At 44.2% G+C, this 144,179-nt stretch overlaps 1 protein-coding gene across 1 annotated transcript; it reads right to left on the reverse strand.

Moving 5' to 3' along the window:
- Positions 1-9,976: 9,976 nt before the first annotated feature.
- On the reverse strand, positions 9,977-104,969 carry LOC103188969 (AT-rich interactive domain-containing protein 3B). Its single transcript, XM_007909186.2, has 9 exons — positions 104,869-104,969; positions 100,591-101,241; positions 55,705-55,776; positions 50,881-50,953; positions 20,184-20,367; positions 19,054-19,301; positions 16,608-16,859; positions 11,768-11,857; positions 9,977-10,992 (listed from the first exon to the last, which is right to left on the reverse strand). The coding sequence occupies exons 1-9, from the start codon at positions 104,881-104,883 to the stop codon at positions 10,853-10,855; spliced, it is 1,725 nt and encodes a 574-aa protein (XP_007907377.1). The 5' UTR covers positions 104,884-104,969; the 3' UTR covers positions 9,977-10,852.
- Between the last annotated feature and the right edge of the window lie 39,210 nt (positions 104,970-144,179).

Raw genomic sequence — 144,179 nt, forward strand, 5'->3', positions numbered from 1 at the left:
TACAGTAAATCCTGTGAAGCGCTTTGAAATATGCTCCAGATATGAATGAAACAATATCTAACGTAAGGATGATTACTAATGATAATTATCATCCAATGCTGGTTAATGCCTTGCTTCCTGGCCTGTGAATACTGTGGTGTAACCTAACCGTTTGCTTGGTTGAGATCAGCTAACTCAGCTCAGACCTGGGGTTGGAACCTGCGACTGGTCTGTACCAGCTCAGAGTGCAACCTGTGGCAATCAGCCACAAGAAGGAGCACTTTGATATAGTTTTATTGGCTTAACGTGTTGAGGAAGATTGATAGTGTATTTGGTGTGTGTGTCTTTTTTCTGTAGCACGAGTGCAGATGCATTGGTAACAAGGTAACCTGCTTACAGCCAGGTGTAGGGAGTGGGCGTGAGGATGGATGCTCTGTGTAATATGAGTACCAACACCACAGAAAGTTCAGCTGCAGCTGTGGGAAAGGAGTCACTATGGTTACAGCCAGAGCTGGGATCCAGCCTAAAGCTCTTTGGTTTACACTTTGAACCCCGAAAGCTCTGAATAAAGCACCCCCTCTCCATCTGTTGCCTCGGGTGTGCAGAATTGATGACAAATTAAACATGAACATGGTGGGTGTTGGCCACTTGCATTTCCTTGAAGCTTTCTCCGAATCTTTCCAGATTCTCAACCGGACAGAAATTCCATTAGGAAGGATGTTTCATAGAAACTCAGGTGAAACATTGCCCAGCCACTAAGACGACAGCCTCTAATAGGCACCCCGGAACTTCCTTAAGCTTTTATCAGTCTAACACAAGGACATTTATGGTAGGAATGCTCTTATCTACAATAATCGAATGTAATCATATCATTTGCCAGTGGGGTGGGGTGAGAGGAACAAGCTATCAGAGGCTCATAAATCCTCATGGCCTTAGCCTTCTTAAGACCTCATTATAATAAGGAATCGTTACATTTGATATAGCGCCTTTCACATCTGGAGGACATCCCAAAGCGCTTCACAGGCTTCACTGTAAAATGCAGTGTCTGTATTTTGTGGGCGAATGCTGGAGGCAGTTTTGCCCACAGTGATGTCCCACAAACAGCCATGGAGTGAATGACCAGTTTTATTTGGGGGATTGTTTACCAGGACATCGGGAGAATCACCCTACATGGGTGATACATGTGCAGAGCTAGGCTAGGGTGGCAAGTTCAGGAGCGAGTAGTTTGCCTGTGGCTGTCTTATTCCGAAGGTAAAAAAGGCTTTGAAGGTTTTGTTACCAAACTTAGTTCGCGGTATTGCTCCGCACTTTGCTCAGCTAATGCTGCCCCCACGTGGCCACTCAGAGGAGGTTGTTGTAAGCTTTCCATGTCGAGTGGAACTCCATTAAAGTCTGCACTTTCCAGTTTCAGGAAGAACATTTATCGGGGAGAGAAAGAGGGGTCGTGGGGGGCGAAGAACTAGTGTAAAGTAACAATTTTACTTTGAACTCACAACCTCCCGACTCCCAATACAGTAAAAATCCCTTTATTTTCCCAAAGGAGAGAACCAAACACACGTAGGGAGCAGTAAAAGTTTATTTGAATAAAAAACATTCACACAAATATCAGAGAGAAACGACCAAAATATACAGAAATATCATAAGTAGTATAATTTGAGGTATTGATGTTATCTAGTCTATTCACCAGTTAATACATAATATAGATACAAGAGTAGATCCACACGAAGAATAAAAATAATTAAAAAAAGACAGTATGTTATTGTGTGGTTGATCTACATTCTAAAAAGTTGTTAATGAATCCTCCGATCCTTACTGGGGTGGAAAATGCAACTTTTCATAACAGATTTGATGTGATGACTATGAAACGTTGCATTTTTGCACTCCCATTGCTTCTGTGCCTGATTCAGTGGCATTACGCAAAAAGATATTGGCTCATTTTTCTTTTCTGCCTTTTATATTTTTCTTCTTTCGTCAAGTCCCACTTTTTTTTAAATTAAAAAATATTTAAATCTCTGAACTTTATGATAAACTGTTGCAAGAGGTAGCTATAAAACTTTTCTTTTAATTTCCTAGAGTTAAACATGTCATAAAAATGAATATAATAAAAATGTAACACTTAACTTTGAATCAAACAAGAGCAAAATTCACTGTCGTTTAATTTTTTTTCACCCCTGAGTACCGCAAGGTAACCTTGAACTTTGTCCAGGCTTTAATAGCAACCTGGCATAAGTTGGTCACGTTATATCCGTTGTGCTCCCTGAATAATGGTGCTTTATGTTAATGTCACAATCTATAACACTGTCTCCTCTACCGTAGTTCATGGCTATGGTGATAAGACTTTGGAAAAGCCAGGACTGCAGAATTCTACTGAGGGCAATTTTTATTTGTTTGAAGGAAAAATATACAGTCGTTTCGCCCACAAGATATACAGCATATTCTGTGAAGCGCTTTGAGACGCTTCGAAGACGTGATAAGGCGCTATATCAAATGCAAGGATTATTATATTTATTAAAAAGGATCCAATTTGGACAGGAAGGGGAGTGAGGGAGGGTTGACTCACACTGTAGAATGTACATAAGTCATTCAATATATCTTGGATAGAAAACCTAAATTCTGCACTTGAGCAAAGGGCAATGGGAAGGCATGCAAAATGTTGTCAGCACTACCCCACCAATATTGTCAATAATATAATTCATATTTAAAATGTCCCCCTCTGCAATCAATATTGCTTGCGATTTGATGCAGCGCCTTATCACGTCACTGAGATGTCTTAAAGCACCTCACAGCATTCACTGTATTTTTGCAGGCAAACGCAGCAGCCAATTTTCACACAACAATGTCCCATGACCAGCCATGAAGCGAATGATCAATATTTATCTAAATGATACAATTGCTGATCCCATCGTTTTTAAACAGAAACGCCCTCTGACAAGAATGCCTCTTTACTGAACTCAGGGAGTCAGCTGATTGAGTTCGGGCTTACTTTGCCACATTGACTGGCCTGATCATGGTTGAACATTTATACTTAATCACCTGCTTTGCAAATTCCAATACAGACCCTTGGATATCATAAAACATTCCCGTGGTTGTCACGTGGATGCAATGGAATTCAGCGGCTGTGTACTCTGTGGAGTCATTGCTACAGAGGTGACTACTTAATCCTGAGCTCTGGAAACCTTGCAGGGAAAGAACTTGTGATCGAACTTCTGCTAGAAATTCTCTCTTGTGCGATGAGGAGGATGAAATAAATTGTGTGATATCTAGTGGGTGAGGGCCAATGTCTGGAGATCCCACAACCATATCCCATGTTGGACAAAACACAAATGCTTTGTATTGCTTGGAAGTGATAGTGGAATCACAGTGAAGTGAATCGGGGCCTGGAGCTTAATTAATGTTGATTTCAGAAATCTGCGGGCGAAGGATTGTGATTGAGTCCTTACTAATATCACAGTGGACCTCCCAAGAAGTTTTAAGAAGCAAGATTGATGTGTGAGGCAAAAGGGTTTAATTTCTCTTCAGGAGGAGAGGAAAAAGGAGAGGGCTCCAATTGTGTCAAATTTGGATAATATTGCATTCCCCACATTCCCAAATTCCTGGATAATGAATAAAATAAGGAACGTGATTAACGAGAAAGTCCAGTAAATCCAACGGAATCTGAAATCCTAATTTTGATTGGCATTTCAATTTGGTCTCTTGGGGAGGGAGGGTTAATCACAAGTGAAATAATTGGGGGGGAGGGGGGAAACCAAAGATTAGCTGGGAGAGGGGTTCTTACTATACTGGTCAAACATTGCCCTCCTCCTACCAACGCCCACCCCCCGAGAAATCAACTCAAGAGCAGCAATAACAGGGTCTGATTGATGAAAGAACACAACATGGATGCTAAATATGGAGGGGTAAGAAATGTGTTATGGTTCTAAACTTTGAGGTAACATGTCCTGAGGTACATTGGTTGGGGGATCTATTACGCACCAGTCACTAACATTTAAGGATCTTTTTGTTATACATTGATGGAATTTACAAATGGTAAATACTTTTATTGAGAAATTGAGGTGACTTATAATTTACGACTATATTTTGCTTTATTTAAAAAAGGTGTTTTAGGGTCAAGTTTGTGCTTAGAGTTGTCTTTGTTGGGGGGGAAGGGGGAAGCAGATGGAGATGAAGCCAATTCCCCCAACACTCTGTCCCAACCAGAAGGACTTAACCAGAAGGATGAGTGGTCTGACTCTGGCTGTGTTGCCATTTCCATTCGTCTCACCAGCTACTCTTGTGAGCGAGCCAGATAATTTACTGTCTAATTGGGGGGAGGAATCGACACCCACCCACTGAGAACTCAGCAAGGAGACAGGACTTTCAACCCATCAATCCAAACTGGAATCAAACCCAGGCCTCGGAGGCAAAGAGATAACATTGTTACCCACTGCCCAACCCTCATCCAATATTTAATAAACATTAATAATTAAGAAGTGGTGAAGTAGGTCATATTTCTGACTGCAGCCTGTGTTTACCTCTCTTTCACCAGCTCCATTGTCTGCTTCACTGACTATTGAGGGGAAGAAACAGGATACACGTCCTACCCTATACATCTGAAACCTTCCTGCATAAGATACAATCACAGCTGGACAACATTGGTCAGAATATGGCCCTCCATAAGGTAGAATCCATGTCAAAACTGGCATTTTGAGTCTACAAATGGTCACGTTTTACCTTAGCTTGCCACAAAACACAGTTAAAAATGTCTGCACAGTGTCATCATTACAGCCACATGCAGTATTTGAGCAAATCTCTTCGGTGCCTGCAACAATTTGTACTTATTTAGCATCTTTCGTGTAGGGAGAACGTCTCCAAGTGTTTTATGAAAGAGTGGTGGCCCAAACTGGAAGGGAGACGGATGGTAAGGAGGAGAAGAGGAGTGGGAGATGCCCGAAGGGGCAGAGTCAAAGGGATAAGTCCTTAAGACTGATTTTGAAAGCAGGCAGGGAGGGCAAGGCGGAGGGCTGTCCAAAGAGAGTTCCAGAGGGTGGGGGCAAAGTGGCTGAAAGCTCACCCACCAACAGTGGGGCAGAGCTCAAAGGAAGGCCTGACAAGTAGCTTTAGTGACCGGTAGATTCTTTTCAGAATCTTTTTAGATCACTCACACACAAGGGTGCAACAGACAAACACTGCAGGCAGTTTACAATGGATTATCACAGACAGAGACACTGACTGTGTCTCTCTCTGATTTTTCAATTCGACGCAGTACAAAACGATGATGGGGGTGGGGGGAGGGAAATAAATCTCAAAATGTTTGGAGATTTTAAAAGAGTCTCTCTCCTTTTGGGGCGTGGAATATGCTGGAAAATTCTGTCATTCTTCATTTCTTCTTTGGTGTTACAACACAAAACAAAACTCTGCAAAACTGTCGTAACAAACTCACAAGTGTTAAAAAGCACAACAGCAATGCTATTCCAGTTGTGGTGTTTATATATATATATATATATGATGAGCAGAGCATGAAAAAAATGTCTGAGGTATTTTTCTTCTCCCCTTCGCCCCCCAACACATGAACCTGAACAATTGAGCACTGAATCGCACAGTTGACACAATTTCATTCTTAAGTTGACATTCAAAGCAAAAAGAGAGGATGTGCTCAGTGGTGACAATCGCCCTATGGAAAAGACCTGGTCTTTCTTTCCATTCTAGATACATCAAGTGGCCAAAGTAGCCGTCAGAGTCAAAGGTCTCACTAAGAAAGGCAATATCTCCATTTCAATTTATGTTGCTTTACACCCTTTTAAGCTAAAGATTTTGTTTCCATTGTCCCTTGATCAGGGGTACTGAGGAGCAACCTATTGCTGCCTTTCACTCAGTATAACCCCTGGGGTCAAACCTGGAATACAATGTTTAATTTAACACTCACCAGTGGGTTTACCAAATGAGGTATTGGAGGAAGGAGTAAAGCATATTTTCTTTTTTTAAGAAGTGAATAAACATTCTCGATTTTGCTAACAAAACACTACTGCAGTCCTTCAAGGGTTAACACTACCTTTGACCTTTTGGGGCCATTTGGACTTCCCAGTATGATGTCAGGAACAAGGCAAATCATCATTAAATCAGCCACAAGAAGGCAAATCTGCATAAAATTATCATATTGTAAGAAATTAGCTTTCTCTAGTCCCGAAGTCACCCATAGGCCTGTTTCAAAAAAGACTCCAGGGCCCAAAACACCATGTGATCCAATGGAGAGACTATCCATTTCCTTTGGCCTCTCTGTGTGTTTATTTGAATGATCAAGATTAAAATGGAAACTTCCTTCGAATAAAAGGCAATATTTCAATCTGCTGCTCTTTAAAGACTGATTACGTTCTCTCATTTGACTCCAAATCATGGAAATGAATTGAAGATAATTGGGATTTGTAAAAGGAGAATCTTTTTTGGTCTTTGAAACCAATCAATCTGGATTTATTGATAAAAAAGATCTCCTTAAATCATCCAATAGGGTTATCCATTCTCTCCGGGGCCACTTTATTCTAGAAAGTTCTGTTGCATTGAAAAAAAGCACCTATGGGGGGAGAAATTCTACCCGGGTCTGGATTTACTTTATTTTCTTAGCATTTCAGAGCGTCCAGAAATTTGTTGAACTGTGTCTTAACCTTAAAGCTGATTTTTCCTGGTTGTTAAACAAAACTTACAAGCAAACAGCTTCAAAATTAAGCCCGTATTGAAGGCTTTGCAAAATTCAGGACACTGATATGTAAGATAAATGGAGAAAATCTAGACCCAAGTGGAACGTCTACCCTTTAGAAACCTTTATTAGAAACCTTTAGTCTTCAGCATGGTGAGAGAAGAGCATTAAGGACATTTCTCCGTTATTCTTAATCTCGCGAGTTTGTAGGCCAATTTGAGCTGTTGCTCAGATTAATTTTTTTGAGAACATTTTTAACCCAGCATTTATTAGTACAGGTTTCTTTACTTAAAATAAAACTTTATTTGGATTTATGAATGTGGGAAAGGGGGAAGAGATACAATGGGCTAGATCAGAAATTCATACTGTGCTGTATCAAGGTTAGATTGAAGTTGAATTTGTTTTTTGGAGGGGGTTGGGGTAGGGGGTGTGCACTGGGTCATGGATAGGGTTTGTAGTGTTAGGTTTAGGGTTACTTAATGTTAGGGTTTGGGGTTCTTGTGAGAAGTCCTGAACACTGAATACCTTCTCACACTCCCTGCCCAGCCTCAAACTTTAAGAATAAGCACTTAGGTGAGGGACTGGTGGGCTCTCAAGTCTTGTAGACCTACCCCAGAGCTTGTAGTCAACACCTTTAAGGTATGTGAGAGGACATACATCAGATGTACAGACATACATGCGGTTTAGACCTCAGATCTTCAAGCTAATCACTCTCACTGATACTGTGCAGATACAACAAAAAAAACATTCTAAAACAAATCCCACTGGACTGAGAAAGACTGAGTATAAATAGCTTACATTTTTAAGAATGGTTGAAAAGAGAACTCACAGTTCTGGTTAGTAGCTGTATGGAACAAGACCAACAGAGTTTGTCAAACGTACGTAGTGCTCTTCTGCTGCAAAGACAGCTGAAGGACAAAGGACAAATTAAGGTTCATTAAGAGGAATCCGGGCAAATTCTTTTCAAGCAAAAAGCTTTTTTTGGTTTTAAAAAAATGTATAAACTGGGAGAATGAGAAAATGGGACTGACTAGATGTGGGCCCCAATGGTCCTTTGTGAACTTGTAGATTCCTACGTTCCCAACTAGAAAATTGGCACATCAAGAGTTAATACTTAGCAAGACAGCCATTGTGGTGATGCGCTTTGATTGAGCAGAAGCTATCTGATGCATTGTGTGAACCTGGGTGTCACAGCACAGGCACGAGGGGCCAAATGGCCTCAGTCTCCACCTAGGTTTCTATGGCTCTTAAGATCACAAGAGATCACAAGAGCACGGTTTGTGTCCATGTTTCCAGGATGGTTCTGTACGTTGAACAGCAAACCAACCAGCCACCGCTGGAGACATCTGTGATGAGACCAATGAGACATGAAATTGACACTTGCTTCCCCCAGCTCATTGCACGGATAACTGTGTGAAGACCATGACAACTGTGTGTCTGTGTCCGGAAAATTCCACATGCTCACTAACAGGCCTCCCGCTCATTTACTAACACCCACTAACACTTTCAACTCCACCCTGTGCCTGTAATCTGTTGTTTGCCCTGAAGTTCCTAACCCCCTACCCCCTCCTCCCTCCCAGTCTAGGGAAAGCGTTGCCACGTGTCACCGCGGGTATCAATGTGGCATAAGTGCGGCTCTGCAGTCACGTGAACCAGTGGTGCCATTGCTCGTCTCTGGCTCCTGCACTACTGAGGCTGCATTGCAGGAAGCCCAGAGATTGTAACGTTAAGAAACACTGCAGAGGTTGGTTGGATCGGAGAAATACGGTCACCACAGAGATACAAGTGCAATTCGAAGAATGGAACTTACAGAAAAAAAGTGCTCATTAAACCAAATTTCCATCTTTTTCAGATTTCTGGTTGCTCTCCCCCACCCCCTGCATCATGTCACGTCAGATCTTTGTGAGGTGTTCGGAGCCTAGGGGGGCGGTGGTGGGGCGGGGAGTTGGGGGGGGGGGCTCTATGGTATTACTCTTAGTATTAAAGCTCAAGCAGCTACAGGACTGAGAATGCGTTGAAGATGTGGATTTAATCACACGTGCAGAAGAGTATCCGGCAATCGTCAACGTCTCTGTGTTGGAGGTGGTGGTGGGGGAGGAATTAATCAGGGGTCCCACTCCTGATCACATTCCAATGATGCCACCCCCACCACCCCCCAATTCTGCTGGAGGTATAGGTGTGAACACACCCAGTTAGGGCAAGATAGGGACAAACAGGTAGCCAAGACTGATCGTCAAGTGTCCCAAGCAAATACACATCACTTGAGGGGCCCTAGTAAACGGGCAAAAGGCAAAAACTAGTCCAAACACCTTGAGAAGAGGTGAAGGAGGGAAAGAAATTAATGAGAGAAAAAAAGAAGATGCCTGGATTACCGTTTGTTACCCACATAAATACCACATAACCTGAGAACCATAACAGACAAGAGAGGGATCCATACGCACAGTTTTCAGCAAACCCACATCTTACAATAGGAGAAGCCACAGCCAACAAGCACATCCGAAGTGTCGTGAATGTTGGATTTCTGCTTGTGACGTGACCACACATTACACTGTTTCCGTTCAGGGTCTGTTAAGGTCTTGTTTGCAGCAATCCCTTTATGAGACACTATCCCTTTGTTGGCTTTCAGAGGGCATGTGTCATTACAGGTCAGTGCAAAATTAAATCAATAGGGGTAAGGAAGGTGCATGCAGCGTGTAGATAGGCTACGCTACAGATTACTAGATCCACACTCTAATTCCAGGTCTTGAGATACTAGCTTTCTTCGGACACCCTCATGGGGGTCCTTGACTAAGGACTGGCTGATGTCAACCTGCCTGTTCAACCAATGGGAAGGACACTACCCAGAAATTGGAGTTAAAATTCAAAAGGCTTCTGACCACAGATCATTAACTGATGGAAATTGCTCCACAGATGTTCTCTCAGTCGCCGACTCCATGGTTTGGAGGAAGGGAGAAGAGAAGGGCAATGTTGCTTGCAGAATCCCCCCCTCGCCCACCCAACCACACTTTCTTGTTACACCCTTCAAGGGCTCTCGTCGCTCCAGTATATTCTCTGCAGCCACTTCTCTCCACTGCACTGTCACCTTTAGCTTTCCACGTTCACCCAACAGAGAAGGTGCTCTACCTGCTTTGCAGACGCTCTCTCTTCCACCTCTGCACTCAGATCCGACATGCTTCTCCCTACACAAAGTGTGACACTTCACTCCCACCTCCCACCCGCCCACCACTAGCTCTTCCCAGATGTGAAGAAATGCAACACTCTCAATGATCCATGGACTCGAGGCGTGGAGGGAAAGTCTCAACTGCTGAGTTCTTGTGCTAATCTCTTCAATCGCTTCTCCCGATCTGAACACTCTCAGCGCGTGGGATGTAGAATTCAGGAAAGAGTAGCTTCCAAGGGAACAGGCTTCCAGACATAAATCTAACCAGAACGCGAATATTAGGATTTTTTTTTCATTGCTCAGTTTTCACAGCAGGGAAATCTCTAAAGTTATACACACGCATGCACACACACATATATAAACACGCTTGCCCACGCATACCATACATACCCCTAGACCTAGCTTTTATTCTGCTATTTGACTAGCCGCAACCCTCAGTAACAAAACTGAAACAAAAAAAAAGCTCCTTCCCAGAAATTAAACAAGCGCTGGTTACTTTTTGGTTAAGTACCCCCACTCTGATCTAACTGGAGAGGTTAAGAGATGAGTGAAAGGGTTAACAGGCACAACCAAACATAATAAAAGGCTGCCAAAGTTAGGGGAATGATGGGCACGATCCTTACTGTCTTTCAAAACATCCCTGATTTTTTACGAGACCAAAATAAAATGGTAGATAACAGTGTGCGAGTTATGAGCCAGAATCCATTAAGCCTGAAAGACCGAAACCCAACGATTAACTTAGTGCTAAGAGGCGGCTTGGTTTAGGAATGATGAGATTTCCCTTTTGATGTCTGAAGGGTGGACGCAAGCCAACAATAGGGACACTGTCACTCTAAGCTAGGTCAAGTCCTGGAATTCTCCAAGTTAACTCATGTGTTTAATGGCCGCTAACTTTTAACATAAATTGTCACATAGGTTCCTTGAGTTGGAGAGGTAAGGTTTGTGCGATCCTTTGATTCTCTTTTTCTTTTAAAATTCCCTGCCTTAATTATAGAAAAATACAATCCGGATGAGTCCATCTGTGATGCAGTGGCAGAAGCCCACCTTCAGGGGGAGCCGCTAGTTGAAGGCTCTGCAGAGGTGTGACCTTTGCCCGAGGTAGGACTTGACGTGCTCAGCGAGCCGGAGCTACTGCTGCTTGGCCCGGCAATCACTTGCATGGCTGGTCGCTGAGCAAACAGCACTCCTAGGGAGAGAGAATAACCAGGGTTAATAAAACCCCACCGGTCGTAAAAGACGGTACCCAGCGTTAGAAGAACCGGCTATCAGCAACGATTGGACAAGCTGGACAGGAGCTCTTCAGTCTTCAGAGAAGACCGCTCAGAGAGGACCTCACAGAGACGTAGACAATTTTAAATGGGAATGAAAAAGTAAACCCAGATTAATACTCTAGGGACGTATCAAGAGAGCAGAACGAGAGGACCCAGGTTTAGAGTTGTAAAGGAGATGAATCAACAATACCTGGAGTTTGCACGGAGGGAGAATTTAGACAGGAGAGAAATATTTAAACCGAACATCAGGGGAACTCCTGCCTTTTCTGTGAATTACAGCCAAGGGACCGTTGTACACACCTGACAGGTTTCATGTCTGTCATCCAAAGGACAGCACCTCTGGAAATGCAGCGCTCCACAGTGGGTTGAACCTATAACATTCTGGCACAGAGTGGGAGGGGCTGCCAAACCTACACATACTTTACCAAGTAAAGGCTTGAGGCCCACGGGATTGTTTCTCAATCAGAACCAATGTCCCAGATCCCCAACAGTGAAGGTTGTCTGTATTTAAGAAGTCCACAAATGCCTAATGATTTGCTGCAAAGATCCGTGAACCGTTCACAACTCCTTGGGCTCTCTCCTCCTTGCGAGGCATTGCCTCAGGGGTGTTGCAGTTCCACTGTGACCTGTTGCCCTTGACACTTGACCTGTCAAGGTTACGATAAGAAAGGGTATCTATCGGAATCTTACCTGTATAAACGGTGCCATTAATTTCAATTGACATGTTGATGCTGCTGATGCCATTGGTTGACAAGTTCAATGCAATTTCCTGCCTATCATCTGCAGAAAAAACAAAGGTTGGGAGACAGGAAGTTAAAATGTGACCAACATTGAAGTGACTTATCCTATGCGTCATTGCTCATGATATGATATGGTGCCCATAATGGTTAGAGCACTCGCCTCAAAGCGAGAGGACCTGGGTTCGATTCCTGGGCAGGGCGAAACCTTGGGCAAGTTTCCTTACTCCACATGCCTCTGTTTTACCTAGCAGTAAATAGGAACACAGTTGTTAGTCGATTGGCGGATCGTTTTCTGGGGGTAATAATCTCTTCAAACCATAAAGAATAATTAGTCCCTCAATCCACAACTATTTGTGGACACTGCTATGTGCAATTGGTTGCTTTGTTACAACCACAAAATATAGTCAATTCATTTTACAGTGTAGTTTGTGAGGCTCTTTGAGACGTCTCAACGACGTGATGAGGCTCTACATCAAATGCAAGGACTACCATTATTTCTTTTTCAAGTTATAACCAATGTGAACGTGTGAAACTCAGCTAAGAGTGAGCAAGTGAGGAGATATCAAAGAGGGGATTGGGAGGGGTGGGGTGGGGGGGGGTGGGAGAGGGAGGAGGGGAGGAAGTGAACTGGCTGCTTACCCTCATGACAGAAAGTAATCTGTCATTCTGACAACTGCCATCCTGTCAAAGGCTGGCCTGCCACACAACCGTGGCCCCGTCCCATTTCCAAGCCAGTGACAGTCTGACCTATGGCCCCATTTGAGGAGGGCTCCAAAAGAATAGAGGTTACAGCAGCTGCTTCTGGTCTCAATACGACGGACATGAATACTTCATTGAGTGCTTCATTGAGTCCCGTAAAGGGAAAGGGCAGATCAATCCTGTTGCATACATTTCAAACAGTACGCTACATGTTGCCAACAAAACGGGTTGCAAAGGGGCGGACAAAGATACTTGTTCAGATGAAAACCTCCACTCACTCCCAAGAAAGAAACGGACTTTGACAAAACCGGGCTGAAAATTCGCCTTGATACGAAGAGAGACTCGATCGCTTCTAAGGATGTGCCAATCGCACATAGAAAAGAGTTGGCAACCCAGTAATCTGCTGCATTGGGGCTGCGATCTGGAGTAAAAATTTTATTCGGAAGGGTTATCGGCCAGGACATTGGGTGAAACTCCCTTCTCTTTCAATAGTGCCATTGTTCTTTAACGCCGACCTGCACAAGTGCAGATGGGACATCGGTTTGCATCTTATCCGAAAACGCTCCTCAACTGTACCAGAGCGTGAGTTTGGACTGTGAGTTCAAAGTCCTAAACCCACAACTTTCTGACTCGGAGACCAGAGTGCTACCAGCTAAGCCAGGCTGTCACTGGATGGACTGCTATGTGTCAGTTTCTAATGATATTCCTTAATAAGGATTGAAGCCGTGATCTTGCCAGTAACTGGGAACACATTGACTGTACAGCTGACTGCATAGGAACTCTTGCCCTGAGAGCAGGTTGAATCAGAACATTGATCCCATGAGTGAGAAGAATGCAACTTTGTTTTCTTTATCAAGGAATCCCGTTATAAATCATCACATATTAGACACCAATGAGGATTTACACTGCGACTGTGTTGGGGACATCACAGCTAAGACCTACCCCTCACTTAAAATTCACATAAGTGTACTGTCTAGGAGGGGGCACGAGTGACTAGGTGTGGAAAACCCAGCTAATTTTCCCCGTAAACCTGGAGAACTGAAGCTGATCGAAGAATCTTCCTCACTGTGGCCTGGCTCAGGTCAGATAACTCGGCACGGCCTGACTGTTCTGTACAGCTACCCTAGTGGCTTTACACTCGAGTTGATTATCTCCCTGAGTTATGCCACCCATAATCTGTCAAGGCTCTGACTTCTTGATGACTTTAACAGGTGATTGGAAACAAAGACAATGGAACTCTAATGCTATGGAGTGCGTCTGTGTTATCCGTCTGTGTAAGGTAACGCAACGTGCACCCAAATCAAATTATGTATATTATCTATCAATTCACTCTTTGATTGCGTGATGTTTGCATTACCAATCACCTCTTTTGCCTTTCCCAGTGCGTCAATGATAGACCTGACCGTAGCATTTAGCTTCAAAAATTCTTCTACTTCACGTCACTTTCATTGGCGTACAGGCTGACGTCCACTTAAGAGCACTGCTTCACTGTGAACCTGTGCGATACGCTTCTAGCAATGAATGGCCTCTTCTTGTCCGTAGTGTGCAGGAAGTGATGTCAGGGATACTGGAATGCTAATGGTGACCATTTTTTAGTGCATCTGGTTATAACGCAGGGTCTGAGTTCATGAGCCCAAAACACGAGAATACAACAGGGGGGGAGGAGGGGTGGCCTATATTATGTACAAGGGTCTTAATAATTATGCAGCTTTGCATTAGAACTGTAAAGCCAATCCCTAAAACACTGACTACACAATTTACTGCTTGTGGATTGATGGTTATCCCTTGTCAATCGTACAGTGATTAATTTTAAGCTAAACCTTACTTTGTGTCTGTGTGTGGAGGGGGGGAGGGGGAGAAATAGGAACGCACACCCTAGGAGGCTGAATACCCTGCTTCTGTGTTGAAACATCCAGGAGTTGGGTGAAAGGGTAGAACTCAAGTCAGTGGGTGCCTGGAAATTTCTTAACTTTTATTCTCAATGTTATATGAGAACAGGCCTCAACTTCACCCTGGAGAGAACAGCGTAGCGGAGTGACTGTGATGACCACAGAGTTGCATGTATTATAGTATAGCGGCATACAATTTTTTAATGGTCTCTTTAAATACAGGTCGGTCTTCTTAGTCACATCTAAACATTAGAATAGAACGGGGCAGAAACAATTCCCATCAACTGTGATTCACAAAGCATCCACACAGGGGCAACAAAGATTTGCTCCTGGCTTGGATGGCACCCAGGTTTTGTACGTTCTGCATTTAAATTGACAGCACAATAACCACAGATTCACTGGGTCCTTTATTAATGCTGCAAATAAGGTCGTCTCTTAAACTAGCTTATGATACCTCTCCTGATGAGCACACATATCACCTCTGCCTTACCAAAAGCAGATCTATGTCCCAGTGAGATGTGCGTAACGTGTCATTAACTATTAAACCCTGACTTCTCTTTTTTCAGCGAGGTAACTTGGTCAGATCAGACCCAGCTTAACAGAAACCCAGGTTACTGATATCTCTTATTCCACAAACTGATGCCAAACTTGAGGCTTTTAGGACAGTGGGAACATTATTTAGTATGTTTTTCTTTTGTCAGCTGGGTGTCTTGACTCGTGTGGAAACCCATCACCACGATTAAGAGTATTCAAACCAGACAAAGGTCCGCATACACATATCACTTACACATGAAAACTTCTCTGTGTCTAGAATGGACTATGCACTCTCTCCCCAGAGGGATGCATCCTGTTTACCCAATTCTGGAGAACATTAGGCACACAAACAAGGGCATGGGGGACCTCAGAGTATGCATTGCAGTAACTGTTGGCAGTTTTACCAAGTAAAACCATGGAGTTTGACTCTCCCCCACACCTCCCCTCAACGGCCAGCAATAAGTACAGCGATAACTATAAGAAGGGAGTTTCTCCCAGTGTCCTGGCCAACAATCCCCCCAAATAAAATTGGCCATTCACTTCATGGTGTTTGTCGGATACTGCTGTGCACAAATGGGCTGTCACATTCGCCTGCAAATACAGTCACCACAGTAAATCCTGTGTAGTGCTTTGAGACACCTTGATGTTGTGATAAGGTGATAAGGCACTAGGTTTATTATTAACGGTAGTAGTATTGATTGATTTTGATCCACGTGGTAATCATTATGCTAGAAGTCACATATTTCTTTCCAGAGTGTATGAGCTGGAAATGGACAGAACTGATGGGACTGGGGAGACTGGAGGTTCTGTGCACCTGCTGGCAGTCTAAGGGTTAAGGAAGAGTTTGTGTCTGAATTTACACTCAGACTTACAACCCTTCCCCCGACGCAGTATCAAGCTGCCAACCCTGAGGGGCTGAAATGCTCTACAGGAATATACCTTTCAACTGACAACTAAATTACATTATTCAAATAATATTACCTTGAAGGTTTCTGTTTGTACCTTATAATCACAGCTAATGCTGCATCACAGCCTTTAAACTCCTGGGACAGTTTGTCTGGACAAAGATGAAGGCGTGCCTGCAATGGGTTATTTTGCGATATGTGAGGCTACGCTAGTGTTTGTTCTGAGGGAAAGGTTACTACGCTATATAAAACAAACTCGTATTGTGCACATATCATTCCAAGGTCATTCTGCCAAAGAGATAAGATAGAAAGCAGTGCAATAGGAAGAGAGCCTGGGGCTGGTAGTGTGCTTGTGAGGGGTGGGGGTGGGAGAAGGCAATCTAAGAGAAGAAACTGATCGCTGTTTAATAAAAAGTAATAAATCAATAAATAACTAAGTAACTTTGCATTTGATGTCACACCCAAAACGGCAAAAGGTCTCCAGGTGTAGGCAAAAGCCATAGCAATCTTCAAACAGCAAAATCCCACAAACAAGTATGAAGTGAAAGACTAATTTTATCTGGGGATTGTTGGTCAGGACACCATGAAAAATTCTCTTCTGCTTTTGAATTTTTCTCCCTTGCCTCCTCCAAGGCCCGTCTCAAGAGACTTTCCTTTTCAACCGTGCCTTTGGTTATCTCCCCAAACTTGGCTAACGTGTTGCCCCTCCCTAAGCTCTTCTCCTGACGCAAAACGTGAAGGAACAAACTGATGTGGACCTCACCTTTTCCATTGATCCTGATGTTCATAGGCATATGGGTTGCCATGGCAAACAGGTTCTGCTGCAAGGCCTGTTGCATGATCCTGTGCTGTTCCTCGGCAAACCGGGCAATCTTCTTCTCAGGCGGCTGCCCGCTCTCCAGCTTCTCCCTAAGCTGCTCCAGGGTGATGGCCTGAGCTGCGGAGTGGTGACCGGCGAGGCTGACTGGGATGTGGATCCGGTTTGGCACTGAACCAGAGCTCGCCGCTCCCTCTTCTGGGACAAAGAGAAGTGCAAACAGTCAAGAGCCACGCAATGTTTAGAAAAACGTAACAATAGACCACTCTCATTCATAGGAACAAGAATAAGGCCATTCAGCCCCTCGAGCCTGTTCCCGTATTCTATTAGATCATGGCTGATCTGTACCTCAACTCCATTTATTCGTCTTTGCTCCATATCCCTTGAAACCTTGACCTAACAAAGATCTATCCACTTCAGTCATGAAAATTTGAATGGATCCAAAATCCACAGCCTTTTGGGGGAGTGAGTTCCAGATTTCCACTATTCTTCACGTGAAGATGATCACAAGAGAGGTTTGGATGAAGATGGTACTTTGGCCCATTTGAGAACACCCATTCTACTGCAATGCAATTGTCCAAGACTCCAGCACTGTGTATATAATACTCCCTGGGCCTGAAATTCCACTAGTCTCAGCCAGTGAGTCCATTTTATATTAAAAATTCAAGACAGCGCAGAACTGAAGCAAATTCTTAAATCCAGTCTGAATTTGGAAGCCAGAGTTCCCGAAGTTCTTAAAAAAGATCAGCTTCCAAAATAAGACAGAATTCATAGACTTTCTACATACAATTCTCCTTGATTGCAAGTCCCAAGGTAAAGCTACAGGCTAAGATTAGATGGAACATTGGGCCCCACGTGCGAACCAATGGATGGGCATACGAGTAACATGGATCAACCTGTAGTGAAACCCCCTCCTGCACTGCAATGCATATTTGTCTCCCACTGCGCTTTGAAGGGAATGTGCCGTTTCAACTCTTCACTCTACCCTGTAACTAGGGTTAAAAGGACCGAGGCCGTTGCATCATCTGAAAGTCTCCGAAAAGAGGAATTTTCTCTTGAGATGAACAGGAAACATAAAAGGGATTAAAGAGGATTATCTGACAGATCAAAGCAGCACACCTGTAATTGGCTGCAGAACCCACCCAGCCAGGTGTGAAAAAGACATGTTAACAGCTGGAATGCAGAATAGCGCAGCACTGAGGGAAAAGAAACACAAAAAGGTGTAAAGCCGTGTTTATACATTCCAAACTGCTAACTCCTGGTGAAGACACTTTGTTTACATCGTCCGATCTTTTACCGACAGAATCTAGAGCATTTGGACTACACCTGCCTCCATTCCCTGCAGTCTTTTTGTGACAGCCTGACTCAGTTACTAGCACTTTCGTCTCTGGGTTAGAAGCTTGTGGGTTCACACGTCAAGTTAGGGCTTGAGCTCACAGTCTAAGCTTTAGCATTCAGGGTAACTCCACTGTCGAGGGTGCAGTTGTTTGAATGCGACCTTCAGCCAACATCTTGTCTGCAATCAAAATGCAAGATTTTCCACTTATAGTGACTTCGTGGAGTCCTGTAGCTCAGTGATTAGAACACTCGCTTTGCAAGTGAGAGACCTGAGATCAATTCCAGGCAGAGGGCGAAACCTTGGGCAAGTTTCCTTACTCCACACGCCTAATAATAATCCCTCCAAAACCAAAAACAATAATAAATTGGTCATTTTCAATCTACGACTGTTTGTGGGACATTGCTGTGCGCAATTGGCTGCCGCGTTCGCCCACAAATATACAGTCAATTCACTTTACAGTGTGTTCTGTGAAGCGCTTTGGGACGTCCTCCCGACGTGAAAAGCGCTATATCAAATGCAAGGATTATTATTATTATTATTATAACGGGAACTCAATATCAGAAGTGGTGTGTACTAGCTGGAGTCAACACCCACACGAACATGAGTTGGGGGTGAAGAGGAAGGAATTTCCCCTCCAGGAATTTGTTAACTTTGTTAAAGCAAGCAACAATCAGGTGAAAAATTCACCCACAGAATATCCATTCCATTCACTTCACAGTATGTTTTGTGAAGCGCTTTGAGATGTCTCAACGACATGATATGGCGCTATAAAAAATGCAAGGAGTATTATTAATATTATAAAGATTTGGGAATGAGTGAGACCACTGAAATTCAGTCTGTGCCAATATATTAGCCAATGCTAATAATCAATTCATTATTGAATCAATTAATACCCCATTGATTAACAGTGGACCTCAATCACTGTTTGGAAAAAGCTAGTTGGAATCAACCACAACAACTTGCATTTATATAGACCCCTTCACGCGGGGTAGCGTCCTAGAGTGCTTCATTATTTGGCAGAGATAGGAACAACACAGAAGAACAAGCCCATACCTTTCTTGATGGCCTGCCTCCCCGGGGAGGGGTGGGTACCATTGATGGCAGGAATGTTCATAGCAGACAGATGAAGCTTGGGTGTGGACAATAGCGTGTGGCCTGAGCTCGTGGGGTAGCCGAAAAGGGCAGAGCTGTAACTCGGCCTTCGGCCCTCTCGCCTGTTGCTGTCGATTGCTGCCTGTAGCTCTGCAGGAGAACTGAGGGACTTTTTTTCACATTCATAAGGGTAGAGGTATTTCATATATCTGCCGGAAAGACAAGGGAGCAGTGTAGAGACACAATGGACAATGAGCTCCACTTCAGAACGGGGTCTAATTTGTGGTATTTCCTCGCGGCACTCCTTATTATGGAATCAGGCAAATTGGGGGGTGGGGGTAATGGGGTGGCGGGTTAGCTGACCAATCCCTACACACGGAAACTCTTCTCCGACACAATCTGCTCCTGCAGTGGAATTCCAAAGATAGAATTCCCAAGGCTTCATAGGAATTCTAATGGAGTTTGTTATTAAGGAAACCCGTTAAGAATTACTGCAAAGGAACAGGAAGACGGCATTCAGCCCATTGAGCCTGTTCCACCAGTTTATTAGATCATAGTAGATCTATGAATCCCAATTCCCTGCCTTTTCTCTATATCCCTCAATATCCTTATTTCCCCAAGTATTTACCTATCTCCCTTTAAAGCTTCCCAATCGATTCTGCCTGGAGGGTCTCTTAAACCTCAGGGAGCAAGTTGTATGACGGCTGAGCACTTAGCCAAAGATGTGTGTCATACCTTCCCCCTCTCTCCTCGCAAATTCTATTTAAAAATTAACTAAGTCAGTGACATAGTCCGCTCTTTGCTTGGCTGAGTAATGGATTGAATGGTCACTGATTACATCATACCTCTCAGAACATCTCCACTTGCTGGTGTGAGCAGCGCATTATTTTCAAAGCCAATTGTCACACTCCGCCCTGGTAATATCTGATTCCAATCCTGCCCTCATCCCGTGGGCTCCTGGAGCTGCTGCACTGGGGCTGAGCTGCCCTGGGCCCGAGCTGCACTGGGGCTGCGCTGCCCTGGGGCTGCGCTGCCCTGGGCCCGAGCTGCATTGGGGCTGTGCTACACTGGGGCTGCTCTGCTGTACTTACTGTGTCCTGAGCGTAAAGGCCGCACTGGTAATTGAGGTAGGTAAGTTGAGGCCTTTCGTGATTTCCCTCCAAATCTTTTTGTTGATGACTTCCACCAAGCCGCCTTTCTCTGTGACCAGCTTGTACAACATGTACAGGTCTAATACTTGCTTGGCCATGATCGGAATCCGGTTCACTGGTGTCCCTGGAAGGCAATAAAGATGGAAGACTTTGCATCAAGGCTGATCTTCTCTCAGTGTCCATAGGACTGAATGCGAAGGAGAGGTGCTAGATCATCAACGGTGAAGGAAACCCTGAGCGCATACATGCCTGATCATGCCTCGTACCTCCCTCATTGCAGTAAAATTAAAAAAAAACTTATATCGGATTGACTTTCAAGTCAATGAAGTGCCAATGAAGTGTGGTCACTGTATTTTTTAGGGCACCCCCAGCACTGCATTGGAATGTCAGCCTACACCATCGTAGTTCAAAGTGGGACCTGAACCCACAGCCTTTTGACCTAAGAGGCAAGAGTGCTGCCCAAAGAGCCAGGCTGACGCTTGTTTTGTTCTCCCATCACCGTGGGGCCTCAGGTGAACCTCACATGCGAGCGAGGGAAGCGATCGTGCCACTGAATGGATCCTTCAAACCGTGTTACCTGTGACGGACAGTGGCACGTGTACTTGGCAGATAAAAAAGATACTGTAGAATAACAATTACTACTTGGACAGTTGTCTGCGACACTGATGCGGACACGTTTAAAATCAATTTCCATCCCTGTCACCTTCATTCCTTTCAATCGTCTTGTCAGGTTCCCTTCTGGCTGGACACTCACATACAATGGGTGCCTTTTCGTTTCCCTCCAGTAAGGTCAATTTTGCGCTATTTCTAAACGGGCTTTCTTAACTAAGAAATCTGTAAGGTGTCGAAAAGCACGCCACATCGGTACGAATAAAGCTGGCTCCCAAACTTGATGGAGATGCATCACAGTTCCTGTGAAATTGGCATGAAGTACTTCCAGATTTCATAGTTAAGAAATAGTGCAAACTTCCACCCGAGTTTGCCATCTTCTGTATCCTTCAGTTGTTTTCCTTCTTGTTTTTGCTCAATGACTATTTTTTTCACCCCCTTTTCTTTAGCTGTTTCATTGTTTACTGGGGTTGGGCTCCACGAGTGCCCTTGATTACCTCAAACCTTGGCCATCATTTATGCTGGAGCCACTATATTGAGGTTGGCAAATCATCTGCTCTGCTATGTAATGTGGCCTCCTGCCCTTGACTGAGCCATTGCGCTCAGTCACTGGGAAAAGGCTGGGGCAGACTGATCTTGCACAACTCCCAGCAATAGCACAAGCGGAACAGAGAGAGGCAAAGAAGAGAAGAGAGAGAGAGAGAGGAAGAAAGCAGAGAAGAGAAGCGTGCAATCTGCTTCTCAGTTCGTTACACTGAGCTCCAGAGGTTCAAATTGAAATCGACAGATGGGAGACAATCGCCACGTTACAAGTTCTCTCATCAGCTCAGATCGACGGGGGGGGGGGGGGCGGGGGAGAATTTAACAAACTCTTCACCAAGCATTTGTCAATAAATAATGGATTTAAAATACTAAACAATAAATATTAACGGGAAAATAGGTCTATATTTGTAACCCGCTATTTGGAGTACACATATTGCATTTTAAGTGATTCTGCTACACGGAACAGAATAAACCCGGATCTCTTTAGTCCTTTTATTTCAAATTATAGCTGTGCCTCTGAAATTGAACATTGAAGCATTGCATTTTCCAAAAGTACCTGAAACCCAAATAGCAACTTCAAAAGGATCACTTTTAATCTCATCTGTTACACTCCAGGAGAAAAAACACAAGCCTTATTTAACATGACGTTTCAGCAATCCCAATCAGCACCCTTAAGTTGACTTTGAAAAGAAAATTCAATCCATTTTAGTTACAGAGAGTGAAGAAAAAGCTCCGTTGTACGGTCTTGTCTCAGCTTTCTCTATCTTATTGTTCAACTCCTGTATTATCCTGTACTATTCAAGTCCTGAAGCTCAGTGGTTAGAGCGCTCGCCTTGCAAGCGAGAGACCTGAGTTCAATTCCAGGCAGAGGGCGAAACCTTGGGCAAGTTTCCTTACTCCACACACCTAATAATAATCCCTCCAAAACAAAACAATAATAAGTTGGTCATTTTCAATCCACGACTGTTTGTGGGACGCTGCTCTGCGCAATTGGCTGCTGCATTTCGCCCACAAATATATACAGTCAATTCACTTTACAGTCTATTCTGTGAAGCGCTTTGAGACGTCTAGAAGACGCGAAAAGCACTATATCAAATGCAAAGATTATTATTATTATAACTCTTCAATTCAGATCTGCTTGCTCAATATGCAAATAATGCTTGCATTTGATGTACCCCCACATTGAAACGTCGCAAAGGGCTTCACAGAATTTCTCTGTAAAGTGTAGTGACTGTGTATTTGTAGGTAAACACAACAGCCAATTTGCACATATCCAGTCCCACAAGCAGCCATGAAGTGAATGACTTTCATTACATATCAAGGAGATTGTTGGCTAGGATACCAGGAAATACTTTCTAACTCAGAGGTGAGAGAGCTACCACTGAGCCAGGCTGACACCTTATGTTTTGGGATTTAACATTCACATAAATATTGTATTCATACACTTAAAGATTATATAGGCCTCGATTAAAATTTCAGATAGACTCTTTCCATGATTAATCATTTTAACTATAGACTCATTATATGAGAAGCAAGATTCATTTGTTTTCCTCTTGCTCATTAAACCTCGAGTCAGCAGGACGTCTTTAAGAGGGATGACGAGATGGCCAAAGAATGAAGGCGACCAGATAGGGGAAGAAACAATTGGATGGGAAATGAGTTGTTCAATAAACTGCAGATCAATGCCTCCCATTAGCTCTGGCCCATGTATTATTTAGCTTTAGTGGATCCGGATACAAGGATCTCCAAATATCAGAGACATTAAGGGACACTAAAGGTTAAGAGCTCCAGATTTGGTGGATCGACACAGCAGTTCTATAGAGGCAGATGTTAAGGATAACTGCAGTTGTGCTACGTCGGTGGTGGTGCCTTTGACAAATGTGGAATTTACACTTGTCTGTCCCTCAGCTAAAGCCGACATATGAGCCCTGCAGTTGTCGCTAATTATTTTTAGCATTTCTGGACTGGCTCCAACGGGATCAGAATTGGGTGTTGACCGGATGGTCTGGGCGTTCGTAAACAGGTGCTGGAATGCTTGGCCGTCCTGTGACGACCCGGACGCCCTCTCACCCAGCTCGGGTTCGGGAACCCGTTTCCATCCCACAGTCAAAAGCACAGGGAGTGCGATCAGGGGGAAGCAGCTTTATCTGGTTAGTTCTCTCGTGCTACAATGTCACGGTTTAAAGTCTCAGTCAAAGGATGGCATCTCTGCCAATGCAGTGCTTTCCCAATCTCAACTGTTCTTAAAATGGAGAAGACCATTCGGCAAGTTAGTCGCGTCAATATCAAACAGGTATAGATCTCCCATGAGCTTATGACAGATCAACGACAACAGCAGGTTGGATTTAAATAGCGCCGCTCACGCAGGGTAGTGTCCTGGAGCGCTTGATTAACGCCAGATAGGACTGCATTGTCATTGCACCAAATCTGATATAAAATCTGAATCAGAACCCTTTTGTGCTTCTTAATTTCCCTGATATTTAGAGCTCTGAATTCAGAACGTTCAATAATACATCCTCATTTAGATCACTGAGATCACACACAGGGCTGAGCTCAGAAGCAATGCCTCCCCTTGGCTGAGAAATACACTGAAGCTGATGGTCTGGAAAAATATACAAAGCGCAGAATGTTGTTATGTTGACAAACACGGATTATCAGAGCTGACGGAGGAATGTTTACTGCTTTTTACTAGTTGCTCGAGTTAGAGCAATTACAGTAATAGGACTATTGAATGTGAAATTGATTCTGTAGCTGTGGTACATCGCATCCCTGAGACAAAGCAAAAGATGACCAGAGGCTATAAATATAAACTAGAGCAAGTTAACTGCATTCATACACAGTCCCAATGATGAGTGAATCAATGCAGTGACCTGGGATCACACAGACTTAAGTCAGCACCGATATTGGACATTTTGATTTATAGACATTACATGGGCTACAGTTCAGAATTAACAACAGAGGGTAAATAATACGGCTGCAATGATCATTTTCTTAATTGCCTTTCGAGGCTGGGAGCAGAATGCTGAGAGAGAGAGGGGTTGAAGCTTTAACAATTTGTTAATTTGTTTGTTGAACAAAAAGCCAACCAAATTCTTTCAAAAATCTTTAAAAACTTTCGACTAGCTTCCCTTGGATATATGTTCTTAGGTGTCAGCCTGGTCCACTTTGGAGCCCTCTCACCTCTGAGGCAAGAGGTTGTGGGCTTAAGACCCACGCCAGGACTTTCAGCTCACATAGTCTAGGCTGACAATCCAACAACAGTGCTGGGAAACTCTGTATTTTTCGGAGGTGCCATCAGATGAGGCGTTAAAAACTGAGGTCCTCAGTTCAGGTGGCCAACACTCCCCCGGATGAATCCAATCATTCACTTCATAGCTGTTTGTGGGCCATTACTGTGAGCAAATTGGCTGCCACATTCGGCTGCAAAATGCACAGTCGCTATGTTTCACAGTAAATCCTATAAAGCGCTTTGAGATGTGCTCCTAATGTGAAAGGCATTACAATATATGCAAGAATTATTAATAATAATGACTAGGAGAGTCAGACCTTGTGACCTGGATTTGTAGTTCAGAGTTAGATGCAGTATTTTTCAGGTTTGCCACAAACCAACAGAGGAAAAGCATTTTCAAAGAGTTAAATGATTCCGATTTGATTTCTCTGCTTCTGTCCATTAAAGTGATGGCCTCAGCAGTGTTACGCAGCTGTATGAGTTCATTTGGTAGCTTTAAATGGACTGAAGGTGTCACACTGTACAAGACAAATGAGGCTCTGGCCTGCCCTTGCTCAGATAGGATTTCATCTGGTCTCACAACCAGCTGTTAAGATTTATAAATAATGGAACAATCACACAAACATTTACACATACAGCAGCTCAACCTCACTCTTGTTCTGGCGCCTTTCAATCCTGTAGCTTTATCGCTCAGAATTAAAGGGTCTTCAAACCTGAGTGAGTTCCCCGGATAAATCCGTCATTCACCTCATGGCTGTTTGCGGGTCTCTGTTGTGTGTGAAACTGTCTGCTGCGTATGCCTACAAAATGCACAGTCACTCCACTGTACAATAAATCCTGTGAAGCGCTTTGAGGCGTCTGCCTGATCTGAAAGGTGCCACAACAAATGGTTAGAGCGCTTGTCTTGCAAGTGAAAAACCTGGGTTCGATTCCCAGCAGGGTGAAATATTGGGCAAATTTCCTTACTCCACACGCCTCTGTTTACCTCGCAGTAAGTAGGAACCCAGTTATTAGTCGATTGGAGGATCGCTTTTTCAGAGGAATAATTCCTTAAAAAAAATTGGTCACTTCAACCTATTTGCTACACAAATGTAATTTTGTTGTCGTTGTTGTGGGACGCTGCTGTGCGCAATTGGCTGTCGCGTTTCGCCCACAAAATATACAGTCAATTCACTTTACAATATATTCTGTGAAGCGCTTTGAGACGTCTCGAAGATGTGATAAAGCGCTATGTCAAATGCAGGGATTATTATTATATTATTGGAATACATTTCTTTTGAGGCAATACGGCCTTTAATTCCACCATCACTCATTTTAAGCCTGGCTCGGTTGGTAGCACACTTATCTCTCGAGTCAGAAAGTCATGGATTCAAGCCCCATATCAGGGCTTAGAACTCAAGTCCAGGCTGACACTCTCGTGCATTACTGGGGGAAGGAACATTGCGATGTTCAGCAGCTCCATCAAAGCTGCTTTCAAGGAAGCTGCTGCTAAGAAGTTACTTGGAACTTTCAGTCACTGTGATAAGTCTCTCCTCCTCCCCAAATGCCTCCACTTTGCACTCTTCTCTTCAAGTGCATTTTCGATGACTTCCTCCCTCCCCCATCCATTTGCCACCATGCTCGTGAATTCCCTGTAAAATTTTCCAGGATATTATCTTAAGTACAAGTTGTTGTCGTTGGACTGTGCGTCTGATTATCCTTCCCTCGCCACGGGGAAAGGTTTGTCCTCTGCTGCGCGCGACATAAAGGTTCCCCCGCCCCGCCCCCCCTCCCCCCCTCTTACTATTACCACCACTAACCTGCTGTTTGCCGGATCCTCTCACGACGTCAGTTTTAAAGAGTGAAATCGATAGCGTTAATAAATAATTAATACGACAGCGTAGCTCGTTTATGCATCAAAACATATCAATCGATCACCAGCTCAAATGGACTCAGAAGAGGGAAGAGAAAGAAGGAAATTTAATTAGGCTTGGCCTTGGAGCCCATTCTCAAGCAGTTTATATTAGCCCGTCTGTTTCTTCACTTTGCAAATGTTGATTGGATTTACAGAGGGTGAATGGAAACTAATGGGCCTGTCAGGAGAGTTATTGGAACTGGACAAACCTTTCAGCCTCTCACAGCTGATAAACATCTGTCCTGCCAGAAGCAAGGAAGGGGGAAATGGATTGAAAAGCTCCATCGCTGAATGAATCTATGTTGTAATTAGCTATGTTGTAACCGCACAACGCTTCAGACAAGTACAGTAGGTGCTCTCCTGTACTCTGTGACCTCTGGGTGGGATACACATAAGAGCCCAATAAAACTTGTGTTGGGAAAAGGCCAGATGGCTCACTGAGCTCTGTATCAACTCCTCCATCATGGCAACCTGCCATATGTGCCATCCTCAGGATGAGAGCTAGGAGTGTGCTGCATTGCACATTGGTGCTCAAACGATGTCTCATCCGTCTGTTAAGGATCACACGGCATTATTCGAAAAGCGAAGGGCGTTTCTCCCGAAGTCCTGGCTGGCAATCCCCCCAAACAAAATTGGTCATTCCTTTCATGACCGTTTGTGGGACATAGCTGCATGCCAATTGGTTGTTCTGTTTGTCTACAAATACACAGTCAGTACACTTTACAATCTATCCTGTAAAGTGCTTCAAGATGTCCTCTTGACGCAAAAGGATGTAAGAATCACCATTATTATTAACCTATAACTATTATTATTGACCTATTGCATTGAACAAGCCTAATGCTTTTGATTGAGCTCAAATGTGATGCAGTCTTAGTTGAACAGCCTACAGACACTCACTGACCAGGCTCACAAATGACAGCGTGTCCCATTCATTCTGAGATAGTGGCCATGTTACTGGAGAGTAACCATGGACGTGTGTGTACGGGGGGCGGGGGCGAGCATTGGAGTCAGACACTCTCAGCTGGGGAGAAGGGGGAGGAGGCTGCAAACACGGTCAAACAAATTGGGGGGAAATTTGTAGGAGGAGGAGGAGGAATGGAGAGGGGGGGATAAAATTGGAGTGATCTGCACTGCATTGCTACATAAAAAGGGTTAGAAATCAGAAGGGGGAAAAGAATCACCTGGAGACGTGGAGATGTGAGCACGATCCCCGGGTAACATCCCCTGTGCCTTCAGCTCCTTGCTGCTGTGGTCTCACATCCCGTCATCTCCATGATGAATGATTGTCATTTGGCACATCATGATTAATGATGGTGGGGGTCGGAGGGCAGAATTCCAGAGGGCAAAGGTTCCGAACCTTGCAGCCAAGCTCAGCTTGAGTTCCAAGGCGGACCTCCCAATACTGTATGCGCCATCCAATCCCCTTTCCTCTCCGAGGGAGCCAGGAATAATTTATACAGCAGCCCAAATTGAAAAGGCCTCTTTTTTTCCCCAGATCTGATAAGAAATCAAAGCTTTCTGCACCGACACCAATTTCCATGTGCTTTATGTGGAGAAGCGGAGTTAGCTTGGGGCTGTGAGTAATCTAATACAGGTACCCACTAATAACACCCCTTCAAAGCACAAAATCAAACTCAGATGGCCTTGTCCAACACATCTTAATGCTGCTGGGTTTAGGGGCCTATTCATCAGCAACATATATTACTACACAGCATTCTTTTCAGTGGTCTCTCCAGCCTCCGCGCTCTTTCTTTCTCACAAAAATTAACCTACGCAAAATCCATTTCAACTTTTAAGCCTGGAGGCAATGCGGGTCGCACTCACCAAAATAGACAAGCTGAGCGAGAGCTTTGAAGATAATGGTTACTAATATTTAGCTTTCGTTAAAAGGCCCCCAAAGAGTCTTCACTATTTTGTCTGTTAAAGGAGTTGCGTAAAAACAATGGTTGTTCGCACTCCAAGGCTATAGAAAGTCTTACGGATATTATTGTGTTCTTAAACTGTATTCAGAGGCTGATGCTTTTGCGATCAGGCACATCACTTCATCGAGACATCTCAAAGTGTTTCACAGGGTTTAATTGTAAAATGTAGTGACTGCATATTCTCTAGGCGTGTGTGGCAGCCAATTTGCAGCCTGCAGTGTCCCACAAACAGTTAAGAGGATGATCAATTTTATTTGGGGGACTGTTGGCCAGGACCACAGGAGAAACTCCCTTCACTTTTGAATTGTGCCACAAAATCTTTAACGTCCATTTGAACGGGCAGACAGGACTTTAGTTTAACATCTCATCTGAAGGATGGGTACATTACATTGGGATGTGTCCCTAATGCTAGGCACAAACTAAAGCATTAATCTTGGAACCGATTATCCTAGCAGTGAATCAGATAGTTCTGACAGCTAGAGTTGAAGGTTTGAGTTTCCCATTGTACAGTTAACATTATCAATGCATTGCCATTGGAGGTGACAGATCAATCTACTGAGGGTCGGGATATAAAGTGATGGTTAAGAAGAATCTCCCACACATCCAGGATAAACTGTTGCAGACCAACCCTTAACTGAACCACTGATAACCCAGTTCAGGATATGTGTAACAATGTAACTTGGGTTTTACAATTTTTAAAAATTCCTTTTGTTTTATGAACTTCGCAACCGCAACTCAGCAAATTTATTCGAACTCAACTGCAAGTCATCAGGGTCTATTACCCGTTAGATTGCTAATGGCCAACATTAGCAATCTTTTTATAAGGTGATACCAGAGGAGCTCGCCACTATGAAACGCTCCAAGAAACTACCAGCACTTATAAATATTGTTAAAAACTGTCATTTATTTAATACCTTGACAATAGTTCAGCTGGCTGGCTAACCCAGCTGACTACCTAAGACCCGTAGCCCAGGACAGGTAGCAAGTCCTATAATCATTTGGTTCCTTGATCTTTGATCCAAGCAGAACCTGAACCAATATGTGGCATTCTGCATTGCAAAAGAGATATTTGTAGCCAATAGATTACATTGGATACAGAATGGATTGTGGATAACAGATGGGTGGCAGTAACAGTTCAAGGTCACATTCTGATGAGTTTACAGCTCGTGAGAGCCACATTAATGTGGTTTGTGAATGTCAGATCCAGAGATTTCTTACTGCCTTTAACTGTCCCCCACGACTGGTTTTGTCCAATTTAACTGCAGCTCACACTGCAGCTATCCAAACAGAGGGCTCAGAGTCCGAACACGATAATATATGACCGGTATCCCTACTGATGTTGGGTGGTGTCAGAGTTCACGGATACCGTTGTGAATGAGGCGGTGTCGCAACATCGCAGAGGTAAAATTGCTATCTAGAACCAATTTGCTTCAAGCCAAATCGATTGGATATTTTTGTGTAACGCCCGAGCTCTGAATTGGCTTGCATTACACGGAGCCCAGTCTAAAGTCAGAGCAGTGACCGCTTTTTATTCAGGGGATGAGATTCCAATAAGAACAGCAGCAACTCCCAAGTGGCGGACTGGTTCTGAAAGTACTTTAATCCTGACTGCAGAGAGCTTATCAGTTGACTCCAAACTTTTCCGTCTGTATCCCCTCCCTCTGAGGCAATGCTGGGGGATGGGCCATTAATCCGAGGTCCCATCAGTCTAGCTAGGTGCAAGTTAAAGATCTCATGACACTATTCATCATCTTGAACTGGACCACCCCATTCCTTCATTGTTGCTGGGTCAAAGGACCATCACTACGAAAACTTATGAGATGGTTCCTCACTAGCAGCTTCTCAGGGCAATAAAAGCTGGAAAAGAGCCAATGTCACTCATATCTGGAAACAGGGTTAAAAAATGCTGTGTAGAAAACTCCCTCTTTATATCTCTTGTTTTGGTGTCTTGCCTAGAACTCCACGCAGAGTCTGGCGGTCTAATACAGTACAATTGTGTCGGATTGGACATCAATGCAAGCCTTTCATTGGAAACAACAAAGTATATCAGCCTCGGACAGGCATGAAGCTAACCGTCTCCGCATTTCTCAGATCGTCTCTCCGAGTTCTGTCAGATCAGTGTGAATTGTGTATTAAGACACCACCAACAAACAAGCCACAAAACCACTTCATGGGTCCTCGCCTTCAAAGAAACTACTCAGTTCTGTGCAGCGCATTGTGAACTGAAACATCTTAAAGCCTGATATCCTGTCCTGTAGAGCATTTTATCTTAAAATGTAAGCACTTAAATCCTGCCTAATTTGAAAGCTTTTTTTTAAGAACTGCTGAATACTGGCTTCCAAATCTCTCATGGTGTCAGCCTTACGATTTAACAACATATAGAACTGTGAAAACTTTCTTGAAAGCAATCCTAATTTGGTAACCAGTTTCTTGAGAACCACCTTAAAACCAGAATGCCCTGAACAAGAATCCCGATATATCAAATGCAAGGATTATTATTAATTATTATAGAATAACAAAAATAAAAGATGGTGAATATTAAAGCCAGAAGCAGCTTACTTATTGAGCAATCAATAACTACCCTCCAGTCATGTGTTCAAAAACTGAGCTCAGACATTAGATCAGTGGCCTTTATCAGCAGTGACTAAATTTTGATTTCTGCCATTCTCATGCGGGGAGGTTTGGGTGGTGGGCAGAAGTGAGTGGGCAGAAGTGTCAGAAGTGCGATGTTCTTGAGGTAGGTCGGTTTTGAAGGTGGGGAGGAAGGGGACAAGTTATGAGGACTCTGGTAGTATGGTCGGGGCATGAAACAAGTCAGTGATGCCCAGATTGAATCCTGCACCTATGTTGACTTACACTGCACTAGGTGGTGCCCTCAGCCATGAGGCCAATGCAGAAGCTGGAAAATTAGTAATATTTAACAAGACGGTAATACAGCCACAAATCCTCTTTAGGGCAAAGTCTTTTAATAACACCCACATCAAAGCCATGGCAGTAGATCTATATTATGCATCAGCAGCAATTCTGGGAAGCGGCCTTGTTGATATTAAATGTTGTGTCAATATTTTTAAGAGCTCTCACTCCAAATGGTAGTAAAAAAAACACAAGCGACTCAGAATTAACTACTTCAGAATAGTTCTTTCATTAGAATGGAGAACACACATGGATAAGGGTTTCCTAAGTGACTTACTGGAGGAGCTTGTAGAACCGGACCCACGTAAAAGGAAGCAGTGGATGAAATTCCAGTTGGAACTATGCATAGCACCTTTGGCGACGGGCAATGATAATGTGGGAGAAATTCCCATTAGCGGCCAACATCACCAAAGGCAATGCTGACTGGAATTTCAGCCGCTAATGTCTCAACTGAGGCTTCATAAGATACATTCACCCCTTATTTAGGTGTCAGCCTGGCTCAGTTGGGAGCACTTGGACCTCTGTGGGTTCCAGCCCCATGTCGAAAAGTTGCATAGTCTAAGCTGATTGACACTCCAGTTCACTGGTGGGAGTGTGCAGCGCTATTTGAGGTTCTGTCCTTTAGATGAGATGTTAACCTGAGGCCCTATTTGCCTGTTCAGTTAGATGCTAAAGGTCCCATGGCAGTATTTGAGAAAAAGGGAGATTCTCTCTCCCGGTGTCTTGGCCAATAATCCCCCAGAATAAATTGGGCACTCACTCCACAGCTGTTTGTGGATTATCGCTAGGTACAAGTTGGCTGTTGTGTTTGCCTGCACAGATACAAAATCACTACAATTTACAGGTAATCCTGTAGAGCACTTTGAAACATCCTCCTCATATGAAAGGTGCTACACCAAGTGTAAGGATTATTGTTATTAACTTTAAAAGGCACCAATTTACTACTGCTCTACCAAAGGTTCAGATAGTAACTGCACTGATTGGTGTGGTCTTTGACATTCACCTGAACAGGGAGATAGGACCTTGGATTAACATCACATCTGTGGGACAGCAGCTCTGACATTGCAGTCCTTCCCCCCAGCACTGCAGTGGAGGGTCAGCCTGGCAATTATGATACAACACCAACACATTTGATGGAGGAGTTTTGACAGAGTGAATTAGCAGCGACCCAACAGCTAACCCGAAAGCAAAGAGAATGATTGATGGCGTGAGCAGAACCACAGCATTGCACAAATCCCCTCCATCCTGCTGACAGCATCCCTCATCCCTCAATAATCGTAACAGGTGTACCTTCCTCTGGAATGTGTGTCTTTTGTCCGTCTTTATTAAAGTTCTGGATCGGGCGATTCAGCAATTAGGTGGAATCAACAGACGTTTTAAACCAGGTCTGCCTCAAAGCAAACCTATTATCAGCCCAGTGAATGCTCTGATTTAAGATTTAACAGAAAATCAACATATTTACCATTTCTCACTGATATTTCTCCACCAACCGAGTTCCTACTTACTGCTATGTAAACAGAGAAATGTGGAGTAAGGAAACTTGCCTAATGTTTTGCCTTGCCCAGGTCCTCTCACTTCCGAGGTGAGTGCTCTAACCAATACTCTACAGGACTCCACATTATTGTAGCATGCGACTACCAGGATGGTAAAAGGCAAACTAGATGGACTTTGGTCTTTTTTCAATTCCTATGTTCCTATGAAGGCCATCCTATCTTTATTTGAAAAGATCATAATTCTACAGTGTCTTACAGTATCTGAAACAATTGGCTCACAGGCTGAGACTAGATGTAATTTCGAGCTTCTGATGCCAGAGATTTTCCCTCCTGCTGATTCACCAATATCCCCCATCCCAGAAGTTTGTATGACACAGGATAGAGATCAGGACTGACCTCCCTCCCTCCACCCACGACCACCTCACCCACCCAGTTGAACAGCTAATAATAACGAACGTCTCAAAGTACTTTGGAAAATATAACTGCTCCAAAATGAAAGCAGATGTTGTTACATAGGCAAACGCATCAGTTAATTTGCACCAGCAACACCCCGTAAACATTGACAATAACTTGCATTGATATAACACCCTTCAAATGGGATAGTGTCTCAGAATGCTTCACAGTGGGAGAGTTGGACAGTGAGTCAGGGGGAAAAGCGGAGACTATGAGGCGCAATCGAAGAGGTAGGATTAGAGAGGGGAATAAATAACAACGACTGAAGTGAACATTCGGAACCAGTGTAAAGTGCTACAGAGCTGAGAGTAGAGATGAGGAGAGAAAGTTGGGAATGACTGAATTCCCCCTGCACACCCACATCCCCCCTCCCTCACCCATTTTGAGCTCATCTTTCTGCCTTTTCCCAATCATTTCCTCCCCTCTAACTGCCCTAGCCTCTGAGCACATCATCACTCTCCCGCCTTTGAATGCCCTGGCAGTCTGCAAACTTTCAACAGACCATATCAAAGTGGCAGCTCAGTTGCACAGTAATTAATCACCTTCCATTTGACAGGGGCCGTAGCTTGATCTGGCCCAGTCTGTAATCCTTACCCTCCCAGCTGAGGCAACAGGTCTTGTGTTCCTTGTGTCTGCCTAATGTGGCAGCTCCCACAGTGCGGAGCTTTCTCGCATTTCACCTTCGGTTGCTGAAACAGTGGCTGGCGTTGTTGGGAGTGAGGAGCAAGGTCCAGGACTCCTTGTAACGCGCCGCGTGAGGTCACAGTGCTCGTCTCCACCGCCATTTTGTCTCAGCTCTTTATAAATTTCAGACTCTCAATGAGAGATGGTCCCGGCAGCTTTCTTTGCGAGTGTGTGTTTGTGTGTGTGTGTGTGGGGGGGTGGGCAGGATAGAGAAGGTGAGTGAGGTGTGAAAGGGAAGGGAGGAAAAAAAAGTTTCAAGACACTTTCTCCCCAAGTGCTTGGAGTGGAAAGCAAACGTTCACTTTGATATGGAAGGCAAACATTTCTCTAAGTGTTGGGAGTTGAGTTTGTCACAAAATAACCTGTATCCTGGGTCGGTCGGCTCACGGTAAATTAAATCGGGTAAGTTCCCGTTTCCCTAATGTCTGGGGAAGCTGGAGAAGGAGATGGGAAGTTGAATAGGGGAGCGTTTTTCCAAGGCAGGAGTTTTTTTTTCCAGGTAAGTGATCTCGTCTCCATGTGATTCAATGTCATATCTGCCTAGAAATTGTCTCTCATGTCCCTGTCCTGTAGGTGCTGACTTATGCTGGAGTACAGTGCCAGAAGGACTGACTCCTATCATTAACTGGTTTGAGTGGTCATTCTTCACACACATGACACACACACACATATAACATGCACACACACACACACACACAACATACACCCAGGGGAGGAGGCACTGTATTAATTTACAGTTGCCACAACACACACACAAACATATAACATACACACACACATAACATACACTGACATACACACCAAACACAATACACACATATAACACACCCAAAGTACACACACATAACACTCAATGCATGCACACGCGCACACATGCATGCACATAAAACAACAACTTGCCTTAATATAGCATCTTTCACGTAGGATAACGGGTCAGAGAAGGGTAAGGGAGAGGTAACATTGGTTCGGTTGAAAAGGTAGGATTCAAGATGGGATTCTGAGAGATAGAGAGAGGGCGAGGCCGAGGTGGAGGGGTAGAGGGAGAGAGGAAGTTCCAGAGATTAGTGATATTGTAGCTGAAGGCCTTCCACGGATAATGGTATAGAGTGATGGAGTGAGGGAGGAGAGACGAGCAATGGACCGGGGGTCCAGGGTGAGGACCTTGAAGTTAATCTGGGAGGCAGGGAGACAGTGGAGCAATGTGGTGCAGGTGAGGATGGGGGCAGTGGAGGTTTGGATCAGCTGCGGTTTGTGGATGGTGGGACTAGCGAGATCGGTAAACCAGAGACGTTCACATGTAAAACACAAACAACCCAACACTGGCATTTTCAGCAGAGAGGGAGACCTCAGCCTATCATGTCTGTGCCACATGCGATTGAACCACTCAGCATGGGAGGGAGGGAGGGAGGGGTGGTAGGGGTTGGAGAGAGGGAATCTACCTCCAGTGTTTGTTCACATTACCTGATCCCTCTTGTGTTACAGTTCTATTAAACGTGAACTGTGATGCAATCCTTGTGCACCTCCTATTTCTGGACCTGTGGGTTGGTCACGGTGAACGGCTGCACTCAAGGTTGTGAATGGTCTGGGTGGAGCTGCCAGACAATTTTATCACAGTGGTTCGTTCATCATCCCGCTGAGCAGCAGTGATGGCCAGTTAAAGCACCCCCAGTCCCAGAGACCCCAACCTGCTCCCCTGCCCGATTTTGAAGACAATTATTGCAACGCTGCCCACGACAGGCCTTGACCATGCTGTCTGCCCAGCTAAGATCTGCTAACTCAGCACTTAGACGTCCATGTGTTAATATAAACTTTGCAATTCAGACCACATTTTACTACTTGACAGATTGTAAAATGAATTAAACATTAACCCTGGTTAAATGGGCCAGTTGTACTGACTCTGCTGTACTGCCTTCAATATAACAGAGAATAGAATTGATCTCTAATCTTAACTGAACAGTTAACTGCAAAATGCTAGCAGCATGGAATCCATCAAGATTAGATATTCATTCGAGATTTGAGAAAGGGATCAAGCAGGGTGGGGGGTGGAGAATAGAAAGGCACTTCGAAAGTTCAACTCAAAGTTAAGTCAATGCTTGGGTAAATGCTCGTAACCGAAAGGGGAAACCTTAGGATGTTAGGAGAAGCTTTTAACAAAATAGGGAATGGAGGGGTAAAGGAAAATGGAATAATAATAATCCTTGCATTTGATACTGTGCCTTATCGCATTGCTGAAACGTCTCAAAGCACATCACAGAATTTATTGTTCTGTAGCTCAGTGGTTAGAGCACTCGCCTAGCCAGTAAGAGGACCTGGGTTTGATTCCCGACAGGGCGAAATGTTGGGCAAGTTTCCTTACTTCACATGCCTCTGATTACCTAGCAGTAAGTAGGAACCCAGTTGTAAGTCGATTGGCGGATCTCTTTTCCGGGGGTAATAATTAAAAATAATTTGGTCACTTCAGTCCATGACTGTTGGTGGGACACTCTTGAGTGCAATTGGCTGCTGTGTTTCGCCCACAAAATATACAGTCAATTCACTTTACAGTATATTCTGTGAAACTCTTTGAGACATCTCGAAGATGTGATAAGGTGCTATATTCAAATGCAAGGATTATTAATATTCTTGTAAAGTGAATTGACTATATATTGTGTGAGGGAAACCGAAGTGTGTGGGTTGTAAATACTGGCACAGTATGGTTGGGCTGAATGGCCTGTCCCCGTACATTATGTAATTCTATGAAAACTCTGAAAACTTAATGGAAACTCTTTTAAAACGATACTTGTAAGCAGGTAGGCATATGCTTCACCTCTCAATAAGCAGAGACATTCCTCTTACCTAAGAGTTGACCTTTTGCTCTCCTGCCTCTCAATTGCCACCATTGGTACTCAAAGTTTCAGTCATTACAAAACAAAGTCTATTGCCAAACTATGGAACTCCCTGACCCCTATCCCTACGCCTCGCTCCCTCTCTATCTATCTTTGAATCCCACTTTAAAACCTACAAAATATACAGTCAATTCACTTTACAGTATAAACAAATCTCAAAATACTGCAGATGCCGGAAATCTGAAACAAAAGCAGAAGTCACTGGGTACACTCAGCGGGTCAGGCAGCATCTATGGAGAAAGGAAAGTGAGTCAAGTTTCGGGTCTACGACCCTTCGTCAGAAACGGAAGCATGTTGGAAGTGAGAGGCCTGACCTGCTGAGTATTCCCAGCGACCTCTGTTTTTGATTCACTTTACAGTATATTCTGCGAAGCGCTATGAGAGGTCGCAAAGACATGATAAGGTGCTATGTCAAATGCAAGGATTATAATTATTTATATCTTTCATCATTCCTCCCCCACACTCCCCTCTCTCCTAGCTCGGCATTCATCCCACCACTGTGGTCCGCTCTGAGATGCTACCCGAGGTGAAGCGTACTGCATAAACATAAGTAGTTGTTGCCTTGTAGGTAAAGACATTGTAAAGAAAAGCTGCATTCCGCCTACTCAATCTGAAAGTCACAGGTTCAAATCTCAGTCACAGCCAAGTCAACAAGTGGGGTGTGAAGTGGTTTCAATATGAAGGTACTAGATCAAACGTGGGAAGTATTTTTAAAATCAACTGCTCAGCACAAGGCAAGGACTTCACCTGGGGCTTTCCTGGTCCTTGTGACTCGCTTTACTGCACCATGCGTGAATTTAACCCACTGAGCCATCACAAAGAGCCTCGCTTCTATTGCCATAACCCCAGCTTTTCAGCTAAAAGCTTCTGAAAGCTACTGAGACTCCATGTACACAAGATTATCACAGGTCACCCCGTTGCATGCACCTCTATTTACAGACATGATAAGGTACGTCCAGGCCACTTTCCCAGATCACAATGCCTCTATAATTGGAGATTGAAGAGTTGATAGTTCTCTTTGAAGTTACACAGTGCATATTCACGGCCATTGATGGGCCATTCCATTTCCTTTCAGATGGAGTAAATTGGTAGATAGGAACCCTTTTTTAAAAAAAAACGAGAGACAGATAATGGCTTTAACTGGTAACTTGTTAATAAGCCTGAAAATCATGGGTCTTATACAGAATAATTGATACCTGTGAAAGCTTCTGAGTCTGTGATTAAAGTCAACATTCAACTAACATCCTGGAGCTTCCCCCATGACTCAAGATGGCGAAACCATGGTCTGTGTGATACTGAGTCACACAGAGTGGAATCTTTTCAAGTTTCACTCTGAGTGAACCCAGGGAAAATAATAATGATAATAATCCTTGCATTTGATATAGCGCCTTATCACGTCATTGAGATATCACGTTGTACGTGCTCCGGGATGCTACCCTGGGTGAAGGACGCTCTATAAATGCAAGTTGTTGCTGCTGTCTCAAGGAGCTTGTCAGAATTGGATTGACTGTATTAACAGTATACGAAAGTGCTAACTAATTAATAGTATTGTATTGCTGATGCTTCCCAGTCACCATAAGAGGGGCTTTGCTCCGCGCAGACAATTTCCGTAGCCGTAAAGTGATTTTTCTTGGCCGTGGACGTGAAGGCTTCGTGCCCTCTACACAGCCCACTAAAGCTACTAGCCTCTGTCGTCGACCGTCCACTGGGATCGTGTTGCAAACGTTTGTCGTAAGGAAGAAACATTACGGGTCATAACCTCGAAAAGAGTGGGGTGCATGTAAACTTCCAACTGCACACAGGACAAAGGATACTTAGCAGCATGTTACAAGGCTATAAACACATCAAAGGGGTCAGAGGACGCCATAAACCACATGGGCACAGCTTAATCATTTTTCGAATGTGGTCTGAGGCGGGAGATATTTTACAGCCTTGAATTTAATATATTTCGATTGCAACAGGATTTTCAGGTAAGCAGTGGTGCATTCCTTCCAACTGAGCCTTGGGTGACAACGCCCCACTCTGGGCTCCGTCCATCAGTGGTAATAACCCTGTGAGTTGAGATCAAAAGGCAGTCACCAGGGCTGTAAAGTCCTGCAGCATCTCCCTCAGTGACCGCTCCGATGGTGGGTGATCCCACCAGCGTGTAACTGAGGCAAACATTCCAATTCACTTGGAATTTGGGAAAAAATCTTAAATTCAGTTTCCTCCATTTATAAATAATAATAATTTGGTTGCTCAATCCACGAGTGTTTGTGGGACACTGCTGTGCGCAACTGGCTGCCGCGTTTTGCCCGCAAAATATACAGTCACTTCACTTTACAGTATATTTTTGAAGCACGCAGAGACGTCTCAAAGACATGATAAGGCGCTGTATCAAATGCAAGGATTATTATCATCATTATTATTAAACAACCAAAGAGCTGGTGTAGCACTCAGCTATACTGAATTGTAGCTCGCAGATTAAAATCCTGTGACTACATCGCTCAGAGAGGATTCGAAGTGATGACCCGGACTGTTGGGAAGCAGTTTCAGACACTTTTGCTTTTGAAATCGTAAAAACACGCAACACGTCAAAGCGGATGCAAATTGACGACACAGGTTCCGTTATTAATGACTGCCTGTGCCGAGTTAGCCGATCATAATCATCCTGTCATTTGATACAGCGCTTTACACGTCGGGAGGACACCTCAAAGCTCTTCACAGGATTTACTGTAAAGCGTAGTGACTGTGTATTTTGTCACCACCTTTACAAAATACAGCCGGGCAGGGGATGGGAACTACTTTTGGTCTTCAGCGCTTCTGGGTTGGTGAAGGGGTGGAGGGAGAGGGAGGGGGACAACATTTCCATGTTAATAATACTTCGGAAAATTTTAAAGCAGAAAATGCTGATGAGAACGTTGGGGTAAAATTTGCGGTATTCCCCAATGCGTTCCTTAACTTAATGCTGATGTTAGTTTCACCGTGTGTGAATAGAAATCTCCAGCAGCGAAGTGAGGGGAGGTCATTGTGGCAGACACGATGGGCCTTTCGTTTAGTAATTCTACTCCAGCTCTATCCTGGGAATGGCTGCGGGTTAATCTGTCATTATTAGCCCTTTGCTGTCATTCTGGACCAATATTCAGCACATTCCGGCCTACTCTAAAAGGCCTTCAACTGCTCCATTACCAGCGGACGCAAAAACACCTCACTAGTTACTGCTAATTAGAAGCTCTAATATGACAGACTATTAATCAAAATTAGAGCCATTTTTCAGAGTATTATGTCTGTACAGCAGACCCTAACCCAATTAGCCACAGACAGACATACACTACTTAAATGTAGGTCAAATTAATCTCTGGATTCCTGACAAGAAAGACTTTGAAGAAAGCAGTGAGGGTGGAGTTGGCCACACAACATGCCACAAAAACCATAGAGGAATGTGGGCTGTTTAAAGTCCAATCCTAACTCCTGGTGTTATGGGAGAGCACCAAACACTAGCAAACTTTGGATTAAAAGCTCACAAGTAGTGACATTTCAACGATTAGCCACTTCTTTATAATTTCTAGCAAGGAAGCCGCTGGAACCACGACAGACACTGGGCTGAGGGGACGCATGTCAGAACCCAATGTCCATATTCTATTCCATTCTGCGCAGTAAAGCAATATAAGTAACGTTCAGCCCATTGAGCCTGGTCTATAATGACCTCAGGTTGGTGGCTATACTGGACTCATACACAACGGCAAGGCTCCAAGTTCGATCCCAGTCTGTGCCGAGTTAATTGACCTCAGTTGAGGAAGTGGAGAGGACATTACAAATTGGACTTGCACGTCTTTGGGCTAGATGTATGTGGTGTGTGTGTAGGATTTGGCTTGGCTGTGATATTTCCCACTCGGCTTCTGTTAACTCTGCAAACCAAAGCCCTAATCAGTGGGGCATTCCTAGTGGGAAGCTCACCAGGTAACCTGCCCAGTTTTAGATGGTTAAGCTACAAAAGTCCGATCAACGCACATGAGTGCCCAAGTGCTTGGCTCTTGGCTAAAGCTCTCCAATTAGAGAGTGCTCACTCCATACCAAACACAGGAGAATTCCCATGCATGTGCAGAGTCCTCAATAGTTTGATTTGGAGACTTTTAAGCATGGTGAAGAGGTTCCACTGTGCGTCTCAAGACACCCAGCTGACCAATAGTAATAATAATAATCCTTGTATTTGATGTAGCACCTCATCACGTCATCGAGATGTCTCAAAGTGCTTCACAGGATATACTGTAAAATGGATTGACGGTGTATTTTGTCAACCAAATAACAATCCAAGAGAGGAGGAGAGCAACAAAAAATATGTCTCCTGACGACTCGCACCATCATTATTCCTTCCTGAACTCCATTTCCATGACACCATAAACAGAAGCGTATCGCTGAATCACTTCAGTGCAAAGCTGGGAGATCATTAAGTATTAAGCACTTCCATCTCCAGGGCAACAGCTATTGAACATGGCTCCAGTGTCTCAGCGTTACAGAAACAGGGTTACATTCTTGCATCCGAGGAATTAATGGAAGATAAGCTAAACAGCAGGGAGGATTTATAAAGGACCCTTATGGTATAAGACACTTGAGTATTTGTGCCTTTGAAGGATTTGAGCTAATGTCTCCACGATAAAGAGTCAAGAGGAACATTTGAGCCAAACCAATCCAGAAGGTTTGCAAAGCAGGCTGTCACGAGGGAAGATTTTAACAGAAAGTAGCTGAAGGTTTTAGGCTCTCACAACGTAAAGCGGCATTAGGGGTTACACTCAGCCCCCAGGCATGACTCGCTTCCGATTGTCTTGGGCTTGTAAAGTAAGTGCTGCTGTAAATAGTTGGAATTGCTCTGATCTCAGGCGGAGGTCAAAGTTGAGTTCTGATCCCATCTCAATGTTAATTCTCAAGTGAGGAAAGTAAAAATCTATTTTGTTCCCTCCCCTCTCTCCCCCCAACTCCCCCCCTACCACCCCCGCCCCCCCCACCACCACCCTGATGGTGTGAACATTCGAGTGTTAAGTCTCTCAGTGGCTGACTGTTCTCATCGTGTTGCCATTCTTCTGCTTGAACCTGGACTGTGTGTGTGTTGACAGGCTCTTTGATTGTATCACAACCTAGCTCGATCCCACCTCAAGCTGCAAAATGCACAGTCACTACACTTTACAGCAAAAATCTTTTGAAGCCCGTTGAGATGTATCGACGACACGATAAGTCACCATGTCAAATGTAAGGATTATTATTATCAACATGATGTACCCAGCACTTACACTTTACACCCAGTCTGACCCGGGAGGTGGGGGTGGGGGAGGGTGGAGGCAAGGGGGCACTGAAGATGATTGCAGCCGCGAATCCTAACTCAGCACAGAGTCGAACCATCCGAATCCAGTTCAAATTAAAAGATTCCAAGGAACCTCCAATAAAATCTCCTTCAACAGGAGCACAGTTCCAGAAAAAGAAGCCCTATTGAAACCTTCCCTTACTGAAAGGATTGTGACGGAGTCACAGTTCAGTCCTGAAGCTCTGTGTCCACCCATTCTATTCTCTGAAAGCCTGACAATAATACATCATTGCCTGACCATAAAGTGAATGAATGAGGGCTCTGAACATTTTAACCTTCCATTTCTAAAGGTACTGATGGCTTCCTTTATCCAATTACCATGACATCTATGGCCTGAATTCAAAATGAAGACTAATGAATCGGTTCCTCCCCATATCAATCAGAAAGCCATTTCCTATTAAAAGGTAATGCTCTGTGCATCTGCCTCTTGCTCTCATCAGCTAAGGCAACCTAATAATAGGCTCAGTGCCAAGCATTCATCATATCTTATAAAATAAAGCAGTGCAAGATGTCTATCAATCTTGGGCTTGTAATCATTCCCACTGTGTCAATGAGCTTTATCGGGTTCTGTGGAGACTCACATGAAAGACAGCTGTAGATTCCTGGCTGACCCGCTTGTCATTTAAGAAATGACAGCCCTCAGCCACTCCGACCAAGTCTGCGGCTCTCTCATGTATTAATCCTTCCAAATCCAGTGCTCTATTCATTTTATTTTTGTAATATCACCAACACACCCCACCCCTCCAAAAAAAATACTCCCCGGTCGATACCCTGCTGCATGTGCCCTTAGTAATAAATCTATTGCTGTGGACTAAACGTTAGTTTGCTTCCGTTGACAAGTTTGGTGAATTCATCCCCATGGGTTTACCTCGTGGTTATTTGGTTTCAATCTGCAGTCACTACACTTGACCCCAATTTTTTATGAAACGCCTTGAGTCATGCGGCAAACCCAATGCTATTATTAACATGACATAATATTACAAATGGGAAACTATACCGTCCAATCTAACCCTGAGCCAAACAGCTGGCAGGTTTAATTCTACCGCACCCAACCCCCCACTACTCCCAATATAGAATGTTGAAAGCACAAAATGACAGGAAAATATTGCACCATCGATTTCCCATTCGCAATGTTATGTCACATTAATAATAGCCTTGGGGTTGTGGCAGTGCCTCTGAATGGCTCAAAGCATTTCAAAAGAAATTGGCAGTCAAGTGTGGTGACCGTGCCGTTTGTAAGCGAATAACCACGAGATAAATGCCATGCCTTTCCATGAAAATCTACCAGGGATTCGCCTCCTGATCTCTGATCACTAACCAGCAATTGTTGCTGACAAGTGAGCCTATGTAGATGCTAATACCCTTCCTATGGTCACATTTCCAGTGAACATTCAATGTCCAGAAGGCAAAATACTGCAGAAAATAATAATAATCCTTGCATTTGATATAGCGAAACGCGGCAGCCAATTGCGTACAGCAGTTTCCCACAAACAGTCGTGGATTGAGTGACTAATTTAGTATTTTTTTTGAGGAAAATATCCGGGAAATACGATGTGCCAATCGACTAGAGACCGGGTTTCTACTTACTCCCAGGTAAACAAAGGCGTAAACTTGCCCAATGTTTCGCCCTGCCCAGGAATCAAACCCAGGTCTCTCACTTGCAAGGCGAATGCTCTAACCACTGAGCTAAAGGTTTCCAGGACTTTGAGTTAATTCCCTTTTCTCTCGCCGTAGATGCTGCCTACCTGCTGAGTGTTCCCACCAACTTCTGTTTATAGTCACTATCCAGGTTTGCATGTGAGATTGGTGTGTGTGTGTGAATGCAACGTTTGGGTGAAAGGGGATGTTGAGCGAAGATCGATACCAGGCTGAACTACCGACTTGGGTGGGAGGGGATACATCTCTCTCATGCTCCCACAAGACAGCATCCAGAAGTGTTGCTTAACATCAGGAAAGGAACAAAATCTGCCCCCGTGCCAATTCCCTCCCATCGCCTGTCACCATCATAGGCTCACAGAGCTTGGAAGCCGACGAGGTTGAAATCCGAAGACTAAAAATCAAAAGGCCAGCAAAGAGAAAGGACGGTGCCTTTTAAAAGTTTTTTTTTGCAAATTCTGCTCAGCTACATAGGCAAATTCCTGGCTTGCAGAAGAGCTAGAGATTACGCAGTGGAACTGCAAAACCCTTGAAATAAAAGGAACTGAAATCGGCCACAATTTGTACTGCCAAAGAGAATCTCCCCTCCCACGCGAAGCATTGTGGCTCGCTGGGCCAAAAGCCTGAGTTAACTGAGCGTGTCCATAGTCTAGTTCTACAGGTTTAGTAGACCCTCCCATCCCAAGCCCCCAATGCCGCAAGCTATTAGAGAAGCTGATCACTAACACTGGGTCAATTTAGAAAGGAATGTCAGGAGGTGACTGCCCACCTCACCTTCATTTCTTTAGGCGATAAACTGTCATTGGAAGAATAGAGATCATCAAACCTCCTCCTTAATCCTGGCTGCAGCCTGAGTGCCATTAATAAAAAAACAGGACAAAAACGACCGCGCCAGAGAAAAGACCCATCGAGGTCTGCTCTCCCACCCCCCACCCCCACCCCTGCGCCTGCCGCCACCCTGATCAAAGCTCTGCTGATAAAAATCTGGAACTTTCAGATGCACAGAAGCACTGAACAGAAATGCCTCACAGGTAGACTTTCAACCCTGCAGCTTAAGCTTCTCTTTTTGCAGAGTTCCTTCCAGCCTCCGTTCCCAAGTACAGCACCTAACATGTGGCGCCGTGTAGGGCACAGGTACCATTCTGCTCCCGAGCATCATCTTATGAAGCCACACATAAAATGTTTCCTATACGGTTGTAGGTTAACCTGATAACTGCGCTCAGCCAATGCTCATCTCCTTTCTCACTCACCCTCCTCACACTCACAAAATACTCACCCAGTGTACAAACACACACACACAGTACTTGTCTTGAATACACACACACATCACCCAGTGTACACGCACAAAAACACAGACAGGTTGTACACAGGTTGCGAATGAACACACACACACACACACACATATGCATACCAATGCTCACCCACCCAGTGTGCAGACACAAGTATTGTACACACTTGCACACACACCTTCCCAGCAGGTTGGTCAGGATAGTGATTAGGAGTCGGGAACTTGCTGATTGTTCATCTCCGTAGCCTGGGGGAACTGAGACCATTTATAGCACCTCAAATACTGCTCTGTCTGAGATCAGCTTACTTGCACTAACTCGCACTAACTCAGAATAGAAATTGTAAGTGCGGTAAGAATCAACTGTAACACAATTGTATATGTGTCATTTAATGCTTTATCCATAATGCAATGTTATTTCTAAATTAAAAATTAGATTACAGTTTTGCAAGCACATGCGGATAAAATTGTGGAACTAACATCACAGGATATACGGTAAAGTGTAGTTAATGTGTGTTTACAGGCGAATGCGGCAGCCAATTTGCACACAGCGATGTCCCACAGCCATGGAGTGAATGACCAATTTTATCTGGGGGATTGTTGGCCAGGACACTGGGAGAAACTCTTGTTTTTTCAATAGTGCTTTGGGACGTCTAGAAGACGTGAAAAGCGCTATATCAAATGCAAGGATTATTATTATTATTAGTGCTATGGGATCTTTAAATCAACCTGAACAGGCAGACGGGACCTTGATTTAACGTCTCATCCGAAGGTGGCACCTCTGACAATACAGTGCCCCGCCAAGCACTGCACTGTAGTGTCAGCCTAGACTGTGATCTCAAAGTCTTTCATACAGCAGTTGACATAGTTGCTACGACAACTGCTTCCTCAGTCCCAAATTGATGCTGTTCCTCTTCCTCCCCACAGGACATCACCTTATCTGTTATAGTTGGCTGGTAGATTTGAGAGCAGATTGGAGGGAAGGGGTTAAAGACAACTTGCGCATTGCAAAGTCCAAAAACATCCATGAGGTGAACAGCCAATCGATCTGAAGGATTGTTGGTCAGAAAAGCTCTATGCAATTGAGCAACAATGACCCTGGGAAAAGGGGAGAGGGAAGAAAACCTCTCCAACACAACAACAACAACAAATTGACCCCTGTTGGGAACCATGTGTCTGAAGAATGGATCAAACTTCACTGGTGACTGTGGACAAGTCTTGCAGAGTTGGCAACTTAATGGGCCGAATGGCTTCCATGTGCGATAATTTCAATAATCTCCAGGCCAAAGCAATGGGTATGTGTCGAGATTGCTGATTTTTTTTGATGATCGCTCACGAACACAGGGTGGGGGCGACAAAATAACACAAACTTTTAACAAGCGGTTTCTGCGAATGATACCAGCAAAAGCAGAAACAAAAGGGTGGATTAACTCCCCATTTCTTTAGGAGATTGGGTGGTGTGTTCAGCCACAATGAGCTGGATGCTTATTCTGAGAAAATTGTGGATTGAAGCGATTATGCCTTGGGTAACAAACAAACAGCAAACAAGCCCGTGTTTACAGCTGGCTGCACCTCCCCCGTCTCCCCCCCAATTGCCTAGGCTCTAGGCTACTTCATCCGTTTGGTTTAACCTGGCCACCGCCTCTCTCAATTAACCCTGGCCCCTCCTCTGGCCCTGACATCGATCGGTGCCACACAAAAGGGCTATAGGGTCCCGTGTGAATTTCTGAATAAACAAACAGCGGTTGTGCAGAGTTCTGCTTTTGTTCAGCTGTAGGGGACAATGTGTCGGAGGAGTTCACCCCGTCAACCTCACTCCCCTCCCACTTCCCCAAGAGCACTGTTCCAGCGCAGATTAAAAAAACAGCCTTAATTCTGCAGAGGCACGACTTGCAATACACTGGCCTTAAAACCGGAACGAATGTTGCCACATTCAGGGCAGACACAGTGAAATAGGAATGAGATATTGGGGTGAAATTAATGGTGCTTCTTAAGCATTCAATGTGCTAAGTATCATATCAAATGTTATGAAGTGTTCCCAAATTATCCCCTGGTTCTGGTATACCTCCATTCCTTTGACCTCTGTCAACCTGCGGAGATGACTTTTAATTTACAATCCATTCCATTATTGGAAGTTTGCCCAAGTGTGTTGTTCATGATTATTAATAATAATAATCCTTGCAGTTGATAAATATATAATATATAGTACCGCTCACACCAGGAGGACGTCTCAAAGTGCTTCACGGAATTTATTGTATAGTACAGTAACTGTATACTTTGTAGAGGAAAGCAACAGTCATTTTGCGCACAGCAATGTCCTGCAAATAGCCATGAAGTGAATCCCCAATTTTCTTTCGGGGATTTGTTGACCAGGACATTGGGAGATTCTTCCCCTTCAGAGTAGTGCCATAGCATCTTTAAAAAGCACCTGAACAGACAGAGCAGACTCGGCTCTCATCCAAAGCAGAGCATCTTTCACAATGCAATTACAACATATACAGTCACTACAATTCGCAGTATATCCAGTGAAGCGCTTTGGGACATGAAAGGCGCTGTATCAAATACAAGCATTACTATTATTATGGATGCAATCGGCAGTTTAGTAATTAGGGTCTGACTTCAAAACTAACGTCCAGAAACCATGCTCTCTTCCCTCCTCTGAATATATATAAGATCTCAAACGCACAAATCTCTTGGTGTTCAAGACTGCCTTAGCACAATTGATTTTTGGTTTAGGTTCCATGTTTACATTGCAGAATTTATAATATTTTACAAGCCAATTTCCTGATGAGCCTATTACTGTGCAGGATTGCATCGCCTAGCTTTATTGATCTATTTACTGCTGTAAACTGCACCGTAGCAACAATTCTTCTGATATTGGATTAACACTGTGTCAGTTTAAGGGCCCTAAATGCAACAATCAACCTGTGCAGATAAGTTTTTTTAAAAAAGAAAGTCTCACAGCATTGGAATGAAATGTTTCCATTTCACCACTTATTGATTATCGGTTACGAATAACAATTCCAATAATTTCCCCCAATTATAATTGTTATATATAAAAATTGGTTGTTCGCTTCATGGCTGTTTGTGGGAATGTTGCTGCCATGCAAATTGGCTGCCATGTTCGCCTGCAAAATACAGTAAATCCTGCGATTTGAGACGTCTTCCCAATGTGAAAGGTTCTATGCAAATGCACGGATAATCCCCACACTGTTGCAGTGCATTAAATTTAACCAGCAACCCAATGATTTCAATAGGAAGAGCCATTACAATGTCTATGTGCACAACACTTTGCTAAAGAACTGAGCAAAGTCACCCTCCCCTTTGTCATTCCTGCAATAACCCTGCCCCCGAGCTCGCACAGGGCATCTTTAAAAAGCCCCCACGTCACGTGCTCACACAGTAGAATTCCTTTAAACACCAGTAGCTGTCCCGGCTTGCACTCTGACTAAAGGCACATCAATAAAACCAACTTAGGTGGGAGAAAAACCCTTCTGACTGACCTCTCCCAAAATTTAAAGGACTGCTCGGACACATTAAATCCCTGGTGTTGTAAACACTGCCAGGTCTCATCAATCACTTTATAGTGCCTAAAGCCCTTTGAGCAACCAGGCAAAGCTAAATCCCACCAGCTACTGTATCCCAGGATCAGTCAGTGCATTTTGCGACTTACCAGGGTCTCAAAGGAGACAGCAGCTGCCAATCTTGTTTCCTCCCTCCCTCCCTCGTTCCCCCTCTCTCTCTCTGGTTTTGTTTAGAGGTGAAATGCCATCCAGTATCGAATCAAGATAAACGGCTTCAAAATCATTACCCCATACCCTCTCTCTGCTGTGACTGACAGGCTGGGAAAGGGTTTTCTATTCAAAGATGTAATGGAGCTGAATCCATTACCGTGCCAATGGCCTCTGCGTCCAGGAGTGATCGATTATCCACATATTAAGACAATTCGTGCACTCGTATTTTTAAACAAACCCAGGAATCCCTTTAACCTGCAAAATGCCGAAACTGGGTAACATCCGTGTGGCCGCATAGTGGACACGGATTGATTTTCTGACACGTGTGTGTGTGTTGGTGTGTGTGACCGTGACCTGGAGGAATGGGAATCGTTCGATGCATGGAACGGATTCCAATCAGGTTACGGTTTGAGTTTGGTTATTTGTTTTTGTTTTAATAAACAGAATTTAAAAAATTAAAGGACGTGGCTTTGAAAGTGTTCATTAGCACCTTTAACCTGCAGCGAGAACATTGTGTCTTAATAAGCCTTACAATAAATCTTAGGAGCCATTACACTCTGGTTAAATAATGCTAAACAGGGAGGTGGGGGTAAGAATACACACACGCACATACACATGTACACTCTCTGCTGACACTGTACTGGTCGATAATTTTACAGACCTTTAACAACCCACGATAAATAATTATAATAATGCTTGTATTTGATATAGCACCTTTCACAGCTGGAGGACATCTCAAAGTATATCACAAGATTCACTATGAAGTGTAATTACAGTATTTTGGTAAGCAAACATGCCCGCAAAACTTGTACAAAATGCACCTATAAACCGAAATCCCGAACTCCACTTTATATAGTTGTCTTGTTCCCTGGATGTCCCAGGAAAATGGCGTAACAGCCCTTTGTAGATTTAACGCAAGCTCCTGATTTGTGGTCACACTCACGGGGCCTTCAAAAACGTCCCACCCATACCCCCCTGCCCACCCTGATCGATGCTACTGGTAAAGTCCTGTAGCTCAGTGGTTAAAGCACTCGCCTCACAAGCGAGAGGACCTGGGTTCGATTCCCTGGCAGGGTGAAAAGTTAGTAGTTTCCTTACTCCACACGCCTCTGTTTACCCAGTAATAAGTAGGAACCCGATTGTTAGGCAATTGGCAGATCACTTTTCCGGGCATAATAATACCTTCAAAAAAAAATAAATAGAAAGTAATAATTTCGTCACTCAATCCACGACTATTTGTGGGATACTGCTGTGCGCAATGGCTACCGTGTTTCGCCCACAAAATATACACTCAATTCACTTTATAGTATATTCTGTGAAACGCTTTGAGACATCTCGAAGATGTGAAAAAGCGCTAATTCAAATGCAAGGATTATTATTCTTATTATATTACCAAAATAACAGCTGTCATTTCAGGATCAGTTTAAATATGGCTAAAAAGCAAATTTCCAAAGTTACGGAAAAAAAAGCAGCAATGTCGAGATTTATAAAATTCATTAGCGACGTTCAATTACCCGCTCTCTGCTAAGTGTCATGTCATATAAACAAAGCTTTCATTTACCAAATGTCTCCCTCTCACATAATCCCAGTTCATTCCAGTCTCTCCAGTTCCTCAGGAGAATTCAAGAAACCAGCAGCACCTGTTTTTTCGAAGTGGACAGGTCGAGAGGAGCGGGTGATGGGAGGGAGAGTGTGTGTCAGATAGTGAGAGCGAAAGTATGTGTGTAGGAGAGAGAAAATGTGTATGTGTGTGAGAGAGGGTGTATTTGTGTGTGCGTGTACAAGTATTAGAGAGAGGGCTTGTGAGAGAGGGAGTGAGAGTGCAATAGAGAGATAATGAGAGAGTATGAGAAAGAATGTGAGAGATAGCGATTTAGAGAGAAAGTGTGAAAGGGAGGAGAGAGAGACTGCGCGAAAGAGAGAGTAAGAAAGTGAGAGAGGAGGAAGGGGCAAGACCAAAAACAAATGCAGCACCTTCTTAGATGGGGAAATATAAACTCACCTCTCTTCTGCATAAAAGCAAATAAGTTGTCCAAGAACTCTTTCCGGTTGGGGTCGTTGTCAAGCTCGTAAAGCTGTGAACCAAACGGAAAAGAAAACATTGATTGATGTTAGCTCACCCTCCACAAGGCCGTCAACCTAGACACCCACCGCACACCTCAAACACCCAACCAGACACCCTCCGGCCTCTGAGAAACCAACAGTCCGCCTTACTACACTAATCAGAGAACCGAAATTTCACCATCTCTGCCCCAGGAGATCACGTTTCTTCAAACTTAACATAACGTAAATTTCTTAATTTGGAAGCAGGTTTCAATAGTAATAATCGTCCTTACATTTGACATAGCACCTTTCGGAAGGAAGTCTCAAAGCAGGGTACACCGCGAAGTGTAGTGACTGTAAATCTGGTAGGCAAATGTGGCAACCGGTTTGACACGGCAATGTCTCGCAAACAGCTTTGCAGCGAATGACTGATTTTATCTGAGAGATTGTCAGCTAGGACACCCTTCTCTTTCTGAATAGCATCACAGGATCTTTAAAGCCTTTCAGAACAGACAATATGAGACCTCAGTTAAATGTCTCATCCAAAGGATGGCACCTCCGACAATGTAGCACATTGGGCTTGAACCCACAAGCTTCTGATTCAGAGGCGAGAGTGCTACCGACTGAGCTGGGGGTGATGCACAATTTTCTACAGTTCTTAAAAAGAACTGGCTTCTAAATTAAGACGGGATCACACCCTCGCAGAATTTCCCCATACCAACACTTTCTAGCTGAGGGTCACTGGGTTGAGGCTGGGATTGGAACACTTCATTTCCACCAGCCGAGCCCAATCATTGGAGGTGCAGCTTTATAATGATGAAAAGCATTGGTTACCGCACAGTCAAATCAAAAATAAGCACAACAAAGAGAACAGGAAATACTGGAGACACGACTGGTTAACTGGGTGAGGAGTGTGCTGTTTAACAGACGAGCAGCACAATTGGTGAGTCAAGAGACTACAAAGGGTTTCAAAAAAGCAACAAGACAAGTTCCTGTCAACTGAAAGTATTCAGGGTTATTAGATTTCTAGTCACACATCGAAAGGATTTCGCACCTTATTGACCAGGTAGCTAGTCACGCATTACCACAATCTTTACATTTGGTTTCGCGCCCTTCAGGTTGCGAGAAAGTCTTAAAAGCGCTTCACAGGATATACTGTAAAGAGTAGTGATCTGGGTATTTTGTATTGTGCATTTTAAAGCCTTCCACTCTTTTGTAGATTAATTTATACAGAATGAATTGCTATCAACATCTCCCAAACACAATTGGTCACTCACTCCATGGCTGTTTGTGGGCCATTGCTGTGCGCAAACTTGCTGCCGCGTTTTTCCCACAAAGTACACAGTCTAACCACTTTACACTATATTATGTGAAGCATTTTGAGTCGTTGTGACGATGGGATAAGTCGCTAAATCAAATGCAATGATTATGATTATTATTATTATCATATTCAAAGGAACCAGACTAATTACCTGAGGTACAGCAGCCCAGAGATCACAAGAACTCTGGGCAATATGCTAATATAAGGCCTGACCCCAAGTTTTTCTCTCTTACTAAACACTAAACACCAGTGGACAGTGGAACTACATTGAAGCCCAACGGAGGAAATAAAGTGCAGAAGACGATATAAACACTCTCGAAGCTCTAATCTCACTTTCACTTCAATCTTTTAATTTCCTTCCTGGGTCTGAGTAATTCTGAGACGAAATATGCAGAAGCAGAATGTTTTTTTTCTTTGCATTTCTTTTGAGGAGCAACAGATCCTCTGGGTCAGGTACAAGTGAGAGAGAGGTTGAAGATAGAGTCCTCTCTGCAAGGTGAGTCCTGATGAACAAGTCTGACGGTCTTTGTTTCATCCCGGCTGTTTGTGACGATATCGTTATGCTGCCTCGTTCGCCTACAAAATACGCAGTCACTACACTTTATAATAAAGCCTACAAAATGCTTCGAGACATCTGAACGATGTGATAAAGCACTAGGTCAAACAAAAGGTATTATTATCATCACCAGTAGATTTATCGCTTGAGGGCAGTTTTCTTACTTTGCTTTCAAACGTGCTCACTATGGTGTCTCTCCCAGTTATCCTGGCTTAGGTTACATGAAAGGCGGGGTATAAATAAAAATAGTGGCATGAGACAGAGTGACTGACCACTGTTGACAAGCCTTTTGCGGGCCTGTATCAGTGGAATTATTTATTGCATTTGCTGTTAAAATGTTTTCCTTTAAAAGTCAGACAAAAAGTAAAAGCAAACAAGTAAAATACAATGAGCCTCACGCGGACTGTGGGTCGTTCTGCCCCACAGAGCTGTAGAGGTGGAAGCGATAGGGAGTGAATCAAAAGAGAGATGGAACTCGGAGCAGATGGGAGATGACACTGCCCCATTAAATCTAAAAAGGCTGCAACTGGAATCTACCATTACCTCAAGCCATATAAAATGACTGGGTGACATTTAATGGCCAATCCTCCTGGGTAAAAATATGCTTCGATATCACACAGATATGAAATATGCCTTTCGCAAGGCTTCCCATCCCTTGCCCCCCTCCCTCCCGTTAATGCCGTTTTAAACTGATCAATACTGGCTTTCTGAGAGTGTGGAGGAAGGGAGAGGGGAAAGAGGAGGAAGGAAATAGCCTGGTACAGAGGGACCTTTGATCAAATGTGAATTGGTAAAAGTAAGAGCGTCAGTTCAGTAAAGGAACCGCATGAGTATCGATGCCACTGCAATAATCTTATAACGATCTTAAAATTAGAGCCAGGCCATTTAGGAGTGAAATCAGGAAGCATTTTTTTACACAAAGAGTAGTAGAAATCTGGATCTCTCCCCCCCAGAAAGGCTGGATCCATTCACATTTTCAGGACTGAGGTGGATAGATTTTTGTTAGGTCAGGGTGTCAAGGTATATGGGGCAAAGCTGGGTAATTGGTGTTGAGGTACAGATCAGCCATGATCTAACAGAATGGCGGAACATTTTCGAAGGGCTGTATAGCCTCCTCCTGTTTTTACGTTCCTGTGCAAGAGAATGATTTATTTTACAACAGCCGAAGACAGCAAACCTGCACAAACCTCACTCTTCAACGACAACAACAACAAGATTACATTTGTATAGTGCCTTTCACGTCGGGAGTGAAGACTGGGCTCTGCAATGTCTCCAGGGCAAACGGGATTAAAGAATTTGAGCGCGGTTTTCTGTGGAGGAACCTCGCTCCCGCTCCGCACTCTGAACGTGGATTACAATGGAGGACAACTGCACAAAATTACGCATTTTACTTCCTGCTTGTGGTTGAAATCGATACTCTTTAGTAAGAAAATGAATCTCACTGTTCTACATTTGCGTTCAGTCACTTACAAACATAACGTCAATAAACCTTACAACACTGGATACATCTCTTGGCAGTTGTTAGATTTGATCCCAACCCCCAGCTCAGGTGCAAACCCTTCATTAGCCTTGTGATAATCTCCCGACATAAAAGCCACTATCTAAATGCAATTGTTGTTGTTATTGGAGCCAGAAGATTCCAGGTTCAATTTCTGGGACCATTCACCCTTTTAATCTCAATAATAATAAAAATTTATTATTAATCTTGCATTTGATATAGCTCCTATGGCTGAAGACTGCAGCCAATGTGCACACAGCAAGGTCCAACAAAAAGCCATAAAGTGAACGGCCAATTCATCTGCTAAACATTTTGGCAGTACACCAGGAGAACTCTCTTTCCTTTTCAAATAAAATCTGTCCCCTTGTGTGTTAACACTGATGGAGCTGACAGCTTTCAGATGAGATGTTAAACCAAAGTCCAGTCTCTTCCTGTGCAGGTGTCCCATGGCACTATTTTCTTCTGGTGTCCTGGATGACAATCCACCATATAAAATCAATCATTCACTTTGTGGCCATTTGTGAGACATTGCTGCGCACAAAGAGACACACAGTCACTACATAGAATCATAGAATGATACAGCACAGAAGAAGGCCATTCGGCTCATGCTGGCTCTTTGAAAGAGTTATCCAAATCACTCCAAAGCAATCTCCCCCCATGCTCTCCCCGTAGCCCTGCAAATTTGTCCTCCCTAAATATCTATCCACTTCTCTCTTGAAAGTTGTTAGCGAATCTGCTTCTACCACCATCACCAGTACAGTTTACAGTGAACCCTGAGAAGCACTTTGAGACGTCTTTACAATGTGAAAGGCGCTATATCAAATGTAAGGATTATTATTAGCATCACACCTATTACATACATGCACTTATTTTGAAAGAGCTTCCTGCTCTATTGCAACACACATTTCTGACATCTTTCCTGAATGTTTCCGACATCTTTCCTGAATGCAGTGTGGAAACTCTCGCAAAACAATGACCAACCCTCGACTTCCCATTGTTCTTCCTGTACCAATGTGGCAATGTTTTAGTGTTTAACCTGGACATCAGAGAGCACATGAGATTTGGGTTGCTTATGCCAAGGTCAAAATTAGGGTCAATGGGAGCCTAAAGGTCAAGGTTAGGGTGAAAGGCAGCCCAATAGTTGTTATTGGGCCTGAAATATCACGATCAGGGCCTAACCTGGAGCTATCTAATCTAGAAACCAAGGTTGAGGTTACTCTTAGTGAGGTCAAGGTCCTACAGGTCAATGTCATGCAACTGAATTTCTACTGGGTCCAACAGAACCTGGGTGAAGATGTGACAAGATGGTCTGGAGGAACCGCGAGAGAGAGTCAAAGCCACGAGTTAAGCAGATGGAAGTCAGTGTTCATAGCGCAGGCAAGGAAAGAAAGGAGAAAAATAATCCGACCTTTGCAAAGTCTTTGGCCGCCTCTCTTGCTCGTCCACCATCAGCATCATCATTCCAGGCCAGACTCCCATTCTGAACACACACAAAAAAACAAAAAGGGGAAAGAATGAGAGAACGAGGAAGAAATAAACAAATAAAACAAAATAAATGTAAAAAAAATGAGAAATGCAAATCCATGCATTCTGGCCTGGAGTCTACAAATGGGAGCCAAGGAGGCAGATCACAAGATTGGTTTGGATGAAGAACGCCCTTCGGCCCACCTAACCTCATCTCTCCAGAACACCCACCTTAATATCCTTCCATCATAGCATTCAGCTGCTTCCTGGGACATTTGTGGGACATTGCTGTGCACAAATTGCCATGTTTACTTACGACCTGAGATCAAAACCATTGAATCTTCGGTCATCGAAGGGTTAACACCTAAATCTGCCAACTGCACCCGAGACCTGGGCTGGAATTAGCATTAATGGGCCTGGTGCAGTTTCCGTAATATACGTTTAATTCTGATAAATAAATGGTGCTAAACCCAGTTATTGCTGTGCTCATGTCCATAGAGGCTGCAATTCCTGGTCTATCTTGGCTGGAAAGGGAGGCTGTGTGGACATCGGGCAATTGACATTCATTATTCAAGCCTCACACGAGTACGATGGCCACTTGGGAGCCTGTGGAAGCATCATCCCCCAATGTTAAATAACAATAATAATAATCCTTGTGTTTCATATAAAGCTTTACACGTCGGGTTCTTGTCTCAAAGCATTTCACTGGATTTACTGTAAGGTGTAGTGACTGTATTTTGTAGGCAAACATTTGAGACAAAGAAGGAAACTCATCTATGTGTGTGTGTGAGTGCGTGTGTGTCTATGTTTGTGTGAGAGAAAACAGCATTCCAATTCTATACCGGACTAACCAACCATACATAGTCCCGTGGCCCAATCTCACCCATCCTCTCTGAGGATGGAAATATAGTCTGTATGAAGAAGATATAAAGGGAGAAACGCACGTACACGCAAGCACACACACACCCCTACACAAATGCACACACACTCAGAAAAGCCAAGTTGTGAACACTATCCACAACTGCTCACGCTGTACTGGGAGAAGCCAGCACCACGGCTTCATTTCATCTCCTGATACGAAATGCTGCTCCTAATTTGTGTGTGTAATCTGCGCGATCCATTGAATGACAGAACATTTGGCTGAAACCAAGTTTGACTCCGACATTCCGGGGCAGCGGTTGCCACAGCGACGTGAATCCTTTTTGTCCGCCTGACATTTCCACGCTGTTAATGTCAACGGTTCAAGGTTGGGGGTGCCGACTGTCACAAAGGAGATTACACTTACCGCACGTACATTAACATACTAGTCTCTGGCCTGTTACATTGTACAGCGATGGCTGACTTGACGGTTTCAGAGAGAAGGAACTCGCTTGCCTTTCTCCATTCCAGGTGGTGGGTCACAGAACAGGACAACAAAGCAAATGAGAAGTGGGGTTTCCCTGTCATTTATTTCCGTCCGGGTTTACAAGGGGGAAATCATGTTGTTAATTAAACACCAAAACTTTCTTTTTTTGTGTGTCTTCTTATCTCTGGTACGTCCCAGAGTCCCAATGATAATAATAACAATCCTTGCATTTGATATGGCGCCTTATCACGTCTTCGAGACGTTTCAAAGCGCTTCACAGAACATACTGTAAAGTGAATTGATTGTATATTTTGTGGGCGTCATCAATAATGCGTGGTGACCTCAGAATAGTACTTTCCAGGAGAACCCAGGTGACTTTTCAGTTCCAAGCAGAAATCAGCCCCTCCCCTTCCCATGTTGGGCTATTTCAGACCCGCATAACTGATAGCAGTTCCCAAATACACAGCAGTGCACATAGGGATTGAGACTGTCTGAACCTGCTATCCTATGGCCCTCCCTTCAGCAAGAGAAGTTTTTCATCCCATTGACCTCGGTGGGATTTCAACCTGGGCCCCAGAGGTCAATGCCCTAAACCCACGACCCTTCAAAGTTGCCAGAAAATCTCGTTATATTAAACGATCAGCATCGGTGCAACTCAAATTAACTTCCAACGAAAATTCCAATTTTCTCCCTTGTTCGGAGAAGACGTAACCTTTAATATAACATTAATTTAGTAACTCAACTTCAACAGTAACACCCCACAACTCTTTCCAGCGTTTTACACACAAGCTTCGGTTGATCTGATCTCTTTCTGTGAAGGACACATTCCAGCCACAGAGGTCAAAGGTGTCATTTGCCATTGATATAGGAGTACTGCATTTCCTCGGATATTTAAAGGTCTAAGCTAAGTGACCTCCACGTTTATTTTGGGGGATTAAAAATAATCGACCTCACCTAAAAATGGCATTCTTTCTAAAAAGGCACACCTCCTGATTTTTCCCTCCTGAAGACCCTGACTTGTGCTGGTTTACGGATAAGGATCCGGATTTTTTTTTACACCATCAGTGCCCAAAATCAGTATAGCACCAAATCACAACCTTGGCTTAAATTGGCAAACATAGTCCAGATCATATGGTGCGTATATCAGTTTGATTTAGTTGGTTGCACTCCTGCCTCTTGAGTAGGAAAGTTGTGTCTTCAAGCCCCATGTTAGGGCTTTCGACTCACATAGCCTTGGCTGGCAATCCAATGCAGTACTGGGGGAAGGTGTACGGTCCAAGGTTCTGCCCTTTGCATGAGATGTTAAAAACTAGGACACCGTCTGCCTTTTCAGACGGATGTTAAAGATCCGACGGTAGTTTCTCCCGGTGCCCTGGCCAACAATCATCCCAAATAAACTCATTGAGGCACCAGTTCTCAAAATACACAAAAAAAGTCTCACCACTTTACAGTCTATCCTGGGAAGGTGCTTTGAGGCTTCTCAACGACATGACAAAACATTGTATCAAATACAAGGATTATTGTTTATAATTATTATCCCCTCAACGTGAAAGACACGATGTGCAAGGATCATTTTATATGGCTCAGTCATACACCAGGTGACATTACTCACCGCTCCAAAGGACAGCACACGTTTCACAAATTTGTCTTCCAAATGTATTTTCCTGAATTAAGCAAAATGCTTGAAGACACTCCCAACACTGTCTTGCCTCATTACTAAACATCGACTTATCGCAATCAATACGTAGTGGGCGTGTTTGTATGTGTCTGTGTGTGTGTGTGCGCGTGTGTGTGTGGAATGTTGCCCTCTCTGCAATGTAAATTCCCAATTAAAGCACTCAAAGTAATGAATGTGGCTCTTTGAGTACAACTAGGTCACAAGAGAGGTCCAGGTAAAGAAGATCCCTAAATAATATTGACTGAGAGAATGTATGCTGTCCTAATTTCCTCTCTCTCTCTCTCGTACATTGTCAAAAGTTTTGCTTGAGTACGTGTGTGGGTGTGTGTGTGTATGTGTGTTTGTAATGGGTGTCGAGATGTGTACGCGTGAGTGGGTCAGTATGAATGATGTATGTGCCTGTGTGTGTAAGTGAACATTGATGTGCATGAGTGTCAGGATGTGTGTTGAGGGTGAGAGTGGGGGCATGGGATTCTGTTCCCATGATGGGTGTTTAGAGGCAGATCAGTGGCTGGAGGGAGCAGCGACAGACATTCTCTGCAACAATGCCAACGTGAAGTGCTGTGACACCCTTTCGACTCAGCCCCCGAATTCACCACTGACATCTACCAGAAGCTGAAAAGAATGGAGTCGATGCGGGAAAACAAGACTGCAATTTGCAATGCAAGCAACAACAAATATTATTAATTGGGATACAGTTGTTAGTATGTTGCCTCTTTGGCTACTTGTGCTTTAGCAGAGACATAAGCATGGGGTGGGGTGGGGGGTTGGGTAGGTAAGGACGCCAGGTCCAATAATTTTAATGTCAGAAATGCAACCAAGCAGCGTAGATCACAGGCGGGCAAGGCAGGAATGATTTTAGAGGGTGTAATCTAATCTCGGTGCTGAGGGACATTCATGAGTCACTTGAGATTCACGCTCCAAGTTTAGGATGTCATATCAATCCTTCAATTGGATTCCAAACTCCCGGCTATTTACGTACAACATATACCAGGCACCGAGAACCACAGCAGCTCCCCTTCCCCCGACCTCCAAATGGTCTTGTAGCAACGCAACGATCCCATTGAAGGAATCAATCCAACCTCTGCTCCCCTCCCACATACAAAATACATGTCACGGTTTGCATTGTAACGGCGAATGGAATTTATCCAAAAATACAATACATCAGGAGAGGAGCCAATTGGAAGGACGTTAATAATATGTGTATAATCATCTGCGCATTTGAAACATGTTGAAATGTCTCAAAACGCTTTGCAGGATTTTACTGCGAAGTGTAGTGACTGTATTTGCAGGCAGCGACATCCTGCAAATAGACAAAAAGTGTAGGACCAAAGAAGATTACAGAAAAGGTAGAATTGATTAATTAATTAATTAACTAACAAATTAATTAACTAACCCTTAGCTCCAACATGTTTACACCCTCACCAAAAATGACCATCCCAGCCCACGAGGAAGGGGATGTGGTGATCAGCGGGCAATGCGGAGGTGGGAGGAGGTGGGGTGTTCAGGGAAGTCAATCATTGCCGATCTGTTCCTGCTTGTGTGATGTTGTCTGTGTGAGATAGGCTGCCCATCAGCTGGCGGTTCAGCAGCAGCTTTCTGCTACCGTCCTGCTGAGAGGATTGGATTCAGTGAGGGCTGGAACAGTCCCAATGGAAACAGCTTCTGACAATCTCCAGCAGCTCTGCTTGTCAGGAAGACCTCCCATTAAGGACACACAGACACCCTGAGAGTTAGATTCATTTGTCACATGTACCAGGGCTGAGCAGCTCTGGGATAAAGCCCTTAAATGGCACTAGCTGTGTTCTAAGCACTCTTTTGGTAAACAAGCTATCTTGCATTGGTGGGGGTGGGGGCTAGGGCGAGGGTGGTGGTGGGGAGTTAGGGGGAAATGAGGGCTTGTGGGGCTTGAAGGGTTCGAACTTTGGTTTGCTCCAGGTCCAACATTGGCGGGCTGAGCGCAAGTGTGCTCTTTGTAAAACTTAAAGCGCCTTTCTGACAAATGACACATTTTCCGTCACTTTTTGTTTCTAGTGAATTCAAATCAGAAACCTGACTCAATTTCTGCCAAACCAATTAACAAAGACAGTAAAACTCGCGTACGTCTTATCTTTATGAATCGTATAATCGCCTAAGTTGGACATTCAGCCGAGTCCATTCATTTCCGATCAAAACCACTTAGATTTCTTGGCACGACTTGTATCATTCACCGCCTAACTCGTAAAGCCGCCCTCCTACCCTCCATTACTCCCGTACTTACCGGCTGCTTTAAATTGTGGGAAATGACTTGCTGACCTGCATGCGGGGAGGTGGGGGGCAACTTCCTTTCCCGTGATTCAATACGACTCCCAATGCTTAGGGCAACTGGTCATCACGAATTGAACCGCGGGAAATGTAATCACGACCCGTCACCACGTGTGCTCTACCGGCTGCACCGAAGCACGCATGCACAGTGTAGATTATTGCTTAAATCAGATCTTATACGACTGAAACAAGTTTGCCTGCGACTCAGACTTTGTCTAAGCCATATAAAATGTTAGGATTCTAACTGATACAACTTATGTGAGTTTTTACTCTATTCTGCAAGAGCACAGAGTAGAGGTCAGGCACCAAACCTGAAATACAAGCAAAATCATGGCCTGCCACATTGGCTTGAATGCTGTGAAACCTGGACCCGACTGGAGCACAATGTGTTCAATTGGTAGCACTCTGGCATCTGAGTCAGAAGGTTATGGGTTCAAGCCCCACATTGTGACTTTGAACTCATAACCAAGTCTCTCCTGGAGTCCTGGCTGACTTTACCCCAAAATAAAAGCTGGCGATTTCACTTCAAGTCTGTTTGTGGAGTACCTCTGTGCTACAAATTAGCTGCTACATTCACCTACGAAATACACAGTCATGTTCTCTACAGTAAATCCTGTGAAGTGCTTTGAGATGTCCTACTAACATGTAAGGTGCTGTATCAAATGCAAGGATCATTATTATTATAATGCTTCTGATCCGCTTCCAGATTGATGTTGTGGATCTCTCACATCACAAAGGCATTCAGCACCTTGAAGACAATTTCATCCCCACCATGTGGAATTCTCCAGCCACTTAAAGGGATTTTTTTCAGCTTTTAAATGACACAAAACCCTTCCCACAAAATCAATTATGTTGAATCCTCTGCTTTACCAGCAGGAAGATAACAAAAATGCACCTCCTCCCCCTCAAAGCGAAACTTTAATGCCAAAGGAGGTAAGCACTCAGCTCAAGTGGAACAAGAGATTTCAAATCACGCCCAGTCTCCCCTGCAGCCGTGTGGTGAATCAACGGCAAAGAAAATGGGGGAAAAAAAGGTGGTCGAGCAAATTTCCCCAGCTCCGAATTGGAACCCAGAGAGGGGTGCACAGTGCAAGGGATATATGAACAATGATCCTTTCTCCATCTCCACTCCCTCCACTCAGACTTTTGAGAATCTCACACTCTGGATGTTGGGATTTACTCAGCAAAAGCTGAGTTTTCTCAATATCCCAGATCAGTTCCTATTAGCCACGAGGTGCAGTTCTTTATTTACACAATAAATACTCCATATTTATGCAATAATCAAGCCCATTTTCCATGATCATTTCTCGGAGAGCAGCATTTCAAAGTGCAAGGCCTTATAACCCCAGTACTTTTGGCTACAAAACACAGTCACTATACATCACAGTATACCCAGTGAAGCGCTTTGACATGGTCCGCCCGACACGAAAGGTACTGCATCAAATGTAAGGGTTATCGTTGCTCCCGTATAAATTTCTTTTGACTGGTTCACTGTAATAACAATTAAATGTATTTGTATTTGATGCAGCGTCTTTCAAGCAGGACAATATCTCAAAGAGCTTTACTGTATGTAATGTGTTGACAGATCTGCGTTGAATGCGTCCTACAATGGGAGATGGGGAAAGGATCATTGTTCATATATCCCCTGCACTGTGCACCCCTCTCCGGGTTCCAACTCGGAGCTGGCTTTACTTGTTCAGCTCAAGGATGCTGCAGCAGGAATAGATGGATGTAATCTCATTTTCCCCAGGAATGGGTCTGTGCCGTTTCTGGTGACAGGGAAGCAGTCGATATCAGCGCAAACCTAATCAATACATTATCAAACAGGCAGTAGATAAATGATCTGCAATCTTACAAGGAACATCCCAGATGCAATTTCACGGGGCACTGGGATCTGTGAGTATTTAAAGCTACACTCACCAAAAAATACAAAATTGGAACTCCCACCTCTGATAACGCAGGGCTTATCCCCAGCACTGCAACGTCACGCTAGATCACAAGCTTAAACGTCCCTGACGTGGGATTTTGAACCCGCAACCTTCTGACCATTGAATATATATATATTTTTTGAAGGGATTATTACCCTCAAAAAGCGATCTGCCAGTCGACTAACAACTGGGTTCCCTCTAGGGAAATAAAGGCATTTTGAGTAAGGAAACTTGTCTAAGGTTTCATCCTGCTGGGAATCAAATCCAGGTACTCTCGCTTGCAAGGCAAGTGTGCTAACCACTGCGCTACGGGACTCCAGTAAGCCTCCAGTAAGGTGCGAAAGCTCCATTTGGTTACCGATGATTTATTGTACTGTATCCACCCGATGCTTCCCTTTATTCAGCGAGGGATTGAACGGGTCAAACGCGATGCTGGAGCTGGCTTGTGATTGTTTGGGGGTTGGGGCTGTTGCGACGTGTCAAAATAACAGCTGACACGGCACTCTAGCAGCAAGACAGATCCAGCGTCCATTTGAGCTGACAGAGCTTTGCAGCTAATTGACTTGGGAGAAGGATTTATTAGGGTCAAATTAAATAAAACAAGCATTAGGGCAGCCTCAATAATGCTGCTTCCCCCCAAATCTGACCGCAGCGAGGCTGAGTTTCAGTATTGTGCAATTAATCATCGTAATGTGAAGCAAGACATACAACCAGCGTTACGTAGGATGTGTGCATGCGTGCTTATGTAAGTGTGTGTGTGTATGTATGCCTGGGCGGATATAAATGTGTGTGTCTATAACTCATATTTATATATATATATGTATGCATTAATTTGTGCACGAGTGCTTCTGTGTGCCCACATGTGTCTGAGTGGTTGTGTGTATAAGGATTTGAGTGAGTGAGTGAGTGAGGTATTATAATGAGTAACCCACGCACATTTCTCAGAGAGAAGCCTATTTGCTTGGTGATTCAGTCTGGCAGTCATTTGCAATTGCGATCGTGCCTTTATTTGGTTAAAAAATAATGTCTTGTAATTGCCTCACTGCAAACAATTTGTTCGTGCAAAGCCATTCATAAAAATTACAGTATTTGATGGATTACAGTTGTCGGATGGAATGCAAGCATCTCGAAGCTTTTAAAGGGACACATATGCTGGTTATTGTGTCTTGCACATTACCTCACTTTTCTGGTGAGCAGAGGAGTCTGTGGCCATCCTCTGTTATACTGCCTCCCAAGCACAGAGCATCCAATGCCACAGGAGCTGGGACCTTCCTACGCTGTATCGATCAGCTGTATCCTGGGTACAATTTAACAACCACCTTCCGAGAGGAGGTTCTTTACTCTGAACGTGTTTTCTTTGCTTTTTATCTCTGGGCTTCCTACACCACGCTACCTTGGTGTTCCCTGGTTGGTACGTGGCCAAATCTAAATGCCAAGCTCCCCTTAAACCAGCCTCAATGAGGAACAGAAGTCAACTTGACCTGTGACCCTTCTTTCCGGGCAGTGGTCCCTGAGCTCCACTTACCAAATATTACGAGGCCCGTTGCGGAAAGCTGCAGGAAAGATACTCTAACACTTGCCAGCAGTGCTAAGCTTGCCAGACAGTGATATCGATGGCAGGCTATGCAGTTTTAGCTGGTTAGACTCCAGCAATTACCCCAACGCACACTCTGGGGTCCCCAATTCTTGGCTCTTGCCCACCTGCGCCTAATACTTTCTGGAATTAGGTAAACAGGGGGCGTCCCTCCAGGAAGAGAGTGCACATTCCATTCAAACCATCCATCTCTAGAATTTCCACGTGTTGGTGGGATGCATGGAATTCTCAGTATGGTTGTAGACACCCGGCTGACTAAAAAACCCGAACATCCCCAGAACCTCGGGAACCAATTCACCGCATCGCTGACCCATCTCCAACCGCACAATGCTTGATGCTGATCCCCTGTCAGATCTTCCACTGAAACCTAGAGAGTCAATCCCACCAACATCACCTCAGTCTCTGGCGATCGGGTTCTGTAACACTGGGAGATTTAGCTTCAATCTACACCAAATCTTCCTAAGCTGGTGAATTAGGAACCCCTTTGTACTTGGGAACATTTTCCTCTTAAGCACGAGAATAAAGAGACATGATTCTTTTTGGAGCCATAAAGCGGTGACCTTTGCTACCCTACCCTCTCCTGGATCCGACTTGACTTATTTCAAAAGATGTTCAGAGGCTGATCGCTGGACCATCCACTAATCCACTTACTTTTAGCCGCGGAATAACTTGTATCGTGTTTGGGAGCAGTTTTCAATGTAAACAATGGCAGCCTATTTCCAACGTCCGCAGACATGAGCCTGGACTTAACAGTCCAACATTCCTCAGCTTTAGTCTGTGACGTCGGTGACTTTTCAGGAGAATTGATGGATTTGTGCCAGTCATAAGCTTTCATTGCAGCAAATGCCGTTCTCCAGACGTAGGGAAAAGGGGCAGATGAATCGATGGTCTGAATGCTCACAGCTGCAGAGCACGACATTCCTGGCCCCACTGCTTGTTTGAAACGCTTTAATTATAATAATAACAATGTTATAATCCTTGCATTTCATGTAGCGCCTAATCAAGTCATCGAGACGTCTCAAAGCCCCTCACAAAATTTTATTGCGAAGTACAGCAACTGTGTATTTTTAGCAATGTCTCACAAACAGAATGCTTGCCCATTCACCTCCAGAAAGTCATTGCACTGGAAGCAATAACCTGTGAAACACTTTCAGATGTTGCGAAGTGATGAAAGTGCTGTAAAAATGCAAATTATTTCCACTTTGTGAAAAAATAGGGCGTTGTTCTATTTGCAAGCCTTATTGTAAGTCAGGGTTATAAAATTTACCACATTTACAGGCCTTCGCTGTTGGTGAGAAGAGATGCCACCCCCCCACCCCACCCAACAGGTGAGCGAGTATGTTTGATTAGCTTAGAAATAGTCAGCAGCTTAAGTCACTGCGATACACCGTTATTGAAACTGTTAATAAGTGTGAAGTGGACAGATAAAAGCATGCACACACACACACACCTACGTATGCAAACATGTTCCGCATATACGTGTGCAGAAACACACACATGCACATGCATGCACCCACCCATTCGCCCTCACATAAACGTGCTAACACACATACACGTGCACACACACACATGTGCACATGCACACACATTTTCACACACACACAAGTACACGTGCACACACACGCACACACACTTGGCAGAGCCAGAAACTATGCAACCCAAGTATTTGACAAACGACTCCAATAACCTCTGGGGCTGATCACCAATGACAGCCCATGGGAAACATCTGTTAGTCCTACAATAAAAGCAATGACTATATATGGAGATTATTTATAATCAGCTATGAAAAGTTGTTAACTCGGTTAGTAATGGGTTTTTCAATTTCCTGTTTTAATTGGTGGCAAAAGCCGACATTGACATGAAGTCAATTTGATAAGTCTTCCTTTGACATGATTTGATAACATGAATTCAGATGGGGAAGCTAAGACCAACTGCATTAGATTGTATGAGTAAAGCAGCTCAGAGATACAGGGAGATGGACTTTCAGTAGAAACCAGGCATTGTCAGCCTGTAAACCTTTGAGAATCAAATATACGAATGTAATTTGTGCAAGTTGAAACCTTACGTAGTTGCACAACTTATGTCAAAACAGCTGGTTGGGGTGGGGGCGGGAGTGGGGGAGAGAAGAAAAAAAAGTAAAGAATAAATAGAAAAAGAGACACTATGGTTATCGTTCAGACCAACATAACAGCCTGCGCAGCTAAAATAGGATTCAGCCTACTATCTTTAATGTTAGATTAGCTTTTCTCACATGAAGTCTGCTGTTATAATGCTTCAATCCAGGGGGATGAATTTTCTGCCTGTTTTTTTTCCACTCTCTAGTTCTCGCGTCTCTCTTGAAGGTATTGCCACATGCGGGGATATTGCTCCACTGGCCCCCCTCTCTCTGGCACCTTAAAGCATCCAACGCTCCTTCTTATGCGAGCCCACTCCCACCTTGCTCTATCCTATCCTCCCAACACTCACCCACACGTGCACACACTCCCGACAGTGCGGTAAACGCACTACCCAGGCTGGACATAGTGAAGGTCTCAGGTTCGAATCCCTGATGCTGATCCTATCTGGGAGAGTGCTGGGAATTCTACAATTGGCTTCAGCACTCCTGGGTTTAAGGAGCGTAACAATCAGCCAAGCTCCTTATCTCGAGCCAGAGGTCTTTGATACAAGGTCCATGTGTGCATGTCTGGATGTCGGGTGTCGACAGGACTGTGATGACCCCTTTGGACAAATAGCCTGTCAAGCCTTATATGCAAATAATAAACACTTAGATAAGGCATTAGATTATACTGTGTCAGCCTGGCTCAGTAGGTAGCTGTCTCGCCTCTTGTGTGTCAGAATGTTGTGGGTTCAAGCTCCATGTCGGGAGTTTGAACTCGCATCGTCTAGGCTGACACTTCAGTGCAGTGCTGGGGTGCTTTACATTGTCATAGGTGCCAATCTTTCAGATGAGACATGAAACCCAGGTCCAAGCTGCCTGCTCAAGTGGACATTAAAACATCGGAGTCCTGTAGCTCAGTGGTTAGAGCACTCGCTTTGGAAGTGAGAGACCTGAGTTCAATTCCAGGCAGAGGGCGAAACCTTGGGCAAGTTTCCTTACTCCACACTCCTAATAATAATCCCTCCAAAAAACCCAAAACAATAATAAATTGGTCATTTTCAATCTACGACTGTTTGTGGGACATTGCTGTGCGCAATTGGCTGCCTCGTTCGCCCACAAATATACAGTCAATTCACTTTACAGTGTGTTCTGTGAAGAGCTTTGGGACGTCCTCCCGACGTGAAAAGCGCTATATCAAATGCAAGGATTATTATTATTATTATTATTATTATTATTATCCCAGGGCATTACTTTACTCCCGGCTGACTACACATACATTGGACTTTACAGTAAATCATGTGAAGTGCTTTGAGACATCCTTTTCACCCACAAAATATACAGTCAATTCACTTTACAGCATATTCTGTGAAGCTCTTTGAGATGTCTCGACAACGTGATAAGGCGCTATATCAAAGGCAAGTATTATGGTTTCAGAAGAGCAGGAAGGGAGTAAACAGGAAATGGTAAATTGTGTGTCAGCCTAGCGAAGGTAGCACTCTCACCTCTTGAGTGTTGTGGGTTCAAACCCCACATCGCCACTTGGAATCGCAGTCTAAGCTGACACTCCAATGCAGCCCTGGGGGTGTATTGCATTGTCGAACCACTGCCCACAAAATACACTTTACCGTATATCTTGCGAAGCGCTTTGAGAAGTCTCGACCACATGAAAGGCGCGATATCAAATGCAAGTAAAATTGTAACATTTTAATTATAATTTCAGAGGGGGCAGCTCTAAACCAAAGCCTAGAGACTAAACAAAATTGTACATCAGGGTTAGAATTTATTTTAGGATTAATGGTTTTGCTTCTATTTTACCTTATTAAAACAGTTCAATATGTATGAAGAGAGACAGTGCTGATGGATCATAATGCAAGTTTGGACACTTTACATAAAGCCTCTTGTTTTTTTTAAAAGAAGTCTTTTTGCACTATTTATTTCTGAAAGCTGGTGGGAAAGAGCTGGAGATACAGTGTTTAGTGAGCTACATTTCTGAAATACTTCAAGCTGATCAGATTTCTCTGGGGGAGGGGATTGGGTGGAGGAGACGGGGATGGGGGGGGGGAGTGAGGGGAAAGCGAGGGATCTGTAACAAAGGTCAGCATTATAATAGAGCCAACACCCACCTGAATCATTAATAATTAAACCGCTAAATAGCACACGTTTTCTTTTTTTAAAATTGTCAGTGTAATGTATTAATTATAGATGTCGACTCCTGCTGTCCTGGTCACAGGCAAAGTCGAGAGACAATGTGCTTTATTGAATCATTCGCCCGCAAAACACACAGTCACTACACAGTCCCAGCAAAAGCCCGCAAAGAGTTCCGAGACAGGGAACAACGCGATAAGGCACCTCACCAAATGCAAGAGTTAGTTTTTTATTATTCAAAGATCAGTGGGAGAAATCTTTCAATATTTATTCCCTCTCAACATTGTGCGTAAACTGCAATCGTGGAAGTGTTCCCCCACCCCCAACCACTACCCCAAAGGTCGCTAATATGTCCCATTCTGTTCATTCCTCTGCCTCTGGGGCTTGACTGCTTGATGACTGCTGCATTGCGAGGAGCTTTGCTCTCTCTTTCTCTCTCTCTCTCTCTCGGGCACTTGGGTATGCAATGGCCTGCAACTAGCCAAACTGGTTCTTGCTTTGGATGGCCAAGGATGGCCATAATCCTTGAACAGCAAGATTTTTCTCCCTCCGGTGAGAGTGGGACTCGAAGCCGGATCACAGAAGGGAAGGGAAATTGATTCCATCGCACTGTACCACCCTCATACCGGCTCCTTCTTCTGATGTAAAGATTATAATTAGAGGCAGGAATTTGCTGTTGTGAGCACTTCCTTTGAACAGAAATGCCTCTGTACAAAGGCTCCATCCACAAGGCTTGGCTGGTCATTTTTCTCATGCAGTAGCTAATTATAATCGACTGTTTTTGCTTATTTTTTGTGTTAATGGGGTGTGTGTGCGCGTTTCACAAATACGGTTTAAAACATGAATTTTTCAAATTTAGAAAATAACATTTAATGCAGTGGAACCCCGTTACAATGGGAAGGTTAAAAAGATATCTTTTAAAGGGCCAGCACAGGCACAAAGGGCCAAATAGCCTCCTTCTGTGCTGGAAGATTATATTCTATGATTCAAAGTGCCAACCAGTGTTATAATAATAATTAGAATAATAATAATAATAATCCTTGCATTTGACACAGCGCCTTTCACGTCGGGAGGACATTTCAAAGGGTTTGACAGAATATACTATAAAATGTAGGGACTGTGTATTGTATTGGCGAACGCCTTATGGGATGCAGTCAGCATTACTGCATTCACTTGGCGAGGAGAAAGACACCGGCTCCGTCAGGCCTTCGATTCGCTGGCCGGCATAAGTGAAGCACGGTGTTGCTGCAGATGTCACTTCCTGCAGCAGTGCATGTGATACAACAACAACAACATTACATTTGTATAGCGCCTTTCACATCAGGAGGATGTCCCAAGGCACTGAAAGGACTTTAAGGTACAGTCCAGAGCCCCATTTCACCACTTACACTGCGTGCATGGAGCACAGCCACTTGGGCAAGATACTAGAGGGGTGCAGATGGGAGTCCTGTAGCTTAGTGGTTAGAGCACTCGCCTCGCAGGAGAGAGGACCTGGGTTCGATTCAAGGGCAGGGCAAACATTACGCAGGTTTCCTTTCTCCACTCATCTCTGTTTACCTAGCAGTAAGTAGGAACACAATTGTTAGTCGATTGGTGGATTGCTTCTCTGGGGATAATAATCCTTTCAAAAAAATAAATAAATATAATAATAAATTGGCCACTCAATCCCTGACTGTTCGTGGGACACTGCTGAGTGCAACCGGCTGCCGCGTTTGGCCTACAAAATATACAGTCAATTCACTTCACCGTATAACTGTGAAACACTTTGAGATGTCTCGTAGATGTGATTAGGCACTATATCAAATGCAAGGATTATTATTATTATTATTAACACTGTCCTCTGTTCCAGCTCCGGCACTGAGCAAGCCAGCATTAGTTCTGGACGAGGCAACTCCGCTCCAAGAGAATCCTCTTACTTGCCCATCCCCTGGGAAAAGATATTCAGCTTATTTATAGATAGTGAAGAATTTTCGATTTCCTGTTCTGCGTTGCATTCTTCACCCAAACTTCTCCAAAATTTGGATGCTTTCCACAATAAAACTGGTTCCACACGCTCCAGTATACGTGTGTTAGGAAGGCTGGCTGAAGGAGCATTCAATGTATATTGACTGTCAGAGAGACACAGAGAAATCAGTCAGTCATAAAGAGAGCTCCCCATCTCCATTGATTCATGCCGGTCGCATCTTGGGTCATGGAATCAGTGTTCACAGTGGATTACTGCAAGGCAGTGTCCCAAAAGGGCTCTTACTGCTGTTAAGTCACAGCCTCTCATTAGTTGTCTAAATGTTGCAGTCTCAGGGGGATATACACTTCCTCTAGCCAGAGAAGGGAAAATCTGAATAGAAATGTGCTGTCTTTTTCTCTCACACACTCACACATGCACACACGCGCACATATTACCCTATAAAAATTCATACTGTGTTTATATGCCATTTGTGTGATTTTATATATATATTGTTTGTGATATACATAACTATGTACATATATATATACTGTGTCCATAAAGTCATGTATTTTTGTTGTATATATATAGTGGTTTTATATTATAAGTCTTTATCATTTGATGCACGCAATTTGGCTGCTGTGTTTGCCTACAAGATACACTTTACAGTCTATGCTGTAAAGCGAATAGAGATGTCTTGCCAATGTCATAAGATGCTATACCAAGGCAAGGATAATTCTAATATATAATTGTGCTTTGTGTGGGTGTCTGAGTGTGTGTTTGTATATTGTGCGTGTTCGTGTCTTATATTCAGTTTAACGAACAGTCGATTCCGCTTTAGGAAAGTAATTCTCTCAAAACCACTGCAAAGGCTTTCATTCTAAACTAATCTTTTACTAATACCAAGGAGACCATGGGTTAAACTGCTTTGAATCCATAATCAATTTACAACACACACCAGCTACCTTTTGTACAAATTGTTTCAATGAATAAATAAAGGCTTTAAAGAGACACTGTACGCTCAATCCCACTTTGATTTGGATGTGTTCGGTCACCCCCACAGAGGCAGCCATCTTTGCAGCCACCAAAAGATTGGGAGGGGGAGTGGGGGTGATACGACTCATTGCGTTAATTCTGAGATGGCAAAGGCAAGAATTCTTTCCTGTGCAACACTTCATCTTCCAGATGTATTGAGAGACCTGTTCGCATTGCTGATCACGTCCAGTGACTCCCAGAGGAAAATGAAAATGAGCGTGTGGACAGGGAGGCGGGGGGATGGGGTGGTGAGGGGGGTGGGTGGGGGGGGGGGGTAGTGGTTAGCTGGGTGTCTGACGCGTGCAGAAACCGATTACCATGCTTAGGAGTATCCAAACTTTGGAGGATTGTGGGACAGGACACCAGGAGGAAATCCCTTCTCTCCTCGAACAGCGCCCCAGGATCTTTTAACATCCCATCCGAAGGACGGACCCAGTTTGCATTCCAACGCCCCTTCCCCAAATGACAAATTGGCCACTTATTCGGAAATCTAGCTCAGTGCAATGGATCCTGATGCCAGCCTCGCTGCATGTGAATCTATTATGCGGAGGGGAAATGGATTGATAAAAGCAGGACTTTAGCCAGCCACTGTTAGGGATTGTGTTCATTTTCCCTGTACATCTGTTATGAGTTGGCTACTGGTAATTGTGTTTCCCTCCGGCCACCCTATCTTGTTTTAGCTTAACCATTCCAGACAATTAGGTTTCTTGTCCCATTACAGTAATTAAATAACTCTAGCTTCCCTTCTCTCTCTCTTTATGCTCCCGCCCCCACCCCAACCCCCCACCCTCTCCCGCCACAATCAATATCCAATAAAAGAAACAGAAGCTTTCTCGTAGATTTGATAAATCAAAATATCTAAAATCCGGTCAATCAGAAATGCCGCTGGCAAAGATCTTACAAATAGTAATAATCCTTGCATTTGATATAGCGCCTGATCATGTCGTTCAGACATCTCAAAGTGCTTCACAGAATATACTGTCAAGTGGATTGACTGTGTATTTTGTGGATGAAACGGTCCCAATAGCCATAGAAATCTACAGCAGAGTAAAGTCATTTGGCCTATTGCTTCTGGGCTGGCTCTTTGATAGAGCAATCCATTCAGTCCCATTCACCTGCCTTTTCCACGGTAAACGTGTCACTCTTAGTTAGTAGCTCTCTCACCTCTGAGCCTCTGGTTGTGGGTTCAAGCCCCATGTCGGGAACTCACAGTCTAGGCTGAAACTCGAATGCAGTCAGAGGTGCCATCCTTTGGATAAGACTGTATCTGAGGTCCAGCCTGCCTGATTGGAGATTTTAAAGACTCCATGGGACTATTTGAAAAAAATTGAGCTGCTGTGGTTTCCTAACCAACAATCCTCTGGACAAAATTGGGCATTCAGTTCATGGCTGTTTGTAGAAATTTGATGTGTGCAAATTGGCTGCCGTGTTCGCATACAAAATGCACAGTCACTTTACAATAAATGTACTTTACAATAAATCCCATGAAGTGCTTCAAGAAGTCTCAATGCAGTGCAACATCAAATGCAAGGATAGCTAAATTACTCACTCTTTAGATATCTATCTAGTTCTCTTTTGAAAGCCAATATGGATCCTGCCTCGAACACCACACCCGACAGGGCATTCCACATCCTAACAACTCTCTCTAAAAAAAAATTTCTCCTTATCTCCAGCTTTCCTCCCTCGCTAAATATCGTAAATTGTTAGTCTCTAGTCACTGCCTCACAACCAGTGGGAATCGTTTTGCCCCATCGTCTATCAGAGCCCCTCGTAATTTTAAAGACCTCTATCACGTCTCCCCTCAATCTTCTCTGATCCAATGAAAATAGACCCAGTTCCTCTTGCTCTTTGATGTCTTGGAATCACATCATCTAAGCTGACACTCTGATGCAGTGCTGGGGGGGTGTGGTGCATTGTCGGAGGTGCCATCCTTCGGATGAGACGTTACACCAAGATCTTAGCTGCTTATTCAGGTGGTTAAAGAAACTATGTCACTATTCAAAAAGAGAATGAAATTTCTCCTGGTATCCTGGCCAACAATCCCCCAAATAAAATTGGTCACTCGCTCCATGGCTATTTCAAAGAATATTGCTATGTGCAACTGGCTGCGGCGTTTCACCCACAATACGGTCAATCCACTTTACCGGGCATCCTGTGAAGTGTTTTGAGACATCTCAATGACGTAATCGACCACTATATTAAATTCAATGATTATTATTATTATTATCTGCACTGACTCCAATAGGAGGCATCCCTGGATAATGGCGAGGAGTGAGACACATAATCTACTCCTTGGCCCATGGGGGTGAGAGAGACACAGGACACTGGGTGGAATTACCAAGGACCTGAAACCCCATGAACTGTGGGTTACCATGATAACCCAAACCAGTGCCCAAAGCTGTCCAATATCCACCGCGCCATGCATGTGCCACAAGGTCAGTCTTTGTGGCTCTAACAGACTGTAGGCGCTTGGTGTTTGGTGGGGAGAGAGATGGGGGCGGGGGTGTGGAAGAAGTCTCTCTATATACAACCTGGAGATTACTTTTCTATAGCCCCCAGCCCAGCAAAGCAATGTCAACCCCACACCAGGTGGCCCTCCCAGCACTGTGAAGCACTTTGCGATGTCCTCCCGACACGAAAGGCGCTGCGTAAATTGTATGTTTGTACAGGGTAGGGTGCAAGAACAAGATTAGTGTGAGGGGGAGTGGTGAGCTCTTGCTATCTCACCCTCCCCATGCCATCTCTTCCTGCCAACACAAAGCAGAATCCGCCGAACGTCAAGATTGTTTGCCTTTTAAGAGGCAATCCGTCCGGGATAAACCAGGTTAAATTTTCTCCTCCACTGAAGCCTTCGCACTTGCAACCTGGTCCTCACTGCATTGCCCGTTGTACACTGAATGGGTTAAAACATGAATCAGCATCTTTAACTGTTACAGCTGTCGGCTTAACCTTTGAAAAGCTTTATTGCCAGCCCGTCAAAAGGTTTTTTTTCTCTCTCTCTCGCTCTCTCGCCACCCCCTGCCCCCAACCCCCCCCCCCCACCTCCTCTCAAGTTATTGAAAACATCTTATTTCGCTCCGTGCTGAGACACGCTCCCTTCTGCACGGCAACCCCTGGCCCAGAGCTTCACAACAGCTCCCGAGCCATGAAACGGGGTCAAAGACAGTAAAGAAAAGAGCATCAACGCTGGGAAAAAAAACTCCCCAAAGGTCAGTGATGCAAAACAGGCGTGACCTCCAGAGGTCACCCCAGTGAATCAGCCAGGAAAAAGCTGACATTCCAAGGCAATGTTTTGCCTGCACACCTCCGAAAGGGGAACTCGAACTGTGTGGGCAGGCATCAGGCGCTTTGCATGCTTTACTGTGGAGTGTAGTGACTGTATTTGTCGGCTCACTGAAAGTGATCAAGCAAATTTTATTTGTGGGTCTGTTGGCCACCACCCTGGATGAAATGGCCTTCTCTTTTCGACAGTACAGTGGGTACTTTAAAGCGTCCGAGTGTCTGTTAAACTGTACCACCAGCGTGACTCAAAGCCTTGGGAAAGAAATATCCCCCTTTCCCTACCCCCCAAATAAAGATTAATTTCACACCAAACAGTAAGAGGCCAATTGGCTGGTTGTTTGTTCGTCTAAGAAGCTGCCTAGACTGCACCAAATCTCTCTCTCTCCCTGTATCACGTCTCAAAACATCCTCTTTGACTGTGCTTTCCCTCAACACGCTCGCCCCCAGCTCCAGTGCCCAACCAGCACTGTGAAGTGCTTTGAAACGTCCTCCTGACCTGAACAGCGCTGTATAAATTGTATTGGACACTCTAGTGCCCTTCTTCTGTCTGTTTGCCCAATCCTTTTATACGCCCTATCGACTATTCTAACAGCCACCCCTCACTTCATGCTGAAACTTTGCAGTGTGCAAACTGGCTGCCGATTTTTTGCCTACAAACACAGTCACTGCACTTGAAGGCAAATCACTTTAAAGCGCCTTTCAACGTCATATTATTATTATTTTTCAGCCTGGCTCTCTCACCTCTGAGTCACAAGTTTGTGGGTACAAGCCCCACATCAAGACTTGGAATCATAGCCTAAGCTGACACTCCAATGCGGCACAGGGTATCTGTTGCGTTGTTGGAAGTGCTGTCCTTTGAATGAGATGTTAAACTGAGGTTCCATCTGTCTGTTCAAGTGACCGTTCAAGTGGCACTATTCGAAAAGAGAAGGGAGTTTCTCCTGGTGTCCTGGCCAATAATTCCCCCCAAATAATTGGTCACTCGGTCCATGGTTGATAGCGGGACACTGCTGTGTGCAAACTGGCTGCTGCGTTTCGCCCACAAAATACAGTCAACCCACTTTACAGTATATCCTGTGAAGCACTTTGAGACTTCTTGATGATGTGATAATAATAATAATAATAATTCTTGCATTTGATATAGCGCTTTTCACGTCAGGACGACGTCCCAAAGCGCTTCACAGAATATACTGTAAAGTGAATTGACTGTGTATTTGTGGGCGAACGCGGCAGCCAATTGCGCACAGCAATGTCCCACAAACAGTCGTAGATTGAAAATGACCAATTTATTATTGTTTTTTGTTTTGAGGGATTATTATTAGGCTCTGTGTTGAGTAAGGAAACTTGCCCAAGGTTTCGCCCTCTGCCTGGAATTGAACTCAGGTCTCTCACTTGCAAAGCGAGTGCTCTAACCACTGAGCTACAGGACTGATAAGGCGCTATATCAAATGCAAGGATTATTATAATTATTTTTCAAGTACAGGAACGGAAACGGTCAATGTGGGACATTCGGCCGATCATAAAATAAAATAAAATAATCCGACACAACAATATCTCAATGGATTGCTCCAGCAAATAGTTTCTGCTTCTCTCTTCTATTTGCTGATGATCAGTCGGTCTACTCCACATATCCACTTCTCTTTGTGTGGCAATGGACCATACCATTTGCTTGTCCTCCTTAAGCAGGTTGGCCAAATGCCCCATAAACGCAGAAGCCGGTCACATTTAGCTGTAAATTCTTCAGGATCGAGATCACAGAGCTCAGTATCACTGCCTTGCCACACCCTGAGAAACCATTGCCACAAGGTGACAGATGGAAAGAGTTCAGGTTTCACAAGATCACAAGAGAGGTTCAGATGAAGAAGACCCTTCGGCCCATTTGATCTCATTCTTCCAGAACACCGGCTCTACCATCCTCCCATTGCAGCATAAAGACGTATCCTACATAAGTCTGGCCTCCATCACCCTTCCTGGCAACCCTGTTCCATATAATATTAATAATAATCCTTGGGTATGATATAACGCCTTATCACATTGCTGAGACAATGTCTCAAAGCGCTTCACAGAACATGTTGTAAAGTGGATTCAGCACATTTTGTGGACGAAACGCGGCAGTCAGTTGCGCACAGCAGCGTCCCACAAACAATCGTGGATTTAGTATTTATTTATTCTTTTGAAGGAATTAGCCCAGAAAGCGATCCGCCAATCGCCAACCGGATTCCTACTTACTACCAGATAAACATAGGCTTGTGGAGTAAGGAAGCTTGCCTAAAATTTCACTTGACCCAAGAATCGAACCCGGGTCCTTTCGCTTGCGAGGCGAGTGCTCTAAGTAATATTTTCCAGGACTGCACAATTCTGCTCAATATAAAGAAATTCTTCCTGACGGCTGACTTTTCAGAACCCTGAACCTGCGCCTTTCTTAGCATATCTAATTGTATTGTCCGGGGTTTACTTTCTCTATTCGATTTAGCAACTAATATACCTCAATAATGTCTCTTGAGATGACTTTTTGAGGCTCAAGAGCCTTAGTTTATTGCAACAATAATAATCCTTGCAGTTGATATAGTGCCTTTCACGTGAGAAGGGAATCTCACAGCTCTTCACTGGATTTACTGTAAAGTGCAGCATGTGAATTATATAAGTAATCACGGCAGTCAATTTGTGCACAACAATGTCCCACAATCAGCCAGACTGACACCCTTATCCCTTTTAGAATTATTTCTGACTTTTTTTTAGCGTACTTTGTATTTCTTGAACGCCAATATTTTGTAATCGATTAAAATAAGATTTCTTCAACTGTACAATCCGAAGCGACAATTTTATTCCCTTAAAGCACAAGTAAGGAATTCTTGGGAAAAAGACTCCCACCTTTTTTTAATAGATTTCTTTTGAAAAAAAGGTATAAATCAACACCTTCTTTGAAAAACAAGATCAAAGCGAGTCTCCTTACGTTCCCAGTATCAAACGTGTGAAAAGGACGGACAGAATATAATGCACTTTAGTCTGTAAATCTTCCAAATGTAAAATGAGTCCTTCTCTCAGGCCCTGGCAGATGTTCCAATACTTAACTATCACCGAGAGCATCATATAACCCAGTAATCATGGGCTGGTCACAAACCCCAACAAAAACAATAGAAAGAGAACTCAGTAATCTGATTAGGGATTCTTTAACCGCTTCACTCCTGCTCCTCACAGATCTCGCCAGGCAACCAAGTCTAATCCACACCAGACAGCACATTGGATAATAATATATTTTTGTGGGTGAAATGCGGCAGCCAATTGCACACACCGGAGTCCCGCAAACAATCGTGGATTGAGTAACCAAATTCTCCTTATTATTTTTTTAAGTATTATTACTGCCGGAAAAGCAATCCAAAAAAATCGACTAACAACCTGGTTCCTACTTACTGCAAGGTAAGCAGAGGCGTGTGGAGTAAGGAAGCTTGCTTAAGGTTTCACTCTGCCAGAGAATCCACTATATTGTAACATAACTACACAATCAACAGATTGCAAAATTCTGGCTTCATCATAGATTTGCAACGTTCCCTCAACATCCATTAGGGTAAACGTGAGAGGCCCAAACCCAATGTTCAACTACTTCATTTTTTGTCCACTGCCTCGCCTCACCCCCTGTTAGACTTGATAACGGAAGTCGAATTCTTTTCAGAAAGCTCCTATTGATCAGCACAGGGCTTGACAAGCAAACAGCGAAGCCAAAGAGGGGCCTTCAAAACGCCATAACTCAGGCAGTACAGTATTTGTACATACCAGCTCGTGAGCAGACACCAGCTGTGTTTATACTGATGGCCAGTTCTAATCCCCCAACATCTTGCCATTATCTGGCTCTGGAGTCCATCTTCCTGCAGGTGACACGTTAAAACGTAATTCAACACCAGGGTTTTTGTTAAGCGGATTCACTACACTCCATCCAACCACAATTCCTATGAAATTCTTTCCGAATCAAAGTCCTCCTGCCTCCCGAGAGCGACCAAACATATATGAGAGAGAGAGATGGAGAGGGGGAGGGTGGAGATGAGGCTGAATGTCAGTCTTCATGTGACAACGAACGAAGGGACAGGCTTCTGTTTTTCAGCCACGAAACGACATTTGAGAAACAGCCTTATGCAGGTACAGAGAAAGTAATCCCAGAACGTGAGATTCAGAAGTGCCAGGGCAACAGGATAAGAGGGTGCAGGTTAAGGGTTGTGAATGGCTGGTTTAGGACAGACACCAGGAAGTATTTTTTTTACATAGAGGGCCATTCATGAGTGAAACTGGATACCAAGAAGGGTGTCTGACAGAAGGACAACAGCTTGCATTTATATAGCACCTTTCACGTCAGATAATACATCGAAGCACTTCACCCATCCAGTTACTGTAAGCAAGGAAGAAGAGGATGGGTGGAGGAAGTAAATGTAGGCATGGTCAGAGATAGATTTTGAGGAGGGGTTTAAAGAGAGGGAGAGAGGGAGGTGGAGGGAGAAAGTGAGAGAGAGAGATGGCGTAAGAGAGGGAGGGAGAGGTGTCCAGAGGTTAGGGGAGTATCTGCTGAAACAGCCTTGATGATATGATAGGTAGGACAGTAGGATGGGCATTCTGGAAGGATGAGACCAATTGCCCCAAAGAGCTTTCTTCACCCAGAAGATGTGTCTGAATGAATTGGAACGGACAGGATTTGGTACAGTAATCATAGAGATTCCAGAGTGTCCAGAGACAACAAGATCATGGACGGGAAAAGTTGTAGCCAGCGTTTGTCTCAGTTCTCATCGACCATGCCTTCAGTCACCCTCCTACCCCTACCCTTCCTGCTCTTCACACCGCTTGATTCTAACCCCGAGCTCGGGTCCAAATCCCTGACTGCCCAGCACCTTGGGACGTCCTTCTGACGTGAAAAGTGCTGTAGAGATGTAATTTGTTGTTGTTGGTTTTGTCAATGGGAGTCAACACTCATACTACTAACCCCCAAGTTATTTTTATTGAATATTCGCAAACCTTTGCAACCAAGTCAGAATGTTGTGGGTTGAAGGACCACAATGGAACTCTGAGCTCACTTTGAACGAGGCTGACACTTCAATGCGATGCTGGAGGTGTGCTGCATTGTCGGAGTTGGCGTCTTTCAGATGAAACATTAAACTCAAGCTCCTGCGCTGCTCAGCGCTCTGAGACGCTACTCTATGTACTGTGCAAATACAAGCTGTGGTTGTAAATGTCCTGTTCAGCTGGACGTTAAAGAACCTGTGGTATTATTGGAAAAGTGCAGGGAGTTACTCCCAGTGTCCTGGCTGTTGGCTATTTGCAGGACATTTGTGTTTGCAAAATGGGCGTTCACTTACAAAATCAGTCACTCTCAGTTTACAGAAAATCCCGTGAAGCTCTTCAATCCATGTTAGCAGTCCGCCTGACACCAACCCACACACCCACTGTGTTTCATGCTTGAGGTATAATAATCCATGCAGTTGGAATATTGCCTTACCACATCATCGAGACTTCTCAAAGCAATTCACAGGAGTTTACTGTAAAATATAGTGACCGTATTTGCAGGCGAACGCAGCAGTCAATTTGCGAACAATGATGTCTCACAAACAGCTGTGGGGTAAAATGGTTTATTGGACAACCTTAGTGTTCAGTGCAGACGAAAGGCAGGAGGGGGAGAGAGAGAAAAAAATAATGGAAAATCAAAATAAATCAGACTTTACTGCCTTTGCAGCCATAACACTGTCAAAGAAACACAGCCATCAATTTCCTGCCTGCACCAAGTCGGATCCTAAGTTGTTAAATATCTAATCTTTAGCGAATATTCAGTGTTTCACTTTTAAAAGTTACATTTTACTCATACACAACACATACGAGACTTAAAACACTATGAAATGATGCCTCGCTAGGGATCCACTCATTCCTCTGGTCTCTTTGTGCAGATAACATTAAAGGATCTTGCAAAAGGCGCATTGCCATGGTGACAGGGCCTCTTTTTAATGTTTAATGGAAGCCCAACTACACAAAGTATTGCAATGAAAGTAGCCCCAGAAATAGGCTCTTTACTTATTTAGGTCAATGGGTTTAATTAGGTGCGCTCGCTAAAAATATCCAAGTGTGATTGTGCTTACAATCTCTGAAGCAAAATACATCAGATGACCATTACTAATGAAAAGCTGCCTTGCCTTAAGCTTCTGTCTGTAGCAGCTTGTGACTCAGGTCATTAGAAAGTCTGGGAGGTTTTATTGTGCCAGATGCAGAGCCAATGGTCCCCACTGGTCCAGCCCAGCAGTTTTCACAGTGTGACGGTTGGCACATGTGCCTGATACTGCCAGCATCGGGCAAAATGAGTGCCATTCAAACATGTCTGATACATTCGCCCACTTTCTTACCCCCAATCCCCGGTCCTCCAGCAACCTCTCTGGTTTGTGATATGAACAGGCATATTTGCCATCCTTTCCTTATTTTCTGGTTTCTCCCTCTCTGGGAGGGGGCAAAGAACAGTGCATAGGTCTCGAGGACAGCCCCTCGGTAATAAATAGGGGAATGTTCCCTCGGCATTAAAGGGGAACAGCGATAAATGAGCTCAAGATTGCCAGTGAAGAGTTAAGAGATGATGGAGAGGAAGTTCTTTAATATATACGGTGCCTTTAATGGCCAAATGCGTCAAACCCCTTCAGAACAGTTATCATTTGCCGAGACTGTTTTTGTAGGCAACACGGAGTCATTTTGCACATGGCAAAGTACCACAAACAGCCACAAGGTGAATGACCAATTAATCTGTGGGTGGTGTTGGCCAGGACACTGGAGGAAACTCCCTTCTCTTTTCGAACAGCAGCACACGAGGGTAGGTAGTTCCATCTTCATGCAGACGGTTCTCAGAATGTGCAAGGTTTGTGACAAACAGCCATTCAAGCTGAGACCACAACAGAGTTTGAAAGTAAAATGGGTAAATGTTTGAAGAAGAGCAATGTAAAAGGGAGGAACAAATTGAAATTAGCTCCAGTGGGGCAGCTAAGACAAAAGTAGCCTGGATGGTCCAAATAGCCTCCTTCTGTGTTGTAATTTAAATGATTTTCAGTGACGGGGTTTAAATTCTCTTTCGCGTGTTAAGGCTTCAAAACGGAGCACGTCAGAACAGGCAGCCTTGTTGCCTGCAGCAAGCTATAGGGGGCAATAAGTCAATCAAACAGCTTGGATGTACTTTACAAATGTCTGTAAAAAGTCACCAGATCGAGTTAAATGTCACGGGCAGACATTTAGTCTTCGCAGTAAAAAAAAACCTCTTAAAAAATGTGGACGGACAGCCAGGCCCCTGACCGCTTTCGAGACAAACTGATGTAAAGATAATCTGCATTGAGCCCACACGACACGGAGATTACTAGCAGAGCACTAAATGCATTTTTTTGTCAGTGAAATTAGGGCAAAACATATGAACAGCGCATTCCATCACTGTGTCCCTCCTCTCCTGTGTCCATAGTTCAATTGAGTTGATGCTGTAGACTGTGGCATGGGCAGATATTTTAAATGGAGGAGATCCATTTTATAACCCAATTGAAGCGAAAGCATCAATTGTATTGATCGGCAAAGGAAACGCACGGGGCCCGGTTTGCTCGGGTTATCAGCCAGAATGGGCTAAAATGCGAGACGGGCAATAGGATGCGTCAATAGGAAGTGACAGATGGGTCCCAGTCGATCCTTAAAATTAGCCGGGATGCCCGCCTCCCAGGTGAACCCCAGCGGAGGTCTGGAGACCATCCTGTTCCGTTTTTTTTACAAACCCTTTTCCTCCGGATCTCGAAACCAAACAGCTCAAAGGGTTTGCAGTGACTGAGCTCGCCCCTCATCAGGGCTGCACGTGGAAGATAAGCTGACCTCCCTGAAACACTTAGCTCCGATCAGAGGTGTGTGAGCAACTGAGTGCGCTCCAATGAGCCAATTCCTGCGAGCAGAACAATCTGCTGCGCAGATTATTTACTGATGAATTCCATTAGAAATCAGCATACGTTAGACCCCAGACCCCAGTCTTTCCAATGTGCAACACTGTAACGTGATGGCTGTAGTTAAGAAACCATGCAGACGTGGGGATGGGTAACAAAGTTATGATAATAGTAATCCTTGCATTTGACATAGCGTCTTATTACATCGGAGAGACTTCTCAAAGTGCTTTATAGAATATACTGTAAAGTGAATTGACTGTATACTTTGTGGGCGAAACATGGAAGCCAATTGCGCACAGCAGAAGTTCTCTGTAGGGTCTATGTTTTGGGTTTTGAATGCAACACATTCTACATTTTAAGAGTCAAGTTACTCGCTGCACAATTGGTTAACAAATATTCCCTATACGTTTTGAAGGAATCCTTTTTAAATGAACGGATACATGCGATTTAGAAGCGTCCGCCTTCTAATGTCGACGTCTCAAGAGAGAGAATGGGGGAATTTGGGGAGGGAGGGGGAAAGGGGAATAAGCAGAGCTCAGAGTAGTAGTATTTCAGAGAGATGTCAGAAGGATTGAAAACAAGCTTTTCCTTAAATAAGTGCAGAAATCTGGTAATTCCCAAAGAAAACCTCCCCTTAAACCCATAATCATCCAGAGATAGTGGGAAATCCGGCCTCATCCACAGAGACAGTAATGATACTGCCTGGGGTATGGCAAAGTATTGACAGATGTCTCGGCATTTTCTAAGGGTACTGAAAAGGTTGAAGTTTGATTTCTTCCATGAGGGATTGGTCACGGTCAATAAACAGGGACCCGGATCAGCGGGAGGAGGTGTTATCACCTGGGCATCTGCAACCATCCGGTGGGGAGGGGGGAAAGAGATTAAGAGATTTCAGGGAATAAACGACACTTCACAGCCAAGTGGTTTTGTATCCAAATCTCCCATTAGGTACACGTAATCTGGCCAGAACGGGAGTGGAGTTACATGCTGCTGTTGAATTCAGTGGCATTACAAGGGCCTCTTACACAAGTCTTTCGCGTAGTAAAAACGCAAAAAACAAACATCTGTTAGTCCTAATAAAGTAACTGACCGAGGCGGAGTGGTGAGGAACCAGAGCTATCCACCAGCTGCCTTTAATGAAATCCTTATGTGGTCACCCTCCATTTCAGCAGAAGTCTCAGTTCTCCTATCTGCACGTTATCAGTGATGAAGGATTGTGGGAGCGTCACTAAAAATGGCACCACACTGCCTTGCCTCTGGCCGAGTGTGTGAAGGCAACTCCTGGTTCAGCCTTAACCTGTACAGACCAGAAACTCGCAGGTTTGAATCTCCGCTTCACAGCATTTTACTGTGACATGTAACGACTGTATTTGTAGGCAATTCCAGCAGCCAATTTGCGCACAGCAACACTTCACGAAGAGCCATGAAGTGAGTGATCAATTTTGTTTGGGGGGATTGTTGCCCATGACACTGGGAGAAACTCCCTTCTCTTTTGAAATAATGCCATTGAATCTTTAACGTCCATCTGTACAGGCAGACGGAACTTTTGTTTTATGTTTCACGCCCGACAATGTAACTCACCCACAGCACTGCACTGGAGTGTCAGCCTAGACTTCAGGAGTTCAAAAGTCCCAAAGTGTGGATTGAACCCACAACCTGCTGACTCCGAGACGAGAGTGCTACCAACTGAGCCAGGCTGAAGTGGGCACAGAAAAGCAAATCCAGAAAGATACACTTATGGAAATAACAAAGCTGTGTGTGCCTACACTTCCAATGGCTGGGACTAGATCTAATAAGTAATAAATAAGAGTCCAGAGCGTGCATCCTTAAACAGATCGTAGCACTCGGAAGTCAAGCCCTGAACAACTCTGGTGAGTGAAGGAGTGAGTGAAGGAGTGAGTGTGTGAGTGAGCGAGCGAGTGAATGTGTGAGCGAGTGAGTGAGCGAGCGAGTAACGGGGTGAGTGAGTGAATGAATGAATGAGCGAGGGACCGGTGAACAGCGAATGGGCTGTAGAGCACAGTTCGCCAGAGCATCCCACAAATCGCTGGCAAGATCCTGCAACGGAGGGAAGGTTTTTTCTTATTGCTGGGCCAGACTTGCGCTCTCTGGGGAAAATGGCTGGTTACGGTCTCCAAACATAACGAGTCTCCGTTCTGCCCTCCCCACCCCTTTTTGGTGAAGCGAGGGGAGGAATGCCTTCCCCATTAGCACACAGACGCTGGGAGATGCTCGGCATTTTATTGCACTCTAACTCCTGGGTCTTTTAATTAGCAGTGGGAGTCTGGTAAACAGCTATTGAGGCTATAAAAACATTACACTGTAATGACCAGAAGCCTCTGCAAGGAATCAGGCCATGGGCACCACTAATATATTGCACTGTTTTGCAACTCTGCGACCAGCTTCTAATAAATTCAATGGGACTTTCACTAATTATACCTCTTTGATGTTCATTCTGCACAGGGACTTGAAAGAAAACCTCGCTCTCTACCTCACGATCTGATGTCGCCATCGCTGGCTAAATTATTCATGCTTTCTCAAGTGCTCCGAGGTGTTGGGGAGGCCTTGTGTTTGCTATCAACGTGCAGTGCAGATGGTCTCAGAGGGGAGGGAACGGAGGGAGCTTTGCTTACAGAGACAGACCTGCGCTGCAAAGCTGGTTGCAAGTACCCCCCCCCCCCCACCACAGACCGGCAGAAAGGAATAGGATTAAACATGTTAGTTATATCTTGCTGACCCTACCCTTTTCCTATTTAGCGATAAACAACAATTTACACACCAGAGAAGCTTCCGAAAGGGGTCACGGCTGACTGGCCAGTTTTCCCACGCCCTACTCCGCACGCACGTTCCCTCTGCTCCGTGCGCCAGGACGCAGGACGCGAGCCAGTCCGCACCAGAAGTGATGTCAGTAGTGATTTGCTGACCTGGAAATGGCCTTTTCTTTTCAGCTGACCCGATAGAACGTGGATCGGGCTCATCGCATTACACCAGAAGTGATGTCAGTAGCGATCTGCTGACCTGGAAATGGCCTTTTCTTTTCAGCTGACCCGATAGAACGTGGATCGGGCTCATCGCATTACAACATTATTGCTCTGCAGTGAGCTGGAGGGCAGCTGCGGGAAACGGGTACTTCAAATTGGCAAATTTGACCCGACGGTTACACATGTTTCAATTTGATCATCAAAGGAGAAAGGGTGAGGTGTACAACAACAACAAAATTACACGTGTGTAGAGCGTCTTTCACGTCGGGAGGATGTCCCAAGGTGTTGGACAATCAGTGTTTCGGACCCGAGCTGGGGGTCGGGATCGGGGAGGGTGGAGGGCAGTGGGGGAAGGAGGGAGATCGAAAGCATGATCAAAGAGGAGGGTCTTGAGAAGGCGGAGGGACGGAGGGATGGAGTTCCAGAGGGTGGGGGCAGAGTGGCAGAAGGCCCGCCCGCCAATTGTGTAAGAGACAATCGTCGAGGTGGTTTATTTAGAGCAGAGTTGAATGCTCGTGACCAGCTTCAATAGCATGCTGGTGAAGGCTGCGATTTTTTGTTGTCTCACTGGGGAGACTCACAAAGCAAGTAAAACAACACAGACTTTAACTTGCCTTTGGCCTCCTTGTTATTATCTCATCCGCCCACACTGCCCGCCTCTCTGTTTTTCGGTACGAAAGACATCCTGCAAACTAAAGGGAACTCAGCTCGCCTCGTACCTCTCCCTCCCACATATAATGTTTTCCCCCATTATAATACAGGTAATAGTAATAATAGTCCCTACATTTGAGTGTGTCTTTTCACAATAAGAAGACATCTCAAAGGGCTTCACAACCTACATTAATGGGCTGTGCCTACTGTAAAGTGTGGTGACTGTGTATTTTGTAGGCGAAACATGGCAGACTGTGGAGTCCTGTAGCTCAGTGGTTAGAGCACTCACCTTGCAAGCGAGATACCTGGGTCCAATTCCAGGCAGGGCGAAACATTGGGCAAGTTTCCTTACCCCACACTCCTAATAATAATCCCTCCAAAACCAAAAACAATAATAAAATTGGTCATTTTCAATCCACGACTGTTTGTGGGACACTGCTATGAGCAATTGGCTGCCGTGTTTCGCCCACAAATATAGGGAAAAATCACTTTATAGTACATTCTGTGAAGCGCTTTGAGACGTTGAGAAGATGTGAAAAGCGCTATATCAATGCAAGTATTATTATTATTATTTGCGCACAGCCATGGTTTTGAGTGATGAGACCAACAACAGCAAATTACATTTATATGGCTCCCTTTACTCCCAGCGCCTTGGGACGTCCTCCTGACGTGAAAGGCGCTTTATAAATAGAATTTTGTTGTTGTTGTTGTTTACGTTGGAAAGATGTCCCTGGGCACTGGACTATCAGGAGTTTTGGACCCGAGCTGGGAGTTGGGGAAATGCCAGCTAGCTCAGCACAAACCTCTGCTCACTAGATAAACTCACAGAGCTACGGAGACGTGGAGGGGGTAAGCGAGAGATTAGAAAAATCTAGCTGAGACATTCTTACGTTGTTTCACCTTCATTTCCAGCGCATTCCAGCTCATGTCAATGCAACAGCTGAATAAATAGTCTCCAGACAGACATAAAATGATAATGCAAACTACTCCCACTTGTCTGCCAGTGTGGAACAAATAACCACTTCATTGAAACGAATACTACCGCAGTTATACAGCCCAAAAATACTGAGTCACCTCAGAACCAGACATGTTCCCGGGCTGTACACCTTAGCTATTCACTGGGGAAAACCCAGAGGGATGTCAGCTGGAAGTTTTATTAATCTACTTTCTCGGTCACAGATAAACCAAAGATTCGGACACGTCTACTCAACGCTGTGCGGCCTCAGCTGAGTGAGAGATCATGGTGCTCCTGTGTACAAAAAGATCAGATTAATTAACATGATAATAATAATCCTTGAATTTGACATAGTGCCTTACCACACAGTCGAGATATCTTAAAGCGCTTCACTGGATATACTGTAAAGTGAATTGACTGTGTATTTTGTTGGCAAAACATGGCAGTCAATTACGCGCAGCAGTGTCCCACAAACAACAACAAATTCCAACTGTATACAGCCTGTCACATCGGGAGGACATCCCAAGCCTGGACAGTCAGGGATTCGGACCTGAGCAGGGGTTGGGATCAGGAGGGGTGGAGGACAGGGAGGGTGGCCAAAGGCGTGGTCGAAGACAAGGGTCTCGAGATGTGCCTCGAAGGAGGCACGAGAGGGAGCGAGGCGAAGGGAACGTGGGATAGAATTCCAAAGGGTGGGGTCTGAGTGGCTGAAGGCCAGACTGTTGATGGTGGGCCGGGCTGGGCTGTGGAGCAGGCCAGAGCCTGCCGAGCGGAGGAAAAGGACAGGTTGATATGGCGTTTGCAGGTCACGGAGGAAGGAAGGAGCTTGACCAAATTCTTATTTTTTTAAATATTCCTTGAATTTAGTATAGCTAATGCCTTATCACGATGTCTCAAACACTTCAGTGTATTTTACTGCGAAGAGTAGTGACTGCATATTTGCCAGCAATCACGCCAGCCAATTTGCACACAGCAATGTCCCACGATCAGCCATTAAGTGAATAACCAATTTTATCTGGAGTATTAATTATTGGCCAGGACACGAGGAAAAACTTACTTGTCTTTTCAAATTCTGTAGCGTCATCCTTAACTTCCACCTGATCAGGCAGATCGTGGGATTTAACTACAGAGTCTGCACTTAGTTACCGGCTGAATTGGCAGAGCATAAACCAATCTAAATATGACTCAAGAGGATTTTTTTAAAAATGTATATAGGGAAGTGAATGAATGATCTGGGTTTGAAGGTTTAAGACGACGCAGTTTGTGTGAGGAGCAGAAACTGTTAAAAAGATATAAAATGGGATTTTGCTGAACTTGCTTGAAGTTTTTCACTTGTCTGCAGGACCACACATCAGAAATTACATCATTGTGCTGCCCATCGGCACTCGAGTCACACTTCACACATTCCTTGACTAATAGTGTTGGGGTCCGGGGGGAAGTGAGGGCGGAAAAAATATCAGGACATAAACTTTCTAGAGTAATAAGACTCAGTAACAATCCAGTTATTTCCTTAAACTTTCAGGTTCCTCATTCCTTCCCAACTCGCTGATGTTATACAGCACTCCAGGACGCTATCCCACATGAAGGGCGCTATATAAATGCAAGTTGTTGCTGAACCTTCACATTTGCCCCCATGACTTCTCTTTTACAATAATCCTCACCTATGGTGTTGAAAATGTTCCAAAGTGCTCAGCAGGAAAAACTGCTGGACTGTGGCATTTGTAAGCAACTAACTTAACTCCACTTTGTAGAGTCCTGTAGCTCGGTGGTTAGAGCACTCGCCTCGCAAGCGAGAGACCTGGTTCGATTCCCGGCAGGGTGAAACCTTGGGCAAGTTTCCTTACTTGACGCACACGTCTCCGTTTAACCAGCAGTAAGTAGGAACCCGGTTGTTAGTCGATTGGCGGATCAAATAAATGAATAAAATAATTTGGTCATTCCATTATATCAAATGCAAAGATTATTATTATACAGCTACAATTTTAGGTACAAACTCTGCAAAGGCACTAACAAACAAAGCCTTTTTGTTCTGGGGTGGAGTGTCACATGTTCTGGGAGATGTATAGCAAAGAGCATCGAATGCAGCTGACTGATACGTATGTACAAGTCGGTTGCAGAGCTCGAGTCCATCGCACGACAATCACAAATACATCTGATCATTTCTTATGCCTATATTTTCTACCAATTTCCCCCTCTCCCTTCTACTGGGGGTACGGTTCCACAAGTCCTACAATCACTTCCACAACTTTCTATTACTCGACAAAAGGAGTCCCTGACCGCCAAACTGCCTAGGGCAGTTACAGCTGAGGTTGGGAAGTATTTCTTCACACAGAGAGTGAGAGCTGAAGATACTGAATGTTCTGCACCAAAAGCTCAGTGTCTGACACATGCGGAAACCCATCAATCACTGTGCTTAAGAGTATCCAAATCAGAATGAGATTTTCATAAAAGTCTTTCATAGGAAAGTCTTGGAAGAGCTTTAGTTTCAATGGAATGGCCTGGATCGAGGCGGGAAAGGGATGGAAGCAGATGAGGAAGATTTTTAAGAAAGCTTTTGCAAGCATCGAGGTGCAGGGGTATTGGGAGGGCGGACCATGGAGGCACAGTAAACATCACAGTAGACTAACTGCATGAGAGCTCGCACGTTTTCAGACGCCGGTATAAAATGGCTTGTAGGCAAACAATAAGAATGTGACTGTTTCATTGCAATTGGTCATGTTGAGGCTACGTGCCCTGCAGGAATGTTCCGGAGATGTTATTGTGGCTGGGCTGAGAGGAGCGTTAATTGCTCTCAGGCTTGTTTGCTGAGGATTTGAATTGACCAACGAAAAGCGGGACCCACTGTTGCAATACCTGCCAGCACAATGCATTATCAGGCGTCAGCTCGGGCCGCTTGTTAATGGAGCTGCTGATCTGTGTTTGCCTGGGGAACGAGTGTGCTAGAAAGTTTCAGTCCAACAAATCGCTTCCTCTCAGCCTCTTGTTGGCCTCAGCAGGGAGCAGGCCATTTGCTGTAATTCCTGACGACACCCAGTTTAATGCAGAGTCAAAGTGCTGTGTGTAAATCCTTCATCGGTGTGATTAATCCCACTTCCAGCCAGCTTTATGCCCTGGGCAGGCCATGTTAGTTAGCTAGCAAGGCCTCATCGGGTCTCACTTTTTCGGCCAACTCTCACCTCCGTCAACGAACAATCCTCAGCAATTGGGAATGTTTCTTTTTTTATATAAAAAAAAATCTATTTCCAAACTCTTGAGGGTATTTTTTTTGATCACTACTTTTCTTTTTCATATATAAAAAAACCCTAGAAACCAAATTAAATCCTTGCAAACCATTTATTTGAAACTGTGTACGCCTTCCCACCAAACAAACATGGATTCATTTATCTGAATGTTAACTGACGGTTTGGGTTTTTAAAGATGTGGGAGGAAATTATTCAGTGCAATAACATAGGGCTCTGCTCGGGTTGGGGGGGTTCGGCCGAGATTTAAAGAACTGACATTAGCAACATTATATTTTACTAATAATCCCAATTTGCAAATGGCAATGTTCCATGCAAACAGCAGCAGTGGAGTGAATGACCAATTTGATCTGGCCAATTGTCGACCAAGGACGCAAAGTGGGTTTTCATCCCATTTGGAGTCCTGTAGCTCAGTGGTTAGAGCACTCGCCTCACAAGCAAGAGACCTGGATTCGATTCTCGGCAGGGCGAAATTTTGGGCAAGTTTCCTTACTCCATGCACCTCTGTTTACCTAGCAGTAAGTAGGACCGATTGTTAGTCGATTGACGGATCGCTTTTCCGGGGATAATAATCCCTGAAAAAAAGCAATAATTTGGTCACTCATTGCACGACTGTTTGTGGGACACTTCTGTACACAATTGGCTGCGCGATTCGCCCACAAATACCCAGTCAATTCACTTTACAGTATATTAAGCGAAGTGCTTAGAGACGTCTAGAAGACATGATAAGGCTCTAATATCAAATGCAAGGATTATTATTATTATCTCTGGAGGGAACAGCACTCAGGGAAGCAGTAAAAGGTCCGTCCTTTTCGAAAGGAGAAGGGATTTCTCCCAGTATCCTGCCCAACAAGCCCCCCAGTCATGGCAGTTTGTGGGACACTGCTGTGAGCAAATTTGATTGCTGCGTTCCTCTACAGAATACACAGTCACCACACTTTGCAGTTAATCCTGTGAAGCACTTTGAGTTTCAACAACGTAATAGGGCGTTATACAAAATGAAAGGATTATTTATTATTTTAGTTATGCTTTTAAGAAGGTGTTGAAGGTAGGGAAATTAAGAGAGAGAGAGAGAGAGGGGTGGGGGTGAACGATAGACAATTTGCAAGAGGGCAAGGAGAGAAGAGGTTGCAGAAGTAGGCGAGGGCAAGAACACAAAAGATTACTGTCAATGCAGTGGTTACTGAGAATCAGTGAAGCTAGGCGAGGCTGGACAGTAATGGGCATGGAGAGCCTGGTGTGGGAGAACGAGGCAGTGTTATTAGTTCATGTAACTGTTTTAGAGAAGTTAACAATTCGCTGAAAACAACTAAAAGTGTCAGCACGGCAAAACATTCGTACAAGCAGGATGTACTTCCTGTTTTAGGGAGTTTGATACAAATACACGAAACTGACGAATTAGGCTTTCTCTCACACGCCACAGATGCACGCGATTCAGTTGGCCTGCCATACACCACCTGGGACCTCTCTTGTAAAGTGCTCCGGTATTATATCATGCCATACAAACACACACACATTTCTATATATATATATATATATATATAAATATATATATAGAAATGCAAGGCAATGCATTTTGGTAGAAAGAATGAGGGGAGGCAATATAGACTGGTAATACAATCTTAAGGGGGGGTAAAAGAGCAGAGAGACCTGGGGGTGCAGGTAAATGAGTCCTTGATGGTGGCAGGACAGGTAGATAAGGCTGTAAAAAGGGCATATGGGATGCTAGGCTTTATAAATAGGGGCATAGAGTACAAGAGTCAGGAGGTTATGATTAACCCATATAAACACTGGTTAGGCCTCAGTTAGAATACTGCGCCCAGTTCTGGGCACCACACTATACGAGGGATGTTAAGGCATTGGAAAGGGTGCAGAGGAGATTTACGAGAATGGTACCAGGAATGAGGGGCCTTGATGATGAGGAAAGGCTGGAGAGGCCGGGATTATTCTCATTGGAGCAGAGAAGGTTACGAGGACCTAATAGAGGTCTTCAAAATCATGAGGAGATTTCATAGGTTAGAAAGGGAAAAACTGTTTCCACTGGTGGGTGTGTCGGTGACTCGAGGTCACAGATTCAAAATAGTCTCTAAAAGAAGCAGAGGGGAGGTGAGAAGAAATGTTTTCACGCAGCGAGTTGTTCGAATCTGGAACGCATCGCCTGAAAGGGCGGTCGAGGCCGATTCGATAACTACTTTTAAAAATGCGGTGGACGGGTATTTGAGGGGGACGGGTTTGCAGGGTTATGGGGAAAGGGCTGGGGAGTGGGATTGACATTAAATTGCTCTATTCAAAGAGCCGGCACAGATTCGATGGGCCGAATGGCCTCTTTTTGTGCTGTACAATTCTATGATTCTATGATATACACACACATATATATACACATATACACACACATATATATACACATATACACACATATATATATACACACACATATATATAGACACATATATATTTTCACACACAAAAAAAAGACATGGATTAAGTGACACATTTTAACTGGGGGAATTGTCGGCCAAGACACCAGGAGAAACTCCCTTCTCTTTTCGAATAGAGCTGTAGGTTATCGAACCCATCCTCTGCCCGAGCAGGCAGGGAACTGAGACACTTATGCACGCTGCCCGTGATCCAAATAGTCATATCGCGCTGAAGCAAGTTCTTCCTAAAGATTGCACTCAACACAGACATCCCAGACACTGCCGTTACCCATAACGCAGGCAGGACAGCTCCCCTGAGCAGCTCGCAGTGTCTGAACTACTGTCATCTCCAGCTCCCGAGACAAGACCTTTGGTTCTTTGATTCAATGCCGGCTATTGGTCAGCTCAACGCTATTCTTAACACGACTCTTGGCCGGGCCTCCTAGACTCAACAGACTCGTCGTAAACTCGCGACTGGTTGTACTACTGTACCTTCGAACGAACCCAATGTAATTTAATATAATCCTTGCGGTTGACATAGGGCCTTATCACATCAGAATAAACTGGTCTTTTATAGCCACACTTTTGAACCAGACTAAGTCCACCATTGACCGTATCTTCGAACCCAACGTCCACCAAGATCTCATCCAAATTCAGTTGCAGCTGTAAAATAAGCCGAGCAATTTTCTATTCGGTTTTAGTCCTGGTACGGAGCCAGGCTATCGTGACAGGTAACTTGCCAACCTTCACATTCACAATGCACCCGCTGCCGAGGCCACCCACTCACTCACGCGAGGCTGTAGTGTTTTGATTCTCGAGTGCTGTTCCGTTACGTCGTCATCACAACGTGTAAAATGATCTACGTTCAACTGTAGTAAATTCCAACCACAGCCGCGAGCCAACGGAGGTAGTCACAGAGACTTAAGTGTCTGTTGAAACGCTGCCAGGTCAGGGGCTGGCATCGAGCCAAGGGGTGGGACACGAACCAAATGGCATTGAGCCAAGGGCTGGATTGGAAGCGAGACAGAAGCAAAGCTGTTGAGATCGGCTTCAGACATACGAGGGTTACTCAGCACTCACGTTTGTGGTTGTTCTGAATGGAAGCATTCAGTGGGAGGTCTGTTTGCAGATGAGACTTCCCCAAAGTATTAGGGAATCACCTGTCAAGAGCAACACGCTGCCTCACACAGCGTCGCAACACTGTTGGGTTTGGCCACCTCAGCTGTGATTAGACTACTCAGGAAGAGCTCTGATTTTTAAATTGGGTCAGGAATGTTTTACAAATAAAGATACAAATAGAATGGAGAGAAAGCGACCTCAGTCTGACTGTACGTTAAACAATCGACCCTTTGAAATCGATGTTAATACCTGGAATTTTGTCTTGTTCCTTATCACTTTCGTTTCACCCACAAAATACACAGTCAATCCACTTTACACTCGAGGCACTTTATCAAATGCAACGATTATTATTACCATCATTGAAACGCCCCTTACTTTAAATTTACAGTCTGTTGGGTGAGGCAAACCTTGGCAGCTAATCTGTGTCAGTTCCAGGCAGCCACCTACGTGAATGACAAGGAGATCAATTACCCCTTTATTTTTCTAAGATGAGCTTCATTCAGGGAGGAATAGCGCTCAGGAATCTGGGAGAACTTCCCTTCTCTTTCTGAATAGCACCATGGGATCATTAACAACCACCTGAACAGACAGATGGGAAACTCGGTTTAACATCTCATCTGGTGTATTATACCATTGCACAACAAAAGAGCAACGCAGCTTTGATATCTCATTGATTCAATGAAGGTATTTTTTAAACAAAGAACGATACAGCACGGAAACAGACCATTCAGCTCAATTAGTCCGTGCAGGTGTTTATATTCCACATGAGCCTCCACTCTTCCTATACCCCTCTATTCATTTCTCCCCTGTGTACATGTCAAGTTTCCTCTTAAACACATTGATACTCGTTGATACTTCGACCACAACTTCCTGCATCGAGTTCCACATAACGGCTTTATGCCATCTTCCACATCTTGTTGCTTCCTGTTCGTTGTGTCACAACCAGGACGAGACCCAAACCTCCGCCCAGGCTTAACTCGTGAGACCATTTGGTGCTGAAGCTTTAACGTTGGGAAAAATTATTCAGTCTTCGTTCAGACGAGAATTTCCTCCGAATAAAGATTAAAGAATTATTCCTCACAATTCTGCGTGACCGTACATTTCAAAGCAATCGGAGGGACTAAGATTAGAATCAAAGAATATTACAGCACAGAAGGAGTCCATTCGGCCCATCGTGTCTGTGCCTGCTCTTTGGAAGAGATATCCAATCAGTCCCACTTCCCCACTCTATCCCCATAGCCTTGCAAATGTTTTCTTTTCAAGTACCTAGAAAAGTCTAGGTGGAATTCCACCTCTCAAATTCCTTTTGAGACCCGAGGAGCAATTTTAGTTAATGATGCAACCGGAGGTTTGGGTATGTACTGCCAGGTCAAGCCGTCATAACACTGAGCTGTTGCTCACATGAAGGCACAAAGGTTACTCCTACCCATTGGCTCCGTACCCAGCGCACGAAGGAAAAGGAAAAAGCAAACTAAGACCCGGGAGTGATCTGGGGGCTGAGTAGTCCCCAAGACATCACTGAGCCTCTCCCACTACAGTTTCGCCTCCTCTATAACGTCCAACGGAAACCCTCAGCTAAATCACAGCTCAGCTCAGCGCCAGCCATTTATTATCCCCTGCTTATCTCACCCTCTGGCACACAGACAATCAAAGCAATCCTGATACTCGGGAATTATGAACTTGTGCAAAAACGGATTTTAACTCTAAAGTACACCGAATCCATGCAATTGGTTCAAACACACAATTGCTCTCCAGAGGAAACAATTGACCTCTTCACATTCTCTTGTCCTACTTGCGCCCACTTTACATCCTTTGTTGCGCATAGAGACGTCTCGATGTAATAAGGTGTTAGGAGCCGAAGGGGTTAAATATAAAATGGAAGCTCTTGCCAAGAAAGATGTAGTGCGCACAAAGCTAGCTGTGTATTTGCACATTACTGCTTGCAGGTGGCAATGATCTTCTGCACAGATTTCCTGGGACACTGCTGTGCGCAATTGACTGCCGCGTTTTGCTCTCAAAATACAGTCAATTCATTTTACAATAAGCGTTAAGCGCTTTGAGGTGTCTGGAAGACATGATATCTATCTATCTATCTATCTATCTATCTATCTATCTATCTATCTATCTATCTATCTATCTATCTATCTATCTATCTATCTATCTATCTATCTATCTATCTATCTATCTATCTATCTATCTATCTATCTATCTATCTATCTATCTATCTATCTATCTATCTATCTATCTATCTATCTATCTATCTATCTATCTATCTATCTATCTATCTATCTATCTCGCCCACAAATATACAGCCAATTCATCTTTACAGTCTATTCTGTGAAGTGCTTTGAGACGTCTAGAAGACGTGAAAATAGATAAATTCAACCTTCAGCTGAACGTTAACAAGACAGAAGCCATACTCTTTGGCTCTCGTCAATGTCTAAAATCTCATGGTTCTCACCTCCTCCACCTACCCAACCTCCTCCAAAAACTCTTTGAACCCGTACGCAACCCAGGCGTCAGATTCGCCCCCCAATTATCCTTCCTCCCCCAAATCCAGTCCCTCACCAGCACCGCCTTCTTCCACTTCCGACTCATCGCCCGTCTCCGCCAATACTTCACTTCAAAAGCCGCTGAAACCCTAGTCCATGCCTTTGTCACCTCTTGGCTGGACTATTCTAACGCCCTCCTCGCCGGCCTCCCCTCCGCTACCATCCATAAAATCCCGATTATTCAAAACTCTGCCACCCGCATTCTCACCTGCACCAAACTCCGCTCCCCGATTACCCCAGTCCTTGCCAGACTGCACTGGCTGCCTGTTCCAGCGAGGATAGATTTCAAGATGCTCACCCTTGTCTTCAAATCCCTCCACTCCTCTGTACCCCCGACCTCTCTGACCTCCTCTCTCCTCACAACAGTACCCGTTGCCTTCGTTCCACCGGGTCTGGCCTCCTTCTTGTCCCCCGAGTCCTCCGCTCTACCCTCGGTGGCCGTGCCTTCAGCCACTAGGCCCCGAGGCTCTGGAACTCCCTTCCTCACTCCCTTCGCCTCGCCCCTACTTTCAGGTCTCTGCTGTGTCTTTGGTCACCTTCCTCCCCCGGCTCAGCCCCGGGATCCGTTACTGTGAAATGCTCTGAGACGTCATCCGGCGTGAAGGGCACTATATAAATGCGAGTTGTTGAAAAACGCTATATCAAATGCAATGATGACTGTGTATGTGTGTGTGTGTGTGTGTGTATGTATGTATGTAAGACCCCAGCTATAACATGCCTCTGTTTGCTCACCAGCTAATGTATCTATCTATCTAAGCTGCTGAATTGATCCTGCATTTACAGCCTTCTGGGGCCATGCATTCCACACTCTCACAACCTTTTCTGTTAAGAATGGTTTCTGGATTGACTTGTAAATGGCTTAGCTCTAATTTCCTGTGCGAGATAATTGACCATTTCAGTCAAAATTCTCATTTGTAACCGAGATGTGCCGGCCCTTGCCCTTATCTCCCCTGGGCTCCACGGTGTACATTTGCTTACCTGTTTGAACTTTTTAAAGGCGTTATCAGTATTGACCTCATCTTGACGACAGGGTTTGTTCTGCAAGTAAACCACTGGCTACTTTTCCTGTCGTTACCGCCGAGCTTTCCCTGACAATCCTTTACACAAAGCAGCGACCTGCCAGAACCATTCTCTCAACTCATCGGATGGCTTTATTAAAACACCATCTATCTGTGCTGATAACTAAAGACAGACAGACCGCTCTCCCTCCCAGTCCCACTGTGGGAGTTCCTAACCTGTCAAGACTCTCTGATGGATTTATGAGGTTGTCGAAGTTCAGGCGAAAGTGAATGAGGCCATTTCTGCCAGGCCTCAGCGCTGACAAGTCCACCCCCACCACCTCTCCCAACCTCCAATCCCCCCCCTGCTGCAGCCCTATTGTCCCATCACTTGTTCAACAATTATTTACTCTTGTGCCGACAACAGAGTTAGGGTCAAAACTCAATGGAGAAAGCAGCAATGCTGAGCAGAGGCTTTGAAATAGCAGCACACACAGCCGAGCACAGTATGTGGCACAGACAGAAACACCCACTACATAATGGGGGAAGATGGACACTACAACGATTTGAAAATAAACAAGACTTTGCGTCTTGGCATAAAGGTGGGCGGAAATTAAATCTAAAACCAAGAAAGGCAACGTCGAAACCCTAAGGAGGATTTTATTTTGGGGGCACAGCAGGTTTTTGCTGCCCATTTCACCGTTATGTTTTATTCCAGTAAATCCTGCATTTACTTTGCGGATACTTTTAGTGAGTGCCAATTTCAATGGGGTGGGTGGGGGGGGTTGAAAGGGACATTAAATGTCAGAGGCAGGTGTTTCAGTTTCTAATTCTCAACTAGATAAAAGCTTAGGTGTCATCCAGGCTTAGATGGTAACACTCTCACCTCTGAGGTGGACAGCTGTGCTTTCAAGCCCCATGAACTCACACAGTCTGGGTGAGACTTCATTAGCTCACTGCATCATTGGAGGTGGCGTCCTTTGGATGAGACGTTACACCGGTTGGTCATTAAAGATCCCACGGCCCTATTTGAAAAGAGAAGGCAGTTTCCAGCTCCCAGTGTGCTGTCCAGCAGTCTCCCAAATATATATAATGAATCGTTCAGTAATGATTGTTTGTAGAACATTGTGGGTTTAAACCCATAGATGCCTCAAGATCTTCCTCCTTGACCAAGCTTTTGGGCATCTCTCCCGCCCGCACCTCTCCCCCTATCCCCAGCTCCTTGGGACGTCCTCCCAACGTGATAGATGCTATATAAATGCAAATTTGTATTGTGTTGTTTCCCTCTGAATTTTGAAAATACCCCAAAAAAGTCAAGTAACATCAGCACATCATTATATTGTTTCAACCTTTCTGAATTTAAAGTTATACATTTCATTTGCACCCCTTCCCCCACAAATACCCCTCCCAGGAAGGAAGCCACTTTAATTCCCTCAGCCCTTCAATGGGGAAAACCTTGTCTGGATCTTACCTGGAGCAGTATTTCGTAGTAAACTGAAAGTCCCCCCCCACTGGGCTGAGCTGTCTGGGAACCCAGCCAAATCACACAGGCGAACCGAAACTCAACCTGACATTACAATGGCTCCCGACGCACATTCCGCACTGGGAAGGCACACAGCCTGCTCTGTCACTGGGGAGATCTGATTAAACGTCACATAACACTCACCGCAGCTCCGACACACCTGCAAGTCCACCCCTAGCCAGTCACCGCACGTGCGCACGCTCTCTCTCTCTCTCTCTCTCTCTCGCGTGCTGCGCTGGCTCTCGCTGCAAGCGAGCTCCGTGACCGGAGCTTTATAAATCTTTGATGCGCAAGCGAGGGCGGGTGGGAGTTCATGCCAGAGGCAAACGCACGAGCTGTTCTTTGAAAGCACTAACTGGCCTGATTCCAAACATGACAGTTTCAGTTTTCAGTCAAACAGATGGCAACTATTACCAGCCCCGGTTTGCGGTATAGTTACGCTAATAACCTTTCTACTTTGTCAAGAAAAATATTTCCCTGGTTTTCCCCCCACCCTCACCACCTCCTCCTCCTGCAAAGTAATACAGACACTTAATCCCCAACAGATCATCTGTGCAATTAAGACTTCACTTTGGCGCTGCACGTCTAAATGGGCTTGGCTGATGAACAACAGGTTTGTGAGAGCTTGTGCTAGGGATTTCCCCGTTACACATCATACTTGTTCAATTACGTGGAGGATTTCAAACATTTACTTTGGAATAAGCTGTGAAATGTAACACGGCTTTCTGTAAACAGGACCTCCGTTTCGTTTGCCTTTCACTCTCCCGCTCCTCCCCAGGCCAGTCCTCTGTCCAACCCTCCACTGGCTCAGTCCTGCCTTTGGTCACTGTGCCCGCGGTCTCTGTAACTTTCGGTCAAAACACCTCCCCCCCCCCCCCTCACCCCCCTACCTTTGCCGACTCTATCTTGAAATCCCCCTTAAAAATGCAGTCAGGACCCTCAATCTCTCTTCCTCCATCTCCAGTGATGGTGACATTACACAATACGCAACCTTTGAGACGTCCATCCCAGGTGAAAGGCACCCTATAAATGCCCGTGTTTCAGCCTGGCGCAGAGGTAGCACTCTCTCTCGCCTCAGAGTCAGAAGGCTATGCCATCTCAAACGCTCGCTGAGCAGAGATAATCTTACCTGTTTGAACTGTTCTTCGTAACCCCAATCATAGTGGCCGGAGGGTGACTTTGAGTGAGTGTGAGTTGGCGAAAGAGCCCGGCTATTTCCCTGTGATGGGGACTGGGGGTCGCTGGTCGGGCGATTTGCCTGTGGCGGGGGTTTGGGGGTGAGAAGCGCAGCACCAGCCCTCCCCCTGAGGTAGTCCATGTCTCTTTCCTCCCCATCCATGTCCTCATCAGCCTCTCCTCTGGCCACTGTCTCCTCTTCCTCTTCATCCCCCTCCTCCTCCTCCTCCTCAGCTTCGCTGGCGGGCTCCTCTCCCTCGAAAGCGTCCTCCTCAGGTTCGGAGTCCATGCTGCTCTTGTCGGAGGCCCGCGGGACGGTAGAGGCAGAGGCCGAGGGTCTTGCTAGCCCGGTGACCAGCGATCCCAGCGATGGCCTGGCTCCGGCAGGCACCAGCCCTGCCTGCTGGGCTACGAGCTGCTGAGTGTAGAAGATGTGAGCGTCTCGGATCTCGCGGTCCTTCCTCTCCCTCCCCACCATCTGAAGCCTCGCCTGCTGCTGCCTCTGCAGGTGTTCCATCACAGCCTCCAGCTTCATTCCCTGGTGGTGAAACTGGGAGCTTCCAGTCAGGACCAGGTTTAAGCCTTCCCCTGAAGCCAGGCCGGGCTGCAGAAACAACAACAAATTACACTTGTATAGCGCCATTCACGCCAAGAGGACGTCAAGGCCACATTAACGACGACAACAACACCACCGACAATTCTACGACATCAAACACCTGGTGCTCCACAGGGAATTCCTGAGTGTAGTGACTGTGGATTCACGAGCAAACGCAGCAGTTTGCACACGGCAATGGCAGTCGCAAAGGAATGGCCAATTCTATCTGGGGCATTGTTAACCAGGACACAGGAAGGAGAGAATTCCCTTCTCTGTTCGAAAAGTGCCTCGGGATCTTTCACATCCACCCGATCAGGTTGAGATGACCTCGGTTTAATCCGCCGTCAGGATGACAGCATCTCTAGCAATGCAACCCACTTACTTCCCACTCACCCCCCAGCACTACACTGCAATGTCAGCCTAGACTATCAGCTCAATGTCCTAATACATTAATACTGTACTGCCATAATAGCAGGTCAATGTGCAACAGATTATATAGCTCTCTCTCTCTCGCTCTCTCCAAATCCAGTGTATAAGAAATTGAGGGGAGGTGGAAGGAGATGTGGGTGGGGCGAGGAAATCGCCAGAAGCAGCAGTAAACAGACGGCCTTCACTGCAACAGCTGCTTCAGGTCAAGATGTGACATGGGCTTCCTTCAGTGGACTTCCCCAGATGTTTGCAGCCTTTCCTCAAAGCCGTAGGGACTTTGAGCTCCTGGTCTACTAGCCTGACACTCCGGTGCAGTGTTGGGGGAATCGTTGTGATGTCAGAGGTGCTGTCCTGAGACATTATGTACCTACATATACACATTCACTCCAGTAATTCCAGTGAAGCACTTTGAGATGTCCTTCGGACGTGGTGAGGCGCTACACCAAATGCAAGAATTATTATTAAACAGAGGTCCCGTTTGGGTGGATGTTAAAGATCTCACTGTATTATTTATTCATAGAGAGAAGGGAGTGTCTCCAGTGTCCTGGTCTATAATTCCCCCGGATAAACTTGGTCATCCCCTTCACATCTCTTTGGCTGTTGCGTTCGTCTACAAAATGCGCATACACACTGCACTTTACAGCGCATCCTGTGAAGCGCTTTGAGACGTCTTGCCGACATGAAAGTGCTGTATCAAACGCAAGATTATTATACAGTAAAACTCGCATAAGCCTGACCGATATAAATCACCCAAGTCATACATCTGCCCAAGTCCAGTTCAAGAGTTTAGATTTTATGCAAGTTGACATAACTCATACTTTGAGTAAGTCGTATTAAATGTATGATCCCAACTGATACGACTTATGTCAGGTTTATCGGACGTGCATTGTTTTCTAGCATGGGGGCGGGGGGGGGGTAAATATAGATGAAGACACAAAGCAGTAAGACCAAGGGGCAAAAAGAGGCACATCAAAGGCTGCCCACATCCAAGTACACATTTTCATCCACATAACTGCTGCTGAGCAATCAGAAAGATTAGAGACTAGCAAACAAGTCCCTGACATCTCAATTCCGATCTCTAACCACCCCCACCCCCCTCCACACAAACACACACACACACACACAGAGTGTAAATCCAGTAACCACATCAGCGGTCCATGTGGTCTATCGGGAAATTCCACTTTATGCACAAAAATAGTTGCTAGAAATTCTCAAGATTTCTTTCCAGAGCATTGTATATTGCATAAGAATAATGATTCTTATGTTTTTCTGCCTCCAAAAAAGATAATAAAGCACTCTTGTTTTTTCTTTACAAAATAAAAGCTCGCAATTCTTGTGAAAAGGTTCTTATGAACCCGGATCGAGTGTGGATGGGAAGGTGGGGATAGGGGGGGTGGGGGGATCTTGCTAAAGGCTTAACAAATATGGCTCAAGGAAACGCGACAAGTTCATCTTGTGGATTTTGCAATGATAACAAGTAATCCGGGTTGTAACATCAACCTGGGTTGGGATTGGGTTGGAGAGGAGAGGGGGGGGGGGGGGGGGGTGGGGGGAGAAGAGAGGGAAAGAGGGTTACAGTAACAAGGAAGAGAAATTGATCAAATTGAGAGGGGGTTGATTTCCACATCTGGTCAATTTTCAGGGCAGATTGACTCATTCATAACTATTCTTACAATTGGATCTGAAATACAACATGAAACCAACCCGCATCTCAAAAGAGTTGGCGAGAGTGTCGCCTGCTTGGTTCTGGCTGGAGGGTTTCCATATGATGTGTCTCGTTTCATTTATAGATTGATACCACTTTATAGAGACAGAAATATAAAGCTATCCATCTCCCCTCCACCCTGTCCTGCACAGCCTTGTGTGTTAATTCGACCTCCTCTCCCCACCCCTCAAACACCACCGACCACAATAGAACAAATAGATTGAATAAATAAATAAATAGAATATAAATAGAATAAACATGTTTACAAATCTAACCTAATCCTTACTTTTTTTGTGGGGGGGAAAGGGACAATTAATGTAACATTTAATCCCAGTTCAGTGTGTGTGGGTGTTTGTGGGGAAGAGAAAGAACATGATCGTGGCGAGACAGAAGGGGAGAAAAAGAAGTTTTTTTTTGTAAAGGTTTTATTACAAACGAGACCATTTGTTTATTTAAATAGATAAATGTATAATATATATATATATATATAATAAAAGGAACACAAACGCATTCACAGCCTCAAAAATAGAGACAAGTTCCAGCCCAGAACCAACGCTATCAACTAATAACACTCCACTGTCCCCGCATCACGCGAGTTTCGCTGCAGGAAAGCTCTCCGACGCGCAGATACACGTAGATTTATATTGATAAATAAACGCAGACACGTATTAAAGATTATGGGGATAAATATTTTCTTAAAAACCTTTCTTAAAAGGAGCGACTCTTCCCAAACCACAGACAGACTCTCCCCCAACACCACCCCCACCCGACCCCAAACACCAACCCCCACCCCAAACACCAACCCCCACCCCAAACACCAACCCCCACCCCAAACACCAACCCCCACCCCAACACCACCCCCACCCCAACACCAACCCCCACCCCAACACCAACCCCCACCCCAACACCAACCCCCACACCAACCCCCACCCCAACACCAACCCCAAACACCCCAACCCCAACATCAACCCCAACATCAACCCCAACATCAACCCCCACATCAACCCCAACCCCTACCCCACCCCAACACCAACCCCAACACCCCAACACCAACCCCCACACCAACCCCAACCCCACCCCAACACCAACCCCAACACCCCAACACCAACCCCAACATCAACCCAACATCAACCCCCACCCCACCCCCACCCCAACACAAACCCCACCCACACCCACCCCCACCCCCAACACCCACCCCTACCCCACACCCACCCCCACCCCACCCCCACCCCACCCCAACACCCACCCCCACCCCCACCCCAACCCACCCCCACCCCAACCCCACCCCAACACCAACCCCCACCCCAACACAAACACAAACAGCAACACAAACCCCCCAACAGTGGCAGTGAAAACCACATCGTTACAAAAATACAGCCATCAGGACAGACAGACACAGACAGACAGACACAGATAGACACAGACACAGACAGACAGACACAGACAGACAGACAGATAAATAAATAGACAGACAGACAGATCAGCAAAGCTCACTGACATACCTCATCCCGCTCCATGCAGCAGCTCCCACTTTTCCTGCTTAAAAACTTTTGCCAGATCTTTGCAAACAATCGGAGACCCCTCTCCCTCCCTCTCCCCCCCCCGTGTCCCTCTCTCTGGGTCTCCCTCTGTGTCCCTCTCTCTGGGTCTCCCTCTGTGTCCCTCTCTCTGGGTCTCTCTCTCTGTGTCCCTCTCTCTCTCTCTCTCTCTGTGTCCCTCTCTCTCTCTCTCTCTCTCTGTCTCTCCCTCGACTCCAAGACGGGCAGCAATCGTTGCCTCTGATCTCTTCTCTCCCCCCACACACACTCACACACTCAGCCCTCCCTCTCTCCCTCCCTCTCTCTCCCTCTCTCTCTCCGCCTGAGATCTGATCCCCTCGCACTTTACACTGTATTTATATCGCAAGCGGCGGCTCGCGCGCGCGTGTGTGTGTGTGTGTGTGGGGGGGGAGACAGGGGGGAGAGAGAGGGGGGGAGAGAGAGGGGGGGCAGACAGGGGGGGAGACAGGGGGAGAGAGAGGGGGGGGGAGAGAGAGAGGGGGGGGAGACAGAGGGGGGAGAGAGAGGGGGGGAGAGAGAGAGAGGGGGGGGGAGACAGGGGGGAGACAGGGGGGAGAGAGAGGGGGGGAGAGAGAGAGAGGGGGGGGGAGACAGGGGGGAGAGAGAGAGGGGGGAGACAGGGGGGGAGAGAGGGGGGGAGAGAGAGAGGGGGGGGAGACAGGGGGGGGGAGAGAGGGGGGAGAGAGAGAGGGGGGGGGAGACAGGGGGGGAGAGAGAGAGAGGGGGAGACAGCGGGGGGGAGAGAGAGAGAGGGGGAGACAGGGGGGGGAGAGAGGGGGGGAGAGAGAGAGGGGGGAGAGAGAGAGGGGGGGGGGGGGGAGACAGGGGGGGAGAGAGAGAGGGGGGAGAGAGAGAGAGAGAGGGGGGTAACCCCCTTTATATCTAACCCCACTCACCATGGGCGCCTCACCGCCGCTGCTGCTCCCATTGCCAGTGTTGTCCACCATAGTGACCGACTCACAGAGCCCGGGGAGGGGGGGGGGTGAGGGAGGGCAGGGGGTGGGCGGTGGGGAGGAGGGGAGGGGGTGAGGGGAGGGCAGGGGGTGGGCGGTGGGGAGGAGGGGGTGGGAGGGGAGGGCAGGGGGTGGGCGGTGGGGAGGAGGGGAGGGGGTGAGGGGAGGGCAGGGGGTGGGCGGTGGGGAGGAGGGAGGGGTGAGGGGAGGGGGGGGGGGGGGTGAGGGGAGGAGGGGGGGAGGGCGGTGGGGAGGAGGGGGGGGTGAGGGGAGGGCAGGGGGTGGGCGGTGGGGAGGGGTGAGGGGAGGTGGGCGGTGGGGAGGGGTGAGGGGAGGGCAGGGGGTGGGCGGTGGGGGAGGGGAGGGGGGGGGTGAGGGGAGGAGGGGCGGGGGAGGCAGGGGGTGGGCGGTTGGGAGGGCAGGGGGTGAGGGGAGGGCAGGGGGTGGGCGGTGGGGAGGAGGGGCGGGGGGGGGGGAGGGCATAGAAAGGTTGGGCCGGTTCCTGGGATGGGGGGCGGGGGGTCAGAGTGGGTTGAAAGCCAACCCCGCGGAGCCGCTGCTTTTTAATTGCTTCGCGTGTCTTTCCCCCAAAACGCCTGGTCCCGGCGGCCTGGAACCAGGACACCGCACAGCCCGAGCCTGGGGGGGGCGTGGGGTGATGGGGGGGCGTGGGGGTGATGGGGGGGGGCGTGGGGTGATGGGGGGGGGCGTGGGGGTGATGGGTGGTTGTTGTGGGGGTGACGGGAGGGTTGTGGGGGTGATGGGGGAGTTGTCGGGGGGGGGGGTTGTGTGGGGGGGGTTGTGGGGGGGTTGGGGGGGTGATGGGGGGGTGATCCCCCCCCCTCTCTCTCTCCCCCCCCTCTCTCCACCCCCCCACCACCCCCTCTCTTTTCCCCACTCTCTCCTCTCTCTTGTTATACCCAAAAGGCAGAGTAGGGGGAAACGCGCAATAATAATAATAATAATCGTTGCATTTGCCGCAGCGCCTCATCACGTCTTCGAGACGTTCTCAAAGCGCTTCACCGAATGAGACTGTGAAGCGAATGGACCGTACCGTTGGGGGCGAGAAACGAAGAAGAACGTTTCGAATGTTTGCCCTGGTGTTTCCCGCGGAGCCTTTCGCCCGGCGAGGAGTGGGGGGGGGGTCTCCGAGCCCTTTGCGTGATTTTACCGGCCAAAGTGCGCCGGCTCTCCGTGTTTTTTCCGCGGGCTCCGGTGCCCACGCAGCAGAGGTCCCGCGAACGGTCACGATGGCTGGCCTGGCGTTTGATGCAGCGCCTCATCACGTCTCGGAGACGTCTCTAAGCGCTTCGCGGAATAGACTGTAAAGCGCATCGACTGTATATTTTGCGGGTGAAACGCGGCAGTCAGTTACGCACAGCGTCGTCCCCACAAACAGTCGTGGATGGAGTAACTCAAGTTCGTTTTCGTAAGGGATTATTACCCCAGAAACGGGTTCCTACTTACTGCTGGGTAAACAGAGCTGTGTGGAGTGAGGAAACTTGCCGAAGGTTTAAGTGTTAAGTTTCTTTTTAAAGGTTTCAATTTTTTATCGGGGTTGGGAGTGGCGGGGTGCGGTGGGGGGCGATGAGGAATGATTGTTGGCCAGGACATGGGAGGAACTCCCTTATATGCAGATTATTATCTTATACAGCAATGCATTGCACAAATGTCTGCTTCTGCATTTCCCCATCAGCCCCACCCGCCAAAAGTTTCTGGTCACTTTGAATAATCAAACCTCGGGAAAGAAGATTAACTGATCCAGCTCTGCTCCGGGCAATTGTGGGTCCGGTCAGTTGGCTTGGGAGTGATTTGATGGTTTGGTTGTGAATATTTTATTAAGATCAAAAAGTTGATATGTAAAAGTTTTTTGGGAGGGTTTCCCCATCTAATTTCCTGTGCGTGTTGTACACAGGGCGTCCCAGGCATTCAGCACCCCGATGGATCGTGAGTTGACTGTCAATGCGGGTCTCCTGTGGACGAAATAACAGCGGGCTTCCGGCTTGTCAGATTGCCGCGGATGTCACGTCCTGCGCACGCCACTGTGTGCAGGAAGAGCGCACTGACTTCACTTCCTTTCCTAAGCGATGTCAACAATGAGTTAATGACACCTAACGCTGTCATTTTTCCGTGTTCCTTTTGAACGGGGGGGGCTGAACTTATTGAACCAAATCCCAACAGTAGGACTGCCCTACGTTATGCATTTGATTGCTGTTTTGGAGATGGTTTTAACTTCCTCATCGGAACCACCCTCCTCATTCCCCTTCTCGTCTTTTATCTAACGCCCCAAATTCCACTTACAGGAGTAGAACACAAACATTTTTTTCTCAAATCTCTTAAAACCAAAATTGAAAGCCGTGAACCACTTAAATCTCAAATGTTTTTTCGTCAAAATTAAAGATCCTGAACAAATCTGTGGAATGTTTCCTTAATTCGACTTCAATTTTAAGACCCGTGTAAAAAAAAAAACGCCTTCCAAATTGTGACCGATTTGAAGAAATTCCACAATTCTGGGTAATCTTAAAATTTTAAGACAAAATGGTCCAACAGGCGGTGGAAGATTAGATGGAATCTTACGCCTCAGACTTGCTACCAATTTGGAAGAAGATTAAAAGCAGGAATGTGTGTAACACTCTTAACCGGAGCCATGCACGCACCAAGGCGCAAAACTATCCCCAGTTCTGCCAGTATACATAGGATAGCTTAACATGAGTTGCAGTGGAGGTAATGCAGTGGCGGGCGGGTGTAAAAATGCCGGGATAATAATAATAACAATCCTTGCATTTGATATAGCGCCTTATCACGTGTTCAAGACGTCTCAAATCGCTTCACAGAATATACTGTAAAATGAATTGACTGTATATTTTGTGGGATGCATCAGGATTGCATTATTTCCATATCATGAGGCTGCAATAGGATTCTGATGATACCGTAAACAATGAGTGTGGAGAGCAGTTTAACCCCTTCCTAAACCCTGTGAAAAAAAGGGGGGCATGGGGGTAATCGATTCATTGCTGTTGCTGAGGTTCTATTGTGATTTTTAAGCCTAAATCTGTGAAAAACAGACTAGAAATCTGAGTTGCACAATATGGTGAACCCTTTAAGGTTCATGGTTGGTCTAACCCTAGCCCCAGATACACCAGGTGTCATGTTTAGTGTTATGCCACGTTGGTTCAAGTGAGTTCAGGTTGTTGTCATCAGAAACGTGAGCTGAGCTTCTCCTCAAACCATCCTCCCCCCTCCCCCTCCCCCCTCCCATGTTATAATAGGATTGAGAAACAAGAAATCTATTTGTTTCCTGCTCGTAACCACAGGAAATGGTAAGCAATCTATGACAAAGAACTTGCATTTTATAGTGTCCCTTGTCATTTCAAAACATGTCTGCAATATGTTGAGGGCAGTGACTGTTTTTTGTGGCGTCCATTTTGTACACAGCAGAGGTCTCACCAGCAGACATGAGGTGGATGACCAATGTGTCTAGATTATTGACCAGGGAGAAACTTCCTTCTCTTTTGGAAGTCTCGCAGGATCTTTCATGTCCATTAGTCCTGAGGATATGGGGCGCTTGGTTTAACAAGGCAGCACTCCCCCAGTACTACAACTAGAATGTCAGCCTGGACTATGAGCTCAAGTCTTGACGCGAGGTTTGAACCCACAACCTTCCAACCTGCCAAAAGTGCTACCACGCTAAGCCAAATTGACACCCATGGCTGTCACACATCATTAAATTGTTCCCTCCTGGAGGCTTCTTCCACGCAGTGATCTGTAAAATTAATTGCACGGAAGCGAGGAACTGTTAAGAACTATAAGGATCCCATAATATGTATTTCTATATTGGATACAAATTCTGTGCCATCAAGTCTGACTGTGGACCTTATCAATCCAATTGCTCTTCGTGAGCGCCACCCTGCGGTTGAACTGAGTAACTAACCGTGTCTGGACGTCAGCCAAGAGGAATGGGGAGAGAGATGTGGGATTGGGAGTGGGAGAGAATCGATGAGTGCTTTGTATCAAACAATCAGCACTTTGAAACGAATTATCATTGTGGGAGGTGGAAACTATGTACTGTGTTGGCATTGTGTTGCACTGTTCTGAAATTGTATTTCACATTGTAACCCAGAAGAAATCACAGTGAAAATCAGGTGCATTTTGTGCTTGTTATTTCCTCTTCTGATCTTCTCTCTTCCTCTCCTGAAGGTGGTGAGTGAGTGTATTCCCACCTGAGGCAATGTCTTCCTGCGAGGAAGGTGGAAACGTAGTCAAAAGAAAAGCATTAGCATAATAATAATAAATCTTACACTTGGTAACGCTGCCTGTCACGTCAGGAGGACATCTCAAATCGCGTCAAAGCGAAGTGCAGTGACTGTGCATTTGCGGACAAACGTAGCAGCCAATATGCACACAGCAATGTCCCACAAACAAACACAAATTGAATGATCAGTTTTATCTGGGGGATTGTTGAGCAGGACACCAGGAGCAACTCCCTTTTCTTTTTGAATATTACAACAGGATCTTTAACATCCATCTGAACAGGGGGACGGGTTTGTTGTCTCATCCGATATTTGTGAGGGGTGTTTTATCTCCTGTACTGTACAGAAAAAGCAGTTTACCAAAGGTTGGCACCTCTCACAATGCAGCACACCCCCAGCACTGCATTGGAATGTCAGCCTCGACTGAGTTCAAAGTCTCAATACGGGGCTTGAACCCGCAAACTTCAGAGGCAAGAGTACTACCAAGTAAACCACTGTTCCCTTGTATTTATAAAGTGAGGTTAGTTTGCATTATTATCTATAAATAGGTAAGGTGTGAAACTCCACCCAATTTTGCAAACAAAATATTTTGTCTTAACCCTTAAGATTATGCAAAATCATTGGAAAAATTCTCAAATCCAGCCTTAATTGGGAAGAAAAAGAAAAAGAGCTGCGGGAATTTTTTTTTTCAAATTAAGAGTTTTCCATAATCCTGCACCATCTTAAAAAAAAGGGACAGATATGGTCATCAGTCACTACACTGGACAACAATTACCTGGCGTTATATTGAACGCAAGCATCATTATTCTTGTCTTTTATGCCAGACAGCATAATTAAGCATGCGTGAACACAGATAGCATTTTGCTCTTATGGCTGCTTAATGTTGCACATCTGGTTTTAAACATTGAATGCTAATTCTGTTCCCTCTCCCCATCCTTCACCCCTCAGTGAATAACCTCCAGTTTGCAGTTGGAGTGCTTGAGGAAAACTATTGCAATGGCCCCATCTACTGGCTATAATTTGACACACCAACATTGAAATTGGTCCCTTTTTTTCTGCCGTTGCCAATCCATTTATAAGATGTTCTTATACTAAACGTATAAAATTTAGTGCAATTTTCCTACAAGATATAATATTGAATGCAATTATTTTGTCTGTACAATTCAGGAGATATGCAAACCGGCGCACCTCACAAATATCAGATAAGGCATTAAAACCGAAGATAATAATAATAATAATAATCCTTGCATTTGATATAGCGCTTTTCACATCGGGAGGACGTCCCAAAGCGCTTCACAGAATACACTGTAAAGTGAATTGACTGTATATTTGTGGGTGAAATGCGGCAGCTAATTGCGCACAGCAGCGTCCCACAAACAGTCATGGATTGAAAATGACCAATTTATTATTATTTATGTTTTTTGGAGGGATTATTATTAGGCGTGTGGAGTAAGGAAACTTGCCCAAGGTTTCGCCCTGCCTGGAATTGAACTCAGGTCTCTTGCTTGCAAGGCGAGTGCTCTAACCACTGAGCTACAGGACTCCACACTACTCGAAAAGAGAAGGGAATTTCACTCCAGTCACCATACTTCACATTAACATCCTGTAAAGTGCCTTGAGACGTCTTGATGAAGTAACGAGGGGCTGTATCTAACGCAAAGATCATTAAGGATGTTCATGAAGCGGCTGACTGGAATGCCACTCAGAGATGATGACAATCTAGGGGCCTCGGAAGCATTTAGATTCAGTTGGGTGGGTGGGTGAGAGGGCGGCGAGGTGGGGGCTGGTCGCTGTTACACTCTCAGAACTTCACTCTAATCAACTGTAACTCCCAACAGTGACTTTGCTCGTGCCTACCGGGGAATCCCAGCCCATGGGCAACCTTGTAATTCAATCTTAATTCCGAAGAGGGATTTCTCCAGAAAACCATCTTAAAAAATTCATGCTAATAATAATAATAATACTATCATTTGATTTACGTTGGGAGGACATCTCAAAGCGACTCACAGGATTTCATTATGAAATTCAAAGACTGTGTATTTTGCAAGTGAGCAAGGCAGACAATTTGTGCACTGCAAAGTCCTTCAAACTGCCAATACTGAAGCCAAGAATTTTCCAGACTTTGCATGCTCTGAAATCCGGAGAAAAAAAAAGTCTAAACCTAGGTCCAGGGGGAATTTCTCCCCATTTTGTCTAAATTGCCAGGCAAATAGTTCAGTAATTTATTTCTCTTAAGGTTCCACAGCATGTTTTAAGCATTCGTTCCCAAGCCTGGAGCAGTGAGGAAATGTGCAGTTCACGCTGTGAAATAGATATTAACTCAGTGAAAGTCCAAAATGCTTGAAGCCCGTATTGTACCAAACGGCCATGATGCATTTTATTCCCTGAGTGAACCCTGCTGTGCACAGTCAGGTTACCGAAGGTTTAAAAAAGGATTAAAATCTGTAATTTAACGCCTCTTTTCCCACCAGAATGTTTTGTTACCTGAAAAAGGAAATGAGGGGATATTTGATATTTTAGTTGGTTCGAATCAGCGGTTGTTCCTATCTGGTAAATGGAGTGTTAAATGAAGCTTCCTTTTTTTTGCCCCTAGATCTGACCAGGTTCCTACCACTGTATCAGATGGATATCTTGGGAGTTTTCAAAGCAGCCTGGACTCCAATCTGCCTGCAATGCTAGGAGCGAGTTATATGACGTCCAGCTGTCACGTATCTAATGGTGAAATGTTCTGTCCAGAAAGAGGACATGGGCGTTTGCTGGGAGGAGAAACATTAATCCCATCTGCAAAGTGGAGTCCTGTAATGTAGGACAAGGCTGTTTGCGGGACATTGCTGTGAGCAAACTGGCTGCTGCATTCACCTACAAAATCCACAGTCACTCCATTTCCCAGTAAATCCTGTGAAGCACTTTGAAATGTTCTCCTGACATGAAAGGCTCTGTATCAACATGATTATTATTATTATTGTTAATTTACTTCTGGACTGGAGTTCGGAGTTCCTGGTGGCTTGACGGGAATTGTAGTTCAATTTGTTAAGGAATACCAACAGATTAGGCGTCCTGAAACTCAGTGGTTCGAGCACTTGCCTGCAAGCAAGAGACCTGGGTTCGATTCCCAGCAGGGCGAAACGTTGGGCAGTTTTCTTACCCAGCAATAAGTAGGAACCCGTTTGTTAGTCAGTTGGCGGATTGCTTTTCCAGGGGTAATAATTCACTTTTAAAAAATCGTTCACTCAATCCACAACTGTTTGTGGGCCACTGCTATGCATCATTGGCTGCCTCGTTTCGCCCACAAAATATACAGTCAATTCATCGACATTATATTCTGTGACGCGCTTTGAGACGTCTTGAAGATGTGATAAGGCGCTGTATCAAATGCAAGGACTATTATTATTATTATTAACGTGGGACAGAAACAGCACAAAGCAGCTAAGCTTTTAGCGAACGACCGATAAACTCTCTGAAAACACGAAGCGGGGACGTGCTCATGTGCGCACGGTAGAGGATTACGTTATTTGCTGGTTCTTACTTGCTGCAAAAGGGCAGGCTTGCAATACACAGGTGGATTGAAGATATCATTATCTAGACCATGGGAAGGCCAGACAACCCAAACTTCTATTAAATAAATGCTATTCCTGCTCAGCTATCTCTCCGAAAAGCATTTACAAAAGTAATTTGCCAATGCGGTGGTTTTAAAACCCAGACAGAGGACTCCCTTTGAATACAGAGTAAAAACTTGGATCTCCTTTGAAAGTCATTCAGGAGAATGCAGTGCAAAGCTCCACACTGCATCAAGCCTGCATCATCCGCTGCTTCAGCTCAGCACTTTTAACTCTTTGAATGTTCTTCGAAGCAAACAAGGCTCCCACGGTAACGACTCTTGTTTCAACCGCCAAAAACCTCAGCCGCCCAGATTCCTCTGAAAGCCCACTGCGTTGCGATAAAAGATGGGATTTCGACGGCTACAGAACTTAAACATTAATTTCCTAATACTCAATCCACGACAGTTTGTGGGACGCTGCTGTGCGCAATTGGCTGCTGCGTTTCGCCCACAAAATCTACAGTTAATTCACTTTACAGTATATTCAGTGAAGAGCTTTGAGACATATCAAACTCTGATCCTTGTGGGAAGTGCCTCAAATCGACCCAAAAAGTGCAGATTAAACCAGGCAGCAGAGTGTGTGCCAGTAACTGAAACAAATCATACAGCCTACAGCACCCATCACTTTCAGTGGTTTAAATCACAGTTGGTTTGATAATATCACAAACTGCTAATGACAAACTGGTTTAATGGATGCAATTACTTAGGATTTCATCATCTCTAATAACAGGGCCGCAGTTCCATTAATCAAAGCCAAATCCTTTTCATTCCAGGCCGCTGAGGTATTATCTTAGTGAAATTTGAAAGACTAACCAGTCTTCCAATTATAATTCCATTTTCAGTCTTCAATCTTCCAGTTGTCGGGTCTTACAGCTGCAATTCTCTAATCGTTTCGCAAATAACAGCCAACCAACGAGCGTTCAAATGGAGTTAAAGTTATCGCATTAAAGAAAGTCAATGTAAAAATTCATTACCGAACAAATATAAAATTGTCACTGAATGCATCTAAGAATAATATCTAGCCATAACTCATGTCTCAATGATATATGTACTGTGCTGTATCTTATCTCCATCTCTTACCCTCTCGGATATTGTGTTCCCTACAGCGGAATTAATTCAATAGGTTTTGCCTTCGCCTATAATAAATAAATAAATAAATAATTTGAAAGCAATTTTGAAAGGTTTAATATTATTATTATTTTACATCTTTGATGCCAGGTCAATTATTCTTCAAAGATCCCATGCTGCTATTTGAAAAAAAGAACATAAGAACATAAGAATTACTAGACGAGAGGAGACCAAGGTCCATCCAGTTCACCTTCCATCATCCTGGCAGTCGCTGGCACATGTCGTGTCCCAAACTATATACTGTATCCCGCAATAATATTTCCTAAAATAAATCTATATAATTTGCTTTTGAATCAACACTTTCTGCTCTCACTGTCTCCCCCAGGGTGCCTGTTCCATACATTTACTACTCGCTCACTGAAATAGTGTTTCCGCAGATTTGTTTTGAATTTATCCGCTTTCGACCGCAGTAGGGAGATGCCCTTCAGTGCACCAGTGAACTGAGCTCCAGACTGAAGGATTAGCAGTTGGGATATAAATCATTAGTTAACGGTGATAATCCACAGGTGATTGTCAGGAAGGTACAGTGTCAGTAATACAGTGTATGGTGGTGGTGAGCAGTGGGAGGATGGCGGGGGGAGGATTTGTGTTCTTTATAAAAGGGGTTGGGAATCAGAAGAAAGCCACAAAGTGGGCAAAATGGCATCTCCACAAGACAGTTTGTTTCGCTCCCTGGATTTTATTCACACTTTGACTACTTTTGGAAATTACCACTACGTGATTTCACGTAGTGAAATTCCAACAGAATTCCATGTTTAAATGTGGAAAAAGAAATTTGTATTTGATTAACGCATTTCACGTCGGGATAACATGTCATAGCACTTGATAGGAATTAATGGAAAGTGTAGTCACTGTGTAATTTTAAGTCAAATGCAGCAGCCAATATTACAGATATTACAGATATTCAGCAATAAAAATACTAAACCATGTAATGTTATAACTTTTTTTACATATAGCCCCAGGCAATGAACCATGTTTGCTATAACGGTTCATAAGCTGTTCAATCTAATTTGCTAAAACCTAAAGCTTACTTACAGCCAGAGAGGCGCAATGATAATTCCTTGCTGGAGACAAGGAACAAAATATTGGGAAGGTTCTGGCGAGAGCAATAAAAAAGATCAATGGATTATTAAGAAAAAAATAAAATTAGATTTACTTGGAACACAACGACACAATGATTTATGGGTTCAAGGTGCTCTGATGAAAGTCGAGGTTTAGTCTTGCAACTCAGGTGCAAGTATAAAATAATAATAATCCTCATCCAGTTTCACATTGGGAGGATATCTCAGAGAGCTTCGGAGGAATTATAAGATTAATAATGATAACCACTTGGATTTATATGGCACCCTTCACGCAGGATAGCGTCTCAGAGCTCTGCACCGTGGTGGGGTTGGACTCTGAGCAAGGAAGATGGGAGAGGGGGAGGTGACCATAGACACGATCAAAGAGGGAGCGTGGTGGAGGGATTGAGATAGGGAATTCCGGAGGTTAGGGGCTTAATAGCTGGAGGCACGGTCACTGATGGTAATAGGGAGTTACAGGGCAGGGCTACGCCACCTGTTTTTTGATTGTTCAGCCGGGTGTCTGACACAGGCGGAAACCCATCCCCACGCTTAAGAGTATCCAAATCAAACTGAGAAATGCAGCCCACCTATACATGTGCTAGCTGAGTGGAGGGGGAGGGCAGAGGAGTGGGGCACAAATTTGAAAGGAGAATAATAATAATAATAATAATAATCCTTGCATTTGATACAGTGCTTTTCACGTCGGGAGGACGTCCCAAAGCGCTTCACAGAACACACTGTAAAGTCAATTGACTGTATATTTGTGGGCGAACGCGGCAGCCAATTGCGCACAACAATGTCCCACAAACAGTCGTAGATTGAAAATGACCAATTTATTATTGTTTTGTTTTTTTGGAGGGATTATTATGAGGCGTGTGGAGTAAGGAAACTTGCCCAAGGTTTCGCCCTCTGCCTGGAATTGAACTCAGGTCTCTCGCTTGCAAAGCGAGTGCTCTAACCACTGAGCTACAGGACTCCACAAGGTAGTAGGTAGTTTCTCCGAATGTCCTGGCCAACAATATCCAAGTGAGAAAAAAAATGGGCATTCACTTCATGGCAGTTTACGGGACATTGTTGTGTGCAAATTGGCTGCTGCATTTGCTTACAAAAACACACAATAGACTTCCCAGCAAAAGATTCGTGAATCTCTTTGAGACGTCTTGGCAACGTGATAAGGTTCTAAATGCAGGGCTTATTATTATAATTATAATACAGAATTTGAAATGCACAAATTTACAAAACTCAATTTCCTATTATTTTATTTCCGTCGGGATCGATTATCCCGCTAATTATTTCCCAAACAACCATCTGTTGCCTGTTCTTTCATCACCTCAGTGCTGTGTATCTTGTTGACTTGAAGGCAATGTTTCACCAGCATCTGGTAATCTTCCTAACCCTTGGCGACTGGGAGTAATGAGCTGCCTCTAGCTATTGTACACGACAAGTAAAAGTAGTTCAAAAGTCTGATAGTTCAGAACTTTGACTTGATAAATAATACTAATCCTCGCATGTGATGACACTGCCTTTCATGCCAGGAGAATGTCTCAAAGCTCTTCACAGGACGTAATGTTTGTAAAGTGTAGCGACTGTGTATTTTGTAGGTGAACACAGCAGTCAATTTACACACACCAATGTCTCACAAACATCCACAAAGCAAATGACTGATTGTATTCGGGGGATTATTGCCGAGGACAACGGGAGAGAGAAACTCCCTTCTCTTTTCAAATATTGCCATGGGATCTTTAACATCCTCCTGAACAAGCAGACAGGGCCTTGGTTTAATGACTCATCCGAAGGACGGCATCTGCGACAATGCACTGCTCCCCCAGTACTGCTTTGGAGTGTCAGATGAAAGACTTGTGAGTTCGAAGTCCCAATATGGATCTGGATCCCAGAACCTTCTGACTTAGAGGCGGGAGTGCTACCAATTGAGCCAGGCTCAGACAACTATTATTTGATGTGATTAGTTCCCAACAGGACTGAATCCCACTCTGTGCTGTGCTAGTTGATCTCAGAGGGAATTTGGTGATTTACTTTATGGCTGTTTGTGGGACATTGCTGTGCACAAATTGGCTGCTGCATTCAAATATACAGTCATTATAATTTACAGCAATTCCCTGTGAAACGCTTTGAGATATTTCATCATTCTATGTGCTGTATCAGATGCAAGGATTATTATTATGGGAGTCAAAAAAGAAGCATTTTGTAGCCCAGAAACTTCTCCCAAGTTGCTGATAAAGACGGGGAGGGAAAAGAGTAAAAGAATTTAACAAGGAAGAAGACAGGAATAAGATACACAGCAGTTACACTTTGTATTAAATCTTGTGAAGTGCATTGAAACGCCTTGATGGTGTGATAAGGCACTGTATCAAATGCAATTGTTATTTTAATTATAATTCAAAAGCAAAATGTTTGAAAGTATAACAACTGAAACAACTGAGTCGATAGATATTTGTTAGGCGAGGATGAATGAGGTCCTTTGGCCGATCTGATCAAAGCATCAAACTGCTTTTTGAATGAGTCCAACACCCTGGCCTTAATTACCCTTCCTGGCAACCTGTACTAGTCATTAATTACCCTCTGAGTAAAGAAAAACTTCCAGGTGTCTGCTCTGAAATGGAGAAAGTGTGACACCTCTTCCCTCCCTAACTCCGTCCCTGGCATAGAGTTTACTTGCAAGCTTTTCCTGACAAGTATCAAATCCTTATCTAAATAATTCCACCAAGCTTGGCTTGGCAGAGCAGGAATGTTAATTAATGTGCTAACCCGTCACTGTCTCACTGCATTCTGATCTCACCAGTGGGAGGCTGTGCTTTTCCGGCAGCTGGCAGGGAAATTTGTTTTGAATGAATGCGCGAGCTGTCAGTCACTTGCCGCTCATCGTCAATCCGACAATTAAAGAGAGAGATGGTCTCGGTAAACAAACCAGGCAGCACTCAGTCAGGTAGCCAGCAGCTAGCCTGAAGGGAGTTCGATCTGCTGCCCTGAATGATTAGACATTGCCTCTTGTTCACTTTGAAATGACAGACAAGTTTAAACTTCAGCCTAGCCTGGGATTCCAACCCACAACCTCCTGATTCTGCTCTCTCTGGGGATGACCGCTGTGAGCATTAAAGTGGTAAACCTGTGGAGTCCTGTAGCATATTGGTTGAAGCGTTCACCTCGCCTCACAAGTAAGGGGACCTGGCTTTGGTCCCCACACAGGCCGAAACGTTAGGTGAGCACGCAAACCACTACCCTGAATTAGTGGAGTCAATTCACACATATATAATATGTAAATATATTTATACATGTGTTTTTGACTCTCTACCCCAATTAATTTATTCTTTACACGATGCTGCAATTTTTGCAAGAAATATATAGACCTCCATCTTGTCTTCAGGATGAAATTTGCGGTATCTCTTAACCTGCTTAGGAAGTAAGTTGATTTGGAAGTCGATCGAGTTCCAGCCTGTCAGTACTTTCAAGAGTCTCCATCTGCATGATTTGGATTGCTGGTTATTAATGAACCCCAGTAGGAAATACCGCAAATTAGAACGTGATATTTCTTTTCATCACTTAGATACACTACAGTACTCCTCTTTGCTGACTGCACACACAGGGAAAATTCAAATGTACACCAGTGATTCATGGTTTCAATAAAGAAGTTGCAGAGGTACTAATTACAGCCTATCCACCAGATGGTTTAACCATTTCTCTTTTCCCTTTAAAGTCAATCCCTTTAAACAGCTTGAACACTTACATGATTTTTTTACAGCACGCAAAGGCCTGACAGATTGCCTGAAACACGGAATCAGCTGTCCCGTTGACCCTTGGGGGAACAACGCAGCCTTGCAACATTCAGGGCAAAATAATTATGGGTTTTCTGGTCATCTGACCGCGGGCGTTAGAATCATTTTATAATGAAGCCACTGAGAGCGAGTGAAAATCGAAACGCTCCCAATTGCTTTTGACAGCAGCTTTTTCTGTGCTCCGTTAGTAAGTGCAGAGGCGTCACCTGATTGATGCTCACTGCTCGGTTCGCATGAGGGTAAATAAGAGAGTAAATTCTCCCTAAATATTTGACACTATTTCCTGAGGTGATCAGCGGAACGATGGCAAGTTCTTCACTCCAACTGAGTGAGCTCGGTGCATCATTACACAGCACAGTACATCTGCTTTGTGCACATTATAAGATTTAGATCCTTGCAACTTTACAGTACAGAAGAGGGCCTTTCAGCTCATCGTGCCTGGGCTGGTTCTTTCAAAGAGCTGGTTCTTTTGTGGAGTCCTGTAGCTCAGTGGTTAGAGCACTCGCCTCGCAAGCGAGAGGACCCAGGTTCTATTACGGGGCAGGGCAAAACCTTAGGCAAGTTTCCTTATTCCACGCTCCTTTGTTTACCCAGCAGTAAGTAGGAACCCAGTTGTTAGTCGGTTGGCGGATTGTTTTTCCTGGGGTAATAACCCCTTCAAAAAAATACTACTGATAATAATCTGATCACTCAATCCACGACTGTTTGCGTGACACTGCTGTGCGCAATTGGCTGCTGCATTTCGCCCACAAAATGTATAATCAACTCACTTTAAAGTATATTCTGTGAAGTACTTTGAATACTTTGAGTACTTTATCAAATGCTTTGATAAGGAACTTGTCCCTTTCAGGCCAAGTGGTTGGGATTAAATATAAACTCGACACAGAGGTACTGTCAGTGGGTTTAAGTGCAATGGGACGTATCCTCTGTCACATCGATGGACCTGCATAGACTTCAACCTATCTATCATTAGCAAATTCCAAAGGAAGGTTGAATGCAATTTAAAAAATAATAATAATTCTTGCATTTGATATAGCTTCTGTCACATCAGGAAGATGTCTGAAAGTGCTTCACTGTACATAGTGACTGTATGTTTTGTAGACGCACACAGCAGCCAATTTGTGCACAGCAATGTGATGTTCCACAAACAGCCATGAAACGAATGGCTGATTTTAATGGGAAGGGATTTATTGGTCTGGATCCAAAGTAGGACACAGTTGCAACAAAGAAACATGGATTTACTTGAGACATAAGGGGTAGTGAGTTACCATTCAGCATAGCATTGGCCAATTGCCACCCCACATGTCAGTCCAATACAACACGCTGCGTGTGAACTCAACAGAGAAGCAATCAAGCCTGTTGCTGTGGTCTTTAAGCCATAATTGTACACAATTAAACCAGACAATTTATATCAAATAAATCTCCCCCCTCATACACAATACGTCCAAATTCACTGGAAGGCGTATTTACTTTGTTAAAGAAACTACACATTACTGAACTCGTTATCAATAAAGGTCTCAAACCCACACACATTCTCTTAATAACCCACTGATAGAGCCACACAGATGGAGGGAGGAGTTCAGAGCCTGGATGGGAAGACAGAAATCTCTATCAGTAGCAGCCCTCTATTGTTGGAATCAGGTTGCGGGGTAGCTCAAGGCGCCAAGTATAGTATTGGTATTCTATCCGCTGGCAATCTAGAACCTATTTTACTCCATTCCCTTCAGAGAGTGAATTGGCTGCTACAGGCTGATTGAAGTGTGTTCTCGGTTTGTGAATTTGTCCCTGTTCAATTTAATGTTAAATGTGCAATTTAATTGTGCATTTATAATGTAGCGTCATATATATATGCGTTAAATCTGCATTAGTTATTCATAAGCACCCAGGGACACATTTCTGAAACTTACTGAACAGAACAGGCCACAGTGAAGAATTCACTATGTGGAGATTACAGAGGAGAATGTTGGGTTGGATGCCTTTGCCTCTTGGTAGTAGTACAATGACATCTCAGAGGCATCATACTTGTCTCAATGATGACATCTGGCCAGGTTTCTTAATTAAGAGGTTAGTTAAGAAATACAGTTAGCTTGGATCTGTTGTTTGGAGGTTGTGGGTTCAAGCCCAATGTCCGGACTTTGAGCTCCCAGTCTAGGCTGACACTCCAATGCAGTGCTGGGGGGAGCATTGCCATGTTGGAGGTGCCGTTCGTTTGGATGAGATGTTAAACCGAGGCTCCCTCTGCCTGTTCAGGTGGACATTACGGATAGTGCCTGTGCCATAGCACTATCTGTAAAAAGAAGAGAGTGTCTCCCAACTGTCATTACTGCTCCCCTGGCAATGCTTTGGTTACAATAGGAAGTAATATCCAGTCTGCCTTGTTCAGGTGGACATTAAAGATACCATGGTACTAGTCGAAAAGTGAAGGGAGTTTCTCTCTCCCGTTGTCCTGGCCAACAATCCCTCAAATAAATTGGTTACTCACTTCCTGACTGTTTGTGAGACATTGCTGTGCGCAAACTGTCTTCCATGTTTGCCTACAAAATACACAGTCTCTGCACTTTACAGTAATTTATGTGAAGCACTTTCAGTCGTCCTCTTGATACTCTATTTAACTGTAAGATTTATTAATCTTTATGATCATTATTATAGTAGCACCACTCTGAGCCTTTAATAGCAGGGAGATGTAATGCTCAGTGTTAGATTAATAGTTCACAGAGAAGAGCTTTATCCAGTGGACAATTAAATAAAACACGGTGGATTGAAATATAAAACAAAGGAATGGGATTCCATGGGTTCTAACAGGGTGTGTTAGGAAGCCACCTATTATGAGCAATTTTTAAAAAATGTTCTCTGCGTTATAATAATCCTTACATTTGGTTTAGAACCTTTTATGTCGGGAGGACGTCCCAAAGTGCTTCATAAGATATACTGTAATGTTTGGCAGACTGTGTGTTGTAGGCAAGTGAAGGATGCTATAAAAATAAAGGGTTGCCATTTCGAATTCAAGATCCTCATCCTCACCTACAAGGCCATTCACGGCCTTGCTCCCTCCTACGTCTCCGACCTACTATCCCCCTACCTACCTGCCCGTACCCTCCGTTCCTCTGGCTCCGGTCTGCTCCACATCCCCCGCCTCAACCGCCCTACCATCGGTGGCCGGGTCTTCAGCCTCTCAGCCTCTCAGCCCCTAGGCTCTGGAACTCCATCCCCCAGTGCCTTCGCCTTGCTTCCTCCCTTTCCTTCTTCAAGGCCGGTCTGAAGACCTTTCTCTTCAACCGTGCCTTCAGCTCCCCTCTCGACTCTCTACCCCCTCCTCGGGGTGGTGAAGGTGAAGGATGGGCACAAGGGTGGGGCAAGGCAGAGGAATTGAGAGAGTGAGTGTGTTCCAGAGTTTCGGGGCGTAGCGGCTGAAAGTGCTTTAAACCAGTGATCAGCTCTTCCTAATATACAGGCCAGACAGGCACAACAACAAAAAATCCAAGGGAAATTAGTTGTGATTCTCTGCTAATGGTAAGTAGATCAGAATGAGGTTTAACTGCCCCTGATAGCTTCATAATGCCAAATGACAGCCTAATATGAGGCTGTGATTTCGCATTATCGAGAGTCTCCGCTGTTGAAAATTGCTAGCTGTCGAAACCTGTGGGTGATGCTTCCCTATCATCCTTTGAGGGATACTTAGGGGCAACTCAGAGGAACGCTGACATCCCTCAGTGGCTGAATTTTTAAGCAGAGTTTGGGAGCCCAGATTAAATACATAAATCCTGAGTCTGAGGTGGTTTATCAGGCTCAGCACATTGATACGCACTGCAGTTGCTGTCTCGACGGAACCCAGAAACTCCTGTATAAATGTTGCCCAGCATATGTTGGCAACAAATGAATTCATCAGTAAGCCATATTTATGGGTACTTTTACTGGCACATCAAATCCGCAGTAGGAGATTACAGCTGCTGCTCAATAGCTTTGCATCACATGCCCGCTATGCTAATGCTTAACACAGATGCAAAGCAGCCAAGATATGGGAATGGAGGAGGGAGAAGCGGGCTGGGAGCCGGCACGTGTAACTCCATGAGTTCTTTTCATTAGAGATTAGAGGCAAACTCTCCAGAGAGCTGTCAAGCGGAGGTTTGTGCAAGAGAAACCCCAGCGAGAGATGGGTTTATTATTTGAATGTAGACAGTCTGGTCTGATACACACATTACAACCTACCAAATGTTATGATGCAGAGGCTGCAAAGAATAAATTACATTTCAAACAAAGATATGTATCTATTTTTTTGCAAGCAATGCTAACACACCCCAATCACTATATTGGAGTATTGACGTAGACTATAGGAGTTCCAAGTCCCGACATGGGATTTGAACCCACAGCCTTGTGACTCAGAGGCAACATGGCTAGCAACTGAGCTGGGCTGATACCACTTGACAACAAGGAAGTGACAAAACAAATACATAAACTTACCACTCTCCTTCTGCTTTACAAAATAAACCTCCTTTTGATCCCAGCAAGGCCTTAGCCTTTGTTTTTTTTAAGTACTTTCACTGGTACAACTCGGGGTGTTTTTCATTTGGTCAGCCAGGTGTCTGACACATGCGGAAACCCATCACTATGCTTAAGCATACCCTGACCAAACTGAGGATTCCATGCATCCCACCCACACATGGAAATCCCAGAGGTAGATTGTTGAACCTTTCTCTCTTCCTGGAGGGATGTATCTTGCTTACCTGATTCTGGAAAGTATTGGGCATTGGTTGGGAAGAGCTAAGGCTCTGGGACCCCAGAGTGTGAGTCTAACCAGCTAAAACAGCTTGCCATTGATATCACTGTCTGGCAAGTTTTCCGGCTGCTTGTCCAGGTAGGACCACTCTACCCGTTAAAGCTTTGGCTTGCTGGGTTGATCGGAGCTGAGTGGGATGACTCCCTGCCCCCAGTGACTGGTCTGCCCTTCCAGTTTCTGCTGATGAGCTGCTGTCATCAGCAGTGCCTCGGAACAACTGTGGGTGACAAAGGGAAGGGTGATAACGCACAGTAACATTCCCATGAATATACTTAAGTGTTACCTTTGTCCTATTTAATGAGCTGCGGAAAAGTGGTGCTTGCGTTAGCCTCTGATGGGTACAAAGACACCGTCAGCTTTTCAGCTCATAGACTTATTTTCAGCATAAGCACATTTGCATTATTAGGGTACTAGTCATATTAATTCCCTGCTTTTTTCCTGCTCTGTGCCTACCACAGCTGATCGACTTGAAATCGTATATTCTTCCTCTTCCACCCCACCCAGGTTCGCTGCTACATTATCCATTCACTAGGTTGTTGCGGAATTAAAATGCATAAAATTAAGAGCCCGTGAAATTAAAAGAGCCTATCATTGGGAACGGGTAAAACCTCCTGTGTGCTTTCACACAAGGGAAGTTCACCTTGAAATCAAGACGGGCAACATTTCACTTTATAATCATAATAATAGTTAAACCAAGGTCCTATCTGCCAGTTCAGGTGAATGGTAAAGATCCAATGGCACTATTCAAAAAGACAAGAGTTTCTCCTGTGGACCTGGACAACAATCCCCCAAAATAAAATTAGTTACTCACTCCATGGCTGTTGGTGGGACAATGCTTTGTGCAACTGGCTGCAGTCTTTCGCCCCCACAATACAGTCACTGCACTTTACAGAATATCTTGTGAAGCGCTTTGAGATGTCTGAACGACGTGATACAGCATTTTATCAAATGCAAGGATTATTATTATTATCAAGCAAAAACGTAAATCCTTGCGGGTAATTTGCATTAAGCAATGTCCCACAAATACCCATGAAGTGAGTGATCAATTTTATCAGGGGATTGTCGGCTGGGGCACATCAATAAGCTCTCTTCCCTTTTTGAATGGTGCCATGAGATCTTTAACATGTACCTGAAAATGCAAATGGACCTCAGTTTAATAACTCATCCAAAGGCCAATACCTTTGATAATGCTGTGCGCAAATCTGATCCACACTGGCCTGTCCACACTGATCCGTAATATAGTTTGGCTTACTATAATTTTACTGCTTATTCAGCATTATATTCAATGTGGGAATAGGATAAGGAGCTATTTAAAAATTAATGCTTTGAATAATGATGCCACCTCCAGGAGCTCTCATTAAATATTAAATAGTTACAACAAATCCAGATTAACTTCAATAACCTCTGTTCTCTTTTGCCTTTCATTGATTGAACGAAAACAAAACATATGTTAAATCTATCAATAGGGTCACTGGCTACAAGGGTGAATGAACTTGACAGTGTGGCTGAACTGAAAGCTGGAAGAGATAAAGCTATTTTGTTCTGTCTATGGGCATCGAGGCTCTTTTGATGATAACTATTCCGTGAAGTAATCTCAGTGGTATAAGAATAGTAGACTTGAAATTTCACCCTGTCTTAGCCTTTGTCTTAAATTTACGATCACAAGAGAAATACTAGTATTTTTTCTTCTAGCGCCTTTTATATCGGAAGGATGTCACAAAGTGCTTCACAGGATTTACTGTAAAGTGTTGTGTATTTTATAGGCAAATATGACAGCCACAAACAGTGAACAAATAATTTTACTTAGGGTATAACTCTCTTCTCTTTTCGAATAGCGCCCTGAGTTCGTTAATGTCCACCTGAACAGGCAGACGGGACAACAGTTTGATGGATCATCTGAGGGACAGCACCGAATGAAAACAAGGAATACCGCAAATGTGTACGGATTTTGCATTTTGCTTTGAAGTAGTATTGGGCTGTTGGCGTTTGTGTTTTAAGGGTTAAAAGCCAATTTCACAAGACTTGTGGAGCGACTTAAAGGAAGTCGCTGGCGTGTCTCCTGTGCAGCTGCGGTTAAAAATAAAAGAGCAAGATTTTTTCATTTTATGCAGATCTGCCTTTGAACAAAAAGAGATTTTCAGGCGATTAATTCCTCTCAGCTGCCTGTGATGGTAATCAGGCACATATAGCTAGGAGCCAACAGCCAATGTGCCTGGGAACTGAGGACAAACCCATATGGTACCATTAACTGCTTGCAGCAATTGACTGGAGGCATTCTGAGATGGCTGCCAGATATCGCCCATAAAATATACAGTCAATTCACTTTACAATATATTCTGTGAAGCGCTTTGAGACATCTCAAAGACATGATAAAGTGCTATATCAAATGCAAGGATTACTATTGTGAATATTATTATTATTATTATTATGACATGGGGCCCCCTTCACAACATTTCGCGCGGGATTTCAGTCTGGATTTTCGAGGGTTAACCTTGCGCACCGAAGCAATTTTCAAAGACAATTTTCCAGATTTGTAAAACAAGGTGTGTGCAATGATGCAACCAATCATCCATCATTTTCTACACTTTTATAAAGTGAAATTGGAAAACGGAAGGAGGAAAAGGGAAAACAAAATAAAGTATTACAGCAGAATTTATCTTTGAAGTATATTGTGCAGGTCACAGTTAAGGTTAAGGTCAAAGAGGACAGTACTTTTTTCCCTTTATGTAGCATCTGATTATATCAGTGAAATGTCTCAAAACGCTTCACAGGATTTACTGTAAAGTGCCTGGACTATATTTGTAGGCGAATGCGGAAGCCAATTTGTGCACAGCAATGTGCCACAAACACCCAATAGTTGGAACATGAAATGCCCTGTCAAGTAGGTGGTAGAGGCAGAATCGATTGTAGGTTTGAAGAGGAACGTAGACAGATAGATGAAAAATAAAGACTTGAATGGGTATAGGGATAGGGCTGGCAAGTGGGATGGAATGAATAGCTTGGTCTGAGAGCTGATGCAGACTCAATGGGCTGAATGATCTCCTTCTGCGCTGAAAATTTCTATGAACCTATGATTCGAATACCAATTATCCCTCCATCCCCCTTATGTATTATTCCTCTTAATATATTTATCTAACATAACATAACATGTAGGAGCAGGAGTAAACCCTCCAAACAATCCCTCCTAAACAAAAACAATAATAAATTGGTCATTTTCAATCCATGACTGTTTGTGGGACATTGCTGTGCGCAATTGGCTGCCGCGTTCGCCCACAAATATACAGTCAATTCACTTTACAGTGTGTTCTGTGAAGCGCTTTGGGACGTCCTCCTGACATGAAAAGCGCTATATCAAATGCAAGGATTATTATTATTATTATTATTATTATAGACCATTCGGCCCTTCGAGCCTGCCCCGTTATTCAATCATGGCTGATCTTCTAATCTAACTCCAGCTAATAACCTAACACTGCCTTCCATATCCCTTAATACCTTTTGCAATAAGAAATTTATCTATCTCAGTCTTGAATATGTTCAAGGACTGAGCGTCAACAGCCCTTTGGGGTAGTGAGTTCCATACATTCACCAGCCTCTGAGTGAAGAAGTTCTTCCTCAACTCAGTGCGAAAGGGCTGCCTCTGATTTTAAGGTTGTGACCCCTGGTTTTAGTTTCTCCAACCGGGGAAACAATCTCCCACTATCTACTCTATCATGCCCTTTGATGATCTTATAGGTTTCTATAAGATCCCCTCTAATTCTTCTATATTCCAGAGAATATAGGTCCAAATTGGTCAGCCTATCCTCGTAACTCAACCCCTTCATCCCTGGTACTAACCTAGTAAATCTACGCTGCACCCCCTCAAAGGCAAGTACATCCTTTCTTAAATAAGTTGACCAAAACTGCACACAGTATTCCATGTATAGTCTCACCAGGGCCCTATAGAGTGGCAGCAAGACTTCCCTACTCTTATACTCTAATACTTTCTAGTTCCCTTTTAAATGCTGTTTTTGTTCCAGGCTCTGCAGTCACTCTTATAATCCTCAACGCTGAAAAAAAACGTTTTCAGAACTTCCAGTGACGACCCTGAGCTTATGTCCCTTTGTCACTGATTCACTGGCCAGTGGAAAGAATTATTCACTATTTATGGATGTGTTTTACAGTTATTTCTATGGGGAAAAGGCTCAGAGACAGAGAGTGGCCAGGAACTAGATAGCGGGAGCCCTGTCAGATGTACCATGGGTTGATGTGGGGTGACAGATCTTATCCAGTTTCTTTAAGTCCAAAGCAATAAGCGGTCTAGAGACTGCTTGTGCCTTACAGGCACTTTCCGAATGGATGCTATCTGTATTGTGGCAGATGGCAAATGCTGTCTGTGGAATCAAAGTCAGTGGAATGTGTAAGTCCTCAATGAGTAAGTGCACATCCCCATAACACGACTGTAGTTGCGTATTCTTAGCTTATTTATTCCTCATTTATAATTCATTTCTATATTTGTACCTGGACTACAATATTTTATTTATTACGCGTCCTTCAGGAGTGTTCCCGGTAGGGAGTTGCAAATGACTGTTCGCGTGTGTGTGGTCAACCTTGCCTCGTTGTCAGACCCCTGTGCGATGCACCAAGACTGAGGAACAAGGTCTCATTATTCCTGAACTCATCGAACCTCAGCAACGATCAATCGGTGAAAGCCTGTCACAAGAGGCCAGTCTCTCTCATGTGCAAAACTGCGGATATCCCCGCTACAATAATAGGAACACGATTTATTTGCACTGTGTGTTTGCCCACAAAAACACAATCACGTCACTTTACTGAATACCTTCTGAAGTGCTTTCAAATGCTCTTCTGACATGTGGATACACCCCATACCAAATGTAAGGATTATTTATCACTATTAGAATAAATTGCTTCCTCAGTAAGCTCATGTGAATGTGCACAGCTGTATATTTTGCCTGCCAGTTGCATAAAGGTGAGTTTTCATATTTTTGAATAGAGTATAGTGTTACAGTTGATCTCAGAGGAACAGATCGATTGTCAACAAATTACATTTGTACAGCGCCTTTCATGTCGAGAGGAAGGCCCAAGGCATTGATTGTCATAGAGATGGAGGAAGTCAGAGGGGGAGAGACAGAAATTAAACACCAACTTGCATTTATATAGTGCTTGTCACATAGGGTAAAATCTCAGAGTGAATTCATAGAGACTCAGAGAGAGAGAGAGAGAGATTGTTGGGGAGAAATACTGTAGGCTAGTCCTAAAAGAGGTTGGGATTCCAATGTGATAGTCAATGGAACAGATCTGAGCTTCACCACAGCCAAATGAAGCTGAAAAATCCCAATCACATCCATGCTGTAAAGGAAGTGCTCTGGGACGCTTCCCTGTGAGGGGCATTATATAAATGCAAGTTGTTGTTGTTGTTTAATATAAAGCCCTGATCCAATTTTGGCATTGAGGTGATGTTCACAAACTGCATAGAATTCACTCTCATACTTCCCATCAACTCAAATGGATTACTCCTTTGTAACTCACTTAAAATGATCCATTATCCCTCGTGTAACCGCATAATGTTTTATTTACACCACTGCTAAAAAGTTGCAACTAAACTTAATAAAATGATTGAAAATAAATGCACAACATGAGTCTTTACTCTTGATTTATTTGTTCCGAGCGTGTGGAAAAGTTAGACAGTCGATTTATAATTGCTCTGCATTAAGTACTGTGCCTTGTCGATACTGCGTTCAGTGAGATTTAAGTTGAAAGAGCTTTCCAACCCTGTCCCATTGAAACAGAATCACATACAGACCACTATAGAAATGTAAGCTGTTGTTATTTTCATTGCAGTTATTTGGGATGTTTTGATGGCGCAAAATTAATTGCCTCCATTTGCCGACCTAAGAACAGTCACTACACTTCAATGTAACTGATTTTGAAAGGTATTAGTGATAGTGTTGCGATGCATGGATATTGGTGAGGACAGGACTATGCTGTGATGCTGTGTGCAGTAGCTCACACACAAAGAGCCGTTGGAATTCTTGGTGATGGGAGGAGGGAAGGCGTGTACATGATTCCCCAACAGAGGGTCAATTCACCATTTACAATCCAGTCAGTGAATTGCAGATGATAATAATAATCTTTGCATTTGATGTAGTGCTTTTCGCAACAGGAGGGCATGAACTCCCACCTGAACAGTCAGGCGGGACCTCAGTTTAACGTCTCAAACGAAGGACACCAGCTCTAACGAAGCAGTGTACACGCAGCACTACATTGGAGAATCAGCCTGGATTGTGAGCTCAAAGGCCCACCCCACAACTCAGACGCAAGAATGCTACCAAGTGAGCCTGGCTGACACCCACTAACCTATATCAAAATCAAATCATTTGGATGTCCAGCCCTGAGGCTACTCCAAGCAGAAACAAAGGTCTGGCCTAGGGATGTTACCGTACTTTCCAAGAATATGACTGATAAATTTGCCTGCCTATCAACCTGGGACTCTCACTTTGAGCCACCAAGCTGTGAGGTGAGGTGACCTTTTGTTGCGGTTGCCCCAGGCTGCATTGATGTGTTGTTGGTGAGGCTGTTTTCGATTCCCCAGAGCGTACATCTGATCGAATACTGAAAACCTCAACCCAGACAGTAATGCCGGCGCTGTGTTGGCAACAGGGTAAAACCAGTCAGCCTGACAATGAATGAGTTTCCAACTGAAGCAGGGATGGAATCGGTTCAAGACCAACTCTTCATGGCTGTTGACTTGCGGAGGTTTTCTGCCTCCTACCACAGCTCAACCATCTGTCATGGGAAGATCTGCGAAGGAATTGGTCTATCGCAATGGTATGGTTATCTTAACAGCCCAATGGAGAGATGGCATAAGTGTCAGCCTGGCTCAGTTAGCAGCCTCCTCGTCAGAAGGTTGTGGATTCGAGCCCACGTCAGGATTTTGGAGTCACAGGCTAGGCTGACACTCCAGTGCTGTACCGGAGGAGTGCTGTATTGTTGCAGGTTCCATCCTTTGCATGAGATTGTAAACTGAGGTCCTGTCTGCCTAGTCAGGCAGTTGTTAAAAATCCCATGGCACTGTTCGAAAAAGAGAATGGAGTTTCTCCCGGTGTCTTGGCCAACAATCCCCCAGATAAAATTGATCATTCACTTCATGGCTGTTTGTTGAATGTGGCTTTGTGCAAATTGCATAATAATAATGTAGCAATCGCCTACAAAATCCACAGTCACTACAGTTTACAGTAAGCACTTTGAGATGTCTCGGCGATGTGATAAAGTGCAAGGATTATTATATCAAATGCAGGAATTATTATTAATAAAACCTACTCACATGCTAAGCAATGCCTGAAGGGACTTATTGATTTCAATATGTAATTGACTTGATTTAGCTGTGAAATCATAACATTGTTCCCAAAGTATGACTACAGAAGAGTAATTTGCTACGTTTAGATCAGCTACAAACACTGCCTGACCACTCCGCTTATTGATGTTCATCTTTTAATGGAGTAACATGCGCCTTATTTCATAACTAATTTGACGTGATAATTTTCATTTCTTTGACAGTGTTCTTGGTCATCATTTCTCCCCACTGCCTGACCCCCACTCCTGACCTGGATGCCCAGACAGCAGTGTGAAAACGCTTTGAAACGTCCTCTCGACGTGAAAGACGTTATATAGATGTAAATTGTATTATTGTAATATAATAATAATAATCCTTGCATTTGATATAACACTTTGCACGTCTTCTAGACGTCTCAAAGCGCTTCACAGAATAGACTGTAAAGTGAATTGACTGTATTTTTGTGGGCGAAACGCGGCAGCCAATTGCGCACAGCAGTGTCCCACAAACAGTCGTGGATTGAATGACCAATTTCTTATTGTTTTTCTTTCTTGAGGGATTATTATCAGGTGTGTGGAATAAGGAAACTTGCCCAAGGTTTCACCCTGCCGGGAATCAAACCCAGGTCTCTTGCTTGCGAGGCGAGTGCTCTAACCACTGAGCTACAGGACTCCCCTATGTCTCAAAGACGTAATAAGGCACTATATCAAATGCAAGGATTATTATTGTTATTATTATTGAATGGACTATTAACTCTCCATAACATTTGATTAAATTATCATCGGTGATAATTAACGTCAACTTATGCTCCTATATTTCGTATTGTTCAATGGTTACCACCAGTGATAATTATCACATCAAATCGGTAACAATATGTTACAAGTTTCACCCTGTAACTGAATACAGTCACAGCTTGCAGCTATACGGGGCCTTTCATGTAAGGAACTATGTCAAGGGGTTTCACAGAGACAGAGTGGGAGCTTAAGCAGGGTGGGAGATAGCGAGGTACCAAGGAGATGACCAAAGGTTCATTCAAAGAAGTAGGGTTTCAGAAAGGTTTTGAAAACACAAAGGGAGGGTGCGAGGTGGAGGGATTTAGGGAAAGAGTTTCAGAATGCTCAGATCTAGATACAATAAAAATTTACATTTATATAACGCCTTTCACGTCAGGAGGACATCTCAAGGTGCATGATGGTGGGCGGAGGGGGAGGGAGACAAGAGTGGAGGGTGTGGATGGAGTAACAGGAGTTCAGGAACTGAGAGTCAGCCAGGTGTCTGACACATGTGGAAACCCATCACGTTACTTAAGAGTATCCAAACCCAACTGAGATTTCCATACATCCCACCTACACATGGAAATCTCAGAGATAATAATAATAATAATAATAATAATAATAATCGTTGCATTTGATATAGCGCTTTTCAAGTCGGGAGGACGTCCCAAAGCGCTTCACAGAACACACTGTAAAGTGAATTGACTGTATATTTGTGGGCGAACGCGGCAGCCAATTACGCACAGCAATGTCCCACAAACAGTCGTAGATTGAAAATGACCAATTTTTATTATTGTTTTTGGTTTTGGAGGGATTATTATTAGGCTCTGTGTGGAGTAAGGAAACTTGCCCAAGGTTTTGCCCTCTGCCTGGAATTGAACTCAGGTCTCTCACTTGCAAAGTGAGTGCTCTAACCACTGAGCTACAGGACTCCACGAGATAGATTGTTGGAATGCAATGTGCACTCTCTCCCTGGAGGGACACATCCTGCTTAACTAATTCCAGACAGTATTAGGCACAGGTTCGCAAGACCCAAGACTTGGGGACGCCAAAGTGTGCGTTGGGGTAACTGCTGAAGTCCAACCAGCTAAAACCGCATGGCTTGCCATTTTAGCACTGTCAATCTTTCCTGGTACTTGTCCAGCTCTGACCACCCTACCAGTTAAGGCTTTGGCTTGCAGGGTTAACAGGAGCTGAGTGGGAGGATTCCCTACCCCAGTGACTGGTCTCGTTTGCTGACTCCTGTTGCTCATGCTGTCTGTCCTATGTGAAGGGTGTTATATAAATGCAAGCTATTGCTGCATTTTAAAAAATAATTTATGGACTCTGGGAATGACGCACTCTCTCTATTAAAGAATCTTTCCATTCCCTCCTTTCATCCCTTTTGTGATCATTTAAAAATGTTACCCTCTTTAGAAGTAAGCTGTCTTTTAAATTGAATACGCGGTTTAATCACTTTCCTAAAACGATACAATCTACACAGACTTCAGCTGTGCTTCCATGATAAAACAGCCATAGATTATTAGCCACTTATTACAATTTTAATATTTTAACAGCCTAACAGCGAATGATAAAGTTTGTGGCTGCTTTAAAAAGACAATTTATTCAGGATCTTTGTTAGACCGAGTTGCTTCATTAATTTGTAATTAACGAATGGCAATGAATACATGCAGCAGTCCCGTGTGACTTATTGCACTGTAACATTTTTTTTTCGATCGAAATTCCATCTGGCTGTAGATATATTTCATTAACATAGCATTTTCAGAGGGTGGCAGAACTCGGCAAATTGTTGAATTCATTCTTTCATTCTTTAACTTTGAAGCCCGTTTTCTGTGGTTCTTCAAATGAAAAAAAACAGCTTCAAAACGAATAATAATTCTTGCATTTGATATAGCACTTTTCACGTCGGGAGGACGTCCCAAAGCGCTTCACAGAACACACTGTAAAGTGAATTGACTGTATATTTGTGGGCGAACGCGGCAGCCAATTGCGCACAGCAATGTCCCACAAACAGTCGTGGATTGAAAATGACCAATTTATTATTGTTTTGGTTTTGGAGGGATTATTATTAGGCTCTGTGTGGAGTAAGGAAACTTGCCCAAGGTTTCGCCCTCTGCCTGGAATTGAACTCTGGTCTCTCACTTGCAAAGCGAGTGCTCTAACCACTGAGCTACAGGACTCCACGAATACTGTCTTTAAGTGTATGGCAAGTTCTGGATACTCTGAAATGTTATGTTAACACAGTCAATCTGGACTCCAGGTGAACTTCTATCTATTTATCTATCAGATGAGGCAAATAGAATGCCACTCTCTCCTTCCGCTATTCCATGTTACTCCCTGGCCCATCTTCATATAAAAATAATAATCCTTGCATTTGACATAGCGCCTTAACACATCATTGAGATAACTCAAAGTGTTTCGCAGAATGTACTGTAAAGTGAATTGACTGTATTTTAGGGGCAAAAGGCTGCCAGTTGCACACAGCAATGTCCCACAAACAGTCGTGGATTGAATAACCACGTTTTTGGGGGGGTGGGGGAGGGATGATTATGGATGGAAAGCAAGCTGCCAATTGACTAACAACCGGGTTCCTACTTATTGCTAGGCAAACAGAGGCGTGTGGAGCAAGGTGATGTATCTAAGGCGAACTCGGGTCCTGTCTCTTGCGAGGCAAGTGCTAACTACTACGCTACGGGAATCCACATTTGAGTGAGGATTTAAGAATCCTTGCATTTGATATAACATCTGATCATTTTGTGCAGACATATCAAAGGGCTTCACCGAATCAGTGTGATTTGTTGTGACTATGTTATTTGTAGTCGAATGCAGCAGCCGATTTGCACACAACGATGTCCCACAAACAGCCATGAGGTGGATGTCCAATTTTCATCTGTAGGACTGTTGTGGTCAGGATTTCTGACTGGTGCACAATGCTGCAGTTAATATCTCACTGATATTAATTGTCTCGCATTGAACAATGAATATTGTAATGTATTAGCAAATGCAGATTATCAATCATAAATAATTCCTTTTTGTTCAATGTTTGTCATTTCAGTTTAAAATACTGCAGAAATTATACAAAAGTTCCCCAGATAAAATTAGCTCTACGTATCATGGCTATTCATAGGACCCACTGTGCACAAATTGCCTGCCCCATTTACCTACAAATACTGAATCAGTACATTGCACAGCAGTTACCAGTGAAAGTGCTTGAGATTATGTCAATGCTTAACAAACGTCAGGATGTGACATCTCAAGCACATATCCCCAATGATTGAATTGTAAGCACATTGGGAGACGGATAGTTGGGACGCAATAAACAATCACTCTCGGTCAAATATATATTTATACACACATTTTCCTCTTCCCTAGGTAGGTGTACTTTCAAGAAACAGTACTCCCCCTGGACTTTCCTCTTCAAATAACATTTGTCCGAGGCAATGTGTGGCATTTCAGCTTTGATCCAACTGTAATTAACATTGACTTTCCCGTTAAACTGTGAGGCCGTCAGGTCTGATCTGTTCATAGCAAGGTTATGATTCCTCTGCTTTCATAGCGCCATTTGAACAAGCCTTTAACTTAACAAATCTCTCTTAAAAGCTTTTATTGAGCAAGTGGTTGATGTAAAATATAACGGGATCCATCATTGATTTGTGAAGTGTTTTACTGAAGGTTAATCAGTTTTCAAGCAGCGGGGGTTTGAAATGAAAGTACGTTGGTGATATTCCCAAGCCCTCTCTGTCTCTGACAGGCTCACTGACACTTAATAAATGAAGGGCAGTTGGGGTTTATGCAGTTTAACATCACTCCTTGAATGGATTAGTATTAGGATTCCTCTCGCTGCGGAAAGAGACAAAACCAACAGTGCTCAAAAAGCACTGCCTGTAGCTGATGACAAAGGAAAGCGCTATTCATAGTATACATTTTGAATTCTCTCTTTTCTGCAGGCTACGCATACAGCGTACAGAGATCACAGCACTTTCTATTTTCTAAAATGCACATGAGAGGCCTAATACTACAGACAATTCCAATTAGCCTTTTCACCCACCACTTCCCGTGCCTTTCATGCTTTTGAATCTTCTCCTCGTTCCTTCCTCTTACATCTCTCCACATGTACAAAGTGAAACCGCATCAAGGACCCTCAATACTCAAATAGCCGTCAACTTTCGGTTAAATATCCTGACCAACAATATCCCAAATAAAATCGGTCACTCACTCAGTGGATGTATGTGTGGGATGCATCTGGCTGCCATGTTTTGCCCACAAAATACACACCTTACAGTATATTCTGTGAAGCGTTTGAGACGTCTCAATGACGTGATAAGGCGCTATATCAAATGCAAGGATTATTAATATTATTATATTATGAATATGAAAGGTTGGAGGGAACTGGTTGGCATAGAAGTTTCTTTTGCCTTGGAAGGTTCAAATGCATGGAGGGAAGTTTCCTCTTTCTACCAGCTATAAGCGATTAGGGAGTGTGAACCCGGCTTCCAGTACTCAGAACATTGTACCTAAACTGACCATAATTCAACACTGCACCTAGTGTATGAGATTCACAAAAGGTTTTATAAATAGGAAATCCTGCAGGTCGCTGAATGCAGATTTTAAATGGGATTGAGAAAGTAATCTCAGAACTTTTTGGATGTATCGAGTCAGCAGAACAAGAGCACAAAGGTTTAGGGTTGCAAAAGGACAATTTACAGACAGACGCCAGAAAGCATTTGTTTACCCAGAGGGTCAATATCATCTGGATCTGGTTACTCGGAAGAGTGCTTCAAGCTAGGACACTGAACTAGGTTAAGAGACTGTTTATGCTATTTCGCCCACAAAATATATGGTCAATTCACTTTATAGTATATTCTGTGAAGCACTTTGAGACATCCCGAAGACATGATAAGGTGCTATATCAAATGTAAGGATTATTATTATTGCTATTATGACAGAAGAACGCAAGGGTGCATGTTCTGGAAGGATGAGATGAGATGAAATGGGCCATTCAAACCTCTCGAATGACCTTGTGAACTCATGCCAACCCCCTGAAACTGCAATTGTAAACCAACCTAATTGTCAGCTTCAATGTTTGGGAATCCAGATACTCAATGTGATCTCCCAGCATGAAGGCCTAGCACTTAGTAAACCAACTGATCCAAATAAGGTCACAGCCAAAGTCAAGAGCACAGGCTCCTTGTAGCAGGATGAGGAGAGCTCAGGTGGTCAATGCTGCCAAAGCAAAAGGCCAATAACTGTTCCTGTGGGTTAGGCAGGCCTTTGGAGGTTGCTTTGATGTAAGATCAATCTCACTCAGACTTACACTCAGTACAAACACTGTCCAGTCCCTCTGCTGAATTCTAGGAGGCTTTCAATTCCCAGTCAGTGCTCAGCACAGATGGGTCTGTGGCCATGCAGCTGCGAATTTTGTTTTGTTCTTTGAGCTCTTGGCTCTGTACTCCCAACTGGAGACATTTTTCCCATGAACTAAGCTGTCATGTGCAGGTGCATCGGTCATGTTTCTGTTGCTCCAGCCAATCTCTTACTGAGCGGTGAGAAAGCAAATCCAGAAATACTTCAATTACCTCAGGGGCCCTATGACATCTATCTTGATGTCAGAAATGTTTTTGATGAGCTATAATGGTCAAAAACACAATATTTCATAATAACAGATTCAAAACTGTTGCAAAACAACAAGATTTTATCTGATAATTATTGAATAGAGATATGGAAATCATGAAGTGTAAACAGAAAGCCAGTCGTTATTAACTGCATGCTATTTGAAAAATTAATTGGATCGCACACCAAAGAGTGTGTTCAAAGAGAAGCCCTCATTGACATCTGGGAACCTAAGGAAGGGGATTAAATGTTAGCCCTGCCCGCTGAGACTTTGGGGAACTCATTAGTATTAGAGGAGTACTACATTATTGGAGGTTCTGTCTTTCAGATGAGGTGCAGTCTGGCTATTTAGACAATGTTAAAGATCTTGGGACACTATTTGAATAGAGAAAATAATTCCTCCCAGCGTCGTGGCCAACAATAGCCCAGATNAAAAAGATTGGCCGTTCACTTCATGGCTGTTTGCGGGACATTGCTGGGCACAAATTCGCTGACATGTTTGCCTACAAATACACAAAACATTACATTTGACCGAAATGATCTGTGAAGTGCTTTGAGAAGTCTCGACGTCTTAGGCCCTGTATGAAAAAGGAGAGGGTTGCTATTAATCAGTAGTTGCCCACATCCCAAAACAGAGTAAAAAAAATGGAAAGGAGACACTTTTTGAGATGATTTCAAAGTGACCATAATAATATTAATAATAATCCTTGCATTTGATATAACAATATTATCACGTCTTCGAGGAGTCTCAAAATACTTCACAGAATATACAAACCTTAAAGTAAATTTACTGTATATTTTGTGGGTGAAATGTGGCAGCCAATTGTCCACAGCAGTGTCCCACAAATGAATTGAGTGACCAATTTATTTATTTATTTAATGTTTTTTGAAGGAATTATTACTCCCGGAAAAGCGATCGTCTCTAACAATCGGGTTCCTACTTACTACTAGGCAAACAGGCGTGTGGAGTAAGGAACCTTGCCCAACATTTCACTCTGTCAGGAATTGAAACCCAGGCTTGTGAGGCAAGTGCTCTAACCACTGAGCTACAGAACTCCACGCAGCCCTGAATCTCAAGGGTCCGACAGAGGATATCAGTGCAGTTCTTGCTGAAGGTTCGGATTCGGAGGAAAGGTGAGTCCATCAGTAAGCTGTGTTCTTTTTAAAAAACAATTAAAGTAAGTCTCAAGGGGAGTGTGCTGGCAGCACTGAATAACAAAAACAACAACAAAATTACATTTGTATTGCGCCTTTCACGTCGGGAGCACTTTTAACAGCCAGACGCACCAGATCAGAACAAAGTCAAATCAGGTGACTGAAGGTTTACAGTGAGCGCTGCCCTCAGGTGAGTCTCATGGGTAAGTTCAAATAAATATTGGGGTTTGAGTGTCATCAGACATGAACTCAGTGATTTCTTTTAAAAGATTGTTGTAAAAAGCTCTTATTTCCCTACCGCCGAGGTTTTACGGTTTATACATAAATAAATATACACCAAAGTACACCGATCCATTTTCACAAAGAATAACAATTGCATGCGTCTTTCAAGTTCTTGATGCCGATTAGTGATCAGTTTCTTATTCAAAGGAGCTGTGCAAATGATATAACTTTTGGAATTCAAATTCTATCCACAGGACGCCCGGCTCAAAATGCAATGAGGAACGTGCGCAAGCAAGAACAGTCTGGGCAGAATCCTTTTTCAATCGCCTAAACCTCTTCAAGGTGCCCTAACTCCTATCCAAATTCATTCTGTGATGTGATGAACAGTAGCCTGGCTCAGCTGGTAGCAGTCTCACCTCCGAGTCAGAAATGTGTGGGTTCAAACCCCAAATCAGGAGATTGAGCTCACAGTCTAGGCTGACACTCTACTACAGGTCATTGTGAAAGTGTGTCCTTTGGATGGGATGTTAAACTGAGTTCCTATCTGCTTCCTTAGCTGAAAGTTAGGTACTATTCAAAAAGTGAAGGGAATTTCACCCTGAGTCCTGGCTAACATAGAATTACAGAGTACCCCCCCCCCACCCATATAAAATTAAAATTAATCATTCACCTCATGGCTTTTTGTGGGACTTTGTCATGCGCAAATGAGCTTGTGTGTTTGTCGACAAAATAAAATGACTGCTCTTCACATTAAATACCGTGAGACGATTTGAGTCATCCTCCTGCCGTGAAATGCAAAAATTATTATTACATATGAAGATTATTATTATTATTAGAGCATGCAAATAATGAAGCGCATTCTGCTAGGATATCTTGTGGAATTTTGCTTTACAAGTAGAAAGGCAATGTAATTCCACCAAATGTCATGCAGACATTGTGGTCTGTACATTTTCAAGTTCCTGCATAGTCTGGCAAATGTCATGGCATTTGCAACCAGATAGACTTTAAATTCCTTACAGCAGTGACCGCTAGGGCTTTTGAGATTGACTGCTGTACTGATTCCTCCCCATACGTTTACATAGTTGGTATATTTCTGAGATGGCCTCTGAAAAATTCTAACTAGAATCATCTAAGTTACAGCCTAGATATAATAATAATAATAATAATCCTTGCCTTTGATATAGCACCTTATCGCGTCTTCGAGATGTCTGAAAGCACTTCACAGGATATATTATAAAGTGTAGTGGCTTTGGGTTTTAGGGTGTAACATGTGCAGAAGAAGTGCTGAAGATGATGTGATTTAGCACTGACTTCAGTTGACAAGCAGACATGAAATGACTTCAACATGCATAACCCAAGATCCCTGGGCTATTAACTTCATAAAAACATGTCTTGTGGGGGATTATTTTCCTCTTGATTACTGTAAGAACTCTTCCTCATAACAAATCTCATTAGGACGTTGCTTTGGATGTGAATTAGATGGTTTTGATCATTGTGGTGACCCTTTGATGGCCACAAGGACATTCATTTCTCTCACTGCTGTCTACATATCACATCAAATGTGCCTAGCAGGTCTAATCTCTGCAAAAATGGATTGGCAGGATTAACAAGGCAAATGTGGGTCACATCTATTCAAGCTTATAGGAGAACAAAAAAAATGGTCTCATCCCTTAAAAAATCCCACATCCTTCTGACTCAGAGGCGAGATAGCTACCACTGAAGAATATGGACAAACTTTGCAGTATTCCTTAACCTGTTTGTTTTAGCACAAGGAATGCTTCAAGGGATACCCCACAAATTTCTTATGAATTTCTTAACCAGTGCCACCCTTAAGAGCTTATGTGCTCCCTGCATCACATTGCTCCCTTGTGTGTGAATCAAGTTTCCTCTTCATTTAGCTTTATGATTCTATGACTTGCCGACTAACTCTGGAATGTTCAATTCTTTGTAAGGTAATAGGATTTCAGAGTAATTTGTGATGATGATAATAATAATCCTTGTATTTGATATAGTGCCGCATTGCATCGTTGAAATGCCTCAAAGTGCTTCACGAGATATATTGTGAAGTGCAGCGACTGTGCATTTTGTGGCCAAAATGCGGCAGTCAATTGGGCAAAGCAATGATGAACTTAGTCTGGAAAATGCTTTGATACATTCTAAATACAAACAACAGACTTCACATTACTGTGTGGGTTTTCCTATATTTTTCAGTTTGCTACATTAACATATTACCATAAAATACATCTTTTTGAGCAATAAATTGTGGGTTGACTGCTCAGCGTTTTTGAAATTACTCAGAAGAGATGTAATTGGCTGACTAAGTGCCTGTTTAAAATGTTTTTAATCACGTATCCAGTGAAGCTGATTTTTTGCACTTCCTTTTAGTTATTTGGAACTTAATTTATAATGAACGCAAATTATATCAAGTTTCGTGATCAGATGCATTCATGTGTCACTTTGAGAATAAAGGATAATTTGTCTCCAATTTTATGACCCTGCTATAAGCTTGTGAATAACTGTGTCAGCCTAGTTCAATGGGAGGACTCTTGCCTCTGAGTCGAAAGGTTGTGCGTTCAAATCCCACGTTGGGACTTGAACTCACATAAATAAGATAATACTCCAATGCAGCTTTTGGGGTGTATCGCATTATCAGAGGTGCCGTCCTTCGGATGAGATGTTAAACCAAGGTCCCATCTGCCTGTTTAAGTGGCTGTTAAAGATCCCAACATTTTGGCAATGGGTTCCGGGGCTATATTATTCTGCAGGGGAGCTGGCAAGTGTTTCCTTTATCAACCTTTTATTTCACATGTAATGCGGACGATAGGCTGGGGTAATCCTGAGCCCTCGATAGATATATGAACCTTAGCCGGGTGAGAATTAGCACACTCTTCACTGACATTTTAATGAGGTAAAGGAAGATTGTGGAAGATTACAGGCAGGAAGAGCAGGGAGTTGACACTTGGCTCCAGTGTTGGAGCTGGCATCAATGGGCCAAATGGACTCCTCTTCCTCCTGGTCAGGAAGTTCAAGTGCCAAGTGTCCTCCTAGCTCATCTGGAATACATATAATTCTTCAGTGCATAAATTTACGTATGACCTATTCTCGCTGATATTTAACAGCAATAAAATAAGAGTCCGTCATCTTATCTGGACAGGGTTAAAAGCCAAGCTCCAGAACAGAGAGGACAGTATTCAAAGCACATCACAGCACTGCTGTCCCCATTTTAATTGCGCTATGATAGTCACTCCTGCTGGCAGAGGGATCAGCGCTCACCTTTGACAGACAATTGAACATCCCGGCAGGACGTTATTGACATAGGCACAGCACTCTGCGATATTGCTTGAAAGGACTTTAGTGATTGACTTTTATTGTCCTTGTCTCATGGGGATGATGAATGGTGTGGGACGAAGCAACAATGACTAATGTGCTTTCCAACTGATAAGAAGCATCCAGCCTCCCAACCTCCAGCCAATATTTTTTTCACTGTTGTCAGTCTAACGGGTTGTGAAGTTCTACTTACCTGATTTAAAACTTGCCTTTTTTGTCAGAGAGACAGGACACATCTCTGGCTGACATGAACTATGATCCCTTGGTGCCAACAGTGCGAAACTAACCTGCCGTGAGCCCCATTAATATTCCATCTGCAACATACAACTGTTAACAGTTTCAAAAAAGTGGAGTCTTTTATTTTTAGGAAGCATTCATTTGAACACCGCACATCACAGAAACAGATGCATTTAGAATTAATTAAACTGCCCAGAGTATCATTTGATGCTTTCAGTTCCCAGATCAGTCCCAAATCAGTTGAACTCAACCTATAAAAAACATAAATTTGGAGAAAAAAGAACATTTTCTCAGACTTTCTCCATCCAATTAGATTCCTCTCATTATCTATTATTATTGTCTTATTTTATTATTATATTTTATGATACTGGAGTATTTTCCACCATCTCCCCCACGACCCATTACTATTTGCCAAATAGTCCTTCAAATAGTCATTTGTCCTGTCAGCCAAGCTCAGTTGATAACCTTGGAATCAAAAGGCTCATGGGTTCAAGTCCTATGCGAAAACATCAGGTTATAGTCTTGTCTGAACTTCAGAAAGATTAATGGGATTGAAAAAACAAACCCAGAGCAATACTTTAGGATGCACCAAGACCACAGAACAAGAGGTCATTCAACACAATACAAATTTGCATTCACATAGGTTTAAAGTTGCAAAGGGAAATTTCAGCACAGATACCAGGACATTTTTCTTTATTCAGAGGGTAATTTATGCCTGGAACAGGTTGCCAGGAAGAGTGGTTGAAGCCAGGACTAAAATAATTATAATTTTCGCCCACAGTCAATCCACTTTATAGTATATCCTGTGAAGCGCTTTGAGGCGTCTCAATAAAGTGATAAGATGCTATATCAAATAATAATAATAATCCTTGCATTTGATACAGTGCTTTTCACGTCAGGAGGACGTCCCAAAGCGCTTCACAGAACACACTGTAAAGTGAATTGACTGTATATTTGTGGGCGAACGCGACAGCCAATTGCGCACAGCAATGTCCCACAAACAGTGGTAGATTGAAAATGACCAATTTATTATTGTTTGGGG

This window comes from Callorhinchus milii, unplaced genomic scaffold (genome assembly GCF_018977255.1).
Source record: "Callorhinchus milii isolate IMCB2004 unplaced genomic scaffold, IMCB_Cmil_1.0 Scaffold22, whole genome shotgun sequence".
NCBI lineage: Eukaryota > Metazoa > Chordata > Chondrichthyes > Chimaeriformes > Callorhinchidae > Callorhinchus > Callorhinchus milii.

Excerpts from the sequence above, each read along its gene's own strand:
- LOC103188969 (XM_007909186.2), bottom strand. Across the intron at positions 55,777-100,590 it reads ACGAAGAACAGTTCAAACAG|AATGGGAGTCTGGCCTGGAA; the intron begins GTAAGATTATCT and ends GTGTGTGTTCAG. Across the intron at positions 50,954-55,704 it reads CGGCCAAAGACTTTGCAAAG|CTTTACGAGCTTGACAACGA; the intron begins GTCGGATTATTT and ends TTTGGTTCACAG.